The sequence below is a fragment of the Phascolarctos cinereus genome, unplaced genomic scaffold (assembly GCF_003287225.1).
Source record: "Phascolarctos cinereus isolate Bilbo 61053 unplaced genomic scaffold, phaCin_HiC Scaffold_5;HRSCAF=322, whole genome shotgun sequence".
NCBI classification, from domain to species: domain Eukaryota; kingdom Metazoa; phylum Chordata; class Mammalia; order Diprotodontia; family Phascolarctidae; genus Phascolarctos; species Phascolarctos cinereus.
This window is the reverse complement of record NW_027555958.1, coordinates 297,690,410-297,812,781: the sequence shown is the minus strand read 5'-3', so window position 1 is coordinate 297,812,781 and position 122,372 is coordinate 297,690,410. Positions and strand designations below refer to the sequence as shown.

Below are 122,372 nucleotides of genomic sequence, written 5' to 3'. Positions count from 1 at the left end.
AAACTTTTTCTTAAAAAAAAAAAAGCCTTGGATCTGAGGAGAATGAGAACGGGGTGGGGAGAGAAGGAGCTTTGGAAATAGAAACCGTTTTCATCTTTTAGTGGTGGGAGAGGATATCATTGGGTTTAAAGAAAACAGTTTTGGCTGTACTCCGTTGTTGCCAATGCAAAGATGATGTTGGAGAAAATTATTTTATTCGGAAATCAAGAATCAAAAATTCTCAAATCACTTAACATGTCAGAAGCAGCTCTCCAGCCAGCCACCGGCCTCCTTCGGTCGTCCTGAGCCTTCTCTGTAGCCTTAGCTGCTTCTGCCCTGACCCGAATCCCTGCACTTTCGGAACGTGCTGCCCAGAACTAGGTGGTTCAGTGGCTAGGTTTGGAGTCGGGAAGACCAACACTGGAATCTGACTCAGACACTTAATAACTGTGTGACCCTTGGCAAGCCATTTAACATCTTTTGGCTTTGGTTTCTTCAATTGTAAAACGGAGGAGTTGGGTTCGCTGGCCTCTGAGATTCTCTTGCAGCACTAATTATAGTGTCTGACCTGCAGACAGACTTGCCTGTCTGCTCTTCTCAGTGACTGAGACGCATAAATAAATCCCTCATTGCTGGGTATCCCCAGTTCTCTGTTCTCTTTCGCCCATAGACTGCCGCACAGCAGGGAGAGACTCGCTTTTACAACCAGGCCGACTCTGAGAGTCTGTGTCGGGAGTGGACTGGTCACCTAGGCCCCAGCAGCGGGGCATCTCCCACCCTCCAGATTTCCTCTTGTGGATGATGCCGCTACAGGCAAGACTAATGACCTGCGGCCTCCGAATTCCTCTCAGAAGCGGAAAGGACGAGCAGCCCCAGTGCCCCCATTCTATGCTTGTGTCTTTGGAGGCAAATTTAATCTGGGGACTAGAAGCATCCTGGTATCTGGAATATCTCCAACGCTCTGACTAACAAGTTCCAAGCTTTCAACAATAAGTGGAGGGATTGACTGTCAGGAAAGGAGTGGAGGATGCGGGAGCGGGGGGGGGGAGGGAGGAAACGAGAAGGGGAACGTTGGACCTAATTTAGTACATAGAGAAACGCTATGTAATGGGGTTTGTGGGGCGACACTTGGAGAGCCTGCTTACATTGCTAAGAATTTCTCAGGTTTCCCCATACCCTCGCCCTCCACCTCATTTCCCTAGAGGTGGAAAGACAGTAGTCAAGAAGAGCATGCTAATTCTTCTCCTGACCCCCTCCCCCATCCGGGGATCCTTCAGTGCCCGGTTACCCCTAGGAACAAAAAGCTTTCTTTCCACCCGCAGTCTTCAGAGGGGCTTGTCACATCCTATATCGGTCTGCGGCATTGGCGCGGGGGAGTTCGGTATTCTCCCCTCGCCGCCCCCGCCCCGGGCTCTTGGGACTCCCCTTCCCTCCACCCCCAGCCGGGAGAGGAGCGAAAGAAAGGAAGGGCTCCCTGGCGCATACCGGCCGGCCTCGCAGGTAAGTCAACACTAGAGTACGTGCAAAATCACTGCGAGCAGAAAGCCAGAATCGGATTCCGATCTAGCGATTGCAGAAATGGCCTTGGCCTTGGCCTTGGCAGAAGCTCCTGACCTTATGGTTCAAACCAAGGGGGGAAAGCAACGTTTCAAAAATTTGTGATAATGTTACTCCATCAGTCCCCGCAAGGAACACAACCGAGCTCACCCTGGCTCACCCTAATGAATTAATCATAGCCACACCGGAAAGAGTGAGGACTGACTCGCCCCTCTAGGCTCCGCCATCCTCAGTTGCCTGTCTATAGCTTCTGTAGCCCACTCATCGCGGGACAGACATCTCGCCGGGCTTCTCTAACTCAGGGACTCCCAACCCGCCTCTCATCCCCTACCGCATTTCCAGCGAGACTAGATTAGACTGCCCATTCCGAAACCTGTAATAGACCCCAGAGCACAAGGTCTCTGAAGTGCTCACAATGAGGAAGTGAATGGCATTGAGAATGGACCTAATCCATTGAGTTAATGTATTCCATCCACTCTAATCACTCTGCATATCCCTCATTTCACTGCCCCTCCAAAGATTCTCTGTTATTTTTACTTTAGTTTTTCTTCTATGCTATTAAAAAAATTTCAAAAGATTACTTTTGGCGTGTTCTGTTTCAAAAGGATATTTAAAAGAAGGGGGGGGAAGAGAACAAGAAATTGGGCTGTTTTGGTAGGCTCATTGAATAATGAAAAATATTAAATGCCTACACAATGTGATATATATGTCCCCAGAAGAAAACAGTAGCTTCCATGGGTGATTACTGGTCCTAAATCAGGGGTTTAAGATAATCCGAGGTCTCTGAAATGGCTTTGTAAAGAAATATTTTGACGATTATTTCAATATAATTGGTTTCTTTTGTTAACCGACTTTTATTTTCTGAATTTTCTGAGTAGTTCATAGGTTTCACTAAATTTCCAAAGGCTTCCATAGTATCAAAAAGGTAAAGAACCTTTGCCCCAAATGGGAACGCAGTCCTCCCACCATATATGGATGGAGTTAATATATAAAACATAGCCTCCTATTAGAAGTTATACTGTATATACTTTAACAGGAACATAGAGCCTCAGTGGTCTTGGGAATCACTCGGTCATCTCCCCTATATTCAAGGAATTATCTTCAGACTCCACCTACAAAATGAAGTGTAGAATTGAAGTTAAGATCAAGATTATTAAGATATTTTTTAAAGTAACAAATGCTTGGTTAAATACCTCAAATAACTGAGGTTATTTAAAATGCCTCTCCAATTTTCTATTTTGTGGGTGTAGAATAGTCCTTAGAATGGTGAAAAATCCCCATTTTTCTCAAACAAGACCTCCTCTTGGGCCTTTCACTTTCCCAACAACAGAATGGAAGAAAAGAGTGTATTAGGGAAGATTAATTTCTGTGGGAGACTTGCCTGGGAAAGAACTATAGAAATGGTTTTGGAATAGAGATAGGTGGGGGAAGGGTAGGGTTGGGTTTGAGGCTGAGAGGAAGGATTACTCTGCCTTTTAGGGGCACAGAGATTGGGAGGAGGTGTAGAAACACATATGATATGACGAAGAGTCTTCAACCAGGGTTATTCCAGAGATTGGGGACCAAAATAGAAAATGTCCTAGGAAGGTCACCTACCCACCCCTTCCAAACATCTCAGTGTCAAATCATCTGTACTGATCTGGTTCTTCAGCTCAATCTGTGCCCACCTCAATGGGGGGTGAGGGGAAGTAAGTATCTCTTGCAGCAAGTCCAGAACTACCCTTGTTTGTCTTGGCAAGATTGCAAGTGTTCTGCCGTAGCTGCCAACAGGATTTTTATGTTTGCTCTCCTGCCTGGCATGGCCGCTGAAGCAGCTGGCATTCTGCTCCATTTTTTCCTTGCTGGCCAATCCCCTGTTTGCCTTCCTACCCCAAGAGGTACTCTGAGCCAATGGGATGAGTCTTTGGTCCCCTGGCTCTTGGTAATTCCACTTTTTCAGCCTGGATTGCTTTCCTTTTCCTTGGCCTCCTGGAGACAGCCCCTAGACTCGGAAACTCTCCCCCAACTAATGGAAAAAAGTAGGAATGAAGGGGACCAACAGTACCAGATCTCAAATTATGCTATAAAATAGTCATGATAAAAAAAATTTTGGTAGTGGTTAAAAAATATGAGTTGATTAATAGACAAGCTAAGTAAAACTCAGAAAAAAACAACTGGACATAATTAGTGTTCAATAAACCCAAGGGACATGGACTACTGTCTCTGTTAGACAAAAACCATTGAGAAAAATGGAAATCAATTTGGCAGAAGTTAGGTATAGACCAACTACAAATGGATATATGACCTAAATATAAAAGGCCACATTTTTTTTAAAAAGGGGGGAAGGTACTTTTATACCACTTTGATTAGGAAAATGGTTATCAATAATTAATAGAAATTATTATAGAAGCTAAAATGGAAATTTAAAAAATAATATATTTTCCCAATTGCATGTAAAAACAATTTTTAACCTTCATTTTAAAAAAATCTTGAGTTCCAAATTCTTTTCCTTTTTTCTTCCCCTACCCCCTCTTTAAGATGGTAAGCAATTTGATATAGGCTATACAAGTGCAATAATTCAAAACATATTTCCATATTAGTCATGTTGTAAAAGAAAACACAGACTTTCTCCCCCCAAAAAACCCACAAAACACACACACAAAAAAAAGTAAAAAATAGTACGCTTCAATTTGCATTGAGACTCCATCAGTTCTTTCTCTGGAGGTGGATAGTATTTTTCATCATGAATCCTTTGGGATTGTCTTGAATCATTGTATTGCTGAGAACAGCTAAGTTATTCTCAGCTGATCATCATACAATATTGCTGTTACTGTGTACAATGTTCTCCTGGGTCTCCTTGCTTCATTCACTCTGCATCAGTTCATGCAAGTCTTTACAGATTTTTCTGAAGTCATCCTGCTTGTCGTTTCTTATAGCACAATAATATTCCATCACAATAATATACCACAGCTTGTTTAGCCATTCCCCGATTGATGGACATCCCCTCAATCTCCAGTTTTTTGACACCGCAAAAACAGCTACTATAAATATTTTTGTACAAATAGGTCCTTTTCCTTTTAAAATGGAAAATTTTAATTATGTAAAATTGAAAAGCTTTTGCATGATAAAAATCAGTGCAGCTAGAATTAGAAAAGAAACAATTGGGGCAGCTAGGTGGCACTCTGAAGTCAGGAGGACCTGAGTTCAAATCCCTCCTCAAACACTTGATACTTACAAGCCGTATGACTCTGGGCAAGTCACTTAACCTGGATTCCTTAATAAAAAGAAAAGAAATAGTTAATTGAGAGCATTTTGCAGTGAATATATTTGACATATAATAATTGATACATCTATATAAGAACAAGAGCCATTCCTGAAGGATAAGTGGTCAAAGGGTATGAACAGTTTTCAAAAGATGAAGTGAAAGGTATTAATCACCATGTTAAAAAAAAAGTTCTAAATGAGCAAAAATAAGAAAAATGCAAATTAAAACAACTCTGAGTTATCACCTCATTCTTGTCAGATTGTTCAATATGACAACAACAATAACAAATGTTGGAAAGGCTGTGAGAAGCAGTGAGGTAGCCCAGTCATTCTGGAAATAAACTCTTTGATACTACTCAATGATACCACTACTAGGCATATACTCCCATTAAAATTAAAAAAATCATATAAAGGTGATATACATATATACATACATACATCTATAGTTATATCTATCTATCTATGTCTATATATTTAAATGGCATCCCTTTTTTGTAATAGCAAAGAATTTGAAGGAAAGTGGGTGCCTGCTTGGGGAAAGGTTGAATAAAATGTGGTATATAAAAGTGATGGAAGGTTATTGCACAGGGAAAAACAGTAAATATGAAGAATTTGGAGTAACTTGAAAAGAACTGATGGAGAGTGAAGTAAACTGAACTAAGAAAACAATTTATATGATAAACACAATAATATAAGAGGTGGGGGAACCATTGAATTCAGGCTTCAGAATACTCATTAAAAGGGGTAGCTAGATGGTATAGTGGATAGCATCAGCCCTGGAGTCAGGAGGACCTGAGTTCAAATCCAGCCTCAGACACCTGATACTTGCTAGCTGTGTGATCCTAGGCAAGTTACTTAACCCAGATTGCCTCATCAAAAAAAAAGTGTTCATTAATGCAATAACCAATCATAACTTCAGAGGACTTGAGCTTACATTAGTTCTCTCAACAAAAGGGTGATGGGGGGCAGCTAGACTGCGCAGTGGATAGAGCTCTGGCCTGGGAGTCAGGAGGACCTGGGTTCAAGTCCAGCCTCAGACACTTGCCACTTACTAGTTGTGTGACCCTGAGCAAGTCACTTAACCCCAACTGCCTAAGCAAAAACAAACAAACAAACAAAACCAAAGGGATGATGGACACCAGGTGCAGAATAAGGCATATATTTTCAGATATGATTTACTTTATGTGATTATCCTTATTCATTACAAAGAAGGGTTCTATGAGGAGGGGGAGAGTCATTTGGGAGAGACTAATTTTTGAAAGCATTTTTTAAAAGAAAAGAAACTCTTCCCAAGAATGAGAAAATGAGGGAGGGAAGTGTAAGGAAGAGAGAGGGATCCTATGTATATCTCTTTCACTTCAAAAAGGGGCAGTCCAAGCAAGTGCTGGCCCAGGGATTGAAAGAAATCAGGCAGAAAACCAAGAAAAGGTATTAAACTGAAGCATCAAATGAGCCTGAGATTTTATAAACCTTAGTTTTTCCATTCAATAATGCAGATCTATAACTAGGATTTTGTGTGTTGTGGCAAGTGCATACCAGGATCATAAGCCAAACCAGGATCAAGTATGAGTGACACTGTATAGGACATTGCCTTGTGGGTGAAGAGAGAGGCCTTAAGGCACTAAAGTGACAGTGCTCCTAAGGAGGTCACCAAAAGGATCAAGGAAGAATGGGGAAGATAATCAGAGTGGTGCAGTTCTCTCTGCTGTCAGCTGTCTCTGACTTTGTCACCCTGGGTGAGAGTCCCAGTGGCCTCACTTTAGTTATGGCTCTGTCATAACTTTTTCTTAGGGTTTTTAGAAGAAATCAAAGTGGGGGGCAGGGATGAACATTGGTTGCAGGAAGTCACTTGGTATATTGGGAGAGTGATTGGAGAAGAGTGTACTTAGCAGAGAGTCACTGTAAAATGTTGGCTGTCAAATGGTATTGTAGGTCCAGAAAGGCATCTATCTAGGAATCCACATCCTAATCTCCGACCACTGCTTCCAAGGCTATACTCCCTTTCAACCACCTTTCTAGCAATTTCCTGGTTTCCTTTCTGTGGGTGTACTAAGTACACACTCTCTGTGCTGGGGAAATGCTGAGTAACCATCAAATGACACATTGCCTTATTGGCTTTCTTGAGACACCAGTTAATAGCATAGAGTCATGACTGAAGAATGCAAAATAACTGAACATTATGCTTGGCAAATTGCAGCATTGCCCTACCCAACAATTTTCAAACCTTCTTTATTGCTTTAACTGATTTTCCCCCTGAAAATGGCTATGATTAAAATAGAGCCATTGTGCCAGCCAGTAAGGCAAGCCTGTTGTGAAGAAAGCTTGCTGTGAACAATTACATATGCTTCCTTTAAATCATCTAGCATTTCAAAAGCAGATGAAAATATGTGAGACATTGACAAATGAAATGTTGCTTAGGTTAGATTTCAGGAAGACCTTCTTGCCAGGATAATTGACCCTATTCCTCCCCATGTCCACCCCATTCCTGTTACAAGTGCTTTGATGAGTCTCTGATTTCTTCCGCCTGAAAAGAACTATAACTAGGGCAGAGTGATCAGGGTCTTGTCCCAGGACACCAGATTTAGACAGACAGAGAGAAATTTAAAAAGCACTGATGGTAGTGTAGAAAAAGAGCTTAGCAGTTAGCTAGTTGTCAAAAGAGGAAGCTATCAAATAACTAATGGGATGAGCTCCTCTCCCATATTCCTCTGCTTACACTCCCTCCTGCACCCTTCTGGGCTATCTGCTCCTCTTACAGCTGGTGCTTTGGCTGCCCCCACATCAACTGAGGGCGTTTTTCCTATAGTTTGTCCCAGATGTGGCTTGTGGTAGTTGACCCAGGCACAGAAATTTATAACTTTGTCTCTGGATATGGTTACTCCTTCCAACAATGAAGATTGCAGTTTAATTCAACACACATTTTTAAATGAACACTCCCTGCATGCATCTAGGGCAGGGAGTGTTAATTGTAAATGTAAAATGTAAATGTAAAAAAAAAAATAGATAAGACGTAGTCCCTGTCCTCATGGAATTTACAGTCTAGTCACAGAAAAGATAGCATATATGTAATAATAAAAATATTATTTTTTTTAAAAGTTGCCCAGACTCTGAAATACTAAGAGGAAACAGGTCTCCTTAAAGCTTAAACAATATAGCCTTAAGGCAGAAAACAGAAAGTGCAGAGAATATGGTAAATTTGTGGTTCTTACCTACAGCAAGTAGGACAGTTTTAAAATAGTTTCAAGAAAGGTTCAGATAAATTAAAGGACAAACAGATTTCCATAATAAGTTATTATAGAGGGTAATATGGTATTATAGAAAAAAAAAACAAATTTGGGATCTGAAGATCTGAGTTAAAAAAAAAGTTCTGAGTTAAGGCCAGATTCTGCTACTAACTAGCTGTGAGACCTTGAGTAAGTCACTTAGCAATTTCTCTTCCATTCAGACTCTCTGTTGGACCCTCTCAATGACTGGCAAGCATCTCTGATAACAATCGGTATTATCAGAGTAATCTCTTTTTTCAAATTGATTTTATTGTTGTCTTTTGTTTTTACTTGACCCAGATTTCCCCCTCTACTCCTTCCTCTCCTCTCCTAGAGAGCCACCTCTTCTAACAATCTTTTTTTAAAGAAAAAAGAGAAAATACATCAAAACCTATCAACATATTGACAAAAATTTGATATTACATGTAGCATTCTCCACCAGCACTTCCATAAAGAAGTAGAGAGAGGGATCTCCCCATCTTTCTTATTCTTTGGGGCAAAGCTTATTCTTCATCATTTGCCAACATTCGTTATTATTTTTTTGTGGTTTCTGTTCTTTAAATTTACATTACTGTAGTCATGGTGTATATTGTTTTTCTAACTTTGTTATTTTCATATATCACAATTTTTTTCAGCCATTCCTCAATTTATGGGCATGGTGCTATTCTTCTAATGCTATCGGCCTGAGTCCTCATTCTAGTGGGTTCTCACCAATATCAATTCTCAGTGCCACTTAATATGTTTTAAGTGTCATCCATCGAATAATACTCCCCTACCAATTTAATTAGTTGACGTCAACTAGCTTGTGCAAAGAGATATTTCCTGAGAAAATACAGCAAAAACAGAAGGTTAAAGACCCTAATGCCAAGGCTACCCTCCTCTCCACCACCTTCTTCCCCCAGTAAAGTGAGCTCAAACTTGATGTGGCTGCTACAAAGCATTTCCCCCATCACGTTGACTTTTGAACGTGTCACTCTTTTGTTGATCTGCTTCAGTTTCTGCTGGACTAACTGCAGTTGGGGGTTGATCCTTAGGTTTATGCTGATGCCTCACCTGTTTCAGCTGCTAAAAAACTCTGGTACGGATTTTCAAGATAGCAGAAGGCTCTGTGCCAATGCAAAGACGCTTGCAAGAGACAACTCCATCTCAGATACATAAGATTACCTAGGAAGCTGTGCCCTCACTGGCTTCATGACGGCTCAGATCCAGAGAGGGTCTGAACCCCCTCTTCCAGCCTGAAGCCCACTGCAGTTCATTCTCTTCACTCAAAAGCAGCCAAGGGAAAAAAGAGGAATTCCCTCCATGGGAATCTTTTATATGCACACTCAATTCTGGCTCAGCAACTAACTGAACAGTCTTTTCCTAATCAAACAGCAAACAGATGGGAAATAGTCACAGAATACTGCACATGCTCTGAGTCTGGGAGCAAGGCCTTTCCATTATGCATGCTTGAAAGCAGTCTTACCCAGCATCCACATGGGGGATTACAGCAGGCAAAACAAGATAGAGGCTCAAAGGATGGAAGTCTCATTGGACAGATACCCCTCCCCTCATTACATGTGCATTGGAGAGATATCTTTTTGGGGAAAAAAAAGCCTTTAATGAAGCATATTGCCATATTTTAACTGTCAATAGAAAATAAGCACAGATCTTGGTATTTTCTTCACCTTTTGGTTAGTTGTGTAATTGAGAACATGGTTTCTGTTGTAGAACATCCCTTGCAAAGGCTATTTATTCAGTTCTTATATTCTCATCAAGGATACCCTTGATTCATGAGTAAATTATTCTCATGAAGATTTTGTAGAGATGAGAAATGGGAATATGGTTCAATAGTTACTGACATACTCTTCACCGTCTTTTGATAATAGAAAGAGAATCTGTGATTTCTCTCCCAATTTATCCACATCTTCTCCCTCTTTCAGACATCTTCAGCATTGATACCACAATGCAATCAAAGTTGTGTTACCTCCAGCAGGGACCTTTTCGCCCTTGCACTTGATCTGGTCCAGCAGCTCTTCTTCTATTTCTTTTCTTTCATGCCATTTCTACTTTCTCGTGCAATATATCAGGGCATGTAATGTTATAAAACTAATGCATTGGTTTCACTGTCTTTACACGTGAGGAATGTTAATCTGGCAGGGAGATTAATGTTGGACTAATGGAGGGATAAAGGAAAGACAGGAAGACCCGATGCAATGAAGAAAGAAAGCCTATTGCAATGAGGGCTTGTACTATTTGACTACTTGTACTCCTCAACAGTAGAGAGAATAGAGAGGAAGAGACGGCTGAAAGACATATTGCAGAGATGAAATTAACAGAACTTGGTAACTGATTGAATATGAGAAATGAGAGAGAATAAAATATAACAATTTTTTCTAACAGGAAACTGAGTCAACGATGGTGGTACTACTAACAGGGAGTGAAACCAATAAGAGCAACAATTTTAGAAGAAAGATAAACTCTGATTAAGTCAGTGAAACACCTCAAAAAAGCAATTTATTCTCTCACTGTCATTTAAGCCACTGGCAATATGACTTCCAACTTCAACATTCAATTGAAATTGCCCTTCAAAGATTTCTTAATTGCCACATCAAATGACTTCTTAATCCTTATGCTCCTTGACCTCTCTGCAGCATTGAGAGCACTGTTGAGCACTTTTCTCCTGCATACTTTCTCCTCTCAGGTTTTCATGATATTGCTCTTAGTCCTACTTGTCCAACCATTGCTTCTCAGTGTCCTTTGTTGGATTATTCAACCTACTAACTGGGTAATCCCCAAAGCTCTGTCGTCTTCTGGGTCCTCTTCTAATTTTTCCCTAGGCTCTCACTTGGTGATCTTATTGGCTCTCCTGGGCTCAGTGATCATCTGGATACAGATGATCCCTAGATCGAATTATCTAACTTTAGTGTCTCCTGACCTCTAGTCTCATATCACTTAACTGTCTGCTGGTCTTTTTGAATTGGATGCTCTGAAGGCACCTCAAGTCCAAAACGGAACTGACCTTTTCCCCCAAACTCACTCCTGTTCACAATTTATTTTCAAGGATACTACCATCCTTTTCCAGTCACCCAAGTTCTCAATTTCATATAACTCATATAACCAATCAGTTATCAAATCTTGTCATTTCTTTTGCCACAGAATTTTCAGATACACCACCCCCTTCTCACCACTCACACAGACACCCGCCCTATTTCATACCCTCATCACCTCTTCTCTGAACTATTTTTACTATTATTACTTCCCAATTGGTCTCTCTGCCTCACATTTCTCCCCACTGTAATCTATTCTCCACTCAGCTACCAAATTGAATCTCCCAAAGCATAGGTTTAACTATGTCACCCCATCCCCTATTCAATAAACCCTAGTGGCTCCCTATTATCTCTAAGATCAAATGTAAATTACTCTGTTTTGCATAAGCAAAATAGAATCCATAAATAAAAAGGATTGAAATTCATTCCTATCCACCTCTCAGTTCTCCTGAATAGTTGAAACTGGTGAAAGAGACTGAAAGGGACTCTTCAACTCTATTATTTGAACTGTGGATGGCCCGTGGATCACTTCCATCTGAAACCATCCACTTGGGCCCAGTAGGTCTACATTAAAAGAAAGCAGAAGTCTCACAGGAGAGGAATGAGACTTTTTTCCAGTGTGTGTGTGTTCCAAAGCTAAATACAAATTATTTAAGGATCATTCTTTTATTTTTATTATTCATGCCTACTTGCTTTCATGAAAAATTCGGGCATCTACTTCAGCTAATTGGGAATGCAGGTGGTTCATGGATGTGTTTTCTTGGATCTCCCTGCCATAAATCACTGAGATGTAGATGAATTCCACTCAGAAGTCTTGGACCAGTACCTGGCACACTTACCTGGCCCAAGTGTGGTCTTGAAAGCACAATTCCCTTCTGCCCTTTTTTCTCCTCTAGTGTTATAGTGTGGGGTGGGGGAAAGCACTGCTTATGGAGTTATGGAGGAACCAGATTCAAATATTGCCTCTGAAGTTTACTATGTGATCTTGGGCAAGACAAACTCCCTGTGCCTCAGTTTTCTCATATGTAAAATACAGAAGTTGGACTGGATGGCTTTGGAGTTCCTTCCAACTATCTATATTCCTGTCATCTTTATTCCCCAGCCTCCTTCCACTACAAAGCAAACCTTTAAAAACTTGCTCTCAGATCTTTCAGGCTGCAGTGTAAATGTCAGACAAATTCTCCCTGCCCAGAGAACATGCATATGAATCATTAGTAGAGTCTTCAGCAAAAGGGTCAGAGGTCTGATTGTTAAGCATCAATCAGTGGGTGACAGCGCAAAAGGGATATCAGGACTCTATATTATTCCACCTTGAAGATGGCCTTTGGAAGCACTTAGTTTATCTGAAATTAAAAATATCAGTGCTGTTAATATCAAAGGACTAAAACCAGCACACAAGTAAACAAGATGGTAGCATGTAGCCATTAAGTCACTGGCCAATTGTCTTGCTTCCCAACTGCAGATCAAATATTGTGAAATCTAAATGAGTTATCCAAGAGAAGTCATGCTACTGTGACAGGGACAGGGATAGGGTATCATGGTCTTCAGTTACATCCCCAAACAATGGTGATCCAATTAGAAATGATCAATGGAGCAAGACTGAGGCTAAAGGGGTACAGCCATTGTTTGGTCACTGAGATTAGGATCAACACTGGGATTAGCAGCAGTATGGTACAATGGAAGGTGTGCTGGATTGGAAGCCAGAGGTCTGGAGTTCATTTCCACAATCTTTCAAAAGGCCCTTTCCACTTCTAGTTCTCTGATCCTATTACACAATCTTATGATCCTATGATGCCAGAGTTAGAACCAGGCAAATTGCAGTTCTTGCCACCAATTTGCTAACTGGCCTACAGCAATGCACTTCCCTTTTCTGTGACTCAGTTTCTGTTTTACATAAAAGGATTGCAGTGGGTGATCTTGAAAGTTCTTTCTGGCTCTAAACCATATTCTGTGGTTCTAAGGTAATCCAGAAGTGGATGTGCTGGCTTTGTCCCAGCTACAAAAATGACTCCTTGTACTTATTACTTTCCCCCTTTATTTGGGAAACTGTGCAAAGGATCTTCCACTGTCAACTATGCATCCAGCAGTCTTTATCTGGGAGAAAACATAGGATGGGTCATATAGCTCAGTTTCCCTAGTGAGTCACTGGCTCTCAACACCTCTGCAACTGATGTGTACCTGTCTTAATGAATGGCACTTAGGAAGACCATCTTTCTTACCACACCCAAGGCCCCAGTCTCTTTAAGTCCCATTATCCCCAGCATTTAATACTGTTTAATTTTTTTTTATTGAACATGTAGCAAGAGCAGGCAAAACAAGGTCATTTTTCATAGATTAACAGGAAACAGAGATCCTTGGTTGTGTTATCTCACTGACAGCACCTTCCCTTCCTCTCTCTCTTGTTCCTTCTTTCTTTCCCCTCCCTTCCCTTCCCCACAATGAGCAGGGGAAGACTACAGCAGAAAGATGACTACCACATTGATAAGATAGCTAGTCACTGAGCTTGGGGGAGGGGGCTAGTTTTTACTGGTATACTCATAAGCAGTTGCAAGAACCCACTGTTCCCCTCTCTTAACCCCAACCTCCCAATAATCTCCCATTGTTAAGTAACTGGTCCTGTCCCTTTCCTTCAGATCTAAACACAAATATAGAACTGACAAGGAAAAGGCTCCCTTGGAATTCCTGGAGAGTGTAATTCCTTCTCCAAACCCTTCCCAAGCGGGAACTTGCTGGCACTTGGACAAAAGTTGGGATGAGGGTGCCATTCAAGGGGCCAGGAGACTCACTCTTGGCAGAAATACTGTAGATGTTCCCTGGGCAGCAGCTGCAAAGATGCAGCCCCTGGTCAGCTTCAGCCAATCCAGGAAAGGCATCTCCTCCAAAGAGCTACATCTCTACAAGACCAGCTGAAGCCTGGCCAGACAGCTGTCAGGATGTGAAACGCAGACCCAGTGGTCTCAATGTATGTGTAGTTTTATGCCTTTGGTAGTAGCTATTGGGGGGGGGGAGTATCTACAGTTTGGGACATTTGAAAAAGAAAATAAAGATTTCATTTGATTCTATACATAGTGTAAGAACCCTAGGAAGAGATATCTTGGGTCTGGGGGAGAGGAAAGGGTATAAGGGTTGGAAAACAGCTCCTGGGATTCAGCATTCACTCATCAAAACATCTGTTCAGCACTTGGTTCTTGAAGAGCACTGACTCAAAGATGAAAAAGACTTGAAACTCCCACTCCCCACCCTCACCCACACAAAAACTCAGAGTTGTGGGTGTCATCCCAACTTGTTGTGCTCTAAAGACATCAGCAACCACTGGCACGTCGATTCCAAGGCAAACCAGATTGGAAGCAGGAGGTATTTCCAAGGAGGCCAAAGCCCATCCAACACCCTAAGCCCCGAGATACTCCCCTCCATCCCAGAAATAGGACAGGAGGGATAACCCTACTGCTCCCACCCTTTGCATCTGAACAACTATTATCACTGTGAAGGTAGTACTGAAGAATCTTCCTTTGTAGACCATCAACACAATGGAAGAAGGCAGGAGATGAGAGAGCATCGCACTTAGTGTCAGAAAACCTGGGTCCGTCTCTCAGCTCTGCTTCTTCTTAGCTGCTTGGACTTAGGCAAGTCACTTTACCTCTGAGCCTCAGTTTTTCCATTTGTAAAATGGAGACCGTTTGTTTGCACTACCTACCGCACAGGTTTGTTCTGAGAAAAGTGCTTTGTGTACCTTAAATCAACATGGAAAGGATGGTTATTATTATGAGAAGCAAAGGATTTCTAAATGCTGAGAAAGGACCTAAGGCAGGGTATGGCATTCATAGAAAATTATCTCCCACTGACTTCTGCTTTCACTTATTTGCTCCTAATTCAGTGGAGAGAAGGTAACAGGCCCCCACACTGAGGCACACCCCTAAATCTAGGGCCTAATGCAACTCTGTGCAATTGAAATTAGCTTCTCATTCCTTCCCAATAGCACATTAGTTCATCTGTGCAAGGCAATCTTCCCAGAAACAAACCATTCTATACTGTGGTTTGGGGATAGGTTACTAAGGAGATAGGACGTGGGGGCTTCCCCCCACAGGTCATCAAGGGAGTAGATGACTCGAGTGGAGCCAATAAAACATAAAACTCTAAGCTTGGAAATCTTATACTGTACTTTGAAGTCGAGAAGAAAGGGAGCAATTATATTAAGACAAATGCAGGAAAACAAAACAATTACAGAAGGATGGTCTCCTGTGCAGAGTAGAAACAGGTGAGGTGAAGAATCTGTTACATCCTAGAACTGCACAGGAGGAAGGATGCTCTGATTCCAGAAAACATCCCTAGGATGTGGAAGGCAAACTTGACAGAAGCATCCCTTTGGAGGTTCTGAATTCCCTGCTGCTCTAGCTCTGGCAGCTAAGTGGGGCCGTGGATAAAGCCCACGAGTCAAGAATATATACTGCCTTTATGTACTTATGGCCTGAGTTCAAATCCAGTCTCAGATGCTGAATAGGCTTTATGATCCTGAGCAAGTAATGTAATGTCTGCCTCAGTTTCCTCAACCGTAAAATGAGGGTTATAACAGTGCCTAATTCAAAGGGTGCTATATAAATGCTTATTCCCTTTTCCCTTCCCCCTTTCTGAGACAGCAAAGTAGAGTGAATGGAAAGACCATTGGTTGGGAAGTCAGGAGACTCCAGTTTCTTGTCCAGTTGGACCCTCAGCAGACACATGACCTTGGTCATCATTTCACCTCTTTGAGAATGTTGTTTCTTTATCAGCCCAATGAGAATAATCAAATGACAAAACCACAAAATACTAGACACTTTTTTTTTGTTTGTTTGGTTTTTGGTTTTTGGTTTGGACTTAAGATTTCATTAGTGTGGGAGAACCCTTCATGTCAAAACCCCCTCCTCTAATGCCAATCCTCAACTTGCCCAAGACCCTGAGGTCCCACCACTGATATGGGTTGGATGTCCCTCTGACTCTAAGGCGAGCCCTCTATTCACTATACCATGCCACCTCTAATACAAACAGAGTGTAGTGATTTTTATTACTCTTAATGGTGCTAATAACTCATTCTTCTCTACAAGTGATCTCCTGACCTAGAAATCTAGTCTCCTGAAATGAACTCATTCAGGTAGGTCCTATGCAGTCAACCACTGCCAGCTCTCGTGCCCATTTTGTGTTGTTCAGCTGTGTCTGACTCTCTGTGACCCCCTTTGGGGTTTTCTTGGCAAAGATACTGCCTTCTCCAGCTCATTTTACAGATGAGAAAACTGAGGCAGACAAGGTTAAATGACTTGCCTAGGGCCACACAGCTATTAAGTGTCTGAGGCCAGATTTGAACCCAAGCAGATGAGTCTTCCTGACTCCAGGGCCGGCGCTCTATCCATTTGCCCCCTAGCTGCCCTTTGTGCCCATTACAAATAAGCAAAAGTGAAACATAGGCACATCGGCTTATAAATTAGTCCCTTGTGAATTTGTTTAGAGCAAGTCAATCATCCAAAGCCTTGATCGCCCTGGGACATACTGGTAGACTCAAGTTTCTGAACTTTCAAAGATGTGGACTCAACCTGGGACTTCTAGTGACCCCACATAACGGGAAACCAATCCATGAAGTCTAACCCAAAAAAGCTACCCACTCATACCAGAAAATCCTAGAAGCCATCTAGGTCAGTTAATGAAAATATGGCATTGATGAAGACAGATAGCATGGGTTGGAGTTCTTTAAGGGTTGGTTAGCTTTGCTAGATACCTGACCATCTTGCCACATGTACTGTTATCACTTGGGGGACCAGGTAAGATGGTCAGTATATAATGGCTCAGCAAAATTCACTCTCATTATGGAGAAAGCCACTCCAAAGTATGTGCCCGCCCTGATGAAAATGGTAGCGGCATCTCCAGATACATATGATGCTCTAAAAAAAGTCCCATAAATCTTTACATACTGCCTTCCTGTAAAACGCTCTAAGGATTTAATAGAGGTCGTTGCTATCTTCTCCAGTCTTCCCACATTCTGCTGTATGATAGACACCTATGCCTCTCTAAAATCTCCATTCTCAGACTACCCCCAGCCTACAAGTGAAGATGTTATGCCCATCTGCAAGCCTACTGACTTAGAGGGCCAGGTTTTGGCCACCCATCTCTGCCCCTGTCCATGGTACCTCAAGGAAAAAGCATCAAAATCATCTCCTCAACTGCAGATAGAATTTGGTCTTTGTGAAGTGAATTTCTGGCATCCCTGACTTAGGATATGAATGAAAGTGAGGTAGTGGGTATCACTGGGTGGGTTATCAGTGGTGCAAGGAATGAACTTCCTACAGAAAAATTGTGACCCAAGTCAGTCCTGCCTACCTAGTCTTCTAGGTAGTTTCCTTGGAGGATGGGGAGCCTCTGGATGGTGTCTGGTCTTGCCCACCACTGCGATCCCTCCCTATAATCTTGCTGGTTTTGGGAGGCCTTGGATCAAGCCGGGCTTGTGTCGCAATCACCAGCAGGTCCTTCTTAGGCATCTGTTGGCTCTGAGGCCTTTGGAAGAGCAGTTGTAAGGTGGCGCCCTTCAGAGACCTCTTTTCTGTGCAGTTTTGGCTCCCACAGCCACAGTGCTGGGAGGCAGATTCTGGAAAGACAAAAATCAGCATCATCCTCAAACTGTGGATGGAGCAGGTACTGTCCAACACAAGCCCACAGAAGAATAGGATCCAGTGCTGAGGCCTCTAATCCAAGGGTTCTTAAATTAGGTCTTTAGCATTAAAATGTGTACACACACACACACACACACACACACATTTTACAATTGTGTTCAATGTAATTGGTTTCCACTATAATCCTATGGATTTTATTTTATGCATTTAAAAAACATTCTTCTGAGAAGGGGTCCATAGGCTTTACCAGACTGTCAAAGGGGTCTATAACATAAAAAAGGTGGGGAATCCTTCTAGACCAACCTTCTCACTTTACAAAGAAAAAAGTTCAAGACCACAGAAGGTCACAAAGTTGGTAAACGGTTGATCAGGGCTGCAGACTCAGGTCCTCCAACTCCTCTTGCTTAGCTATTCATCAGGCAGGGGGGATCCCTTGCCTCTAGAAAATCATGATCTCAAACAGCCCAAAGTCCAAAAAGTATCAGAGATTTCATGATCTGAAACCACCATTGATGCTACTTTCAGGAAGCCTCAGGCCATGCCCTCACTTTCACACCTGAGGCCCATTCGCAGCCTTTACCCAGAGCATGTTCAGCTGGTTGGGGAGGTCAGCTTTGAGCTTCCATTCTTATCTACTTGGTGTCCCCACCCAGGGAAACTGTTAGCTCCTTCAGAACTGAGTGAACCTGACCCACCCTGCCCTTTCCTCCAGGGAGGTGTGATAAGGCTCTATAGACAGGCTAACTCACTTTTTTGTTTGTTCAGCAACAGCTTTGGGTTGAAGCTGGTTGGGAAAGAGAATTGTGCCCCCAGGGGGATGCTGTTAATCAGCTCGGTCATTAGGAACTGCTTCTTGTCCTTGGAGCTGCTGAGGCTCCCGTTTTGTGGCTGGCCACACCATGGGCCTTGGGGCTTGGTGGAAGACGACGCTTTCTCTTGGCAGGAGTTCTGGGCAAACTTCTGTGACTTGTAGAAGACTTGGGTGGGATTGTCTACCTCCAAGTGGATGCAATGAGTTGACATAGGTCTGGGGGATGTGCTCAGAGTTGGCAATGGCTCTGAGGACCGTAGGGGATAGTCACTGGCCGTAGAGGAGGTTTCCACCAAAGCAAGAAGCTAAAAGAAAAGGAGGGCAAACCTCAGTTGGGAAAAGCCAAAACAGCCTCTCCCTACAGGTCCTTGGGACGAAAAGAAAGATGAGAAGTTGGTTTAATGGGTGATGGGAAGGACTTAGAAGAATTTTCTTGACTATAAGTGGGGGGACATTAGAACAGACCGACTATGATTACAGTGACTCTTTCTCTGGAGGGTTTTTTTTTTCTGAAAGTCTGTAAATAATTGGCTTCATCTGCCTGGGTAGGATCCTACCTAAGAACAGTACTTATAATGATAGAGATAACAGCTAGCATTTATCTCAGTTGAACCTCATAACAACCTTGTGAGGTAGATGCTTAAAAATGGGAAAACTGAGACAGAGCGAGCTTAAAGTGACTTACCCAAGATCATGCAGCAAGTAAGTGTGGTTTTGATCACACATTACCCACAAAGTAAGGCAGGTTTTGAACTCAGGTCTTCCAGACCCCCAAGTCTAGTGATCTACCCACTGCCAAACACCTAGCTGCCTCAACAAGGACAAGGAGGTGGGTAAGTCATGGCCAAGCCTATGACTCTGATCCTACCCACCCACCACATATAAGCATAGGTTTTCAAAGCACTTTACAAATACTATCTCCTTTAATCCTCACAAGCTTCACAAGTAGGGTCAATGGTGCTACTATCCCCATTTTACAGGTGAGAAAATGGAGGCTGAGAGAGATTATAGTAACTTGCTCAGGGCAATAAAGCTAGCCAGCATCTGAGGCAGAATTCAAACTCGGGTCTCCCTGACACCAAATCCAGCATTCCATCTATTACACCACCTATTTGTTTGACTAGGTATCTCATCTACTATGCCATTCCACTACCTGAGTTTTAAAACTAGGGAGGGAACATTTTGCAAAAGAGCAAGCATTGGCATGGAGGACCTGGATTCAAATCCCACTTCTGATGCTTATTATCTATCAGCCTCCCTGGGCCTCAGTTTCCTCAACTGTAAAATGAAGCTGAACCAGATAGATTCTGAGGTCTCTTCCAGGTCTAGATATTTATATCCTATAAACAGATCCTAGATTTAGGATGCTTTGAAACTAAGACCTGAAGCAGTTACGTGAATGTCACAATATCACACAGTAAGAAAGATGGAATAAAAACCGGAGTCCAGGGCACTTGACCACTGGTCCAGTAGTCTCTTCCCTTGGCTCGGTCTCGGGCTCTGGCAGCTTCAGCATTAGGATCTGGGCTCATATATTTAGAACTGGAAGGGATTCTTGGGGTCATCTAGTCTTAACCTCCTCCTGAGTCCAAGAGAGATTAAATCACTTGCCCAGGCTCACCCAAGGTAGAGGTATAAGTAGTCATTTTTGTACCTAGAACAAATAACAGAAAAGGTGAAGGGAGAGGTATACTTGGGGTGCGGACACTATGGGGAAGAAGTTTTCCCTGGGATGGTGCCATAGGCATCCTCTAACTATCCCACCCTGGACAAAACCCTAGTGGTGCTATCCTGGTTAAGGATCTGCATAGAGATAGTGGCAGAACCAGGATTTGAAGCTAGGTCCTGTGACTCCAAATATTAACAATAATTATTATTACACAGAGCTTTCAGGTTTGCAAAGCATTTTTAATCTCATTTTATCCTTACAACAACTTTAGGAGGTAAGTACTATTATCTCCATTTACAGATGAAGACACTGAGACAGAAGTTAAGTGACTTATCCAAAGTCACTGAGACAGTAAAATACCTGAGGCTACACCTGAAGTCATCCTGACTCCAGTATTCTCTCCACTGTTCCACCTAGCTACCCCCAGCACCTTTCTACTACATAGCGCCATTGGCTTCCATCCCAGAACCACTCAAGAGCATGCTCACATCAGAGAATGACTTGGACCCTTCAGCATTTGCAGAGATGGGTTTCCAGGGCTCCTGCTTTTCTGTGCTAGTGAAGAGTGTCTTCCTGAGGTCTGGCACAGAGCTATAGTGACACACACCAGCTTTCTCTGGAAAGGTGGCATTGGCCTCCAGCTTGGGAGTCTCCTCATAGGAGTTGAAGGGTTCTGTGCATTGCAGAGACTCATTTTCATTTTCCTTTGGCTTCAGCTTTGACTTTGAGACCAAGGTGGATGAACAGGGCAGCAACATGGAGGAATTGGAGAGCTGGGAAGGAGCAAACCAAATATATGCATGGTACTTGTTGAATCCACCTCTTATCCCTGTTAGAGTCATTTGCATAGGAGGGTGGTGAGGTCATGGGGTGCTGGGGAGAAGGGCCCATTATAAAAGCCTCTTTCGTTTCTTACCATCCCTAGGGTTTTGAGATGGTAGGCAAAATGAAAAATGAGCTGGGTCTTTGCACTCATGTACAAAGGGGGTGATGTAATGTAAAAGGGGGATGATAAAGTGGGATTTGGAAAGGAAGCTCAAGACTTAGGAGAGACAAGGTAAGACTAGGGGGGCCGGGGGGGGGGGGAATGCCATGCTTTTTCCAGATGGGGGCCAAAAGAAACAGCAGCAGACGGTCATCCCTAAATTATGTCCTTTAGGAAATCACCAGAGTCCCTTGAAATTTCCACATCCCAGAAGTTTTGCCCAGTTGTCTGGCAACAGGATAATTTGCTGGTTCTAATAGAGAGAAATCACCCTCTCCTAGAGGGGGAACTAGGAGTGTGGAGTAAATGCATCTTGGAACCACCTCCTCCCACAACCCCATGACTTTTTTTTGTTTTGTTTTGGAGGGGTGGGTGGCAGCACAGTCCTGTGGCCTTTCTAGACACCTTATTGAAGGCAGAAAGGAAAATGTACAAGACAGGACCTGTGCAGCACTCTTTACTGTTTAGCCAGGCAGAGGTCTGAAAAGGACAAGGGGGAATCCTGTGTCTCTCCATCCACCCCTCCACTCCCATTGCGGTTCCCAGCCCTCTTCTCAGCCCAACACTTTCATTGTGCTTGGGCACTGGCTTGTGGTCTTCTTGATCAGCCCCTCCACCCCCAAAGGCAGGGCAGGGAGGTGTACTGGATATTTCTGCTTTTCCCGACCATTGGCATTTACTTGTCTGGCACTGTACACGGATGCTCTTTGTTTTGTCTCCTTTGGGACAGAGACCCTGGTCCCATCGCCTGCTGATTCACCCTGAAGTTCATTCTTCTTTTCCTTAAGACATAATACTTTCTTCTCCTGCTTCAGCCTTAATTCCTGGATCTGCTGCCTGGTCAATTCAATTCAATTCAACAAATGTGTTACAACACTAACACAGCACTGTGCTAGTTGCTGGGGAAAATACAAAGTTTAGATAAGACAAGGGGGCCTGACCTCATAAAGCTGGCAGTCTAGGGAAGGATAAGATACTAATAAGGATAAATAAATAAAAGGATACTAAAAAGGATAAGATATCAATATAGAAAATAATAAACAATAATTTATGCCAAGTACCAGAGCCATAACTAGGCGTTCTGACACTTGGACTAAATTAAGTCATGGGAGTGAAGGGCAGGATGGGAGGCAGTGGTCCAGGGAGGCCCCAGGACAGACAATCCAATCGTACAAGCAGTCATACTCAGACAGGGTACGACCCATTCTCACCCCTCCTTCTTCCCCAACCTCTGCTAGTCCTTGACCCCTTCTGTCTTTCCAGATACTGCTTTAGGGGCACTAGACAAACAGAAGATAGAATCTGGACAAACATAGGAAAGAAGCACCCCATAACCACCATGGTGTCTGCCTGGGACAAATTCCCAGTGACCTCGTCCTAGTTCACGAAAGACGTACAAAGGACAATGTTATTTGAGGTCCAAGGGAAGGTTATTCCTGACTAGATGGGTTGAAATGCTGGGCGAAAGGGAGAAAGTGGGAGGAATGACCATGGTGCAGGGACCAATAATTAAACAGGTATTATCATGGAGGGTGGGGAGGGATGATGATACTTGAGTTGGACTTTAAAGGGTAAAAGGCTAAGAGGAAAAGGGAGTACAGTACAGGCGTAGGGAACAATTTTTTTTTAAAAAAAGGAAGTATAGGACATGCTCAAGAGACAGAAAGTAGTCTAGCTTGTCTGGAATGTAGAGTGGATGGGAGTGTGTGTAGTAACATAAAATGAGTCTGGAAAGGCAGGGTGGCACCATATAAGATCAAAGATGGCCTTGGATACCAGGCAAAGGATTCTTATCTTACTTGATGACATAGTACTTGACAAGAGGTGTTCCGAGTGGAGGGGTGATATGACCAGATGTATACATAAAGAGCAATCTGGAAACAATATAAAGATTGGATTGCCGAGGAATCACTTCTCTTAGTGTTTGTTGAGGGCACCATCATCCTTCCCAGTCACCCAGGTTCTCAAATATTTTTTTTCCTTTATTTTGGGTGAGGCAACCATAGTTAAGTGACTTGCCCAGGGTCACACAGCTAGTAAATGTCAAGTGTCTGAGGCCAGATTTGAACTCACGCCCTCCTGACTCCAAGGCAGGAGCTCTATCCACTTCACCACCTAGCTGTCCTTCCCCCCCCCCAACCAGGTTCTCAATCTTTAAATCATACTTGACTCACTGGCTACCTTCAAGTCACAGCTAAAATCTTACCTTCCACAGGAATCTCTTCCTGATCACCCTTAATTCCAGTGCCTTTCCTTTGTTAATTATTTCCGGTACATGGTTTATTTTTACATATTTGTTTCCTTGTTGTCTCATCAGATTGGGCTGTCTTTTGCCTTTCTTTGTATCCCCAGTGCTTAAATAGTGCTCGGCACACAAACTCTTACCTTTCTCTCATTCCCTATATCCAAACAGTAACTAAAAGGGGTGATGTCTTCCACCATAGCACCTTAAGCTTCTGCGCTTGTTTTCCTGCCCACACAGCCTCTGCCCTAACTTAAGCCCTTGTCATAGTGTATTGCAAGAGGGTGAAAGGGGTGTATAACAGGTGCATAGTCATGTAAATACAAAGCAGAGATCAGAAAAGGACCTGAGATAATATTAGTGCCTTCCCTCCTGGATTAACTCCAGCTTCTCCTGTCTATAGCTTGTTTATAATGTCATCTCCCCCGTTAGTCTTCTGAGCTCCCAAAGAGCCTGGACTACTTTGGTGCCTTTCTTCATATCAACATCTCTTACCATAGTGCCTGGCCCAGAGCTGGGGCTTAATAAAAGTGTGCTGATTTGACTTAGGAAATTCTTAGGTGATGAAAGTTCCCTCTACCAAGGCAGACAGATGCCTTCTTTCGAATTTATAATCTTAAAAGTTGCCTATAAAATCAAGAGGTTACGTGACTTGCCCAGGGTGACACAGCCAGTGTGAATCAAGGGATGCTTTTGAACCCGGGTCTTCTTGGCTCCTTGGCCTGCTCTCTACCCACTATGCCAGGGTTGCCTCAATAATAAGAGCTATCATTCATATAGAGTTCTAAGTTTTCTAAAGATCTTTCTGCCTGTTATCTCACTTAATTTTCACAACCACCCTGTGAGATAGGTGTTACTGTTATCCCTATTTTACAGGTGAGGAAAATGAGGCCAAGAGGAATGAAGTGACTTGTCCAAGATTACACAGCTCTAAATGGCCAAGGCTGGATTTGAACCCAGGTCTTCCTAACTTCAAGTCCAGCACTCGTGTCTACTACGACACCTAGCTGCAAAAGTAATACAAAACAATAAAAAATTTCAAAAGGAAGAGAACATTAACAATTTGGGGGGTGGGCAAAAATTAGGAGAGTTTTGGACCACTGCAATGGTCTCTCTACTTCCAGTCTCTCCTCTCACCAGTATTTCCTCCACACAGCTGCCAAGCTGATAGTCCTAAAATAAAAATCTGACCATGCCACATCTCCATCTCTCCATCCTCTACTCCAAAGTACCTCTAAGGATAAAGTACAAAATGAGAATTTGGGGGATGTAAAGCCCTCCATGATCTGGCTTTCACCTACCTTTCCAGTCTCATTAGGTTTTACTCCCCTTCACATAAGTCTGTGGCAGTCAAACTGGCCATGTCTTCCAGCAGGTCATTCCCCCTGGAACATCTTCCCTTCTTACCTCTGCCTCAGGGAATCACTGGCTTCCTTCAAATCACCTCCTAGAGAAGACCTTCTCTGACCTTCCCACTTGTCAAGTTCTGGCCCTCTCAAAGGTACTTCACATTACTTCCAAGATATTTGGTACTTGTTTGTATAATCCCTCTTATAGAGTGGAACCTGCTTGAGGGCAGGTACTTTTGTTTTTGTTCTGGTATCCAAAAGTGTTTGTTTAATGAACATTTGTTGAAATGAATAGGGGAAGTTCTATTGGGAGGTTTATTGTAACAGGCCTACTTGGGACAAGGGTATGAAGAATGATAAAAGACAGTAGGGAAGGGATGAACCCTTGTAGAGTTACATTCCACCAGACTCAGTAACTTACTGGACAGGAAACATAAAGGAGGGAGAAAAAAATCCCTAAACTGATAGACAATAGTAAATAGAACAGGGGTGGGGAACTGTGGCCTTGAGGCCACATGTGGCCTTCTAGGTCCTCAAGCGCAGCCCTTTGCTCACAAATGTTCTGCAAAGTTTGGATTTGGTCAAAGGGCCACACTTGAGGGCCTAGAAGGCCACATGTGGCCTTGAGGCTGCAGGTTCCTCACCCCTGAAATAGAATATAGAAATAGCATAAGATTGAGGAAGAAAAATAATGAGCTCAGTTATGGTCATTTTTAATTTAAGGTGCTGGGAAACCATTCAAGTAGAAATGTCCTAGAGAAATGTCTCATGCTTCTCAGATCCAAGTAAGAATATCCTGAGTAGCTCAAGATTTGAGTTTGTTGGGTCAGTCAACAGACATTTATTAAAGGCTTACCATATGCTAAGCATGGGGATGCAAAGAAAGGCAGCGATAAATACAATCCCTGCCCTCAAGGAGCCTCTATTGTAAGGGGGGGGGGGGGCTGGGGGGGGTGCAAATCACTATGTACACATGAGACACATATACACAGCATAAATGAAAGGTAATATCAGAAGGAAACGGAAGAGAGATCAGGAAAGGCCTCCTCTAGAAGCAAGGTTTAGCGCTGAATCTAAAAGAAGCCAGAGAAGTGAGTTGGAGTTCAGAAAAGACCTGAGGGCAGGCGATATCAATTTGGGAGGCATCTGCATTTAAGTGGGAGTTGAATCCATGGAAATGAATGCAATTACTAAAGAAGAGAAGAGGAAGAGAAAGGAAAGGAGAGGAGAGGAGAAGAAAGGAGAGGGAAAGGAAGAGAAGGGGAAGAGAAGAGAAAAAGAAAAAAAAAGACGAGTGGACAAAGAATAGACCCTTGAGTAATAACATTACAAAGACATAAGGAAGAAAAATAAGGCATGGTTAGAAAACTAAGAAAATGGAAGAGTTTGGCATCTTTCAGGTTGACAGAGAATGGATATGTGGAAGGAAAATGTAATCAGCAGGGTTAAAAGCTACAAAGAAGTCTGAGAGGAAGGGGCCTGAAAAAAAGTCCACTGGATTTGGTGATCACTGGATATCAGATCAAGAGAGCAGTTTCAAAAGGGTGAAGTTAGGGTGGGGTACAGAGTGGAAAGGACTGAGGAAGGGGAAACATTTGCAAAGCTATAGGACAGTAGCTGGCTAGAATAGAGTAGATGAATTAAGTAGAGGCTTTTTTTTTTAATTTAGAATTTAGGAGATGAGGATATCGATAAGTACACACGGGAAGGAGCCAATGAAGAGGAGAAGATTGAAGGACATGTGGGCAAACCTCTCAACCTCTTAGTGCCCCACACAACTAACTCTCTAACACTATACATTTCAGAACAGTTGCTGATCTTCCTTAAAAGAAATTCCCCACCAGGGACTCCTTACATCAGTAAAATCACAGATCTGAACCCAAAAACCAAAAAGGGGATGGGAAAGGGAGGTGAGAAAAACTACTGGAGTGAATAGGAGATAATGAAACCGAGGGTACAGGTAGAAAGACTGGTGAACGATTCACCAGAAGGTGAATGAGGATGCTAGAAGTATTGAGTACTAAAGGAGAGGACTAAAGAAACCCTTGTTTGCTTGAGCTTCCTTACTCTTGGAGGAGGATAGATAACGACAACTGGGCTTGGTGGGTGACAACTAGTAGGGGGTGGAGAGGGCCTTGGCCCAGGGGCCCTCCAACTCAAGATGGGTTTTAACCTGGAAGGGGGAAAGGGGAACCTAGTTTTCTACAAGTTTTCACCCCTCTCTTCCCAAAGCAGCCCCATCCTCAACAGCTGGTTCTAAGGTAATCAGTATTGAAACCTAGGAATCTAATAGCAGGAAACAGGAGTTATTCATTCTCCCTCAACCCCCTCATCCCCAACTTCAGATCACATACACATACAGACATATACACACATAATTTCTAATTCTAGGAATAATATCTCTAGGGGAAAACAAGAAATAGGAAACCATTCCCTTCTGCCAAACTCATACCCCAGTATGGTTACTGAGGAATGCAAACTAGAGAGACCGGGCCTCTTTTTCCAAGCTGCTTCACATCCCATACCTTTCTGGTCCCTTGATTCTGGAGAAGACAATTACGAGGAACCCAGAGACAAAGATGTCCAGCAGCAGACACTCCTGTCTGTTTGTAAGAGAATACATTGATCCAGAACTAAGTCTGCAATGTTATCCATCGGGGTTAAATGAGTGTCCACAAACAAGAATCCACCTATCTGACAATTTGAGACTTCATACTTTTCAATCTTTCTGGGAGGCCTATGGGATAAGGTGATAAGTATTCTTCTAGCAACTACGGCCAGGCCAGGCCTCCTAAGGCCAAGGAATAGAGTATGGTCACCACACACACTGGTGGCAGTCCTAGAGCCAAACCCCACTGCCTTGCCCCCGCCCCCCCTTAGATGACCCTGGCTTTCCTTTCCATACCGGGCGTGCACTTCCCGGGCTCTGGAGGTCACTGTGTTTTGAAAGAGTGAATTGCTGTGATGAAAATATTTCTGATACTTTTCAGACCCACACTCAGGATAAATCCTCCGGAAGCCGCCACTTTTTTCCTTCTCATAACGTTCTATTTTCTCCAGCCATGCAGCCTGGTAATTCTTTAATTCCTCAACCCTGCAAGAAGCAGAGATGTGAGGTTGCAACAATTTTTCTTAGAATGAGACTCAGGGGGTTGGGGTGCTAGGAGGACTACAGGAAGTTGCCTCATCCAGTTTCCCCACCCCTAAGCCAGTCCTCACTTACGCTCCCTTATTGCCAGTGGAGACATTCTCTCAGATGCAGTAAGACAGAAAGAGCTTAAGGTGTTTCAAACCTTCCTTGGTTTAGTTCTGAGGAGATGAGGAATTACCCCCCTTCCAAAGAGGAAGATGCACTCCAAGGAAGGGTTTGTGCTTTCCTGAATTCAAGGAACTCTCTCCAAGGAGCCTGGCATGCTTTTATGGACACAATATTCTGCTTCCTCAGAGTCTCCCTGGGAGGGTAAAGGTCAGAAGAAGGGGAATGAAAGAACTGAAATTCAAAAGCCTTAGGTGCCCCCAGCTCAGTGTATGACCTTGAACAAGTCACCAGCCCTCAGTTTCCTCCCTCGTCTGCAAATTGAGAGGGTTGGGCAAGATCTGTTTTTGTTTTTTGCTAGGCAAGGGGGTTAAGTGACCTGCCCAGGGTCACACAGTAAGTGTCAAGTGTCTAAGGCCAGATTTGAACTCAGGTCCTCCTGACTCCAAGGTTGGTGTTCTATCCACTGCACCACCTAGCTGCCCCTGGACAAGAAGATCTTTAAAAGTCACTTCAAGCTCTAAAACTGTGATTTTTTTTTCTTTATTAGAAGTCTCCTTTCAAAGAAGCAAAGTCAAGACCTAATGGCATATCCAGCGATGTTGCTGAATATGCAACCAGACCAGAGACAAAATCTAGGTTTTCTGATGTCTACCTGTCCCCCTATGCCACCACCAATTCTTTTTTTTTTTTTGAGGCAATCAGGGTTAAGTGACTTGCCCAGGGTCACACAGCTAGTAAGTGTCAAGTGCCTGAGGCCAGATTTGAACTCAGGTTCTTGTGATTGCAGGGCTGGTGCCCTATCCACTGTGCTACCTAGCTGCCCCCCATCTTCTTGCCTCCCACCCCCAAATTCTAAAAAGGTCTCCCTTTCAAGGAGTTACAAGTCTGCAATGCGACATTTCAGGGCTACCCAACGTAATCATTTGAGGGGCACTGAAAGGCCCTTCCCTCTCCCCAAAGTACATCCTACACCCATCTGAAATTCCTATGATGGGATTAAGGAACTGTAAATCCAGAAGACCTGATTACAACACATCAAAATGTTACCTGGGAGGAGTAACAATAAGACATAAGCACTAATAGGGGTCAATTTATCAGGTTCACTAGACCTGTAATTTCAGAGGACAGAAAGGAAAGCCATGAGGGAATGTGAACATGATGGACCAAGCCTTAAGTAGGGGGAGTGAATGGGGCAGGAATGAAAAAGTCTAGCTTCAATGGTGGCTGCTGTCCAGAGTGAGGTCCAGAAGTGGGCAGTGCTAGGACTCTTGGGCACAGAAAGAGGGCGGAACAGATGCCTAGGAAAGCAGGAAAAGGGATCAGGAGGGGAGAGTAGGGGAAGGAGCACTGAGGTTATATTGCCCTTCCTTGTCCTGAGGGCACACCTGATCTCCCTGGAACGGATATCCTGCAGAAATTTTGCCCGGCACCTCGCTTCCTCTAGGACTTTCTTCTTGTCACAGGCTCCCAGGTTGATCAGGACCAAGGTGTCGTACAGCAGACTGTCTTTGACTTCTTTGTCTAACCGGGAGTCAGTGGAGAAGCTTGGAGAGTGATTAACCTGAGAGAGCAAGATGGCAGCTTAGGGGTTAGGTTTACCAGACTAGAAAGGGGAACAATTACTAAAAGTAGAAATTAATGGGACCCTCTCTGTCCCCTCCGAGTGATCCACCAATGATAACTCACTTTTTTTTTTTAAAGACTGGGTCCCCGCCACCACAACCATATTACCTCAGCTGGAAGTACTAGGGTTAGTCATGGGCCAATTGCACTATTGATGAGCACTGGAGCTTTGACCTTCTCAGTTTCTGTCCCGGGCAGGTTCACTGGTCCTTAGGCAACCTGGTGGACAAGTTCCTCCCACCTCCTCTTGGGAGCTAGCCATAGTTAGCGCAGACATCCAATCAGCTTCAGTGTTACAGCAGCTCAGAACTCCCAAGCTCAAGAGATTTGGCAGCCTTCACCTTTCCCAGTAGCTGGGATTACAGGTGTATGCAACCACACTGGGCAATAACTCACTTTTACACAGCACTTTAAGGCTTATAAAGTACTTTCCCCACAGAGACAGGTAGCACCATTTTAGAGATGGGGAAAGTGAGGTTCAGAAAAGTTAACTGACTTGCCCGTGGTCATACAATCTATTAACTGTGAAAACTGGGATTCAGACCCAGGCCTCTCCTAACTCTAAGTCTAGAACTCCTTCCCATTAAACCACACTCCCTTTCACCAAGGATTATCCTGGGATCTTGCAGCAGAAGCTACTGAAGGGCAAGGGGGGGAGAGGGGCACATGAGTGTGAAGTACGAGAAGAGCTCCCCCTGAGCAAGAGGGGAACATGGAAGAGACAACCTTCTCACCTGGAGGGGAGGTTTTAATTTTGCTTCACTGCATCTGAGTGGATGAAAAGGAGTTGTGGAATGCCCTCTAATTTAACTCACTTTCTCTCTGCTTCAGATCGTTTTTGAGGGTGCGTGTATATAGACGAAGGATTAGTAGTAAGAATCCCTTGTGGGCATTCATGTAGTGCTTACTATATACCAGGCACTGTGTGAAGTGCTTTATCTCATTTGATCCTCACAATAACTCTGGGAGTTAAGTGCTATATTATCCCTATTTTACAGATGGGGAAACTGAGGCACAGTGGTTAAGTGACTTGGCCAGGGTCATTCTGGTAATAATTGTCTGGGGGCAAGATCTGAACTCAGATCTTCCTCATTCCAGGCCCAGCATTGAATCCACTATGCCACCTAGGTAGGGGATGTATGTACGTATGTATTGGGTGGGTGGTGGGTGCGGAGGTCAGGAAGTACACAAAAAGGAAGAGAATAGGGAAGAGAATCATCCCAATTCTCATTCTCCTAGTCTCCCTTCTCAAGCCAACCCTAAAAAGAACTGACCTGAGAGGAAAGCTGCTGTATCTGATGCCAGTGATCTATCATCACCCCCCTTCCCCAAAAAAGCAATAGGACTATTTTCAAAAGAATAGCAAATTTTAAAAAAAGCAATAGGATTGAGTATTTTCAAAAGAATAACAAAATTTTAAAAAGCAATAAGACTGAGTATTTTCAAAAGAATAGCAAATAAAGGACTATGGGAAAGAAGAGATGGGCCATGAAAATAGAAAGGGAAAGGAGACAAAACAGCTTTCTCTCTTTTTTTCCTGTCTTTGCCTGATCTAGGACACTATTACCTTTAGCCCTAATCAAGGATATCCCTTCCCCAGGAGCCTCCTTTGTGCCAAGAGGTGGGGTTGCCTCTGAGACTCCAGTTTTTTTACAAGCCAGGAACTGGGTTTGAATTTCCAGGTCAGGGTGGACGTGAGAAACTCTGTAACTCCCTGAAGTCTATCCCCCTCTGCTGGTCACTTCCTAGCCAAGCGGGCTTAGCACTGAGGGATAAAGAAAGATATTAGGGAGCTTGGGAGAACAACCCAAGTGAAAAACAGGGGAAACTCCAGGGATGATCGGTGGCCTGAATAAAAAGAAGGCAAGGAACACATACGCCCCTCTCCATCTCTTACCTAGGCACTTATTTAAAATGTTGAATTGGATTACCTCCAGAAGCCAGGGTTTAAGTTTTCTGTCCAGCAGAATATCAAAGCCCAAAATTTCAAAGCAGGCACTATTCATGATGTGGTTGGGGAAGCAGGTATGATAGTTGTGCTTAATTATAGGGTGAGCAGTAATCAAGGTCTTGATGATTATATCTTCAATATCTCGCCACATCTTCACAGTGTCACAGCCAAGTTTGTCCATGTGGGCATTGAAGGTGGAGAGCTTCCTACAAAAGCAATTAAATTAAAATATTTCAAAGGGAGAGAGGATAACCTGCTGGTCTCCTGAGATTTTCAGTGCTGTGTGGAGATCAAAAGGTGTTGGAAACTGGAAAACAAAAGCACTCTAGGAGAAGACACATTTCTGAGCCCAGGCACACGGTGGTTCTTGCCTATTGTCCCTATTACATCAGGGAAGCTGCAACTGGTGGATTGCTTGAATTCAGGAGTTCTGGGCTACCATAGAGGGAAAGCCAATCAGGTGTCCACTCTAAGTCTGGCACCAATATGGTGAACCCCAGAATGTGTGTGTTGGGGGGGTGCAGCAGGCTGCCTAAAGAGGGGCAAACTAGCCCAGATCAGAAAGCTATGAGTACCACTGCAATTGCAGCTTGGGGGAGATGGAGAAAGCCAGTTTCCCCCCCCTCACTCCACCTCACCCTCCCACCCCACCCCCGTCAAAAAAAAAATCATTGGAGTCTTCAGAATTTAGATTTAAAGCTGGAAGGGACCACCGAAGAGATCTAGTCTAATCCCCTCCTTTTATTGATGATGAACCTAAGATTTAACTCACCCCAGGTTAATACAGTTAATAAGGGACAAAGCCATCTGGGTTCAAATCCAGTGTTCTTTCCATTTTATTATACTGTCCAGTGGCTATACTGAGAAAGGTGCTGTAGAAGATGAACTGCAAAGACCAGGGATGTGGGCAGGGCACAGATCAGATATCACAGGACTGAGCAGCTCTTGACCCAGAAATCACAGGTCAGAGTTCAGAATGAAAAGTCACAAAATAAAATTAGAAAAATTGTACTGGATTAGAGGGGAAGGAGGCAAATGTGCTGAGAATATTCATTCCCCTGTTACTATTCCTTCTTCCTCAAAATAACTACTGAGCTACATTTTTTCTTTTGTTTTGTTTTTTCTTTCTTGTGGTTCCTCCTATTGGTTCTAATTCTTCTTTACAACCTGACCAATGTGAAAATGTGTTTAATAGGAATGTATATGTAGAGCCTGTATCAGATTACATGCCATCTCGGGGAGTGAGGTGGGGAGGGAGGGGGAGAAAATTTAAACTCAAAAGCTTATGGAAGTGATTGTTGAAAATTAAAAATAAATTTATTAATTAAAAAAAACTACTGGGCTAGAAAAAAAGAAGTCAGAGTTCTAATGGCGATAACAAAAGTAAGCTAAAACTACTGTAATAATCAAGGCCCAGGGAATAGTATATTGATTAATTTTAGGATTACCCAGGCAGATAAAGGTTTATTACTCTTTATTAAGGGATTCCCAGGTCCCCTCACAGGGGCATTAAAATCACAGGACCCCAAATCTAAAAGCAAGCAAAAAAAAAAAGCACCTAAAAGCATCAGAAATAATTGTCCAAAAGCCCCCAGAAGTAAAAGCAGGTACTTAATTTCATCCAGAAGCCCTTAGGCTATCATTCAGAGCTAACTGATTCTTATTTAACAAAGAATTCTTAATGAAATCAATTCTAATCTCCTCACAAAAGATTAGAAGCAGCAAACTAGTAATAGAGTGGGAAGGTGGCTACAGGCAGGCCCACTGAGAGCAGTGAAATTGACAGCTGATAATCTGTCAGATCAAATGTGATAAGGACAAGTTCTTTGGCAGTTTTAAAGGGCTATATAAGTGCTATTGTTATACTATTACAGACTGTGACCAAGGAGACACAAAAACTAAAAAAGACAGAAGTCAGCTGTACCGTATATTACAGAAGAACATAATAACGTTTTTAATACTGACCTCTAGTCATTAGGAAAGGGGTAAATTTTGTCCAATACCATCTGATCTTTCCTCTCTTTCTCAGTCAAACTCCTCTATTCTAAACTCTCTCCAATCTGGCTTCCTACTTGATAATGTTCTCCAGGAGGTAGCTGGGTGGCCCAAGAAGTAAGGGATTATTAGACCTGAGTCAGGAATATCTGAGTTCAAAGCATGTCTTAGGCACTGACTAGCTGTGTGACGCTGGACAAGTCACTTAAACTTCATTGTCTGTTTCTTCAAGCTGTAATATGACAGGGTTGGACATGATGTAATATAATTTAGAACAAATGAAGCAATCGGCATCTGAACCTGATGACTGTCAAGGGCAAAGAAGGAAGGAGAAAAAGGAAAAGGAGAGAGGAAAGAAAAGGAAGGAGGAAAGAAGAGAAAGAACAGAGAAAAACAAGAAGGGAAGGATGAGTCCAAACTCTTTCAGGCAGGGACTGTCTTAAAATATCTTGTATCCCCTACAGTACCTAGCAAAGTTCTGGGCACATACTAGGTATTTAGTAAATGTTTGTTAAATTGAATTGGAAAAACACACACACATATAAGAAGGCATGAAAGGAGGGGAAGGAAAGAAGAGGAAAAAAGGAGGGAGGGTGAAAAGAGGTGGCACACTGGGCTTTGAGTCAGCCTGTGACACTTCCTAGCTGTGAATAAAATGAGGGCGTTGGACTCAATGACCTCCAAGGTTTTTTTCAGCTCTAAAAACCTATGATCCCATGATCCTAAGGGTAAGGTAAAATGGCTCACACAAAAGTAGGAATGAAGTAAGCTGTAGGAAAGGGAAAGCATATATAGAATAAAGATGAAAAAAGTGGAATGATAGAAAGAAGGGGGAAAGAATGATAAGAGAAGAGGGGGAAAGGAGGGAGAAGAAGGGAGTTAGAAATTAATTAAGACACATTTATTGAATGTTTACACTGAGCAAAGCACTTTGCTAGGTACTGCTGGGGATAAAAAAAAAAGACAAATGAGAAATGGTCCTTGAACTATACAAATACAGTGTAGGCACTGTGCTGAACACTTTACAAATAGTATCTAAATTGAGCCTCACAGAACTCTGTGAGGTAGGTGCTGTTATTATCCCCATTTTATAGTTAAGAAAACTAAGACAGACAGAGGTTAAGTTACTTGCCCAGGGTCCCACAGCTAGGAAGTGTGTGAGGCTGGATTTGAACTCAGAAATTCCTGACTCCAGGCTTGGAGCTCTATTCACTATACCACCCACCTGCCTCAATGCCTAACATAATAGGTGCTTTAAAAATGCTTAATGAAAACGGAGACAGGAGATGGAATATCCAGTAAAAGGAACTGCAAGAAAGACGATTATGGCTGGACCTTGGAGCAGGATGTCTTTCCTAAAATCCTAAATATGGCCTTCCTGGAGAAGAGGAACTTGAGACCATTCCCCTGCCTCATTGTGAACACCCTGCTTTTTAAAATACAAAATTATTATGTTTTGTTTTGTGACATATTACCCTATTAACTCTTAATAAACTTGCATTCTACTCCTCCCCCCAAAAAAACCTAAAAAAATAAATTTAAAAAATGTTTATTGAATTGAATTAAACTTATTTAGAAAGACTATATATAAAAAGAACAGAGTATTCAAGAACAGAAAAAGAGGAGGAAGGGAAGGAGAAAAAAGAGGAGGGAGTTTAGAAGGAAGGTGACTTTGGTTATGGGGAAAAATATTATGTTGCCCTCCTGCAGCCACCTCCCTACACCCTCACCTTTGTCCCATGCCACTTCAGACTCTCTCTGCCATCATGTGAGCTTACTGTTGGAGCTTCAGCTCCTCCCTCCCTGTCAATGAAGCCCTAGGGAGATCAGACACCCAGGAGAGAGCTGATCGTGGGATCAGCTGGAAAAGACCTTAAAGATTATTTAGCTCAAAACCCCTCAGTTTACACAGGATGAAACTGAAGCCCAGAGGGGATAAGTGATCTGAGCCTTGCTGCTAACGAACTGTAGAGATCACATTTGAACCCAGGCCCTCTGACTCCCAGTTAAGTGCCCTCCCACCCCAGCTTTTATTTCCAATTTAAATTTAACCACACATATTTGCTGATGAATGGAAGAGCAGAACCTTAATGGAACCATAAGGCACAATTATGAATTAAAAGCATTTGCTGTACGGCTACAGGGCCAGAAATTCTTTGGTTTTTTTTCTTTAAGAACTTCACACGTCATAAAGCCGCTTAAAAGGCCTTCTCTAAGGCACCACATCTGACAGCTTCTTTCCTCTTATACGATTCCTATATTACATTATACCATATGTCCAGTGAGGCAGACTCATGCCCTCAGAAAGAAGTCTCTGGTAATTTATACCTACTCCACCCAGCTTGGCCCATTCCCCTCACCCAGCTTTTCAGCTTGTACTCCCATTCAGGATGAGTCAGCCATGCACCTTCCCAAAGAATTATGTGCATCCCTTGACCTGATGAAAATAAGCAAGGAAGCAAGAAATGAGCCAGGAAAAGGCCCCTGACCAGGGTACAAAAATGAACCAACTCATGGAACAGTTAACATGGGACAGCCACATCATTCAGGGACATCTCACCTACACCGGCTTGGGGAGAGAAGCTGCTCTGGCTCTTCGAAAAGGCTACAAAACTCACCTCAAGATATGCTATCAGCACCAGACCCTTTCTGAAGAATTAGCTGCTATGTACACGAGGAGCTGGAAGCTAGTTAACAAGGACCTTGTGATATACTCAACTCTTTGGACCTGCAGCACGAATGGGCATAATCAGCTACAAATGGGGACCAGAACTGGGAATGCATGGGTACAGAGAAACTCCCTCTACCAATGCAGACTAGCACCTTCTTCGTAACGTATGGTCTTAGGGACACCAACCTACAGTCTGAGACATAAGCCTTGGGCACTGAGAGGCTAATAATAACAATCATAGATAGGCAGCTAGGTGGCACAGTGAATAGAGCACTGGGCTTGGGGTAACGAGGATTCATCTTCACAAATTCAAATACAGCCTCAGATATTTACTAGCTGTGTGATCCTAGGCAAGTGACTTAACCCTGTTTGCCTCAGTTTCCTCATTTGTAAAATGAGCTAGAAAAGAAAATGGCAAAAACACTCTGGCATCTTTGCCAAGAAGTGACTGAAACAACTGAACACATGCCAGGAGCTGTCCTAAGTACTTTACAAATATTATCTCATACATGACTACTATGGATATGTTTGGCATGACTACACATGTATAACCTACATTAAATTTCTTGCCTTCTCAACGTGGGGGAGGGGGTGGAGAGGGAGGAAGGGAGAGAATTTGGAACTCAGAGTTTTAAAAACAAATGTTAAAAATTGTTTTTACATTGGCCTGGAAAATAGATCAAGGAGAGACAATTTAAAAATTATTAGTCTACCTGAAAACCATGATGAAAAAAAAGAGCCTGGACAGTATCTTTCAGAAAATTATCAAGGAAAACTGCCCTGGGGTCCTAGAACCAGAGGGTAAAACAGTCATCAAAAGAATCCACCAACCACCTCCTGAAAGAGATCCCAAGTTGAAAACACCAAGGAATATTGTAGCCAAATTCTAACATTACCAGGTCAAAGAGAAAATGCTGTGAGTACCCAGAAAGAAACAATTTAAATATCATGGAACCACAGTCAGGATTAGCCAGGACCTTGCAGATTCTACATTAAAAGATCATAGGGCATGGAATATGATATTCCATAAAGCAAAGGAGCTTGGATTACCAAGGATCAACTACCCAGCGAAAATTAGCATCATCTTTCAGGGGAGGAGGTGGATATTCAATGAAATAGGGGACTTCCAAACCTTCCTGAGGAAAAGACCGTAGCTCAACAGAAAATTTGATCTTCAAATACAAGACTCAAGAGAGACATAAAAATGAGCACTCTCCCTGGTGAAACCTGTCCATCCAAAGGAGTCAACCAAAGGTGTGAACTCTGAAGGCTTCAGAGCTGCTACCACCAGCAAGGGTTAACAGGTTGAAGGGCAGGATTCCAGGCTAGAGGAGTTGACACCTTCTCTGGGAGACCCTAAAGGGGAGGGTCTACCTCCTATAAAAGCAGAGCATCTTGCCCCTCAAATGCACTGTCTTGAGTAGACCTGAAGTCTTTTTATTTCAGCTGCTGCAGAAAAGAAGCAACTGGAGAGAGAAATGGCTGCTGTTAGGGAAATGCTGCTGGAATGGCAAAGGGAAATCATCTGTAGCATCTGTAGGAACTAATTCTCTGAGCCAGTCACCATTGGAGCTGGAGAGTTGGAACTACAGCTTTTTCCTGGCCTGAATGCAGGCAAGTGTCCCAGGTCAGAGAATTCCCAGCAGTCAGTGGAAGCCTAGCACAGCTGACTGACCTGGGCAGACAGCTCTGCTCCCAGCTTTTGCAGACTACCAAAGGACAGAGCCAGTGTGCCAGGCACAAGCAAGCGCTCAAGCTCTTTAGTGAGGACGACCACACGCCACTCTGTGTGAGATGTTCCCAAAGCCCAGAGCATGGGGCTCACAAGCTCTGTTCCATAGAAGAGGCTGCTCACAATTGCAGGGAGAAGCTCCAGCACATTCGGAGTCACCTGGGGAAACATCTGGAGGAAAATGAGAAACTTTTTGATGAGAAGGAGACACCTGCTGTTGACTGGCACTGGATGATTCACCAATTCCTGATGTTGGAAGAAGCCCGATGTCTTGAAAGGATGGAGGAAGAGGAAAGGGCGAGCCAGGACAGACTATCCCAGCACATGCAAACCCTTTAGGACTTCTGCCTGGTTCTCCAGGAAGCAGGCCACCAACCCAATGTGGACCTGCTACAGGAAGTCAAGCAGCTGCTGGGAAGGAGTCAGTCAGTGTTGTCCCAAAGGGCCAAGGCAGTCACCCCAGAGCTGAGAGAATACCCCATCCCTGGCATGATAGAGATCCTGAGAGGTTTCAGAGTGGACATCACAATGGACCCCATGTCAGCCAGTCCCTGTGTGATTGTTTCTGAGGATCAGAGGAGTGTGGAGGCTGGAGAAGGCTGGCAGGTGGAGACCAGGCACCCTGAGGACCCTGCGCGCCATTATGTCTTTGCTGAGCAGGCCTTTAGCTCAGGTAGACAATACTGGGAGGTGGATGTGACTCAACTCCCTCAGTGGATACTGGGGATCTCTACCCCTCATTTGAGGAGGAAAAGCGGGAGGAACATGGATTCATGTGCCTCTGCGTTCCTGCTTCGATGCGTCAAGAAGGAAGAGGATTACTATTTCCAAGCCTGTCCCAGATCACTGAACCATCGAGTGACAGGCCCAGTGCCCAGGGTTGGGGTGTTCCTGGAATATGCTTCTGGCACCCTTGTGTTTTACAATGTCCTCCAGAGCACCCTCATTTATAAGTTCTACCCCATTCTCTTCACACCCATCTTTTCTCCTGGCCCCCCACTTCCAGGAACAAAGGCTGGTACCATGACTGTCTGTCCAGTGGACTCTCATCTTTGTGCTTGATGCCATTCCTCTCTCTGAACATTTCTCCAGGGAGGAATTCTCAACTCACCACTAGGCTCCCCAGCTGTGGGCCTTCAATTTCCAGCTTTCACCTGCAAGCCTACCTCACAATGCAGAGGCTCCCTGCTCCCCAACTGGAGACTTTTCTTCCACAGCGTAAACTGATTTGAATTTTTTCCAGTCCTATTCCCTTGGAATTTCTGCAAACTCTACTTTGTATTCTATTTGATACAAAATGAAATAAACTTTATTTTTCTCTGTGCTTATAAAAAATTGTTTTTACATGTAACTGGGGAAAAATAAAATACTAAATAAAAAATATTAAAAAAATATTATCTCACTTGATTCTTACAATAACCTTGGGAGGTAAATACCCATTTTACAGTTTACTCTCATTCTATAGTTTACAAACACACAAATACACACATATGTATATTATATGTATGTGTGTATATATATACATATATATATATACACACATATATATTTATTTATTTATCTCCTATCTATCCCTATATCCCATAATGGCTTAACAATGCCACAGAAAACCACAGGCCAAGGGAAAAACACCTAGCAAGGTTTCTCCCAAACTTTAAAAACTTTGCAAAACATGGCACCATCTCCAACCTAGGTTGGCCTCTTGAATGTGATGCCATTTAAATGCTGCCCAGCTAATCTCTGCTTACCTGGAACAATTACTCCAACATAATGTGTATTATCTCCAACAATGCATTTTGAGAAATCTTGGTATCTTTGTCCAAGTCTTGCCATCAAAAAGCAAAGCACAGCTTATAATAACTGGTGGTTGACAGGTTCTGGTCCACTCATATCTTTGCTTTTCTCATCTCTTCAGTGGATCAGATGTGAGGCAACATCTCCAGAATGCACTACATACAACTCATGGTCCTCAGGCAGGACTGGAATCAACTTTTTTTTTTTTTGGAGCTGGGGGGGAGGGGGGAGGCTGGCATCAAACTGGTAATTGTATAGGCCTCAATACTTGTCTGCTTAAACCAGTGCTTGAAAAAAGGGGTGGAGAGGGGGAGGACTGCAAGGATCGCAGCATTTAAACTGGAGAAATAAAAAAGTCAGATAGCTGTAAGGAGTATGAGAAGGGAGTGGGACAGTGTTAGGCCTCTCTGGAAAGAGGAGGGCTGGGCCCTTCCTGGACCTCATCCCATGCCTACTTCAAATTTTTGGTTTCACCTAATGGAGGGACTTTATACTTCAGTTGTCTTTAGAGCAGGGGGTCTGGACCTGGCCTCTGTAGGCTGGTGACTAGTATGCCAGAGGGATCTCTATGACACATAGAAGGTCAAGAACCTTATTTAGATCAAGGTCAACTGGACAGTCATTCAGATTCATGGAACTCTCCTTCTGCTTTGAAACTAGATTACTAAGGGGCAGCTAGGTGACACAGTGGCTAGAGAACCGGCCTTGGAGTCAGGAAGACCTGAGTTCAAATCCAGCCTCAGAGGCTTGACACTTACTAGCTGTGTGACCATGGGCAAGTCACTTAACCCCACTGCCTAGCGAAAAGAAAAGAAAAGAAAAGAAAAGAAAAGAAAAGAAAAGAAAAGAAAAGAAAAGAAAAGAAAAGAAAAGAAACTAGATTACTATGCATTAAGCCCTCTGCCTGGTCAGCTTAGAATTCTCTGCTCCCCTTTCCTAGAACACAGTCAGAAAATGACTGTCAAGATTTGGATCTGGACTTGGATCCATTCCTGCAATTATCTCATCTCTCTTTTCTTTGTAGACTCTCAGGAGTAAGTTGGCCATGGGGTTTATGTAAGAGAGCACCATGACCTATCAGTGGAGGGTCACTGGCTTAGCTGTGCCACATAAAATCACAAACCAAGGAAAAAGCACCTTGTAGGGTGCTTTGAGTTACCAAGCAATCAATGAGTATTTGTTGATTTGGAAAAAAAAGGAAGAAAGGACTACAAAGGAAGAGGGGAAAGAAGGCAAAAAGATAGAAGGAAGAAAGGAAAGAAGGAAGAAAGAAAGAAAAGGAAGACAGAAAGAAGGAAAAGAAAGAAAGAAAAAAGAAGGAAGAAAAGAAGTAAGGAATGAAGGAAAAGAAAGATGGAAGGAAAAAAAGAAAGAAGGAAGAAAGAGAAGGAAGACAGAAAAAAGAAAGAAGGAAGGAAGAAAAGAAGGGAGGGAAAGGAAGAACGGAGGGATGGAGGAAGGAAGGAAGAGAAAAGAGCCAGTTGTGACAGGCATACTTTTTATATCCTGCTGGCAGACCAGTTCAGTGTTTATCTCTCCCTTTCCCAGCCTCCTAGGATTTATGATCTGGCCTCCTTTCAATGATTAACAGCCTATAGGCACAGAAGACACTATTCCACGTCTGGGGGGCAAAAAGAAATATTTCCCGGGCCTGTGTGACCCAGAGGTTGGGAACACCCTTGGGCCTGGGCGGAATCTGTACAGAATCACAAGGAGCAGCTGGCTTCTGGCAAGGAGATAGGGTAGAAAAGGAAACATTGAGCTTACCTTTTGCTGCCAGAGTTCCCATCTCGTACAAAATTAGAACTGTGTTTATTGATAGAATAGTTTGTCAGGTGCATGCATATATCATCCTAGAAAGACAATGAGTTCAGGAAGTCAGAAAGGAAAATTCAATATACTTCAATCCCATTTAGTAATCATTTATTATTATTATTACTGATTGTCATATATTATAGCCCTTGCTGTGTGTCAGACAAAGGACTCTGGGGGTACAGGATACAAAAACTGAAGCAGCTTCTACCTTTGATGAGTTTACATTCTATAGGGGGTAGGGAGGAAGTTTAGAAAATATAAAATATATATTCAAAGGAAATACAAATTTGGAAGGAGGTGGGGAGAAGGATCAGAAGGATCAGAAAGGACCTCAAGTAAGAAAGGGCATTTGAGCTGCTCTCGAAGGCAGCTGGGAACACCAAACAGGCAGAAAAGAGCAAGTAAAAGAGAGCATCGAGGGTACATGGGACAGGTTGTACAAAAGGATGGAGACAGGAGGTGGAATGGAGACTATACAAGGGACAACTGTGTAAAATTCGTCTAGAAACAGAGGTCACAGTCAGATGGTAAAAGGCTTGGATAGCCAACAGAGGAAGCTGAATTTTATATGAGAGGAAACAGGACCCTGAAATATACTAAATGGCATGAGAATGGCATGGTTATCACTGGGCCTTAAAAACATCAATTTGCTATGTGGAGCATGAATTAGAGAAGAGAACTAGAGAGAGGTTATTACTGCAAAGGATGAAAGGCCCAATGGCATGGTTCATTGCACATATTTTCAGACTTTTTCTATGTGTTAATCAGTTTTGTTGATTTTTCCCCCCTCTTCTTTCTTTAAAATATATTTTTTGGGGCTGGCTAGGTGGTACAGCAGATAGAACACCAACCTTGGAGTCAGGAGGACCTGAGTTCAAATCTTGCCTCTGATACTTAGTAGCTAGCTGTCTGACTCTGGGCAAGTCACTTAACCCCTATTGCCTCCAAGATTAAAAAAAAAATGTGTGTGTGTGTGTATGTGTGTGTGTGTGTTATATGTGATGGCTCTCTAGGTGGGGAGAGAAATTGGGGAAAATTTTGATGATGTAAAAAAACAAGATACCTTTTTTTTTTTTAAATAAAGCTATTGGAATACTACAGGGGAGAGATGCTGAGGCCCTGATTTAGGATGATAACTATGTGTATGGAGATGGGTAGTAGAATCAGTAAGACTTGGCAATTGATTGGAGGTGAGAGTGATAAGGGAAGGACAGCTCCAGAGTCTCAGATTTGAGTATCTGGAAGAATGGTGCTACCTTTAATAGACCTAGGAAAGTTAGGAAGAGGAGTGGGTTTAGGGGGGGAAATAATGAGTTCCATTTTACACATAAGGCACTTGAAATGGTTATGGAATAGCCAGGAAGCAGTTGGTAACATAGGACTGAAGCTTGGGAGAGAGGTTAGGGCTTTATATATAGATGTGGGAGATCCTAGGGAAGAGAGGAGAGGGGAGGGGAAGGGAGCAGGGGGGAGAAAAGGGAGAGGAGGGGAAGAGGGGAGAGCAGAGGGGAAAGAAGAGGAGGGGAAGGGAGGGAAAGAGAAGGGAAGGGAAGGGAGAAGAGGGGAAAGAAGAGGGAGGATGGGAGGGGAAGGAAGCAGAGGCGAGAGGAGAGGGAGGGATGGGGAAGGGAGGGGAAAGGAGAAGAGAGAAAAGGGTTTAGGACAGCATTGGAATACACTTACACATAGGGGATGCTGATTGAGCACAGGAGGCTGAGAAGGAGTGGTGCAAGAAAAACCAGGAGAGAGCAGTATCAGGAAAACCCAGGAAAGAGAAAGGAGGAGGAAAGATGTGACCAATAGTGTCAAATGAGGCAGAGGCGTCAGGAAGGATGAGGACTGAGAAAAAAGGTTGTGATTCAGCAGTGAAGAGATCACTGGTAACCTTGAAGCAACAGTTTTGGTTGATGGTGGGGGTCAGAAGCCAGATTACAGGGTGAAGAAATGTAATCAAGGAGTGCTGGTAACCCTTTGCATGCACTTGGTGATGAAAGGGAAGGGAGCTACAGTGTGGCAGCATAGGGTAGTGTTGTATAATGGTTAGGGCACTGGACCTGGTGTCAAGAAGACCCAAGTTCAAATCCTGACCTCCTCAGACACTTTGTAGCTGTGGGACCCTGAACAAGTCCCTTAACCTCCCTAGGCCTCAGTTTCCTCACCTGTAAAATTGAAGATCCTCTAAGGTCCCTCCCAACTCTAAATCTATGATGCCTGGATGTCAGTTTGAGGGAACCGTGGGGGATTACCTTCTGTCCTTTTATTTCACTTTTTCTTTTAGCTCTTGGTGATTAAAGAGAGATACAGAGGAAGGGGGAATAGATTTAGTTGGAGAAATTAATAAAATCAAAGGAAATTAAGAGCTTGGAGTTTGGTTTAAAAAAATAAAAAAGAAATGGTATTAGCTTTATATCCTACTGAAGTGAAGAGGGACGGACAGTGAAAGGGAAGTCCTAGTGTACTCCCTTGCCTCCAGGATGGCCTCCACCCAAAGGCTGTATGGGATGGACCAGGGGTGGAGAACCCATGACCTCAAAGGTCTTCAAGTGCAGCCCTTTGACTGAATCCAGGGGTGGACTCTCCCTGGGACTGTACGCTGGAACCTTTAGGCAGAAGGTGCTAAATTAACACAGCAGGTAGGGAAAGACAGATTTGAATTGGGTCATCTTTCAATGGGCCGACCTTGTATTTGAGCTTATGCCTGACACGAACAGTTGGACAGGATGCAGTGCCCTTACTCACCAAGTTTTCTGAAGAAGGGTTAGAATAAGAGGTGGTGGCAAACCGAGCTAGGCCCTCCTTGTAGACAAAGATCCTGAGCGGATCGCAGGAGGTCACTAACACATAAATGCGAAGGTCAAACTTGAAGCCATCAATAATAAAAGGCTAAAGGAGAGAAGAAAACAGAAACCAGACAGGTGACTTGGGAGAAACTGAAGTTCACCGCTGCCTTCCTCTCAGGCCCATTCTTGGAGATGGACCAGGGCTGGTGGACGTCAGATGACCAAAGCTTTGCTCCTAACTTCTCGGGTGAATCTGGACAAGGCACCCAAGCTCAACGTTTGTTAGGGTGTCTGTCTCAAATGGTGTGCCTACCCCTCTCACAAAGATGTTTGAGACTACGCTGAGCAGAGGAGACCTTTGGGGGAAAATATCTGTGTACAAATACAAGATGCCATCACTCTTCAGCACTATTTCCCTCTGGAATGTACTGTAAAAAGACGTGAAGGAAAGAAAAACTGTCTAATTCTTTAACCCAGGGATTCTACTGCTAGGATTATATCCTAGTAAAATGCTTGAAGATAAAAATGTTCACGGCAGCATTATCTGGAGATAATAAAAAGCTAGAGACAGATTATATGTCCAAAGGCAGACCTGAATTCAAATCTCCCCTCCGATGTTTGACCACTGTGTGACCCTGGACAAATCACTTAACCTCAAAAAAAATTGTTTTTTAATCATTTAACCTCTCTCAGCCTCAGTGCCTCATCTGTAGAATGGGAGAACTGGACTAATTTGGCCTCTCAGGTGCCTTCAAGCTATAAAGCTATGATATCTCATGACTGGGAATTAACAGATTATGATAATATGATGGAATATCACTGTACTATAAAAATGACAAATATGAAAAAAAATTAGTGAAATGTGGGAAGACAACTTTGTATAAAGTGAAGACAACAGAGATGAAAGAATAATATGCACAATGGCTACAACAATGTAAATAAGATTGACGTGAAGAGTCAACACAGCTCTGGAGAAGTACAATGGTCAATGCTAGTCTGAAGGAAGGAGACTGACAAAATTAAAGGCTATGGTCCTCACAGTCCCCCTTTGCATCCTGACGACTTGGACTTGAATCCCAGGTCTGCCATTTGCTCACAATCTGACCTTGGGCAGATTTACTTTGCCTCTGTGGGCCTCGATATCCCCATCTGGAAAATGATGGGGTGGTACAACATGGCCTCTCAGGTCCCTCCCAGCTCTAAATCTAGGCTCCTAGCCAATGCCCAGAGGGGCCGCTAGGTGGCACCACAGTGCACAGAACACTGGGCCTGGAATCAGGAGGACCTGAGTTCAGGGGTGACCTTAGACACTTAGTAGCTGTGTGACCCTGGGCCAGTCACTTCACCCTGTTTGCCTCAGTTCAGTCATCTGTAAAAAATGAGCTGGAGAAGGAAATGGCAAACCACATCAGCACCTCTGCCAAGAAAACTCCAAATGGGGTCACAAAGAATCTGACACAACTGCAAATGACTGAACATTATCCATTCTGTTAACAATTGATAAACTGCTCTTTGGATAACATACTTTGTAAAGCAGTGTGTTTAGGTGAATGCTGGGCAATGTCTAACGTTTCAAAACAAAACATATCAATGATTTCCTTTTTAAAAAAGAAAAAAATGTCTACTGGCCATTCCTATTGAGAAAAATACAATTCTCCCACTCCTATGTGATTTTATGCCACTCTCAGATGCATGATCTGGGAAGCTAGGTATTCTTCAGTGGGATTCTCATCCTCAGCCTGACAAGAGACAAGAGAATTACTGAAAAGAAGAGAAAAGAAATTCTCTCACTAGGTGGCACAGTGGTTAATGACTCTCAGATCTATGAACTGGGGAGCTAGGTATTCTTCGGTGGGATTCTCATCCTCAGCCTGACAAGAGACAAGAGAATTACTGAAAACAAGAGAAAAGAAATTCTCTTACTACTTGGCACAGTGGTTAATGACTCAGAAAGACTGGTCCTGCTAATCCTTAATCCTGCTAAGACACTCACTAATTTCTGTGGCCCCAGGTAAAATACATAACCTTTTTGGGCCTCCATTTCCTAGATGGTAAAATCAGAGGGTTAGAGTCAAAGACCTCCAAGGTCCCTCTCAACTCTAAATTCTTGATCCTGTGAACTGTCTCTTTTGCCCCAGTTTGTCAGTGTGGGATAGCTCAGTCTGACAGTGAGTGTCATGTATATAAGGGAGATTCCAGGCTCTGACTCAGGCACACGTGAGCATCCTCGGTTCACTGAACAGATGGATGCCCCTAAAGCAGGCTCTCGGTCTTCTTCCACACATCGCACAGCAGAAATCAAACAATAAGGACGCAACAATTATAAATAACCAGTTTTTTTTAAAAAAATTACCTTTGATATATAGAGCTGGCAGATCATATCTTCTCCTGGCTTGATATCTTTCACAGACCGCGTAACAAATATGCCTTTCCCTTGGCAGCCAGAGTCCGGCTTACAGATAAATGTCTTAAATTTTTTTGACCTGCTATAGTTCTGCAAATCACCCCAACTACCAAGGTGAGTAGAGAGGAAATATGAAATGAGAAGTATATTAGCTGGTGATACAGCTCAAACTAAGGCCAACTCTTTATTAAAAATAAAACAGATTAAAACTGTGGAAGGCAATGGCTTTGATAAGATAATAATCATAATAAAGTGATCACTAACATTTATATAGCACTTAAAGGTTTGCAAAATGCTTGAGATCTGTTATAAATTTTTTCCCTCCTCTTAAGCAAGCAGGAAAGGCTCCTGGGTTTAGAATTAATAATAGCTGGCTTTTGTTAAGCACTTACTGGGCAGCGAGGTGGCACAGTTGATAGCAGGCCAGGCCTGGAGTCAGGAAGACTCATCTTCGAATCTGGCCTCAAACAATGACTAGCTGTGTGACCCTGGGCAAGTCACTTCACCCTGTTTGCCTTGGTTGGCGGCTGTATAACACAGCCCCTAAGGCCCCTTCCAACTCTAAATCTAGGACCCTACAATCCAATGCCCATAGGGTCACTAATAGCGCCATGGTGTACAGAATGCTGGGCCTGGAATCAGGAGGACCTGCATTCCAGTGTGACCTTAGACACTTACTGTGTGACCCTGGGCAAGTCACTTAACCCTGTTGGCCTCAGTTTCCTCATCTGTAAAATGAGCTGGAAAAAGAAATGGCAAACCATTCCAGTATCTTTGCCAAGAAAAGCCCAAATGGGGTCGCAGAGATTGGGCATGACTGAAACAACTCAAGCACAACTCAAATTAAACAGGCCTTCTTGTTGTTCCTCACATGCAGTATTCCATCTCTGATCTGTCTGTCTCCTTGCCTCTGCCTCTTGGAATCCTGGGTTTCCTTCAAGACTCAGCCTTCAGGAGGCCTTTCCTAGTCCCTCCAGTAGCTGGTGCCTCCCCCACTAACATTACCTTGTCTCTGTTTTGCATGGTTTTTGTATGTAGCCATATACTTGCAAGTTGTGTCCACCATTGGAATATTAGCCCTTCGAGGGCGGGGAATGGTTCTTTCTTGTCTTTGTGTCTCCACAGCCCAGCACAGCGCATCGTACCTGGTAGGTGCTTAATAAACGCTCACTAACTGACACTTCTTACTAACATTGATTGACTGATAAAAGAGAAAGAAAAGCTTGGAAGACCAAAGTAGGAGAGAAAGCACAAGGAGACACTTACTCTGCCGGAAGACACCACGTTTTGGGGAAAAAATGGAATTCTTTAGGGAAAAGCTTTATCATACGACTCATATTCCTGGCCAGCAGGTCCTTTCGGCAGATTTCACTCATTCCAGGGAAGTGGTTGATCTTCTGCAAAGAAAGCTAGAAGGCATGAGCTCCAACCTCACCTCCGAGAAGGAAATGAAAACTCCCCCACGCAAGGAACCAGTGTTCACAGTGCTCGGGCTCAGGGCCAGATTCCCCCTGCTCCCCGGAGCAGATGCTCCCCCCACACTGGGGACTGATTCGGGCTCCAGTACCTGGTAATTCTTCATTTCCATTACTCGATCTAGGGAAACTGAGAAGTCTGTCCAGTAAAGGGTCCAGTCATCGTGGTCTCCTCCCTCACGCAAGCCATAAAGTCTGGCTGCCCGACGAACTGCATCACAGATACAGAAATGAGAGCACATCAGACCATGAAGCAGAATAAGAGAAGACCTACCTGGTGTCAAGCAAGCCAGGCACTGTCTGCTCTTTTTTTTCTTTGTCTTTTCTTTTTTTTTTTTTAGGCAATCGGGATTAAGAGACTTGTCCAGGATCACACAGCTAATGTCTAAGGCCAAATTTGAACTCAGCTCCTGACTCTAGGGCCGGTGTTCTACCCATTGCACCATCTATCTGTACCTTGTGCTCTCTGTTTCTTACAGCCACCCTCTCTCCCCTTGCCTGAGGCTGGTACCACCACTGATGGCAAATGGGATGGGTACAAAATATTGAAGAACACAGCATGCGTGGCTTATCTGTGGCAAACCTCACTCTAAATTCATGGCTTATCTTTGCTACAGAGAACAAACTGAACAGTTTCTAAATACTGTTTACTGAATACTCAGAGCACACAAATTAATTGTAGCACAGTGGAATAGGCCTTGGACTTGGTGTCAAGAGGACCTGGGTTCTAATCCTGACTCTGCCACAAAGCATCTGCATGACATTGGGCAAATCATTTAACATCTTTGGACCTCAGTTTCCTCACTTGTAAAATAAAGGGATTGGACTAGATGATCTCTAAGTCCCTTCTGGATTGAGATTTATGATCCTAAGTCTGAAAAAAACTTAATTAGGATGGCAAAATGTCTGGGGGAAAAAAGATTACCGTATGCTTTATTACAGAATATTGTTAATTTTCAGAATGTCCACTGTTTTCAGATTAGCTGTACTTGCTGCTAATCTACAGAGAGTGCTATAAAAAGGCAAAGGCAAAAAAACTGTTGAATGGGACATGCAAGGGTGACAGATGTCTCCCCTCTCCCTTCATGGTCATGACCTCACACCACATATGCCTCAAAGCTGCTGTTACAGCTGACATGTCAGCTGGAGGTATAAGGTATGTAGAAGTTGTGTATTCTTGGCCTCCCTTGTTGGAAACCAGGCATCTTGGGAGACCAGATTTCCAGTCCCCTGGATATTTAGCCTAGACAATGAGAAGGGAGGCAGCTAGGTGGTGCAGTGGATACTGTTCAAATCTGGCTTCAGACGCTCACTAGCAGGGTGGACAGGTCACTTAACTATTCGCTTCAATTTTCTCATACATAAAAATGAACTGGAGAAGGAAATGGCAAACCACTCCAGTGTCTTTGCCAAGAAAACCCCATATGGGGTCACAAAGAGTTAGACACGACTTCCTTGTATCCTTCAGGATGAATGAAAATGCAATCTTGCCCTTCCAAGGAATTCAGTGGCTCACCAACCAAACTTTGTTCCCCAGACACAAAATGCTCACCACTATCGTATCGGCAACTAGACAGATTGATCACCCATCATCTGGAAAAGAGAAGAAAGAAAGCAGCAAGACAGAGACAGAGAAACCAAAAAGGACCACGAGATGGCAAGACCCACAAATCAGTGAGCAGTATCAGAAAATATTCCATCCATGGCTGGGAGGGAGGGGGTCCTTCAAACCTGAGTTTTCAGGGCTACTTGATTCCTTACTGTACTGAAACTAGTTTCCCCAGTTTCCACTGCAGGATATTCCACAGGTCCAATGGAGACACGGCTGTTATCAGAATATGTACCATAAAGGTATATGATCTATCAGGCGGAAATTTTTATTACACCTGTGGCAAATCTTGTCTCTATTACCGAAGTGCTATTTCTCTTATATCTATAGAAAGATAGCGGGGGGAAAAGAAAGGTAAGAGCTAGAATTAAAGATCTTTTTAAAAATATAATTCATTGCCTCCCTTTTCGCCCCACATCCCCAAAGGAAGGAGGCGTCAGAAAGAGTCCAAGGGCTCCGCTGCCAAATGGAGGAGGAGGCACAGGACAGCACACATCAGATTCAGTAACTCAGATCATCAGAGCACACCTTTGTTATTTTATTCAAAATGGTAGGAATTCCCAGCATGAGAGACAACATTTATTTGCAAGAAATTACAAAAGAAAAAAAAAGCCATGTTCTAACACTGAATAGAAATAGTTGTGGGGTTAGCTACCTTTTAGATTATCTATGCCAGAGACGTCAAACACTGCCTGGAGAATAGCAGGAACCAGTTTAAAATGTAATTGGGAAATATTTAACAAATAAATAATAATACCAAAGAACGTAGATAATGTTAATATGTGGTTTTCTATGTGAATAGGCCTCCACAGGGAGCCAGTCCAGTGGCTCCCCGTTTCTAGTTGAGTTTGACCCCACTGCCTTCATTAAAGCAGATAATGGAGAGGCTTTTACATAAAACTTGTCTCCTATCAATCCCCTCTCTTTCTGCATCCTCCCTCTTTATAGCAGGCAGCTCTCCCCAGGCTCTAAGCTCCATGGGGCGCATCTCCTTTTCTGAGGTTCTTGTCTCCTCAGTCCACCCTCCCCACTCCCACTTTCCATCCTCCATTTCTAACCTCCTTCTCTTCTTCTTCTTCTTGTTCTGATGCTGAGAAGAACACTTCTGCAAGGATACCCCAGGATCTTTCTCAACAAAAGCCAGGGTAATGTGCCTTCTTGCTTCTCCCTCTACAGAGATGTCCTCCCTCTCATTGGACTCTCCCAGTTCCACTTCTTCCAAGGCCAGGAACTGTGACATCTCTGGGGATGGAGTTCTGGGAAAAGAACAAAAGTGGGGATACTGGACAAGTGGAGAGCAGTTACATGAACCCACCTCCAGAGGGACCCCCTTCCTCGTTCATTTAGATGGCAAGAGCATCCCCAACACCAGAGTGAGAGGTTAATGTTGCAAGATCTCCAGCACTCTGCTGGTGCAGGCTCAAAATGGGGACCGATTCCTCCTTTCGTTGCTAGCTGTATGACCCTAGGGAGTCAGCCAACCAACCCCAGGCCTGGCTCTTCTCTCCTGTGACCCTGCAGAGTAGGCTGAAACCTTCCGATGCATGGTGGCAACAGGTAAACAAGCTCTCCCTACTAGGCAGAGACTGTGCCAGGTTGGATACTGCAACACAGGAGGCAAGTTCTGTGCCCTGCCAGGTGAGGCAGTTATTCCCAGAGTGTACAATTAGGTGCTCCGAGGAAATCTGTTAACTTTTTAAAGCCCCAAAGAGACCACTAAGAGAGTGAGTAGGGTGCTGGCTTGAAAGTTAATGCTACCTAGTGGCATGGAACCTACCCCAATAGGATCTATGATAAAGTTATTATTCATTCTTACTTCATTCACCTCTAAAACTCCTAGCATATCTCCCTAAGCTTTGCTTTCGAGTCCTTGTGGTAGAATTTAGACTCCAAAATTAAAAAAAAAAAGAATGTTAACATTGTTTTTACATGTAATTAGGAAAAAATTAAATATTAAATTATAGAGTCCTTGTGGTGAGTCAAACTGACTTTTTTTTAACTACTTTTTTTTTTGTGAGGCAGTTGGGGTTATGTGACTTGCCCAGAGCCACACAGCTAGTGAGTGTTATGTGTCTGAGTCCAGATTTGAACTCAGGTCCTCCTGACTCCAAGGCTGGTGCTCTATCCACTGTACCACCTGGCTATATCTGACAATTTCCTGCTACCAGGCCTTGGTCTCCCTGCTCCCAAATCTTTGGACAGATTATCCTACAACTACAAACTCCCACCAAATACCTGAATCTCACCTTCCTCCCCTGCCTCCACCCCCACCCAACACACACCACTTTTATTACAGTTCTGAGCCCGATCCAAAGAGCAATCCTAGGTCAGCCCCATCCATTCCCTAACGAGCCAACACAATCTCCAACCTTTGTCTCTCTCAGACAACTTAGAAAACATTAGTTATGTATTTCAGCTAATCCCAAGCTGGTTTGCCTTGTGTTCCCAATCATATGTGAGTTCTTTGACAGAGGATCTGCGTCTGTTCTTCAGATGCATCCCAAGTACAGCATGTAACTTACTCAGCAGTATTTATACCCTTTGTCTTCTCCGGGGCCTGCACTAGGCTTCTTACATTATTAAGCCCAGGGGCAGGTTTAAAATCCAGGCTCCCTCACCAATCCCTCACCATTCTCCTTACCTTTCTACTCAAACTCTCTAGATCCAATCTAATCCCTCCTCCACCTCTCTTCTCAGCATCCTAGTATATACTCTGGCCCCTAACGCCATTTACCTCACTGTATACTTACCCCCTTTCTTCTTCCAGGATGGACTCTCTCAGATCAATGATGAGAGCCCCTTTTATATTCCCTTCCCTGCTCACCCACCTGCATTAGCAGATTTTATTAATAATCCCTTACATTTGTATAGTGTTTTATACCCATTTTCATATAGATTGTCTGTCTTACTTGATAAATTAATTCAATAAACATTGATTTATTAACCACTCTCACATGCCAAGCAAAATGCAAGATCAGAGATTTGAAGCTGGAGGGGCTCTTAGAGGTCATCAAATCCAACCCTCTCGTTTTTTTACAGATGCAGAAAATGAGGCCCAGGGAAGTCAAATGATTTGGCCAAGGACACTCAGGTAGTAAATGGCAGACCCAGGATTTGAACCCAGGGCAGTGGACTCCAGGTCCAGGACACTGATTCTGGAGGTGCCCAAAGGAGGCAAAGTTGAAAAAAGACAGAGTCTGTGGTCTCATGAAGTCTCACTTTGTCTAACAGCTTCCTCACAATAACCTTGTGATGGAAAGTAGGAATGAAAGAAGCCAGATTGGATTTTCTGTTAGAACACAAAACTGTTGTGGATGAGGGCTGTTACCTGTACCAAAAACAGCTTAGACGGCCTTATCTATTCCAACCAGAAAAGCAACTTGGGCCAATAAACTAACAGATGAAACCTAAATCCCACAGGCCACAGGACCATATGATCCTATGATCCCAGATTTAGAAGTGGAAAATTCCCCTCTTCCTATCCCCTCATGTCACAAATATGGAAACTGAGGCCCAGAGAGCTTAAATGATTTGCCGAAGCCACACTAGTGGTGACAGAGATGGATAAACCAGGTCATCTACTTCTATAGCCAGTACTCAGGTCCTCTTTATGACCAGGTAAATTCTGAGTCACATTCAAAAAGAAGTGAAGGATAAGAAATCTTTACCTTGCCTTACTTTCTCGGAGAGATACCTTGAGCTCTGCTCTCAGTGCAAGGAGCTGGTATTTACTGAGCTGAGGAGAGGCTCTGTTTACCTAAAGGTTAATGCTAACCTGAGGTAAGGAAACTGACCCTCATGCCAGCCTCTTCAATTTGGGATGGGCTCTGTTCCCTCTCCCTCTCTAGTCCTTGCCTAAGTGGACAGGTGTCAAGAGAAAAGAAAAGGAAAAAAAAAGTCAAGCTTCTATCACCTGTAAGCTTCCTTCCTCTTTCTATCTCTCTACTATCCTCTTCTATTATTTCCATCTCTTTTATTTTTTTCCCTTCCCATTCTCGCCTGTATCACTGGCCTTTCTTTGGCTTCCATAGATACACAGAGAATTCAGTCTCACTGATGGCACTATTGGATAAACCTGCTGCTAGAATCCACCTTGGGCTTACAGAAGGATCTCAAGAGATTACCTGGCACAACTTGAGGTTAAAAAAGAATTTTCTTTCCTCTTGTCAGTTCAATAAGAATTCACTTAACATCTACTAGTCGCCAGACGCTGGGATTCAAAGCCACAAATGAGGCTGAACAAAGATGCGCTCCTACCTCTTCTTATCTAACGAAACAAGTTACCTTGGTCCTGCCCAAGAGAATCATAGACTGAGAACTGGGAGTAACCTCAGAAATCACCTAGTGCATACCACCCTCCCATTTTATAGATGAGGAAATAGGCCCAAGAGCGGGGAAGCTGTCCAAGATCACATAGCTAGTAAGGGGCAGAGCCATGATCCAAATGAAGAGTGTGTGACTCTCAATCCATTGCTCTTTGGACTCTGACCTACAGCCTCCCTGCCTGCCTAAAGTTAGGATGCCTCTTGTGCCTTATTATCCTGCTTTATATTCATTCATTCAACAAACACTTATTAAGAGTCTACGAGGCACAATGCAATGATAAATCAGGCTTTCAGTCAATTGGGAAAGACAGGTACCACCAGTAAATATAATACAAATTGGAATATAAAGGCAGAGGGGTAAAATTGTTTATTGCCCCCTTCCCCTGCTACTATTAACATCAGAACCATTCCTAAGGAGGTAAGTAAATCCCACTATATGCCCCCATCACCATCACCATGTACATTTTTATTCAGGTGGAATCTGGTCCAAAAGAGTAGCCTGATGGGGAAAAGAGGAAGAGACATCACAAGAGGGCAATATGATTGGTGGCAGGGATGGCATATGGGAAAGGAGCATGAGGAGATGAAGACTTGTCTTGTTAACTATTTTAATAGCCTTCTACGTGATTTCTCTCTTCTCCATTCTCTATACCACACTTTGTTGCCAAACTGATATTCTTAAAGCAGCAGGTCTGAGCGTGTCATTCTCCACCCTCACCCCCACTCAAAAAATGTTTCCGTGGTTTCCTATTGCCAAACAAACCTACTTGCTCATGCCACAACATTCCATCTCTCCACTCAGGACTGCCCGCAAGGCTGGAATGCTCTCCCTCTTCCTCTTGGCCTGACCAAATCCCTAATTTCCTCCAAAGTTCAGCTCAAGAGCCACCTACTTAAAACAAGGAGCCTTTCCCAATTCCCATCCACCTACTGGTAGTCAGCGCTCCTCTCCTCACTGAAGTTACTTCAGCTACATTTTGCATGTGCACATGTATGCATATGTAAACTTCATATACATTATCTGTGTACATGTTGTGGGGCTCCCAATGAAAGGACTACACTGATTTTTGTCTTTGTATCTATCCCTAGTGCCTAGCATTATGGTTAGAACTTAATAAATGCTTGCTGAATTGAATAGATTTGATCATATCACTGCCTCTCATCCAAAATCTTCAGTGGCTACCCATTGTCTTAGTAGGGGAAAAACCAATTCCTTGGCCTAACTGATAACCAAGGTCCTCGATTATGTTGCTCCTACCCGCCATTCTCAACTAGCTTCATTCGGCTTGCTTTGAGTACTTTCATTCAACCCAAGTGGAAGACTCTCAGTGGCTGGATCTTATTCTGACTTCTCCTACCTCTATGCATTTGCATACCCTGCTCAAGTGCCTGAACCTCTTAGGTAGGACAACAAAAAGTCCCTGCCCAAGCATCACTTAAGGGCTATTTTTTGGGCCCTCCTGGCTCAGAGTGAATGTAAATAGTACCTGTTTCTCTTTTGGCCACCAACCTGAGGGTCTTCCCCTCCCAGTTTGATTTTTTTTTTTTATTAAAGGGGCCATCCTATAACTCACTTCTTAAAGAGGGCTATTCATTGAATGGGCATTGCCTCACTGAAAGTGAGAACTGAAAAGACCTTAGCTTAAAAGGGACAGGGTCTTCCACTGCATCCTGAACATCTCCAGTGGTCCTGATGAATATCTGGCCACTGGACCTAGATGGATGGCTCTGGAGGAGAAAGTAAGGGGGGGTGACCTTGCACAGCCCTCAATCACTCAAAACAAAGTCAATTGCAAGGCATGTCATCACCTCCCTGATGTCATGGTCCTCTTGAAGAACAAAGGACAAAGGGAGTAGCTAGATGGCGCAATGGATAGAGCTCTGGCCTTGGAATCAAAAAGACCTGAGTTCACATCTCAGACCAGCCACTTGGGCAAGTCACTTAACCCTAATTGCCTCATCAAAAAAAAAGACAAACACACAAGCCTGAACAAGAACCTCCACATCACCTAGTAAATTCCTTTTCTTCCAGAAATCAGGTGCCATCTGCTCTACATAGTTTTCTCTGATACCCCCATCTAGAAGTTCCCAGGCAAGCAATATGGTACGGTGGAAAGAACATCTACTGCAGAGTCATAGAACCGGGTTCAAATCCTGCCTCTGACTCTCATTACCTGTCTGGCCACAGATAAATCATCTTAATCTCCTGGGGTCTCAGTTTCCTCATATCTAAAATGATAGAATTGGACTTAATGGCCTCAAGGGTCATTTTCAGTTATGGATCAAGGATCCTCCCCAAATCTTGTCTTTCCTATGGATTTATTCTAAAGCATATTATAGTTACTTGTGTACATATATTCCCCCCTTCCCCCTGCTGGGCTTGAAGCTCTTTGAGCCCAAAGACTGTGTAACATTTTATTTTTTCGTACAGCTAAACACCCTGCACATGGCAGCTATAAAATGAAATGTTTCAACAATGATTCATGTGCTGATTACTTGTAGAAAATATGACTAGCAGTTAATGTGGCTGTCCTGTGTGGTTTGTGGAAGCAATCTCATTTCCTCAGATTATTATGAGCACTTTAAATCCTTAAAAATAAAAAAAAAAAGCATTGTGACATCATGGGACCTAAGGGACTGGGAAAGGCCTTCAAGGACATCTAGACTAACCACTTCATTTTGTAGATGAGGAAACTGAGGCCCAGAGAGGTGGAAAAACACCCTCCCAAGGTCATGCAAACAGTGAGTGGCAAAGCCATAATTTGAACCCAGGGTTTCCCACTCCAAGTCCAGTGATCATTACATTGCACCACATGACATTAACACTCTTGTGGAAGTGGGGAAAGAGGAGTGAGGCTCTCCCTAGGGAGAAGATGCTTTTTTTTTTAAACATTAAGTGCCTTACAACATCACTAATGTGAAAATATATTTAATAGGAATGTATATGTATAGCCTAAAAAAAACCCAAACCATTAAATAGAGCTATTGTATATATGTCACACTGTAAGGAAATATGGGAGCATACTAGACCTTATAATCCTAAGATTTGGAGCCAGAAGGGACCCTAACAGATCGTTCAGCCCAACCTCTCATTATACAGAAGAGGAAACTGAGGCCCAGAGAGAAGTGATTTTCTCAAGTTCACAAAGGTAGTAATGACTAGCATTTATGTATCCCTATTTGCAAAACACTACATATTATCCCACCTGAGTTCACTACAACCTGGTGAGGAAGGTACTATTATTATCCTCATTTTACAAACCAGGAAACTGAGGCAGACAGCAGTTAAAGTGACTTGCCCAGAGTCACACAGCTAATAAGTATCTGAATCATAATTGGAACTGAAACCTTGCAAAGAAGAGACAGGATTTCTGCCTAGATCTTCTTCCTGGAACCACCTGCTTTGTTCCAATCCAACTGTGACTTGTACTCTCCAGTTCCTTGGAGCCTACAGCAGTGAAAGAATTCACAAAGCTCAGTGCCCTAAGGTCAGCTTTGCCTGATATATTGTTGTTGTTTTTCATATGATAGTGTCACGTTAACATACACTGGAGGTTTTCTTAGCAGTGTACCTAGAAAAACTTTCAAAGAATTCATGCATCAGTGACCACTAAGGTCTTTTCCAATTCTGGGATTCTTTGATCTTTCCTGGGAGATGATGGATATGAAGCATTATTAAGAGTATAACCAGGATTCAGAATAGTAGCTACATAGCCTTATGGGAAATGTAGTCCAAAAGGATATCCTATCTTGTAGCTTTGGACTCAAATTCCCATAAACCTATGCAGCCACACTCTGGAGACTAGTTGCAAGATTAATGGAAGATGAAAAGCAACCCCTGATACGTGTCACCAATGGTAACCACAGCAGCCAAAGATATTCAACTTGTTTTGGTAACTCAAAGAATGTTTGGCTCAGCTTTACATGGGGATCAGTCAATCTCATTCACCCAGGATAGATAACAAAAGCAACCCCAATGATTTCCTTCATTTTAGCATGGTGCTAATAAATGAGACTATGGTCACTGGCTTATTTTTCCTAAAAGCGTAAGTTTTGCTCTCCCCTCTGGGCACGGGCTAAGGAGTTCTAAAAGCCTGACCAGCTATGTTGAAAATGCCCCCACAAAGGGATGTGGATGACTATGGGGCTACAGGACAAACCTTTCACTGTCACCCAAAGAACAACCCCAAAGCAAATCCCATTGATTGAGGCTCATTTCCATGCCCAAAGAAGAGCAGATTGTTATGATCTTTGCACACCCTATACATGTTGGGGGGGAGGAGGAGGAGGCCCAACCAAGTGGAAAATATTTAGCTCTTTCAAAATGAATATGGATGTCCTACAAACAGAAGGTGTTTCAATTTCTTGGTGGGTCTATGAGGTAAGTTTACAGGAGGAAGCCGATTAAATGTCACAATGCCAAAATTAGGCAATTAGCTTTATCAGGAAATTGAACAGCATTGTAAAAAGAGTTTACTGTGCCATCCACAATATGACTGGTTGACTTAAAATTCAAATCCTACTTCAAAACACTTAGTTGTGTGACCATCCTCTGTCTGCCGCGGTTTCCTATCTGTAAAATAGGGATGATAATGGCACCTACATCACGGGGTTGGTTGTGAGGATCCAATGAGACAAGTCTCTCTACAATGCTTTGCCAACCTTAGCATGCTATATAAATGCTATTATTATTCTAATCCCCATTTCCTCTTCCTTCTCACCTCCAAAGTGGGCATTTCTGTTCTCTAGGGCTGCAGGCGTAAATCAGATATCGGAATGCTTATGTCTGTTCTGTCATTTTTCTCTCTCGTGTGCTCAGACTGGACAGTTCTTTATGTCTCACATTTTAGTACGTGTTCTCAATTCTTCCCTCTCCCCCTCAAAGCCTCTTAACATAGGAGGTCACTCTAACACCCTTTCCTCCAACAACATACACTTTGGAAATCAATATACCAAGAAGCATTTATTAACCTATTACAATACACGCCAGGCAGGTGCTAGGCAATAGGGATTACAAAGACATTACAAGTCCTTGCCCTCAAGGAGATTACGTTCTAAGGAGGGGGACAACCTGCTCTATTTAGATACAAGCAAAGCATATGCAAGTTAAGCTGAGGGGGGAGGGGAGGCAGGAGCTGGGGAGGGAGCATTAGCTGGGGGACCAGAAGGGTCTCATGCAGAAAGTGGCATTTGAGCTAAACCCAGAAAGAAACCAGACTCTCCGAGGTGAATGTAAGCAGGCTGTTTATTCCAAGCGGTTGTAGGCAGGAATTGAAGGTCTTGTGTGTGCACAGCAGCAAGAAGGTGAAGTTAGCTACTGTGGAGTGACTGGAGGGCACTAATGTGTAATGTCTAAGGCTGAAAAAAGGCCGTTGCTGTCCAACTCAAGGCCTTTGTTGTTGTTCAGTCATGTCCAACTCTTTGTGACCCCATTTGGGGCTTTCTTGGCAAAGAGACTTCAGTGGTTTGCTATTTCCTTTTCTAGCTTATTTTTACAGATGAGGACACTTATGTAAAGAGGGTTAAGTGACTTGCCCAGGGTCATACAGCTAGTAAGTGTCTGAGGCTAGATTTGAACTCACAAAGATAAGTCTTCCTGACTCAAGACCCCAGTGCTCTTTTTACTGTGCCACCTAGATGCTAGTGGGAAAAAAAAAAAGCACCTTACTGGAAAGCAGATGGGGGCTTGTGAAATTAGAATTTAATTTCAAGTTTGGCCTTTGGCTCACTGTGCAATAGGCACTAAATAACTGTGTCTTTTCTATGCCAGCTTTTTCCCTTAAAAACAAAGTCTGAGCAGAGAGACTATAAAAACTTTAACCTTAATCTGTCTCCTATTACAAGGTTATCAAAAGGACTGATGAGGTCACAGCTGGAAAAGTGCTTTAAGTTTTTTTAAAAGCAGTTGCAATACATGAGACACAACAGATGCCAGGAGACGGAGATGAACCTCAGATCTGGAAGTTTGTAACATGTTGGGTTCTATTTCTGGCCCTTCCACTAATTCAGCAGGAGGTCTGGAACAATCCTCTGTAAAATTGGAAACCAGCAACATGGGGAGGATTAAGTAATTGCTTAAGTGCTTTGCCAATATAAAGTGCTTATTAATAATACTGCCACCCACCAAGAGCAATAATAATACTGCAGGGTGGCTCAGAGCCCATCTTTTTATCCTGCTGGATGTATATATCAGAGAATTCTTCAGGTAAGACAAAAAAATGTAACTGCTTGGCTGGGATTGTGTAATAGAGGCCTGGACTGGGAATCAGGGTTCTAAGTGCCACCATTTTCTCCATGAAGCCTCTTCTGATACTCCCAATAAATTATCTCATATTCATTTTATATATATGTCTATATGTACTTGTCTCCCCCATGGAATGGAAGGTCCTTTGGGGCAACGACTGTTTCATTTTTGTCTTTGCATATACAATGCCTAATATAGTGCTTAGCAACCAGTATCAACTTAACAAACTGCTTGTTGATTGACATTTAATACTAGCTTGGCCAACAACAAGATTTTGGGATATCTCATTTAACCTCTCCTAGCCTTAGTTTACTCCATTAGACAACATAATTTCCAAGGTCCCTTTTAGTTTTGTGACTCTATGTGCCCAACTTTGCTCTCAATAAGGCCTAAGTTGTGTTATGCAACAAATGGGATTTGCCACCGTTTCTAGGGTTCAAATCTATGGTAGAGCTTTCATCATGGCTCCAAGGATTTTGCTCCATCGTGAGGGACTGCAAAGCCAGCGAGGGAGGACAGAAGGGAGTATTGAGGAAGGCCTGAAGTTCTCCTTCTGTGAAGGGTCCTCCAAAGAAATGAAGCGTAGGTATTTGGTGCAAGGGGGTCCCTGGACATGGGAGACTTTGACTCATACTCTTAAGGAACACAGTGCACCAGAAGCCCTATTCTGCAGTGAAATGGAAGGATTTGGGAAGTCTTGGAAGGAAGCTGGAGAGTACCCCAGAGTAAGGGGTTCATATTTATAGCTCTAGGGCTGAAAGAGCCTTCTTCATTTTACAGATAAGGAAACTGAGACTCAGAGAAAGGAGTGGGGGGTGGGTCAAGAAAGGGCATGTGGGGAGGAAGAGGGCCAGACAAGTATTTAAAGGGGTCTACAGAAATGGACAGCAGAGTAGGGGTACCAGGAGTGAAGCTGGTGGAAGGAATGAGGAGAGACTGGTGAGTTTGGGAGTACATTTACGGTCAGGGGTGAGGTATGCAAGGGGACTGGCTGCACGAGTTTTGGGGGCTGGAACGGAACTTGGAGGGCGGAGAATCAGGACGTGGCGGGATGGGGGCACGGTGGTCTGCACCAGGGACAGCCGGGGCAGAGAAGGGTGGGCGACGGGCGCTCTTACCCACGGCTCTTCATGCCTCCGCTCGCCCCCATTCCGCTGTCCATATCGCTCTCGGCCAAAGTGGACGCAGCCTCCCTCCCCCACTCCATGGGATGCAAGGTGTCGTTGTGCCCCATTGCCAGCCCCAAACCCACTCTGCTGTCGCCGCAAGTTCGGGTGGGTAGGAGCGTGGCTTTTGCATGAGCCAGATTTCGGGCGCTAGATTGGCCCTTTCTCCTGACAGCCCTTCCCAATAAATTAACCGCCCTCTTCCTCCCATTGGGAAGAGACCGAGGGTTGTCCCGGGAGACGCCAGGACGCAGAATCCTCGAGAACCAGCGCGAGCAAAGAAGGGAGGCTGAACCCCAGCCCCATTCGCATCTCTGCACAGAGAAGAATCCAGGTGCGCAAGCGCAAGGCCGGCTAAGGTAGCGGGAGTAGAGGAGGCGGGTCCGGGCCAGGGTTGGCGTTCAGCCAATCAGCGTGCTGGGCCAGAATATTCAACTCTACCACCCTCTGCAAAAGGGTAAATAAGTTTCCAGCCTGGAATGCACACTTCTTTTTCTGGGGGGCGTGACGCCATCCTTGGAACATTGTGATGTAATTAAGTTTGACCCTCCCATTAGATGGGCCAACACAAAATGGGGCTTGGCTTACCCTAGGCAGCGGAGGAAGACAAATGGTAATAGGGCATGCATGGTAATAGGGCATGCATGGTAATAGGGCATGCATCTATAGCGCTTACGTTTCTTTATTATTCTTTTTTTTAGACACCAGTCACTTTCCAACACACATCCTCCAGTCACGCTTTCCGCTTTATTTGTTGTCTTCCTCGGTAGAATGTAAGCTCTTTGAGGACAGGGACTGTCTTTGCTTGTATTTGTAATCCCAACACTTAGCATGGTACCTGGAATATAATAAGCCTTACCAAATGTCTCTGTCTCTCTCTATGTCTCTGTGCCTCTCTCTTTGTCTTTGTCTGTCTGTCTCTGTCTCTATCTCTATCTCTCTGTCTCTCCGCCTTCCCTCATTCTCCTTTCTCCTCCTCTTCTTCCCCTCCCTTGTCCTTCATCTGTTCATCTCTCTATCCATCCCTCCATCCATTCATCAGTCTTATCCATCTTTCTATCATAAAGTTAGTGGTTTAAGTTTTACAAATCACCTTCCTTATAACTTACTACAAGGTTAAATAACTGCCCTTTAGACACACTCAGTTTTCACCATTTCCTTCTTCAACTCACTTTACAATTGAGGAAAATGAGGCACATATGCACACACACACACACACACACACACACACACACACACAAACTGATAAGAGCCAGGAAAGGGACTCTAACTCAGGGTTCTGACGCCAAGTTTAGTGCTCTTCCACTAAACCATATGGTATTAAGAAACTGCTATGCGTTTACACTCATTACCTAGGTGTTTGGAAAAAATTAAAAGTTTAGATCATGGGGCAGCCAGCCCTAGTGGAGAGAGTGCCAGGCCTAAAGTCAGAAAGATTTCTGTTGGTGAGTTCAAAACAGGCCTAAGACACTTACTAGCTGTGTGACCTTGGGCAAGTTAATTAACCCTGTTTGTGTCAGTTCCTCATCTTTAGGAAATGGCAAACCGCTCCAGTATCTTTGCAAAAAAAAAAAATGGGATCATGGAGTCAGACAGGACTGAACAGACTCAGCCTCGCCCTCCTAGAGTTTTTGGTATATTAGGGAACTAGACATTAGACTAATTCTAATTATGAGGAAGTCACTCCTTATGTTTCAATTCCATTCCGACCCAGCCAAAAATAAGTGCCTCCCTGTAATTTCCATCCATTGAGTGTTCCTATTTCTACCCTCCTGGGCCAAACAGAGCAGTCCTGCTTTTTTTTGTAGTGGACATTAAAGAGAAGTTTTGAACAGAGAGACTATATAGTCAAATTGATGCACAAGGAAGATTAGTCTATCTGTGGTGGGAAGAATGAATTGGAGGATGAAAGAGGAAAGGTGAAAAGACAATTTTACAAACTATTACATCCAGATAAGATAATCTTCTAGTAAGAAGTTATCAGGGCCTGAGGGTAGGAGGGAGGGTGGTTATAAAAAGAGGAAAGCTTGCATTTTAAAAACTGATAAAGCTAAAACTGAGAGGGCTCAAAAAACTAACTGGATGTGGGAGGAGATGGAAGAGCTAAAGTTAAACTTAAGGCCGAGGTTCTTAAACTTTTTTTTGTGGCAAACCTCTTGGAACCTCTTCTCCAAATAATGTCTTTCAATGCACAAAATAAAATGCAATAGGAGTACAAAGGACATCAATCATATATTGAAATACGGTTATCAAAATGTTTTTAAAATATTTTCACCAGCCCAAGGCTAAGAACTTCTGAATAAGTTTTCAAATATGGCACACTAAATGATGAAGCCACTGACCAAAATAGAAGATCACAGATGAGGATAATCCAGGAGAATTTCAGATTCTTGACTGTTTCACTTTTGTTTTTACATCTGTGTTACCTAGTACAGTGCTGTACACATAATAGGCACTTTTCCAAATACTTATTGAATTGAACTGGAATGAATAATGAACTTGGTTTGGGGGCAACTGTTAGGTTTGAGGGGGCAGTGAAATACCCAGATGGAAATATCCCCTAGGCAACTGGAGGTTTTTGTTAGAACTTGGAAGAAAGGTCAGTGTTGGAATGGACTGCGTCTCAGGGAAGACTTTCTAGAGGAGGTGGTCTTTGAACAGATGAATTGAGAATGCTTTGACTGATAGATTAAAAAGTAAAACACAGCACCCTCACAGGAACAGCCTCTTGGGGTACAGGAGGAATCCCCCACCCCATCATCACCACCATCACCATCTCCAGGACCAAGAGCCTCAACTACTAAAGACCCAGGTGCTAGAGGCAAGGACACAGTTTTCCCCATAGACATGAAAGCCCTTTGCCACATGCCTTTGAAATTTACTATAGGATGAACAGAGGGCCCAAAGTAGAACCAGCTGCACATCTGTCACTCACCCAGAAGCCCTTCTTCCCATCCCTGCCTCAGGCTATGGGCTGAACTGCCCATACCACACCCCCCACCACTACCACCTTCCCATCCTGGAAAGGGGAGGGAGATGGGGAGAAGAGAATACAGAAGGGACCCAGGCGACCACCATCAACTGGTCACCCAGCAGATGCTTCAGAAAGACCAATTGTCCTAGGCTTTGCCCCCTCCCAACCTTCTGCATCTTTATTTCACCTCCCTCCCCAGTGTCCTACCAATCTGCTGCTTCAGTCCTTGCTCCCACTGGAGTGATATTGTGATGGAAATGAAGGTGGGGGGTATAGGACTGAGAGGCCAAGATTTACAGCTTAGAGAGGGTTTCCATTAAAATCCCTGACAACTGGTTATTTATGAATGGGCTGGCTGAAACCGAGTTAATATCCCAGGCTAGGTCTGGAACGAGGGATGCCCATCAGCAATAAAGAAAAAGAAAGCTGAAAAGCCAGCCCTAGTTAACGAAAGCAAAGAGTGTATGATTGAATCAGATACTCCCTCCCCACCAGGGGAAGGATGGGAAACCTTCAGAAGCATCTGTGATTTTTGCTTTAAAAAAAAAAAAGACATATGGCCAAATGATGGTGGGGGAGGGAGGACTTTGTGCAGTTGGGGTGAGAGGTTAAAGAAGAACTGTGAGGATTTCACTTCACCACCAACACCCCCAATAATGCCTACTAGTCAGTAGCAGGGCTGGACCATGGCTTCTTGTCTAAACTAGACCTAAAAAGCTAAGACCGAGTAAGAAAAAGGTCCTGGATGCTGGAACTGTTTTATTCCCATGAGAAATCATCAATAATAAAGCAAAACTTATTATATTGTTTTATGGTTATATTGTTATAACATACTATATTTGTAATACTTGTTTGACCAGGCTTTCCCATGGAGACTACAATGCATCATATTCATCTGTTCATGGACCTAGGACCCAGAACTCACAGGGTTGTTGGAGGAATACCATTTATAATAGCTAGCATTTATACAGCACTTTGCAAATATTCTCTTATTTTATCCCTCACAACAATCCTGGGAGGTAGGTGCTATTATTATCCCCATTTTACAAGTGGGGAAACTGAAAGGCTAACAGATTAAGTGATTTCTGCAAGGTCACACATCTAGTAACTGTCTGAGGCTGGATTTGAACTCAGGGCTTCCTGACTCCACGCCCAATGCTATATCCATGGAGCCCCCCAGCTGCCTCTCAAGATTTGTGGAATCTCCCTTTGACCCAGCAATAGCACTTCTAGGGCTGTATCCCAAAGAGATCATACAAATGGGAAAAGGACCCACGTGTACAAAAATATTTATAGCAGTTCTTTTTGTGGTGGCAAAGAATTGGAAATTGAGAGGATGCCCATCAATTGGGGAATGGCTGAACAAGTTGTGGTATATGAATGTAATGGAATACTATTGTGCTATAAGAAATGATGAGCAAGCAGACCTCAGAAAAACCTGGAAAGAGTTGTATGGTCTGATGCTGAGTGAAGTGAGCAGAACCAGGAGAACACGGTAACAGGCACATTGTATGCTGATTAACTTTGACTTAGCTTTTCTCAGCAATTCAAGGATCTAAGACATCTCCAAAAGTCTCATGATGGAAAATGCTATCCACATCCAAAGAAAGAACTATAGAGTTTGAATGCAGATCGAAGCATATGATTTGCTATTTTTTTCTTCTATTGTGTTTTGTTTCCTCTTTCTGGTGGTTCCTCCTATTGTTCTAATTCTTACTTTACAACATCACTAACATGAAAATATGTTTAATAGGAATGTATGTGTATAGCCTATATCAGATTGCACGCTGTCTGGGGAGGGAGGTGGGAAAGGAGAGGGGGAGAAAAATTTTAAACTCAAAAGAATATGGAAGTGATTGTTGATAAATCAAAATAAATTAATAAAAAAAATTTTTTTAATTGTGGAATCTTAGAAATTTGAAAAAATCTTCTACTTTCAAATGAATGAACACTTACTTGAAGGGCTAAAATTAACTATTAGCATATTTAAAATCAACTCACATGTATGAAACAAGTATTTTGGATCCTGGAATCCATATCTTTCCCTGTGCTCACTAAATGAAGAAGGCTTGAAATATGGGAAGTTAGTTAACCAGGAGTGTGACTTTGCAATATGCTCAATTCTTTGGACCTGCGTCATGAATGGGCAAACAATTCCAGCATAATGGAGGTAAACAAAACTTTCTACCCTCTCTACCCTCCCCATATGTGAGACTTTGGGCCACATGTGCATCTGGGTACCAAAGGACTTGGGGCTTTAGGATAATGTAGCAAATGCTTTGTTTCCATCTCACCCCTACACCTGAAACCTCCTCTTGTCCCCCAATCATGATGACAGTAGCAGATTGCCTCAGTTTAAAAGGAAGGAGAGATTCTACTCTCACTTCAAAAGAATTGGCTTAGAACACTAACTCTCTCTCTCTCTCTCTCTCTCTCTCTCTGTGTCTGTTGTGTGTCTCCCTCTGTCTCTGTCTCTCTGTCTCTGTCTCTCTCTGACTTACAGTGAGAGCAGTTCCCTACCTTAACAGAAATGGTGATTGCTTGCATGTGGCTGCTAGAACAGGGGTTCATTCATGTGAACCTAAGCTGCGATTTCAGTCCTCTGGCTGCCTTTTCTGTTTTGTATTTTTTTACACTGGGCATTGGCGGCCAAAGAGAGATATTGAGAGATGAACTTTTTTTTAACAGTAAGTTATCTTCTAGGTGCCTCATTTAATTCTGGTTGCACTATTGGAACGGCCCTCCTCCAACTACTACAATATACAGAGCTTCTGGGAGGAGAAGATGGCTGCTTCGAGGAGGAGAAGCCCCCTGTACCTGGCCCATCTCGACAGAAGGCATGGACTTCAAAGGAGTTGTGCAGACTGTACAGAGACTCTGCATGGTTGCTAAGGAAGGCGGATGACACCTGGAGGCTTAAAGTGGACCTACAAGGAGCTGAGCAAGGTCATCATATGGGTCGTTATGGCTATATCCGACCTTGTTTGGGGGGGGTGAACAGCTTCAGGCACCAGCGGCAGGTAATGTATTGATTTCTAGTGGCAAGCTGGGCACCTTCTCCAATAGTCATTCTGGTATAGGTATGATCAGTGATGTAGGTAGATGCATTGTAGTCCTTTGTGATTTGGAATGCATAAGGCCATTCTACATTGTTGTCAGTGGCCAATCCCATAATTGCCCTCTATCCAAGGACCAAGGAGCAGAATTGGTAGGGAGTGCTTTGGGTTTTTTTGGGAGGGTTGAAGGGGGGTTTCGGGGTGAGAGGGTACTAAGGGGTGGAATTTGGGGGAGGTACTTTGCTTTCTAACAATACAGGGGAGGTGATACTGTCTCTGTATAACTACCTAGCCCCGTAGAAGAACGAGGAAGTCCTTCAGAAGCTTCAGTTGGACAGGTTCCATGGTACACGAAAGAACATTTGGCTTTCTGAAGGGGGTCTTAGAGGCAATCCAGTCCAAGCCCCTTATTTCATAAATGAGAAAACTAAGGCCCAGGGAAAGGGCAAGGATTTGCCCCAAGTTCACACAGGCAGTCATTAGCAAAGCCAGGTCTGCTGACATAAAACTCAGTGTTCTTTTCATATCATCATGCTGTTTTCCTCCTCTGGATTTAAGTCAGAAGACCCAGGTTCGAGCATTGGCCCTGCCATTCACTAGCAGTCATGACCATTTCTAACAGCTGTAATGCACCATTATATAAAGAATCCCTGCCTGAGATGCAGGCTGTACAAAGTATAATTATTCTCAGAATACCATCCCTACCTCACACCGCTGGCATATGCTACCCAAGTCTGAGGTTCTACCTTGATGCCATCCCAGCCTCCCCCCCACCCAGGATTGTAAGAAGCTTGCTTTGTAAACCGTAAAACCGTAAGATTATGCTAATACATGTCAGATGCTAGGTGGCACAGTGGATTCAGTGTTGGACCTGGATAAAGTTTATTGAACTTGAGTTTGAGGCCTGCCTTAGACACTTGTTAGCTATGTGACCTTGGGCAAATCATTTCACTTCCTCAGCCTCAGTTTCCTCATCTGTAAAATAGGGGTAACAATAGCACGTTACCTTACAGGGCTGTTTTGAGGACCAAGTGAGATCATACAGGGTGTCCTAAAAGTCCTTAGTGCAGTGTTAAGTTTTACAGCTTTCATAGTTTCCAAACGTACTAAGACCTTTGGTAAAAAAAAACGCCCCAAGATACACCAGAACTCTGTATACCAAGAGTGCTCTGCAAACCTTATGTAAATGTTAGCTAAGAGTAGGCAGTGTATACTAAGATCGATATATTGTGTGGTAATAGCTCGCTCTTATTTTACAATGTAGGTGTAAAATAGAGCTATTTTAAGAAAATGTGATATTAATAGAGAGGAAGTATAGTATAAGAATAGAAACAGCCCTGGACTTCCTGGAGTCGGGAGGCCCCAGGCAACAATCTGTCCTCTAAGCTATGTGATCTTCTAGGTCTTTAAGTGCAGCCCTTTGGCTGAATCCAAACTTCACAGAACAAATTCTCTTAATAAAAGGATTTGTTTTGTAAACCTTGGACTCAGTCAAAAGGCAGCTCCTGAGGACCTAGAAGGCCTCCAGGCCAGAAGGTTCCCCACCCGTGTATTAATCCCTTCACTTTCTAAGCCTGTAAGATAAAGGACTTTTATGATCACCAAACTGAGCTACAAAACTCACAATTATAGAGCTCTTTGAAGGTTGGCCAAGTACTTTCCCCAAGATAACCCTATGAGATAGGCACTGTGGGTATTATTATGTCCATTTTACAAAGGAAGAAACTGAGGATCAGAGAGTTGAAGTGACTTGTCCAAAGTCTTACTGATGGGTGGCAGAATCAGTGCTTGAACACAGGTCCTCTGATTCCAGATGTCCTATTTTTTCTATTATAGACTGATGGCATTTGAAAATTTAAACCTATGTGGCAGCTAGGTGGTGCAGTGGATAGAGCACTGGCCCTGAAGATGGGAGGACCTGAGTTCAAATTCGGCCTCAGACCAAACACTTGACACATACTAGCTGTGTGACCCTGGGCAAGTCACCTAACCCCAATTGCCTTGAAAAAAAATTCACACTTACAAAATTATAAAGTACAAAGTAATTCTCTTTGCCTTACAAAGATTTACTTCAGGGGTCCTTTACATATCCAGGTTCCCAATTATATGATTTGATTAGCATACAACCCGTCAGAAAGACAACCAATAGTTCCATTGACTTTTGCTTGTTCTGTACAAGAATCAGCCCCATTTGGACCTAATATGGTGATAAAAGTGATGGCAATAGATAATACTCATCTTCCATTGATCTCTCTGCCCTTCTTCTGAACCATGTTTCTATAAAAAGAAACAATCTATAACATGAGGTATGGTAGCTTGACCAGACCTAAAGTTATTAGAGAGAGGTTTCAGAGGTGAACTTGACCTGTTTTAGTAGAGTTCAGATTTAAAGTTCTTAAAATAATCGATTTTGCTGGCTTTTTTTCTCCCTCTTCCTTTTTTTTTTCTTTAAATGAATATTCTTCATTAGATGGAATAGCTTTCTGGGAGAAGGAGGGGGTGTGATGCAGGGGGAAATTTAGGCCATATAAAAGATATCAATAAAAATGTCTTTAAAAAAAAATTCTTAGGTCAGAATCCAAGGGTGCACTCAGCTGCCAGGCTGGGCTGGGCTGGGCTGGGCTAGGCTGGGCTAAAGGACAGAGGTGTTAATTCATTCAAGTGAACTGTTGTGATTGTTAAAGATAAAGTCTGGGTGGTACAGGCAGCTGCTCTGGGGCACTATTTTCCCACCCTGTTTCATGGCTTGCCCATCAGGGCCTCTCTTCCCAGATGGCAGATTTTCCCAAGGTCTTGTCTCCAACTCCCACTCTTTTTATTGTAAAATCCACACAGACAGAGACTAAGTCATATCTTGGCTTGTCCCTGAGGCTCAGCACCTGGTAAAATGGCCAGCATTCTGAGAGCTGTTTTGGCCTTGAAGCTGGAGGCCTGTGTTTAAGCCACTACTATAATATTTCTTAGCTGTGAGGCTCTAGGTAAGTCATTTCATTTCTCCGATACTTCGTTCGCTCATCTGTAAAATGGAGATAATACCTTTAATATTTGCCTCACAGGGTTGTTGTAAGAAAAATACTTTGTAAACCTTAAAGTGTTATATGTGTTGTTACTCTTAATAATGTAGTTATTATATATAAAATGCTACTATCCATATGTATTTGTTGGCTTATAAGTTAATATCTGTTTCAGAGGATGAAGAGGTAGAGAAATTCTTTTTTTTTTGAGAAATTCTGCAAAGACAAACTCAGTAAGACTTAAAATTTAATCAGCGTATACAATACAGTTATCATAATTAATATAAGTGAAGAAATGGAAAGTGTACCTTCCTTCCCTCACCATGTCCTGCATACAGATCCCAATACTGGTTACTGGGGGTTGAAAGGAGGAAAGGGATTTTAAAAGGATCACAAAACTGGACCCCTACAGTCAGAGTGTTTTTTGCCTAATAAGGAAGACATAGACCCTATCCTGAGGAAGCTGGAGATCTAGCTTGGCAATGCTGTTGGTTGGGTGCTATTCCTCCTGCTCAAAGAAGACCAAAATGATGACATCACTAGGCTGGGGTCAAGATACAGTGTGTTCAACCATAGCTGATCAGACCAACACGAGCTCTACCGTAGGTCTGCCAGGTAGGTGGCCTGAAGTCAGGAAGACTCATCTTTGTGAGTTCAAATCTGGCCTCAGATACTTACTAGCTATGTGACCCTAGGCAAGTCATTTGGCAAGGTAACACATACATGAAAAAATTTAATCAGCCAATCAGTACTTGTTAAGCACATACAATATACAGGGTGCCTTGTCAGATACAATGGGAAAGACCAAGGAATATACATGGTCATTTGGACATATATGTTCTACCCGCTCATTTCTACTCTGTGAGGGCAGGTACTATGCCTCACAATCCTTGTTCTTTCACTTTTAACATCAGGATAAATTTTAAGCTGTTTTTAAGAAAGGAAAATACTTTTTATGAAGAAATGTTTTATAAAATATCTTTTGTGTAATTTTTAGAAGGCTGACTAAATTTTCATTTGCAAGCTAATTTATTGTGATAATTTGATACTGATAACAATTTATGTCTAAACATACTGTGAATTTTCAAGTTTCATTCCTAGGTTTGTTGTGTCCTTGGACCAGCGGCCTTACATGGGTGTTTTCAGAAAAACAGAGGTAGAGTCAGCAGCTCAATGGAAGCAACATTAGAGATCTAAGGCTAATGACTAATACTAAATCATCTAAATTACTGTAGTGAATTGTAAGTGGGAAAGATCTTGCTGTTTCGATCTGAATTTATAGACTATTACATGGCCTAAGCAAGAATTAATACTGGGGGGCTAGGCAATGGGATTAAGTGACTTGCCCAGGGTCACACAGCTAGTAAGTGTCAAGTGTTTGGTCTGAGGCCAGATTTGAAGTCAGGTCTTCCTGAATCCAGGGCTGGTGCTCTATCCACTGCGCCACCTAGCTGCCCGTAATTAGTGTTTGAAGTCATCATATGTATACAATTCAAGTCCTGAAGTACCTCATTCTTTCAAAATAATGAGTATAATGAGAGAAGGGTAAACAAGCTTGAGAAACAAAGATGTAAATCTACTAAGTTTTGAAGTTAAAATCAGGAACCTCTTATATTTTTGTTTTAAGGAATAGGATTTCAGTACAGAGTTATGTTAGTGAAGAGTAGTAATTTAGGAGCTCTCTTATGTTATCTTAATGGGAAATCTGATTTTACTTACATTTGTTATTTAATCTGGAATTAGAACAGGTGTAGAAATGTATGCAGACTACTCAAGATTAGCCTTAAACATGTTCCCATTCTTTAAAGGGATTCTGAGAGCAGTAATATTTTTCTGTGATGAATCTCTTACTGTTACCAATGTGGGTTTATAGTCAGATAAGTGATCCTGGAGAACTGAACCCACCTGAAACTCTGATCATTGAAACTTACTATTCAAGACTTCATGGGATCTTAACTGATATTATTCTGAGTCTGACTCCAGGTATGATCATCAAGGCATGCTGCTGGGCTAATGATCCATGACGCCAGCAACCCATGAGGTTTTGCATGTATGAAACTGCAGGGGGGTGTTTTCATGTAAAAGGCTGGGAAAATAACTATTTGTATGAGATGAGGTAGGATTCTCCTGACTCAATTTCCTCAATATGACACATGGAGTGGAAAATATCCCACCTGGCCAACGTTAAGCTTGGCTCAATGCAATTGGCCCATTTACATAACTTTTGCCTGGAATTGACATGAAGTTAGGGAAGCATTATTCCCTTACTGTATAGTTATGTCTCTATTCTTTCATAGCAAATTCCTATAATCAAAGTTTTGTAAGTGTGACATTAAATCTATTAAATAATAGATTGATACTAGAACATCTGAGTTATTATAAGATACAAGTATAAAATTTGAGCTATTTGGCCTAGAATTTTAGTCCTTACTATATCCAAACAACTAACTTAAGTATTTAGCCTTGACATCTGTTACTAGTTACCTGTATAAGTTAGAGTCCTTTAATTCTTCATAATGTGTGGGGATGATTAGGTCAAAAACCTGTGAAACCAGGATGTGATTCTGTTATTTAGTTGATAACATAACTGTCTCAGTTCTGTTACAATTAGTTATCTTAGAAGAAGAATGGCTTGTGGTCTATCTTATAAATGCCTTAAAAGAAACACCTACTTTAATTAGGGGTTATTTATGTGGACATGGCTAGAAGTTGGAAATGTTTTATTATAAATAACTTACTTGATATACAGTGTTTTAAAATTGATTACTCAATATATTTATGCATACCATCCCTGAATCTTTTGTGACAATTGTAGTTAATCTGGCAACTTTTAAATGAATTCATTTATATATTGGAGTCCATCTTCTTATAAAAAGTGTTCTGTTATTAATCTCATCCTTCTAATGGGGGAATGAATAATGAGAAGGATAAAAACTGGATTCTAACTTTTCTGGTTTTATTTGAGTTTCTTAGATATATTAACATGATAATTGGCCAACCTAAAAATGTAAGTTCCCTGTTTTAAAAGGTTCCAAATTTTATTTTATAATAATAGAGACATAAGGGTTGAGTTAACTTTAAGGAAAGTTTTGACCTTGTTATTGGCAAAGTAATTTAAAATTGTGTTAAGACAAATTTTGCGGGAGATTGTTAACAAAGAAAGATCTCTACAAGTAACCTGAGTCTAAGAAGACAGTCAGCTGGAAAGTGCTTAAATAGACATAGAACTTCATCAGATGGTGTCCCAAGAACTGGACAGCTGTATGAGATAAGACTTCTGAGCCTTAAATGGACAATTTTATTCACTGTTTGCTTTTTCCCTTTGCATCTTTTATCTGTAAGGTCCACAAAGGGGATTGTCAATTCATCCAACCAATTGCTCCCCTTTTTTTCCCTCCTCACATTGTTACACATGATAAGTCCGCAAACCCTTGAAGTGATGGCCATATCAGTTAGTGACTCATTGAGGAGTCTATAACTCTCATTAGAATCAGATGGGGAATGTGAAAAATGATTATTAATAACCAATATCTTAGAGATTCAGAGCTTCTCCCTGACCCCTATTTCCAGTGTCCTAACTTTACATTGTTTTTTTCCTAAGGATATTACTGATAATGAGATTGCATTGATTCTCCTTATTCAGGTCTAAGGTAGGGAAGCCTATTGTGTTCTACTTAAACTTGGGTGGAGACAGATTCTTTTGTCTAGATAGCCTAAGGCAGGGAGTGGTCTGGTGATATTTTCTCTGTCCTGGGGTGAGGGAGTGACATTAGCTCCTGTTGGAAGGGTATATAAACTGTGTACCCTAAACCCAAAGGGAGCTCAGTTCCAGACTGGTTCCCATGCATGGACGCATGCATCCTGCTCACTTTGAGAGAAATAAACATGGATACAACCTAATTCTGTTTGTCTTTCTTAGACTGAACTCTGAAGGTTGACAACACACACACACACACACACACACACACACACACACACACACACACACACACACACAAATATGTACTGTGTTGTACAACACACATGTGTGTTGTACTTATAGGTGTATGTGTGGTACTCCCTCAGTACACTCTAAGCCCCTTAAAGGCAGGGACTCTTTACTTTTTGTCTTTGCATCCCCAGGGCTTGGCAGAATGCCTTACACATGGTAAATACCTAAATAAATGCTTATTACATTGAACCTGAAGCATGTCTATCCCAAGGGTAGTGATGCAGAGACCAACCAGTCATTTTAGCACCCAGCAAGGGCCTTTCCACAGAGTAAATACTGGATGGTATCTTCACTCGCCTTCACTGTGACTAGTTACGCGTAGCCAAATGGCTAACATGGAATATACCATGAAAACTCAGCCCCTGGGAGACAACTCTAATGGATATGTTATGTATGTGTAAATATATACATGGTTTAATAAAGCTGGGACTTAGCTTTGGTAATTGCAATTGCTTTTCCTGAAGAGATGATATCTCATGGATGAATTAGATCTGCCATCTCTATATCAGAACCCCCTGCTCCTTAATTCCTGTGGCCCTCACAGTAACATTAGGAGCCCTGCCCTGAGTGGTTCTGAATGGTGGGATTTATCTTCCATTTTCCCACGTCTAGGGCAGAGCTACAAGGCCCTCTGTCCTTAAGAAGAGTAGAATGAATTGAGATATCTTCTCAGGGAGTGCCCTGTCTTAAGGGGAGTAGAATGTTGTGTATTATGTTCTATTTTATTCTCAAATGTAAGCTCCTTGACGACAGCAAACGTGTCACATTTTAGGTTTATATCCTCAATGACCAACACAGTGCTTTTGTTCCTTATTTAACATTTCTTGAACTGAAAAATAATATAGGATGTACTCAAATTTTATGCAAACTAGATTCAGACCAATATAGTAACAAAAATATATATACACAATTTCTTGTTTTATATTTTAGAGGGAAAAATATCACTGGCATTGAAATTTTCTCATGGAATACCTATAATCATATCCACAGAACACTAGAGTTCGAGCAAACACAGTTTGGAAACATTTTGGGGTTGGAAAATGAAGCCTGAGGACAGAACTGACATTTTATGATCTGGAGAAAAATGTACAATGAGTAGAAACTGAATTATAGCATTTCCCCCCAAATACGTGAAGAGTTCTCAGCACTAGCTTTACCCTGCAGGAAGGGGAGAAACAAAAGGAAAAGAGACCCCTCATTAAGATGGAGAAGGGAAAGGTTGTAGAGGAGGCCAATTCTCCCACATATACTCCCACAAAAAGAACCAGATTGAATAGTGATCAAGAAATCCAAAGAGAAGTATAGCAATGACAAACATCATGCAGACCAGGACTATACAAAAAAGAAAGTCGGAAGCCTGTGAGCACAGGGATAAGGATTCCACCATGGAAGACAGTATTGGCTGTTTTGTTGTTCAGCCCTTTCAGATGTGTTCATCTCTTTGTGACCCTGGAAGCCAGTATAAACACAAGTAAACAGAACAGTAGCCTTCTAACCTCTGACCAGAGATGCTCGAAGAGCATCTATGGAACTCTGAAAGGCTGTCTCCACGGGTGGTAGAAGCTTGTTGCCCCCTTACTAGGATTCTGCGGGGTTGGGAGGGTCAAGGTGTGGAAGTCCACAGATGACTGACCGAAGATGGCTAGTGTTCCAGAGGGGCCCCAATGAGGACAATTCAGGGAGACCTTTAGACCTCACTCTGATCCTGGATGACTCAGGGAGATCTGAAACTTGCCAGCACTAAGAGTGTAGACACACCAGAAAAAGTGGAAACCAGCTATCAGGAGTCCAGGAAATCAAGATGAGGATGAAACGAGGTATGACAATACCAAGTGTTTGGAAAGGGGAGGACATCGGCCCTGGCACACAATCTCAAACTAGGAACTAAGGCTAGAGGCATGAACAAATAAAAGGCACCAAATACAATGAAGTATAATGGAGTCAGGATGTTGAGGTTTAGGGGTACTGGGACCCTGAAATCACAACACGTGGGTCCTGCCCGAAAGAATTTCCCTCAAGCCTTCTTTCAGCCAAAGACAAGGTTTATTAAAACATCCATCATACTGGGCAGACTCTTAAGGAATATGAACATTAGTGAGCTATTGGCTAGATTATAAGAATCTGAGCACCTTAATGGAGACAAGATGGACTTTATATGCAGAAAGACTGTGGGAAAAATCTAGCAGTGGCCAAATAATCTGGGGGTGGGGTGGGACAGGACTGTGAGGTAATAGAATACCAGGGACCTGGACCAGGTAAGGAAGGGAGAATGGAGCCTAGCTAGGATTAAAGGTGGGAAATGGCCAGGGCCCATAGGGAGGTAAGACAATGAAGGGCTAGGCTAGGTTAAGGGTAACAGAGATTGGGCACAGCCACAATGAAGGGCCAGCTGATAGGATTATATATAGCCTTAGGTGAACACCAGAGATTTGGCCATGTGGGAAAATCCAGGGTTTTTCCTTTTTGGGGTCTAGATCCCATCCTTATCAAAGAGACAAACCCAGAAGAAGAAATTAACTGTACAAGTACAAGCAGAGCAGAGTTGGGAAAATGACTTGACCACAAGGACTCTAAGAGTGTCTGGAAGAAATGAAGAAAAAAATAAAAAATGAAATCAGAAGTAAATGGAAGGAGTATAAAGAGCCTAGAACTAAGGTGGAAAACCTTATCCAAGTAGTGAACCTACAAAAAATTGGGGTGGGACAAATAAAACTGAATGATTCCAGTGATAAGACTTATTAGAACAAAATCAGAAGGAAATTAATTCATGCTGCCTCAGGAAATATTCAAATTAGATGTACTGTGGGAAGAGCCCTGGGCTCAAAGCCAGAAGAACCAGAGTCTAGTTCTAACTCCACCATTATGTGACCTTAACCAAGTCACTTCCCCTCAATAGATAACCCACAGTACCTGATGCATGATAGGGGATTAATAAATATTTACGCTTTGATTTATGGTCTCCAAGTTCCTATGGCATTTTATGATTCTATGATTCCAGGTGTCCTATTGTGTAAAATCAAAAGACCACTCCTGACAGCACATGTGTGTAACACCGAAACTGATGTCCCAGGTAGTTTTGGGGTCTTCTGTTTAAAGGGAAAGATAGAATTAATATAGTAGATGTTCTTTCTCATCTATTGAAGTTATTTCCTTCTTGGTAAAATGAGGGTGCTGAATCCTAGAGATTCGGTAATGAAACATACCTTTCTCCTCACAGCAGAGGGGCAGGAGAGTGATGGCAGAATGTTGTATATACATGGTCAGAAATGGTCAGTATGTCTTTGCTTACCTATTTTTGTTCAATTTAAGGGGACTGTGTATGTATGATGTATGTATATCTGGGAATAACTGTGATGTAAAACAAAAGGCATCAATATTTTTTTTAATTAAGGGACTGGACTAAATGAGATCTTTTCCAGCTCGATTCAACAAGGCATTTATCATATGCTTACTATGTGCAAGGTATTATGCTAAGCTCTGGAAATACAAAGGCAAAAATGAAATAGTTCTCTGCCCTCAAGGAGCTTACAAGGATGCAACATGTAAATATGAAGATAGGAATAAGGACTGGATCCTAGTCACTTCAATAAGGAGCTCCAGGATAAGGAAACTCCCTTCAACCAATGGATGATGGTAACTTAGAGAGTTGCCTGAGAAGTTAAGTGACTTATCCAGGGTCATAGAGTTTGTGTCAGAGGAAGGAGGAGAGACATAAGGACCGAAACAGACACAAAGGCAAAGACAGAGAGGCCGAGAATTTATTAAGTACTTCCAATGAGCCGGCGTTAAGCGCTGGAACTTCGATCTTGTTGGCTTCAAGGCCTGGCACGCTCTGTCCACTCCCATATTCTACCAAATAATTTCAAGAAAGAGGCAGCAGTAACAACTGAGGGAATCAGAAAAAGTTCCTGAGAGAGGTGACACCTACTTAGTGCTTTGAAAGGAGAAGACTGTTCAAGAGGCTGAGGAGGTGAGGAGAGAAGGCATTCCGAAGGTGGGGAACCCCCACGCAAAGGCGCAGAAGCGGGAGATGCAACACTGTGTACCACTGTCATTCTATGATCCCAGAGAGGATGCCCAGCTGAGCCTAGATAACGGACCAGATGACCTTTCAGTGGGATTCTGTGGTCCAGAAGGAGAAAACTAAGTTAATAGCACCATCTAGGGGAAAGATGAGGATTCCAAGCGCCTCGGGGTGAGCCGACGATGCCGAACCCCCAAGGTTGCAGGAGCTAGAGGAAAGCGAGGCACAGCCCCCCAGGCACGCCTTCCATGTCCCTCCTTCTCCTCCCAGCCCAGGCCGAACTACCAGTCCCAGGAGGCCTGCGCGCGCGACGCTAAGGGCGGGGAGTTAACGTTATGACGTATTGCGGGGGCGGGCCAGAGAAGTTCGCCCTAGGACCTTTGCCCGGCCCCACCCCCACCCCCGTCCCTGTGCTGTTGCGACGCAGCTGCTAGTGGCTGTTGCTGCTGCGGGTGAGTCTCTAAGGTGAAGACGGTTGATGGCGTGGGGAGGAGTGGGGACTGCGGCTTTCCCGCTTCGTGTCCGTGAAGGCGAAGGAAACCTGTGGTCGGGAAGGGAGGGCGGGTGGCTCGCTACGCTTCCTCCAAGGTCGCGTCAGAGGGGCGGTGGCGGGGGGAGACGGCCTCCGTAGCGCCCCTCTCAGTTCTAACGGAGTTTGTGAGGACCATCTCTTCCGGAGGAGAGCGAGGCTCTGGCGGCTGCGCGCGCACAGGGAGGGAGGGGGAGTTGAGGCGATGTGGACAAGTTCCCCTGTTCTCTTGGGGTTTACGCCATGGCCTCCCAGCGGCCATGGAGGGTCGTGACGTCACGATCTCTTGCTTAAGGATTGGACAATCGCCCCCTCCCCCCACCCCCTTCGCTTCTTGTCGTCTGGCTCTAGTCTTGATTCTCATTAAAAAGTGGGCCTTGGAAAGAAGCGTGAGGAGCTCCAGCTCCGTGCACAAGCGATGCCCGATGATTTAATTTCAGAGGCAGTCTCCCCTCCCTCCACTCCCAATGGGATCTGAGTCTAGCCACAATCCTTGCTTTTAAAGCTGGGTGAAATTCTGTATGTCATATAGTCCAAACTCCTCATTTTACACATGGGGAAACTGAGGCATACAGAGGTGAAGTGACTTGCCCAAGGTCAAGACAGTAGTAAGTGGCAGAGTCCAGATTCAACTTACACTTCTGTCCACTGATCCCAGAAGAGGTATTTATTTGTGAACCCTTCTGGGGATACTGAGCAGAAGCTGAGTGGTATATGGAGAAAGAAGAGAGTCCCCAGCTCACCATGTGCTGATGTGGTGTGATAAACAGTCACACTGTTTAATATCTTACTAGTGAATTGTCAATCCCTGTCATCTACTAATTCTGACCTTGACAACTGTTGAACAGGAAGTCCAATTCCATTTTGGGCCAGTTATCTTTGCTCCGCTTCTTAGTTCATGACCAACAGTAAGTCCCAGGCCAAGCCCTACTTGGTCATTGTTTGGACCCTGATTGGCTCAGAGTGAATGTAAATAGCAATTGTTTGCTGTTTTGGTCAGAAACCCTCTGGGTCTTCTCCCAGATTGATAATTTTTTTTTGACTAGGTAAAGAGGCCATTCTCTGCCTAATTTCTTATTCAGCCTCAATCACTGAATAGATTTTGCCTAAATCAAACTGAGACCAAAGAGACCTTAGCCAAGGTCTCCCACTGTTTCCTGGGCCATATTCAGTTGTCCTGATGTATAGCTTCTCACTGTACCCAAATGGCTTCAGAGGAGAAAGTGAGACTGGGGACTTTCCTTCCTCACTTAACATCCAATTCATTTGCATGTCATAGCATCACCTCCCTGATGTCATGGTCCTCTTCAGGAATGAAGGAGAAACAACAATAACATACATTTATTTGAGTGTTTTCTATAGACCTGACTTCATCAGTAGCTTATGATTTAAGGAGAGAGGGAGTAATACATAAATAATTGAAGCAATAGCTAATAATAATAGCTCATTTCTTACTGCGTGCCATGCACTGTGCTGAGTGCTTTACAAATATTTCCTTTGTTCCTCAGAAAAATCCTTCCAAGATAGGAGCTGTTATCACCATTTTACTGTTGAGGAAAGAGCAAACTGAAACAGATGAAGTGACTTGCCCAGGGTCACACAGCTAGTTAAGTGTCTGAGGCTAGATTTGAACTTCGAGCGCCATTGTGCTATCTACTGCTCCACCTAGCTGTAGATAACCTAACAATGATGCAAAAGAGTGAGATAAAAGCAAAGGAATGATTTGAGCTGGGAGGCTCTGGGAAGGTATCTTGGAGAGGGAGTTCATTGGACTTGAGGTGCCTGGAGTTCAGGCTTGGGAAATGATGTGCATAAAGCTATGGAAATGGGAAGGACATCAGAACAGTTAACCCCAGTTTAGATGGGATAAAGAATACATTAAAGGATAAAGCTCCATTAGGATGGAGGGATGGACTATTTACATTACAAATAGAAAGCTGGTGGAGACCTCAGAGGTCAAGTCCCACTACTTTTCACTTTAGAGATAAACTAGTGCTCCATTATGTTAAGTAAATACTCTGAGTTTAAATCCATCCCCTTTCCCTCTGTGTAACTCATTTCATAATGATAACTCAAATTTATGTAGCTCTTTTAAAATTTGCAAGAAAGAGTTCTTTTTTCAACTCTGTGAGGCAGATAGTACAAATGTTATCACCATTTTACAGATGAGGAAACTGAGACTCAGTTTAAATTTGCCTATGATCATCAAAGGACATGAGTCCAGCATTCCCCTCACCATGCCATAGTGCTTCCCAATAGACAATAGGGAATTACTAAAAATTCTTGAATAGACTAAGTATGAAATACTGTTAAGTATAGTAATAGAAAAGGAAGGTTACTTGAGCTGCAGTTGGAATTGTGGATTGGAGAGAGAATATACATGCCTCACGTGTAAGTAGTCTGTAATCACTTCAGGAAGTGGAAGAATGATTTAGCACCACCCATCCCCACTACTAAAAAGCAACTCCTACCAGTCCTACTGATGGAGGTCTTTACCGACCAATGAAACCTCAGTTTGGAAGTTTGAGAAGTCTCAGTTCCAGATCTTTCCAGCAAAGCCTGACATCATGCTGATTTAGCAGACTTCCCCTTAGAGGACTGTGCCTATTTAGAAATAATCTTTTCTCAGACAACATGATATGCATTTGCCCTGAAGCAGCAAACTTCCTGTTTCACTCACATTAAGTACTCTCATTGCCTTGGGCCTCTTTGGAGTTAGAAGCTATAACCCTTCCCTAAATAGAGAAGTAGTAGCCAAAGGATATGAACCATAACTTCTCAAAGAGGAATTGTAAACTATTAACAGCTGTATGAAAGAATACTTCACATCGCTAATAATAGAAATACAAATCAAAACAACTCAGATTTTACTTCATACCCAGAAAATTGACAAAGATGTTAAAATAGGCAGTGTTGGAAAGGTTGAAGAGAAGCTAATACATTGTTAGTGGAACTGTGGACTGGTACAACCATTTTGGAAGGCAAATGAAGTGATTAAAAAACCTTTTTTGACCCAAAGATTGTGCTGGGCATGTGTCCCAGGGAGGTCAATGATAGAAGAAAGGCTGTATGTTTTATCAGTTTTTATGGTAGCAAAGAACTGGAAGCAAAGTGGATGTCAATTGATTGGGGAAGAGCTAAACAAATTGTGTGATACTTGCATCACATGTCCCAGAATGGTAATGGAATATTATTGTGCTGTAAGAATGACAGGTATGATAAATACAGAGATGCCTGGAAAGACTTACATGAACTAATGTAAAGTGAAGTAAGCAGAGCCCTGAAAACAATATACGCAGTGTCTAGAACACTGTAAATGAAAAGAATAACCACAAAACTGAATGTCAGAGAAAAAAATTTTGGAGCAAACTTGGCCCCAGAGAAGACATTATAAGAAGATGCCTCCACCTGCTCTTTTGCAGAAGTGGAGGTCCAGGGGTGTGAAACATTGCAAATAACCACAGATTTTTTTCTATGAATTAGTTGGTGTTACTGGTTTTTTTTTCTCTTCCTCTTTTTCAAAACATTTGTTATAAGGGGTAATTCTGGAGAAGGGGCTAGGGAGTGGAACTTAGACAATGTAAAAACAAAAGATATAGATTAAAAAAACTACTTAAAAGGAAAAATAGTCACTTATGCCTTTTAAAGGAAAAATCCACATTTACAAGGAAATGGCGAATTATCTCTTGGAGTTCTGAGATTTCCTTGCTGCAAAAAAAAGCCTGTTAATTCAAAGCATAGTAATTAAATATACCATTTGTGTCCTGAGCCATGATATTTTTGGTTGCATTATGCAGTGTCTTGCTAGGTCACCAATTTGAGGGCCCCAGTAGAGATTCTTTGCTTATGCTCCCTGTCTCATGACTATTTTCCTACTGTTTGCAAGTCATACTCAAGTCTTTTTGACCACAGCTGAATCCATCAAAACACAGCCATAGTTTTCATGGCATACTGTCTGAGTACAAAGGAACAGTCTTTGCAGTGTTGTTGTACGGTATTCCCCCAGAGACAGGGAGAAGTGAGGCTAACATGTCTTATTTACCTTAACAGAAAAACAAACCAAAAAAACCACCATTGGGAGATACTGTTGGATGAAATGACTTTAAAAAAAATATCACTTGGGAGTTTTAGTTATTCATTTACTGGCCCAAATTAGTACAGGTAATTAAGGATTGATTTGTTCTCTGACTTCTTGAGCATTAGTTTTACTTTATGAACTGAACCAGAGAAGCTTCAAATAGTTTCATTTTTCTTGATGGCAGTTTCATTTCTCTTGAAACAGCCCCACCCACTGGGTGAAAGGGTAATGTGAAATTTCTTTCTAACCATTTAAAAAAATTATTGATGTAATTTGTTCTGATACAGCAAACCCTTTCCTGCTAACACTACAGAGTACACTGCCAAAAGCAGTTAATTCATTTAATTCAAAGCAGTTAACATGGAGATGTGTTCTTTCTCTTTGACAGTATAGTACTAATGTTTATTATTTGTATTTGATTAGAATTTTGTCGTCTCTTAGTTTGGCCTTTATTTATATTACTGTAGTCATAGAGTGTGTGTACGCACATACTGCTTTCTTCATTTCTGTTTTCACCTTTTTTTAAAAAAAATGACAAATAATACTGTTGAGGTTTAGAGGTTAAGGGCTGCTGGGACCCCAAAATCATGACATGTGGGTCCTGCCTGAATGAATTCAGCAGCCAGAGACAAGGTTTACTAGAACATCTTTCTGGGGTGGGTGAGATTTAAAGAATCCACCTTATTGGCAGATTAGACTCTTGAAGAATCTAAGCATTTGTATCGTTAATTCAAGGGGGCCTGATCAGAGAATCTGAGTCCCTTAATGTAGGCCAGATGGACCTTATATACAGAAAGACTGTGGAGGGATTTAGGGGTGGCCAAGTAGTCTGGGGTGACTGGTCTAAGGAGGATCTGTATGGGAGTAGCCAGTAAACTGGGGGGACTGTGAGGTAACTGAATATCCAGGGACCAGGACCACGTGGCCAAGGAAGAATGGAGCCTAGATAGGATTAAGGGTGGGAAGGGAGGTAAGAGGATGGAGGGCTAGGCTAGGTTAAGGGTAATGGAGAATTGGGAGATAATGATAATAATTGAGACATAATGATAATGAAAGGCCAGTTGAAAGGATTATAGCCTCAGGCTATATACCTGAGATTCAGTCATATGGGAAAGGCCAGGGCTTTTATGCTGTGATAGTTAAATATCCATGAGGACAAATCTTAAGAAAATTCCAATTGATTTGGTTGCTTTTTTTGGTGAAGTGGAGTTGGAAGCAGTACAAAGGAGGTTTTACAAGTTAATTCCATGGGACCTCTCCATCGTTTTTTGATTCCTAAAGAAATACAAAACTAAGAATCACCTGAGTTTGTAGGGTCATACAGAAGAACTAGTTATTTGTACCTTTTTCTGTTCGTATAGAACTCTCATAAGAACAGTGCATTATTTTTGGATAGCCTAGTAGATGAAATTGTCTCGAGCTTTCTTAGAAATTGGGAGCCTAGCTATTCAAAGAACGAATTTGGAACTATATGGTCTGGTATTACATTACTTGTCTGATTCTTCCCACCAATCCAAAACTTAGTAAGCTTTTTTACTCTCTGTTTCTCCCTTCTTTCTCAACTCGTTGCATCAGTTCTAAGACTGGTAGTGGTAAATTGTCCATCTTTGTTCGTTGGTACAATCTGGTTTTTAAAGAAAAGTTCATGCTCAGATAATCTCAGTATTTCTCTTTTTTCTGTTCTACATTTACTCTTCCATTTCCAGCATTTTTTTTGGAGAAATTATTTTCAACAGCCAATGTCGCAGTTGTCCTTATCTTCATTGCCTTTATTGAAAATCGGCAAATCTCTCTCTTCCAGGAAGAGAGATTAAAATGGGTACTTCCCAGCTGCCTTGGCTGGGTACCATTATGTTCTAGGCACACAAAATGACCCTGTCTTATTCTGTAGGATGAAATAAGCAAGTGGTTTATCATCATGCCTGTCTCCATCATACCATTATTCTACCTGCTTCTTTTTCCTTACCCTCCAGCTCTTGGCTTGCCCGAGGAAGATACATTTCTTTTTGGGGAGGATTTGAAGTTGGGTGTTTTTTATTCCAAGTTCAGCACTTTAGCCACTACACTGATGGGGTATGGCTCAATCCAAGATCTTTACCCCTTACTCCAAAAGAATTTGGCCTCCATTTGTTAGAGGGGGCAAATGACAGGGTATGGGCCCTGGGAGACCTCCTTCTCCCCCCCACCCCAACTCTCCTTGAGCTTTCTCCTTTTCTTTTGTGGTCAAGTCTTTGGCTTTTCCTGGGGTATCATCCCAGTAATCCTGTCTATTGGCCTTTCATTGTGGCTACTTCGAATCTCCCAATTCTGTTACCTCTGACCCAGCCCAAACTTCATTGTCTGTTATCTCCTCACTTCTGGGGGGGGGTGCCCCTGCCCTCCCCCCACTTCCCACCCTTAATCCTGTCTAGATTCTATTCTCCCTTGGTCAAGTGTTCCAGGTCCCTGGTATTCTGGGGGCACCCAGCCCTTCTCTTAGTCACCCCAAACTACTTGGTCACTCTTAAATCCCTCCCATAGTCTTTCTGTGTGTAAGATCCATCTTGTCTCCATTAAGGTGCTCAGATTCAATCTAGCCTTCCTGTTAATACAAGCAGTCACAAATGTTCAGATTCTTAAAGAAACCTTGTCTTTGGCTGAAAGGCTTAGGTGGAATTCATTTGGGCAGGACCGGCTTCCCTAGATCTCAACAACACCACTTAACTGCCAACACGCTCAGGATACAAAATCCTGGTAGTTGGATCATTGGGCTAGAGAGTGTAATCAGTTTTTTAACTTACTGTAAATAAGTGGCACCCGTTTGGAAGAGAATTTGATGGTGTTTAGAGGTGGATACTAGAGCAGAATTGAGTTCCTCCTGTAAAGTTACTGATCATTGTGGACTGCAGACTTGTACCCTTACCTCACTCAATTCAAGCAGCCAGCCAGCCCATCTTCTATGTCAATAGTGGTACTGTATTGCTTTCTCTACTCTACCAATTTGTCAATGCTGTTCTTGTTTTACTAATGGCAAAATCTTCCGCCATCCCCACCCCACCCCATTTAAGTACCTTGCCTCAGGGCCAGCAAGCAAGTTGAAGGGCAGGGCTGGGAACAAAGCTCTTATTTCCCAGATTTCCTAGCTAGTTACTTAACTGCCTTCCTTTGAAAGTATACTGAATGGATTATAGTGACTGGCATTTAGATTATAACCAGAGGGGCAGGTTATCAGATACCTGCCTCTAGGTTACTTCTTGCCTCCTGGCTTTTTATGCTTTAGTAGGTGAGGCAAAGAACCAGGCAGTCCCTAGTGCTTGGCTGGATTGTTACTGGGACTGAAGAAAGGGCTTAATGAATCTGGGATGCCCTTAGGGAATCAGTGCACACCAAGAACATTCCCACCCTATCTTAAGACCACTGAGAGACGATAATCATATAGGCTGTGGTTTATCCACAGGGAACTAGTTCTAACCTCATCCTGAATGTGGCTTTCCCTCACAGAAAAGCAGATCTGAGATTAAAGTTGAGGATGTGGGTTTACCCATTACACAGAAGAGACACTAGGTCCCATCATTCCTTGTTTGCTAAAGCCGAGAACAGAAGACAATTTATCCCTTGAAATTCATCATACCTGATCCTCTTCTTACCAAAACTAAACAACAAAAAAAAAGTTTTATTGAAATACAGAAAAGGCCCTATAGCCTTTGTATCAGATAAGACCAGGAAATAGGCTAGGTGGGGCTGACTGTTAACTCTACACTTAGCAGTGACTCTTAGTTGTTGACACCCTTTGTGGCAGGTTGCCTTGTTCCAACATGTGATTTTTATAAGGAATGACATGATTTTTGCATGCGTGGGATTGTAGCCTCAATCCAGTTCAACAAATATTTATTGAGTCCCTACAATGTACAAGTCACTGTGTTGTGCTGCTTGGTAAAGAATTGGAGGAATTTTAATTTTCACTTCAGGGTATAACTTGGTTGAAAGTCAACTGAGTGGTTGAGGTGTGGGAAGCTTTATAATAATATATATATTCACTCTTCAAGTTTTATGTAATGCTTTTATTTACAAAACACTTGTCTCATCTGTTATCCACCTTTTATCTGTGGCACAAGGCAAGGAAGCTGAATCCCAGCAGAGGAGGCCCAGTACATTTGGAGAAGAGAGCTGGCCATGGCAAGATGGTTGAAAATAATAGGACCTTTAGCAAGAAACACAAATAAGCAGGCTAGCTTTGAAAGGAGCATCTTTTCTTTCCTTTTATTTTAAAACCTACAACTCATAATAGATAGTAGCAATTTTACATAGAATCCTTCATATATGAAATATATGAAAATGTTCATTTTCTTTCCTTTTTTAAGTTCAGGATTTTTTTAAAAAGAAAGAAAATAGTAGCAGGTTTCCTTTGGCAGTGGAAATCATGAGTGAAATGACCTAAACTGAAACAGGAAAACGGTTGTGTTCCACATAATTTTCAGGCTTGTACTTTCTGGACTCACCTCAGATGTGTACAGAATGTTCCCTGGGTGAGAGCCCAGATTTCTCTCATTGCAGCCAGCCACTGACTAATATCTTACCATACCCCTCATTCCCTGACAGGACCCCCACCATGGAAGAGACAGGCGAGGAGCCCCCCACATCAGCTGTCCTGCTGAATCATTGCCATTTCTCTCAGATCATCTTTAACAACGTGGAGAAGTTTTACATCCCTGGGGGAGACATCACATGTCATTACACCCTCACCCAGCATTTCATTCCTCGCCGAAAGGACTGGGTTGGCATCTTTAGGGTAAGAGATTAGAACTTTTAAGCTCACAAACTATAGTTGAGTCTCACTTATTCCTGTGTGTTACTTACTTTGTGGATTTTTTTTTCCAAGCAGCCAAATTTTTCAAATCCTAGACTGGATTCCTCTTATCTGCTAATACAAACTTATTTCATTATTGGCCTGAGCCATACCAATACAGGATATTTTGTTGTCCCAAAATAGCACAAATGCATTCAGGTGTTTTTTTAAATTATTTTCTCTTTTGAATTTTCTACTCCTCCCTTCCATCCCTCTGTTTTCTTGCTTTTCCTATGCTAACCTAATAGAGAATTCAGTGTGTCAGTTAATACTAGTATAGATGACATTGCTTCTTTGATGTCATTTCTCTGTCTTTATTACTTCTGAAATAAAGCTCCTAGTTATTTGAAATTTCATAGTGTCATAGAGCTAGAAGGAGGAGGTAACCTGGTACAGGCCCTTGCCTCTAACCCAAGTCTTTGCCTAAATCACCCAAAACAGATTTTCTTTACTCCTTTTTTGTTTTTAAAGAGATCTCCAAGGATGGGGAAGTCATGATTTCCTTTGGCAACCTTTCCTGTTGTTTAATCACCCTGATAGTCAAGGAGAGACACTGTTAATTTTTTATGACAGGCACCCACCCATCAGTACTCTCGCTGGCAAATTTGTATATTTCAGAGATGAACAATAAAGGTCAAATCTATGTTATTTACACTGCATAGTTGCCAATAGTAGTGACCTTTGGTTTGACGTCTGTATGTTATATGCCTTTGTGCTGATGCTGCTCCTCCTGAAACTAGACACTGTTCCTGATTGCACAGTGAGAGAGGAGTTGTTACTTCTTTGAGTGCAAGCATGCACACATATACATGCACACAGATGCACACCCCTCTCCTTAAAAAAACAAAACAAAATACCCAACTTCTTTTCTTCAGTCCTTTAGTCGTTTGGAATACTAAGCTCATTGATGGAGTGAACCCAGAGATAGTAAGACTGGTATCCCTTTAGGCAGATATAGCCAAAATAGCACTAGCCTCTTTAGTGGTACCTTCTGAGGCTGTAAGGTTTTGAGCCTTCAGTGTAATGTGGTTTTTCTGAGCCTTGACTGTCATTTTAGGACCTCTCCTAAGTGTTTGCTGTCTCAAAAACAAGGGGCAGAGGTAAAGTTTTGCTCCATTTTTCATCCTTTTGTGTAATGGTACCATAATTCAAACTAGGATAATTTTTAAAAATTACTTGATTAGTATTGGAATGCATTTTGTGATTTTATTTTGTAGCAAGAAACATTTTGAAACTTCTGATTGCTTAGACCAGGGGTGGGGAACCTGAGGCCACAGATTAGACTAATATGGAAAATGGTTGTGTTTTGTGAACATATACTACCAACTGATAGTGAAAATGTTATTAGGAAAGATATTTGAAACCAGGAGTCTTACCTTTGTAAAAAATAGCCAAAACCCAATAAACCAAAGAAACCCCCACCATAATGTATCTGCATCTGGGATACTGCATATAATTTCAGTAAAGAAATAAGGACACTACAAAAAGTCCAGGGAAGAACGGTGAAAGTGGGTTGGGGGATGGAACGACTTAAGTGTAAGGACAGATTACTCAGACACAAGACAGGGAGCTTTGTCTGGAAAGAGATGAAGGTTGAAGGGGAGGGCAGCAGTATTTCTACAGCCATATTGAGGTTTTTGACATTTGTCATTGCTTATTGAGAGGCAAGATGGTAGCTAGTTCTGGGTTCTGATCCTAGTTGTATATCTAAAGACAAGCCACTTAATTCCTCTGAGACTCAGCTTCCTTATCTGTAAAATGGCATTGGTAATATTTGCAGTGCTTACCTCACAGGGTTGTTATGAAAGATGTGCTAGGCACACCATAAAGCACTATACAAATGTGAGAAGTTTTAGGGTGTTAAATTATGAATGGTACTCTTTTGCCTGGACTTATACCAGATTTACAAAATATTATTGGTGCTGTCGAAATGTGAAGGAAAATTCTTGATATAGAAAGTAATAATTATGTGATAGATTGGTATTGTGAAAAAATATTTAGACAAGAATCAGGAGGTCTGGATTATAGCTTTGTCACTAATTAGCTAGAACTAATTTACTGACTTGGACAAGTCAGTTAATTTCTGCCACCTTAGTTTCCTCAACTGTTTTTACCAGAAGGGTTAGTTGGTCCATGTGATCCACCGCATCCATTTTAGCTCTGTGATTCCATGAAGTTGGACTTTTTATCCTGAAAGTTGGTAGAGATGGAAATCTAGACATTTTTGAATGATTCAAATAGATGAGTTAATTTATAATAGATCCGTGTCTTGTTATTAAAGGAGGTTAGGGATAAACTCATGAAGTGCTATTTACCGTAAAAAGTCTTTGCCATAAGATTTCCCTCTGAGCCACTGTTGGATCTCTGGTTTGAATTAGTGTGGTGTTTTTATTAATCCACATGGGTGAAGCTCATATGGTGGGCATAATGGGACTCAAAATAGATAATTGAGACTTGACTGTACCTCAGAGTTTTATCCTTAGTTTCTGGCTTCTAAGGATTTCTCTGTATGAATTCTTTTATTCTCTGAGGCAGCATGTGAGAATTGTTGTGGTAGGAACCATTTGACAAATAGGGAACCCCACAAGCCAGCAATGGAGTTGATACTAGCTCTCAGATCTCCCCATTTGAAATCCCTGTTCATTCCCCTGTTACTGTTTCCTGAACTAGGCTTCTTTTTTTAGCCACTCGACAATGGCTAAATCCCCAAGAGAAGGAAGCAGACTTGTTTTAGAGGTAGTCACAAAGTGGTAGCATAGAGGCCAGAGATCTTCCTCCTAGGTCTACCCCAGTGAAGAAACAAACCATCACACATAGGCATCACACACAAATAAAAATAGTCCCTCTGTTTGGAGGCAGCCGGAATTCTGAGGCCTTCCAACATGGTATTTTGGACACAGGGTATTAAGGAACTGCAGGACATGAATGAGGACTCTATAAAATCTCAGTTTTTGTGGACCTCCTCAGGTTGTGATGTCTCCTACTTACTTATAACAACTGGGGTGTATGCTAATTAGACACTAAAACACACCCTAGTGTGTTCTGTAAGGTTTTCAATGAGGCCTTTTCAACTCTACTTTAGCTTTTTAATAAAGTTGTATGTATTTTTAGTTTTCCCTCCCCCCACTGGGCCTGGGCAGTTTCAAAATATAGCAAATGAGCCAATTTTCTTTCTTATTTTCTGCTTCTACAATCTCTCTGAAGGTGCTGTGTGAATTCTTGTCCTTTCTCTGACATGCTGTTCTTCCACAGCTGATTTGGGTGGGTCTTTTACCTTTTGGGTGCCTGTTCAGTTCTTCCTTTTCTACCTAAATGAGTCTTCTGCCATGGGATGTTTTATTTCCATCAGTCTTGGAAGGCCTTTTATAGTCATTGAATTATAGTCATACAGTGAAAAAGAAGCAAATAGGTGTCTGACAGCTCCCAGGCGAAGCCACACAAGCACTGACGTGGACAAAGATGTACAAGATAAACTTTGTTGATGATGGATCCATGACCTCCTGGGGTGGGCAGGGAGGGGGAGTGTCTTCCCTCCACTTGTGTAGACTAAAACCCATTTGTGACTTCTGATCTCTGCCGACCTTATCACCCATGACCCTGCCATAACTCCACGTGCAGGAGGGCCTCCTTTTGATCCTGTGCCATTGCACAAGGTACCATTGTAGTGCCCATGGTTGTTCATCTGTTACCCCTTGTTCTTCCTACTTGGTCTGGCCCAGAGTGCTGGATACAAAGTTGGAGGACCTAGGTTCAAATCCCAGCCCTGCCATTTGGTACATATGTCACCTTGGGAAAGTCACTTCATCTGCTTGGGCCTCAGTTTCCTCATCTATAAAATGAGGGAGTTTGACCAGATGATTTCTTCAGTCCTTTCTAGCTCTAAATCTACAATTCTTTTATGGACATATATCTCTGATAATTTTTTTTGTCTAATTACTTAATATTTAATTTATTTAATATTATTTAATTTTTTGGAGACTAGTTTATCATTTGTAATATACTGCAGCCTACCTACAGGTACCATGTCTTTCCCCATTATGTTTAGGATGACCTTAATTTTGATTGTGGTGATTGTGGTATCTGAGGATTTGAAGCCAGAAAGTCTTACCAGCAGAATATTGGAGTTCAAAAGATGGAGTTTTGTTGCAGGGAACAGATTAGACTCAGTGATGCCAGTGGAACCACCACACTGGGACTCCCGTCACAGTCCTGTGTACTTAAATGAGAAAGTAAACATGTTATTAAAAGAAATAAAGGCAGGAAGACCAAAACAGGCACATGTGGAAGGCTTCTTTGTTGGCTGTAGCAGTTTAGATGGCACTGAGGAATTTCTCAAGATATTTAAAAGAGGGAGCCATTGGGAAAACATCCTCAGACGCCCTGCAAAGGGAAGTTGAGGGGATATCAGTAACTACCAAGTCATACTTTCTCATTGCCACAAAATCTTCAGGAGAATAAGAGTTAATGTGCATACCAAGGTCATCTAATGAACATTTGAGAAGGGCACCTGGAAGGTTTTCATGAGTGATGTTACAAAGCTAGTGAATGTTGGAGGCTGGATTTATACTCAGGTCTTCCTGACTGTAGGCCGTGTGTTCTACCCAGTGTGCTAGTGGGTGGTGTTAGGGTCTTTAATACACATGGACCTCTACTTCCCCAAAGGAATTGGCGTGGTGTGTTTCATATCTCTTCTTTAGTTTATTTGTTATTTTTATACAGTCACATCATGATGCTCTCAGTTTTATTTACTTCACATTAGCTCATGTAAGGTTTTCTGTATTTCATTTTATTCTTCATGAATAATTTCTTAGGGTACAATAATATTCCATTATATTGGTATACTACAATTTATTTAGCCACTTCTGTTATTTGACATATATACTTTTTACTGTTACGCATAAAGTTGCTTGTTTAACCTTTTTCCACCCTTTTTCTGACATAGTTAAGATATCTTAGCAATGAGATCACTGGGTCAATGTGATCAGTTTTATACCTTTTATTTTGTATCACTAGGTTGCTTGATTTCCCAAATGATTGCACCAATTCAGTTTTACTAGCAATGCAATAATAATGTGATTGGTTTTCCCACAGTCCTACCAGTAGTGAATTTTGTCATTTTTAAACTTTTTGCCTATTTGATGCATGCAAGATAACATATAAGAAGGTGTTTAATTTTGACTGACTTCAGAGAGTTTGATTAATTTTAAGTGATTATTACAAGTCATTTAGTATGTCTTCATGAGCTGCTTGTTCATGTCTGTTTTTTAAGTTTTATTGATATCTTTTAATTTTATATCACATTTTCAGATATGCTTCCTTCAAGTTCCCTCCCCAGTGGACTTTTCCTTTGTTTGTTCATATCTTTTGACCATTACCCATCTATTAAGAAGTAGGTGTTAGCCTCAAATTCACATCAGATTTTTATAGATTCTGGATGTCATCTGATTTTTACCAAGTGCATTTACTATAAAGATTTTCTTTTCCCTATCCATTTCTTTAATTTTTATCTTGAATACATTTTATTTTTACATAATAAATTTCATCTCTTGTATCCATTAATTTGTGACATTTATGTGATAAATTAGAATTTTTAGTCTTTCTACAGTTGGGATAAAGGTATTATTTTTCTCACTTTTTATAGTGGTGTACTTAAAAAAAATTTATTTACTTTTTTTTTTTAGTTTACAGCATTCACTTTTAGAAGATTTTTGAGTTCCAAAATTTTTTCTCCCTCCCTTCCCCTCCTTCCCAAGACAGTAAGCAATCTGATTTAGGCTATCATTTAGGTACAATCATATTAAACATATTTTCCGCATTAGTCATGTTGTAAAAGAAGAATTAGAACCAAAGGGAAAACCATGAGAAAGAAGAGACAAACAAAAATAGTATGCTTTGATCTACATTCAGACTCCATAGTTCTTTCTCTGACTGTGGATAGCATTTTCCATCATCAGTCTTTTGGAATTGTATTCGATCTTTGTATTTCTGAGAAGAGCTAAGTCTATCAAAGTAGATTATCACACAGTATTGCTGTTGCTGTGTACAATGTTCTCTTGGTTGTGCTCACTTCATGGTATATTTTTGTATTTAGATCATGGATCCACTTAGAATTTGTATCCATATATAGTAGGAGAAACAGATCTAATCCCATTTTTCACCATCTCCAATTTTCCCAGTAATTGTTATTGAATCATTATTCTTTCCTGAGTGTTTTAGAATCCTGAGTTTATCAAGCCATCATGCAACATTTTTGTTATAGTTATCCATGCATCTGTCTTATTTGTCTTACTATAAGGATAAGAATTGTGTCTTATCTAAACTTTGTAGCCCTCTCAACCTCTGTCACGGTGCTCTGTACCTAGCAAGCAAATGTTTGCTAAATTGCTTTTATCATTCCTTTGTCACTCCAGGTAGGATGGAAGACAACCCGAGAATATTACACCTTTATGTGGGCTGTTATGCCTGCTGACTTCAACAATAAATCGTCCTTGCAACAACAAGTGCAGTTTAAAGGTAAGAAGCAGTGCTAAGAGTCTGCCCCTTTCCAGTAGGTCCTTCCCCTGTTCTCGTGGCCTTAGAAAAAACCTCTCTTAACCATAAGGACATCTAGGTCAACTCAGCAGAGCTCTAGCTATAACCATAGCTAACCTTGCTTCCTTTGATTCAAGTTTCTATGTTAAATTTCCATGGAGGACACAGGTTCAGGTTTTCCTGGCTACAGAGTTTTTTAGATACACATATATATATGACTGTCTTTTCAGCTTACTACCTACCCAAAGATGATGAGTATTATCAGTTCTGCTATGTGGATCAGGATGGTGTTGTCCGGGGGGCCAGTGTCCCTTTCCAGTTCCGTCCAGAAAGTGAGGAGGACATCTTGGTGGTCACCACTCAGGTATGCATATTCATCCTTCTTCCTCCATGCTTCCTTCTCCCCCTACCCCCAATTCTGCTCAGGTTAAGAGAAACATTTCCAATGTGGAATTAGGAGTTGGAAAAATTATCTTTGTGGGCTATAGCCATTCACTTGGCCATACAGTTTATTACTAAATCCTGGGGCAGAGCCCACATACATTTTTTTGGAGTACTGAATAGATAATGCTGAGGAAATACAAAAGACAATGGCCCCTGCCCTCAGAGACTGCCTAGTCTAGTTGGGGAGCCCAGATTGAAATAACTTAAGAACAGTGACAACATATATAATAGCTGATATTTACCTTGTCTGAAATTAATTTACTGAGCAATCCTCACATCTGTGTGTGTGTGCTTTATATTCCCAAGTGGATTGTGAGTCCTTTTGAGGGCTAAAATGGTTTATTCTATTTACATTTATAATTCTTAGCTGTTAGCGTATTGCCTGTATTCAATATATATGTGTTGACTGATGTAAAATATTTAATACAAACAGTATAACTACTAAAGAGATAGAGATGATTATTCAGAATTAAATGAGATTAATTATAGTAGGCTGTTTGGGGAAGATGAATTTTGAGGCAGGTGAGAGGCATGGATTGGTTGATAAAATAAGGGAGGACACTTAGTATATAGGAAATAACATTGGCCAATATCTGTGCCTGGGAACATGATACTCTCTAGGATTGTTAATAATTATCTACCCAGAATGTCTTTCATCTCCTGGAATATGAATGATACACAGAAAATAAGAATGCTTTGTTGGATTTAACTCTCCATTTCACTGAGGTATGATCAGTAGTGGAGAAGGCAGAGTGAATCTCAGTCAGAAGTAATCTACATCATCTCTTGCTAATTAGAATTCTGTTGTTTTCCATTTTGGACCTAAGCAGATGTTGTTTTTTAGGGAGAGGTGGAGGAGATTGAGCAGCTCAACAAGGAACTTCGCCAACAGAATCAGGAATTGAAAGACAACTGTATTAGTCTCCAGAAACAGAATTCAGACATGCATGCTGAACTCCAAAAAACTCAGGTATGGTGGCTCCAATGAGAGCAACTTTGAGCTCCATTTCTAGCAGGCATGTGAATTTATCTTTTCCCCGTGGCCTGTGTGTAAAACAATTCTTCTTGCATCAGAAGATCTAAGTGAACCCTATCATTTTACAATGACTGAAGTATGGCAGGCAGCTGAAGGGGGAGAAGGCTCAGATAATCTGCGTAGTTTGTTAGCGTGTGCTAAGCCATTACAAGTTGATTAAAATTTGGGGATTAGTATAGAATATAAATCAGTGTGTAAACCCAGACTGCATTAGTATGTAAAAGTACTTAAAATTAGTACTTAAAACAGTATTAACTAACAAATTTCACTCAGATTCTATAAAACTTTGATAATTTCTGAACAAAAGTAGATTATGGGGAGGAAATGTAGAGAAAACAAAGTAAGGAGCAGGAAATTGGAACTGTGAGGAAGAAATGAAGGATATAAAACAAAAGATAAACCCTGGGATCACTGGGTCTTCCTCTCTTCCAATTTTATACATATTTTTTTTACTTCCTTGAACTTTGTTGCTACTGACCTCTCGATCATCTTCTTTCTCCAGGCCTTTTCATAAACCCCCAGTCCGAATTCTATTATAGAACTACTATAACAAGTTATTGGCAATTTTTGCTTCATCTTTCTAGGCCTTTCCTATTCCATAAAATTCCTGAAAGAAATAAAAAATAGTGGTCTTTGATTCCATGTTCCCCATTGAGGTCCTGTAATCATCTCTGTTGCTATGTTTGAAGAGCTAAAGAGCTCTCTTCTCATTTCTCAATTGTGTTCCTCCTTTCATGAATTCCTTTTTACTGCTTCCACCCTGTGGGCTCTTTCTTTGCCTTTTTTTCTTCCGTGTTCTTTGTTCCACCTCAACAAAGTTGCCTTTTGACACATTTGAGAGAAGCTGATCACATCTTGTGGTCTGCATTGTCTGTCCCCTGGAACCACCAAGTTTCCCACTACTACATTCCTCAGGGTGGAATTTTGGAAGAATTTCAGATCTGATGCATTTTGAAGATGAGAGACTGAAAGAGGGCAGAAATGAGATGTACAGAGTTCTCTGATTGAATGCTAATAAACATTGCAAAGATTCCTGGGATTAGGTGGCTTTACTCGTGGCCTTTGTGTGTGTTCCCCTTCAGGAACTGCAGGAGAGACTGGAGTCTCTGACAGAGATCAATAAGACATTGGAGCAGAGGGTCAGTGTCCTGAATGAAGAGAATGAGAGTCTGAAGGTAGAGAAGAGCTGTTGGGAGACAGAACTGCTTCAGTGAGTGCTTTTATGGACCTTTGAGATACTAACAATTCCCTGGTGATCCAGGGAATAGAGATGGGTTAGAAGCCATTGGGAACTAATGCTCTTGAAGTGTAATTATAATAGCTGACATTTATTTGACATTTATTTAAGGCTTACAGATCATTTAATATATCCAGTTTCATTTGATCCTGACAGCAGCTCTGTAAGTTAGGAGCTCGGTGTTATCCCTATTTTATATAGGAGTAAACAGTGTTTCATGCTGAGAAGTATACACAGCTAGTAAATGTGAGAGGTTGGATTCAAACCGTCCCAACTTCACGACTTCTCCCATTCCACCACACTACCGCTCTTAAGAGCATGTTTGTCACCAAAGCAAAGAGGATCTCCTTTCACATGAGGAGCACCAAGATTCTGGATCACAACTCAAGAGTTTGAGAACATGCTTCAGGGATCCCAGCATAACAGTCTGCTAGAATCAGGCAATCAAAACAAGAATGTAGAAGGGATTAGTGGGTTTTTGGGTGCTGGGCAGGGCCAAGGCAAACCTGCCTTTGTTTAAACTGTTCAGGACATCAAGAGGGTATAACTGCTCTCACTTCCCTGAACCCAGTGGATGAGGAACAGGGGCAGATGCTAAAATCAGCCTCTTCATTTCCTAGATTTAAGGTGCAGAACCAGAATGTGGCCTCAGAAAATGAGAAAATGGGTGTCAGGCTGAAGACCACTCTTGATCACCTTGATCAGCTTCAGGTAGGCAGTGATGCAGTTGCCCCTTTTAGCTTGCATGTCTTCTTAGACAACCTCTGTTCTGTCTCTGCTCCTCCCCAGTAACTTAATGATGATGTAGCTCAGGATAATAAGCACTTTTAGACTATATATTTGCTCATTTCAGTCCCTATTTAAGATGTGTGATACTGACTACAGCTGTAGACCCTTCCCTCCAACCTCCTCATGTGATCTATCCTTGAAGGCATTCCCTATGTAGAAAGAAGGGCCAAGCACTGCAGCGAGGTGTTAAATGTGGAGGAGCTGTGCTAGACTCTGTCCATCAAGAGCTAGCATTGAAGGTGGCTTATGGAATCAGTCATACCCATTTGGGAGATATCCACTTAGCATATAAGTGTGTGGAGATAAAGTTGTGTATAAGATGGAATACTGCCCAGAGGTATTTTATTTGAAAGTTTGGAGTCTGCCTTGAGAATACGTATCTTTTGTCCTTATGCTTTTGCTTTACAAAATATCAGTGCTGTTTCACACCGCATCCCTCTACGTTTTTGTCCTGTTGGCCATTTTTGCTATAGGCACAGATTTCAGTACGAGAGAAAGAAATGGAGAAACTGACTCAGGGAGACCGAGACAAAACAGAGCAGTTGGAGCATTTGAAGAAGGAAAATGAACAGCTACTTCTCAGTTTGACTGAACAGGTAGATCTGTGGGGAAGAATAGAAATACACAGATCTGTCTACGCCTTTCTAAATGATGTGCCATTGTGTACATTTCCCCTTCATTATTAGCCTCTTCACCTTCATGTGATTCTGGGGGATGCCAGGGGAGCCCATCTGGAATGTTAGTGTCTCAGTGGGCTTTTTTTTTTCTCCCAGAAGCTTGGAAGGAAGGATCCCCATGGGTCCTATTCACCTATAGCCCCTCCCTCCCCTGCCCCTAGTGATGGTGCTTGGCTTAATTAAGTCTGTAATTTTTGTGCAGAGGGAGCACCAGCAGAAGCTTGAGCAGACTGTGGAGGAGATGAAGCAAAAGGAAACCACATCCACCCGGAAGCACCAGGAACTCATGGCACGTCTGAGTGGTTCTGAGGGAAAGGGCCTGAGAGAAGAGGAGATGGAGATTGTTTTAGGGACATGACGAGGACAACGTTGTCTTTCTGTACAAGTAGGGAAAGAGAGGCTGTTGAAGACAGCAGGGTGGTAAGGGTTTCCTGTAGGAAATAAGTGATGAAGACATTTAGAAAGCTGGCTGTCACCTCATGGTGTATCCTGAACAAGGGGATAGGAATCCTGGGTTCCAGTGCTCTCCACGACCTTGACCTCTGAGGGCCTCAGCTTCTCCACCAAGAAAAAAATGATAATACTTCTTTACTTCCTCCTCACAGAGATGGTATCAGGAGAGACACATTTAATATACTGTATACAAAACTTGTAACTCTTCAAGAGAATGGGGCTGTAGCAATTTCCAGGTAGTGAGAGTGTGTGTGTATACATATGAATGAATGAGAGGCAGCATAATGTAGTGGCTAAGAGCCAGCTTTGGAATTGGGAAAAGCAGGTTTCAAGGCTGACCTCAGTGCCCTGGGCAACTTTTCTGACACAGTAACTTGTGAGTTAGAGAAAGTTAGACTCCTTGGAAATACCCTGCACAGATGAAATCACAGGGCACACACACACACGCATGCATCAAGTCCCAGCTCTGATACATACTTGACAGTGTGACCTTGAGTAAGTCACTTAATCTCTTAGTACCCCGGGCAACTCTCTTAGAATGAGTTGCAGAACCTGCTAATTTGCATTGTTTAGGGGGAAATTCTTCTCCCCATATTCCCTATGCCAATGAAATCGTAAGTCTGGGCTGAAACTATGCAAATATGTAAATATGTATATGTACCTGTAGATCTCTGTACATATACAAATACATATTATATTACAATGCAGTATGGTCCAGCTTTCCCTGACCTTAAATTGGTATGGTAGTATAACATTTATTGGGCAACCATTTGTACTATCCACCTAGGTTAATTGTGAAGGCATTCCTTTGTTAAGATTAAAACACTTTAAAAATGTGAACTCTTATTACATTACCATTATCTGTCATGGGGAATACAACAGGTGTCAGAAGGAATTGTTTGGCAAGCATTGGAAAGATCCTATGCTCTGTGAGCTAGTTTTCTTGCATTTGTAAAATCAGGAGTGGAGGTAGCTGTAATTCTCTCTGATGTGATGTTATGCTTTATATTTGAAAAGATGCATTATTTCATTTATGCGATTACTCCTTCAGCTGACCCAGATGGCATCTTCTCCAAGTTTTATAAGGAGTCCTGGCCATCGAGGCAGTGCACCATTTCACACTTAGCTAGCTAGGCAGGTCCTTGGTTCATACACAGTCTCCTCTGGGGCCCAGACCCTTAAGTCTTACAACCTTGGTAAAGACCTGCCAGAGCTTGTGCTTTACAGTATACAGTATACCCAGTCACCTCCAGGCCACAGTGAGATGTCAGAATAATGAGACTATAAGGGAAGATTCTACTGTATATGGCACAATAAATTATTGAATTAGATTAAGTGGAGCCTACTGTTTTGTGAGGGTAGGTCTTACGATAGCATGCTTCACAGTGCCTGGGTTTCTTTGATTTTCATAGTACATATTTTGGGGCCCACAAGCTCCACCACCTCTTGGGTACCAGCTCCACATCCCTCCCTCCAAGGGGCAGCTAACCCTGGGGGCAATGTATCTTGTCCTTCAGAGACCTAGGGACAAGAAAGCACCAGTGGAGAAGCAGTTAGTGCAGGAAGTGGAGCGGCTGAAGGCGAAGGTAGAGGCTGGGAGAGCCTGTTTCATAGAGAAGTACAAAGAGTGTCAGCGCCTCCATAAACAGATCAGGCAGCTGAAGGCTGCTGTGCTGGTAGGTGACCCAGATGGGTGGGAAGCAGGGGGATAGGCTGTGGGGGTTTTAGACAGCTAAGCCCGGGAGCTGTCCTCTCAGTTGCCGAGTGGAAGGGAATCTAAGGGCTGGGGTGGGAGTGGGGAAAGGAGCACAGTGCATGCATGTATGCATGGCCTCAAGGTCCCCTGAGACCTGCTGGCTCCATCCCCACTAAAGATCTCAGAAAGGGTCCCCGTCATCTTTGGACAAGTTCCTCCACAGACTTAGATGGTATTTTTTCATTTCTGCCTTTTGAGGAAGCGAACGGGGACAGACAGAAGGACAAGAAATGCCAACAGGAGCCTGTGGGGCTGGGGAGCAAGGAGCCTGCAGTCACCCCTGCCATCGGGTAGACCCTTCCCCCTTCCTACCTCAGGGCCAGCCAAAAGCATACAGCAGCTTGGTCACCAGCATTCCAATAAAATCCGTAATAAAAAGGAGAATTAACTTTAGTGTTTTCTGAAGTGTGTGCATGTGTATGTATGTAGGAGGAGGTGGGGAAAGCATAAATAAGAAACCCCTAAGACCCCAGCAGCTATGAGCTAGTTTGTTATACCCTCAGCCATTACACCACCAGACCGAAAAGCAGAAGACTTCAATCCTTTTTCCATCTGTGACCTTAGATAAGGCCCCTAGAGTCACTTGGTAGTCTTAATCCTGGTACTCACTCAGTAGGTAGGCTAAAGTAGACTCATTGCAGTGTGAAAACCCTTGGAATGAGGTGCTTTTTCACCACAAGGATTGTTGTGCTCACAGCTCTCCCAGATTCCCCTTTGGTCAGTTTTAGGGTTCTACCCAACTACCCACTTTGCCTTTTCCTTCCCTCATATCCTGGGCAGCCCAAAGGAGTGGACATTGGGAGCCAACTCATTCTTCCTCATGCCCCAGCCTCAACCGAGAGAGCTAGAGGTTTTTGCTGTGTTGCCACTTCATGTTGCCCATGGGCCCAGTTCCCAAACTGAAACCTATGTTCTTAATCTGATCTCATCTCTCTTGACAGAACCAGATCAGCGACCTGATGAAGAAGCTGGATGAGAGCAAGTTTTTCTATCAGGAGCTACAGAGGGAGAAGACCAAAGTAGAAGGAGAAAAGGATGTAAGGATATAAAAGGACTAGATTCTCCAAATTGGACATGATCAGGGGCCTGTTGGCTGAGGATGAAACAGGAACTTGAAAGTTCTCTGACGCTCATTCTGGCAGAGGATCCTGAAAAGGGGAGAATGTTTTTGTTTTATTTTCTAGTCCAGCCACAGATATTGATCTCTGCATGACACCTGTAGCTTCCTATGGCACATGAGTAGGCACATTGCAGAGAAGTGGTTTCATTTGAAACTAGTCATTTTTAAACTTGAGCTTTACTGGTTTCTTCTCGTCCATTCACTGCCATTATATTGGGGGAGGAAGAGTGTTGGAGTGAAGGGTTGGATTTGGTCATTGGCACTAACTTCATGTGAGCAACTTGCTAATTCCCTGGCTCAGTGTTTCCATTGCCAAGCTGTGCACGGGAAAGACAACAGCTGTGTTGGTGCTAGATACACAGCTGGCTTATATCATCAATGGTTTTTCATTATTCATTTCACCCAAATTTATTGAGCTCCGTTTGGTGGGTTGACAATGGTGTCAAATAAACAAGAAGGGAAATTATTTGCTCTGCCCATCCAAGGCCACAGAATGTAGGATGTATACATGTGAGCGCAGTGTTCATGTTCTGGCTGCTTAGGAACCATTCTTAGGGGCTGTTCTAGTTCCTTCCTCTTTGCAGCTGATCACCTAGTGTCTCTGCAGCCCTTAATTTCTCTAGGCCTCAGTTTCCCTGTCTATAAAATGAAGTGGATTAATACTCTCAGAGATTCCATCAAATTCTAGCAGGCTGTGATCCTGGGCTGTACCTTGAGATTAGAAATATGTTGACCCCTGAATCACAGATAATGCCATTGTGCCTCCGGCGGTTGTCAGTGGCTTTGTGAGGCTCTGATAAGATAAATGGGAAAAGTACTTTGTAAGCCTTAAAGTGCTATATAAATGCCCATTATGAGTATGATGATTAGCCTGTAGTCACCAGGCTTCATTCCCTAAACTTTCTACTTCACTTCTTTAGAACAGTGCAGGGGTGTGCTGGTCATTGTTTAACAAGAAAAATGTATGTACACACACTTGGAAGTTTCACCTCCATTATTGACTCATTAAGTCTGGATAAGCAACAAAAAAGCCATGATTTGTAGATTGCTAGTTTTGAGGTGTAAGTGATCCCATAGAAAATTTAACAGATTAGTTCCAGCACAGGGCTAGTACTTAGGAAAAGGCTTTCATTCTGTTCTCTGTTGGCTTAGACTGTCTGCCACAGCTGCTCCTGAGTTTGGAATCAATGCCTCTTGGCTGAGGGAGCTAGTGATGAAAGCAGGTCATGTGGATCTTAGATTGGAAGGGACATCAAAGGCCATCTATCTGTTCTAGCCTCCTCATTTTATAGATGGGGAAACTGAAGCTTAGGGAAGTTAAGCAGCTTCCCCAGGGTTACAGAGGTATCAAAGATCAAAGGTGGGACCTGAGCCCAGATCCCCCTGGCCTTGGTGGGGGCATTACTCTTCACTGTTGCACAGATGTCCCAAGACTTTGTTAACAAGAAGGGAAATGACATGGTTTTAAGCTGTATTCAGAATGGATCTTAATTAATATCAATCATATGGCGAAGTATGATACACATGGAAACCTAAGGAATATTAGTAATTAAGTCAATAATTTGACAGTTAAAGGTGATAAATAAGAGGAGATGATCTGTCTCAAACTTCCTGTTTTTCCTTTGGCTCTATCCCTATTCCTGTGATTGTTTAAAGATGAGAAAAAAAAGAAAAAGGGAATTTAAGTTTACAATGTGTACAGTGTGCACAAAATTACAAGTGTTATGTAATGGAGATGTTTGAAGCAATAGTGGAAGCAAATTTTCAGTCCTGTACTGGGTATTTAGGTCACAGCATGTTCCTAGGCCACTTGTACTGTTAACAGATTTAGGATGCAAACTTCATTTTTGTGTTTTCATAAGCCGAATAGAATGAGGAAGATATAGCTGAGTTGTTTTTTTTTAAATTACCTAGATTAGAAAATTGTCGTTTACCTGAAGATTTTATTGCTATGGGCTTCCACATGCCAGTGGGTAATTGAGTATAACCCTCCCGTGGTAGCATTGATCAGTTTGTTACTTTGTTGGCTGCTGCCTGTCACTTTGTCCAAATATTCTCTTCGTAGCTCTTGCACAGGGAAAATGAGAGGCTGCTGTGTTATATCTGTGAGGATTCTGATGCTAATCTACTCCCTAACCCTACTCCTGTTCAAGAAGCCCTCGAAGAAAACGCTGGACTCATTTTTGGAAATCCTTATTCTGGTAAGGCCCCTACCACATCATTCCAGTTGGAAATGTTCTGCCTTTGTCCCTGTCCCCCATTAAATCCTTACCCTTCTGCTCATTAAGATAGCAGCCCCGTTGTCAGGATAGACATGGGGAGGATTTGCTTGTTGGGCAGAAGCTGGGGACCCAATAGAAAGACTGCTTGGCAGAAGGTGTTAATTGAGGAATAAATCTGGACCTGGGAGACGCAAATCAGAGCCTTCCGCCCAGAGGCAGCAGACACAAATTGAGTCCCGTGGCTATAGACCCAATGTATAAATCAGAGAAACGTCTTTAGGTAGAAGATATACACTAAGCACCAAAGCTGGGGAAGCTAATTAAGGTTGGGGAACGTGAGGAGAGATGAGCTGTACTGTCCAGTAACAGGCATCTGGGGAAGGGTGGGGGTTGGGGTGATGTAGAGGGGGGAGAGTCACCCAAAGAGTTCTTGGTAAGGGGGGGTATGGCGTTCATTAGACACACAGAGAAAATGGAAGAACTGAGACAAGGATAGAGGCAAATTTGACTTGCCTTTCAGGACTCCTTGGTGAACACGCTTGAAGGGAGGAGAGAGTTTGGTTCTGGTTTATTGGCTCAGCTTTCTTTAGTGCCCCAGAGGGCAGTCTGACAGTGTGCCATTGTCATTATTTTCTAGCCGTATCCAAGTATGTGGAACAGGGGCAATCACAGGGCTGTTTTTCATTTTTTTAAATTGTACCTGATTTGCATAAAATATGTTTGTGTCTGTAAGCTTGTGTAGCCTGGTGTCAGTTTAAGGTGGTTTTGTTATTGGTAGGATATCTCTTTGATTTTCCTTGTTTCCTCCTGCTATTCTGTTTCTTTATGACTGACTCGGATCTCCCACCTCAGAGTTAGTCATATATAGAAGTGTTCAGAGAGAGCTGGAGACACTTGGAGTGGGAATGGGAGGAAGGAAAACACACACAACTCCTGCTAGGTTACAGCTGGAGAAGAGAGCAAAAAATAATTTCTATGAATGACTTCATTTTGTTTTTTCCAGCTACCCAAGATGACCACATTCCCATCCTGGTAAGTATCTGCTTGATGGGCTTCCTCATACTAAATCCTAAAGAGATTATCCCTCCCTGCTCAAGTCCAGTAACCTGATCCTGAGGACCACGGCAGGACTGATTGAATAGTTATTGTTGCCACAGGGGTCAGTGTTCAATTTGGTCGATAGGCAGAACTGAGCCCTCTCCTCTGAAGTGGGTCGGAGACAAAGCTCTTCTACTACCTTTTCTGCTTCATAGAGTTCATCTCCGGAAATTATCTGTTACAGTTAGAGGTGAGGTGAGTGATTTGTTGAAATGGCTTCTTTATTCAGAAGGTGCACTCCATGCATAACTGCTCTGTTCTTCATTGTTGTTGGGGCAGCTAGATGGCACAGTGGACAGAGGCTAAGCCTGAGTCACAGAAACTCTTCTTGAGTTCAAATCTGGCCTCAGATGCTTAGTAGCCATGTGACCCTGGATAAGTCACTTAACCCCATTTGCCTCAGTTCATCTGAGCTGGAGAAGGAGATGACCAGCCACTCCATTATCTTTCCCAAGAAAACCCCAAATGGGGTCACAAAGAGTCAGGCACGACTGAACAGCAGAGCAGTTGTACAGATGTGGCTCAGATTGAATAAAGAGTTCGCCTTCTGAACTAGAAACCATTTCAGTATGTCATTAATCCTAAACATCTCCTGATTGAGAAGAGACAGAATGGTCTGTCAAAGAGGAAGGTTGCGCAGTGAGGTCTGGGACAGGAGATGGGTTTAGTTTTTATACCTTCTTCCAGATCTGAAGCCCGTAGCTATGCTTCTGTTGGGGTAACGCCACTTCTGAACGGGCAACCCCCTACCCCTTGGCTGGCTGAATTTCGGTTGTTGATCTCTCTCCCTTTTCATAGCCATCTATCAAAAACTGCCCCGTCTGCCATGGGGTCTTTCCTGATGACGTGGAGGAAGTCGTCTTCGAGCAGCACTTGCAGACCCATGTCCTGGCCTGTCCATATTGTGATGAGGTCTTCTCAGAGGTTGAGCGGCAGGTGTATGATGACCATGTGTTCTGCCACTCACTTTAAAAAATGTCAGCACTGCTTGGCCCCAGGAAGGGTGGGCCAGAAAGCATCTCATAAGAGTAATGAGTCAAGATTGCTTCTAAACCTGAAACTACTAAATCCACTCAAGTCTTTTCTCTGGGGATGGCGTCCTGACGACCCATCTTTGAGACACTTGTTAACCTTCATCCTTTTGGATCAGTCTCTATTGGCTCAGATAACAGCTCAGGCTTTACTAGCCTGTAGCCTTTCACTTTCTATAAAGACTCAGTGAGCCAGCCCCAAAAAGAGGCTGCCCTGGCTTGGGCACTGAAGTGATTAGCCCTCTCTGTCACCTAACTGCTGTTGAATTAGTCAAGCCAAGATGAAGCCAGCCCAAATGAATTTGTGCTGTTCACAGAGCCCTGTATCTAGAAGTCATTCAAAGGAATGACTGAGAATTTCCATCTGTTCACTAGTTGCTTTGATTGCATCAGTTCCAGGCTTTATTAGTCTAGCCATGTGAAGTGGCTTGCCCCAGCCGCCCTAGCCTCCCCTTTCCTCATAGAAGTAACTTTTTTTCAAGCAAGTAGGGGGGAGTTCTGTGATCTTGAACACAGAAAATTTTCTCACGAGATACCTGCAGCTTCTCTGGCTTATCACTTCTTGATTTTGGTCTTTTTCTATACAAATAGACAACTCTTGCTGTAATGGCCTTTCATAGTGAGTAATTAGAAGCCAGTGGTTTGGAATTGTTTTCCTGAGCAGAAGGTGGGTTCAAATTATTTTGGATAAGCAAGAATAATGGATACTTAATTCTGTTAATCTCTTGATTGCTGAAGACTAATAAAATTCTCATCTATTTCTGTGATTTTGGTGATTTAAGAATACTGAGTTGTGACTTTTGCTCTGGTAGATGTGGGAAAATGGCCCCAAAGGATGCTGGGAGGGAGAAACCTTGTAACTACCCCCACTCATACTCCCACTCCACCCCTATCCTTATTCTACTGAGGGTTCGAGGGATACATACTATAGGAGTGGGAAGAGGATCAAGCATAGCATGACAAATCCCAAGTTTTGTTCATAATCCCATATTCCAGTTTTCAGAGACATAATGAAGAATTTGAGTGCCCTATGTGAGCTCATTGCCAAGCTCCCTTGTCCAAATGCGTAGAATAAAATCATAGGGAAACATCTCCCTACCCTATCCATTCAGCTCTATTAAGTGAGTAATATTGAGTGTCTGCTGTGTGAAGAACCTTGTATAGGCTACTACAAGGTGATAGAAAACAAATACTATTCTTTTGTATAATTGTAAGTTATGTGAGTTCCCATCTAAAAATATGTGGGTTCACTTGGATTGTTTAAATGCTAAGTCAAGCAGCTTGTAAGTAGCTTGGATAGATATCTCTGTAATCTAGATGATCCTTCTCCAAGCAAGACTCCAGTTTCCACATTGAGGGATATTTGGAGAAAAGCTATGGCTAGATGCTTGCTTGCCTATTTCTAAGAAGGGTATCAGGCTAGATTTCTGTCTGTACCCTCAGATATTGCTGTCTGAGGATGCAGTTTTGTTGTAAACAAAAGCCAATCTCCTAATCTCCTGGTTGATGATAATGATTAAGGCAGTTTACACTTAACCAGCTTAGCTCCATATCAAATACTGGTCACAAAGAAAACAATGACAAATTGTGAATAGCTAGTAAACCTGTTATCCAAGCTAACAACAGGAAGAAACTGGAGAAGTTACACACATTAGAACATACCAAAAAATATACAAGAGGTACTGAACTGTTTAAATAAGAGTGAGATGAAACCTCAGCTCAATTGAGACACACTCTTTGAGTGTGAGGTGGCAAGCTGAAAATGGAGGGCCTTCCTTCACATCTGCAGGTTCCATAGCCCCTTCACACGTCTCTCGTAGAGTTTTTTTTTCTTGAGTTTTAAGCAACGTGTCTCTCCTCAACTGTGACCTGAGTTCATGCAGGTACACAGGGTCAACATTTCTCTCTACCAGTTAGGAGACCCATCTCCCTGCAAACTCTGCAACATTCAAAATTCCCAGTTACATCATTTAAAGTACTGGACCTCATTTGAGCTTCACAGCATCACCATACAGTAGGAACTTCAGGTGCTTCTGTTCTTAGATATGTAAAAACAGAGATTGTGATTTAGCCCTCGTGTCAGAGGCAGGATTCAAACCTAGGACTTTCCAGACTGAGTCCAGCCCTCTAGCCAGTTTACCACACTGCCTTTCATTTTACACCTTTTTAGAGGAAGTTGAACACAGCACTTCTTCCTGCTCCAGAGACACTGAGAAAGAGGCTAGTTGGACTCAGAAGAGCCTCAGATTTCATAAAGAAGCCAGACTTGGTGGTGACAAATCTCCAAAGGGAAACCCAGAATAGAGAGGATGGGCATTCAGTGATATTCTTCAGAGGAACCCTTTGCATCAAAGAAGGTGTGTTCTATAATGCAAGTTATCAGTTGGTTCAGGCTCTGCACTTTTCCTTGTCTGCTTTCAGTAAAGATTGCCCCTCTCGTTGGTTTTTATAGTTGACGCAGTGTTCCATATTTACCATTGTTTTCTACCTCCCACATTAAGTCTTATTACATGCCAGGCATTATACTAACAGCTAGGATACAAAGAATGCAACAGCCCCTGCTCTCAAGGACCCCTTGATGTGGAAATTGGAATCTTGCTTGGAGAAGGGTCATCTAGATTACAGGGATATCTATCCAAGCTATTTGCAAGCTGCTTGACTCTTAGCATTTAGACAACCCAAGTGAACCCACATATTTTTGCATAGGAACTCACATGTCTTACAATTAGGCATATGCAAGATATACATACAGAGTGGTTAGATTGGACCTTTAGAGGTAACAACTGGCACTTGGAGGAGATGGGGTTAGAATTGGGCGGTCTCCATATGTTTTTGGGATACACCATGATTATTTTGTTAACATTTCCCTTGAGAAACCTGGGGGCAGCTAGGTGGCGCAGTGGATAGAGCACCAGCCTTGGATTCAGGAGGACCAGAGTTCAAATCCTGCCTCAGACATAACACTAGCTGTGTGACCCTGGGCAAGTCACTTATCCTCATTGCCTAGCCAAAAAGAAAAAAGAAAAACCTGGAAAGACTTACATGAACTGATGATGAGTGAAGTAAGCAGAACCAGAAGAACATTATACACAGTAACAGCAACATTGTGTGATGATCAACTGATTGATTTAGCTCTTCTCAGCAATATAGGATTTAAGACAATTCCAAAAGACTCATGATGGAAAATGCTGTCCACATCCAGAAAAGGAACTATGGAGTCTGAATGCAGATGGAAACATACTTTTTTTTGTTTGTTTCTTCTTTCTCATGGTTTTTCCTTTGGTTCTAATTCTTTCACAACATAATTAATATGGAAATATATTTAATATGATTGTACATGTATAGCCTGTATCAGATTGCACGCCATCTTGGGAAGGGGGGAGTGGAGGGAGGGGAAGAAAATTTAGAACTCAAAATTTTATAGAAGTGAATGTTGAAAACTAAAAACAAAATTTAAAAACCAAAACATTTACCTTGCTAATACAGTTTTTGCTCAAGCTAATTTTCTAAGTATATGTCACCTGGACAGTGGAGGAGGTCAGGAGGCTCACTCTAAAATATGTTGAGCAAGTGAGAAAGTCAGCCTGGAGTTAAAATTATACTGTACATGATTTGCACATAGAAAATTGAGAGCTAAGTTGTACTGTACTGTACACCTGAAGGGTTGAGAGGTTTGGTAAACTCAAGGCCCTAAGACTACTTAGGGTCACAGCTGTGCTACCCACCATTATTAAAAGTGGAGATGGGATCTTCTGAAGGAGCAAGGGTGGCTTGTCTATTTAAGGAAATGAACAAAGATAAACAACCTAAGCCTAAAATTAATCAGACTGACAGTCCTTCACACCCAATAATATCCTGTCCTCCGTATATGTTCCCCCCTTCCTTAGCCAGTTTAGCCCTGTAACGTACACTGCCCTCACTACCCCTTCTCCCCAATCCCATCATTAGTTCATCTCATATTGGATTTCAAATGCATACTGCTACAGCTGAAGCAAGACTGGGGAGCAGGGGAATCCTACAGCTACCTCTGTCCCTGCCACATCAGGGGAGGTAATGTGTCCTGCATCCTCTTCACTACCCATTCCAGAGCTAGTTCTTGGTCATCTGGTCATCTGTATCTGTGGTCTCTGGTTGATAACATTCTCTTCTGCTCTCATCATGGAGATGGATGTAACTAATAAAGCTGGAGGGATGGTCCCCCACTGGTCCACAAATCTCAAGTAATATTAAGGGATCCGGCCTTCTGTGCCTAATGGTATTGCCTTCTGCCAGTAGAATGAAAGTAAATGTGACTCCAGGAGGGAGATAGGCTTCTTGCCTACACAGAGTCAATCAACATTTATTAAATGCCCACTGTGTGCAGACGCATTTGGAAATTTTTTTTTAATGTTTTATAGATTGGTCTCTGCCCTGGGAGAGCTATGAGGCAGTATGGTATAAGTATACTAGACTAGGAGTCTGGAAGATCTGGATGGAAACCCCACCTCTGACACTGTGTGACTGTGGCAAGTCACCTAGACTCTGAGCCTCAGTCTCCTTATCTGTACAATGAGGGAGTTGGGTTTGCTGATCATGATCTCTAAGGACCCTTTTATCTGTAAATTCTATGATCCTATGAGACTAATGAAAAAGACATGGTTTAATTCTCAAAGAGCCTCTCAATCAGATGGGGAAGAGCCAGTCTCTGTTCTCAGGGAGCTTCCAGTGTGATGTGATTCATTCCCTGCCATCTGGGAGCTCATGCTGTCAGAGAGGTTCTAGTCTGTTGATGGTAATGCTCCCGTCATCCAGGACTGATAGGAAGGATACACACAGATGAAATTAAGAATATTGACGAAGCTAGCATATATTGCAAGATAGCATTAGGTACTTAGGAGAATGATCCCTGCCTGAGAAATGTATGCACAAATCAGGAAATAAAAACCCTGTGAAAGTGAATTTTAAGCTATTATTTGGAAAGGTACATAGGGACACTTTGGCAGAGAAGCGTGAGAGGATTTCCTAGGTAGAAAAAAATGCCCTTCTAATGCTCCTTATAAGGAGTTCAAGTCCCTGGGATTTCTCTCAAGTTCTACCCGATTCCTAATTTGCCTTCAGTGCTGACACAGCAAGAAAGAGTTCTAGAGTGGGACTTTCAGTGGGTTCTCTGTGGTTCAAGAATAAAGATTTTAACTAACTGGTTCCTAGAGAGAAGTTGAATCAGCCCCATGTACTCTTTCTGGCTCCTCCTCTAGCCTAAGCTCTAGCAACCAGTTCTGCTTATGCAAACAAGTGTCACCTTTTTACAGGGTCGATATTGTATACTCATCTAATCTATTCATGAGAGGGCCCAACACCTGCTTCCTGGCTCCTCTGCCCCTACTTAGAGGAGATGAACCTACCCTTGTATCCTGAATTCTGCTGCCCCCCAGCCCAATTCGTTAATGATTCCCAATATATCTCCTTGGCCTCCCCTCACCCATGCCATTTTCCCTTCTTTTCCCCCAACCCGTGGCCCAGGCTATTCCGTAGGTAGCATCCACTAATACACTTCAATTCATCCTTCCTGTGATGCCACCACCTCCAGGAAATCTCAATTCATAGTTCCTAACCCAGTGCTGAGCCTATAGTAGCCATTCAAATGCGTATTGAATTGAATCATCTCCAGCCAGCTGGCATGATCAAAGATCCTCTTTCCCCTTAATCCTCAATGCACTTTTATAATTATACAGTCAGTCCTGTAATTATTTGCTTGTGGATTACTTAACTTGGGGCAGATCTTTACCTCTGGGATACCTTCCTCTACTAGCCAGTGAGTGTTTCAAGACTTTTTTTCAAACCATTGTTGTAAATTAGTTATGCTAAAAGCATACAAGTCATCTGACTATCACAATAAGTGAAGCAGAATTAAGCAAAATTGCAAAAAGAAAAAATAAGACACCTCATAACCAAAATAAATTTTTAAAGTTACATGGGCCCCAGCTCCCCCTCATCATTAGCATTAGCTGACTATATTTTTGTTAATTTCTTATATGTCTATGCAATTACATCACACTGAAAGTTCCTTGAGGGCAGAGACAATTTCCCCAATAAAATTGGGAACTCTCTAATATAATCCCTCACCAGACTGGAAATCTCCCCAGGAATAGAGACTTTGCCTCTCCCACCCAACTGCCAGTTGTTGGAAATCTAGGACTTTTTTACTCATTCACCCCAAAATTGGTCTTTGAGCCCTGGAATCCAGTCCAGACTTGTGGACAGACTTGATCCCAAGATCTAAGTAATAAGAAGAAGAAGAACCTTGAAAATCCAGCACAGTACAGGATCTGGAAAAGCTGATCTCTTCTAATCCCCATCTGCCTTTGTAATCCCATCTAAATTATGCCAGCAGGCCCTCAGGGAGAAAAAAAAAATCCCACAGTCTCCCTCAATCACCTGTTAATGGCATGGTAGAATTGTTTTGGATTCCTATGTCGTTGTTCAGTCATGTTCAGCTCTTCATGACCCCATTTTTAGGCTTCTCTTGGTTTGCCATTTCCTTCTCCAGCTCATTTTACAAATGAGGAAACTGAGGCAAACAGGGTTAAGTGACTTGCCCGGGGTCACATAGCTCATATGTGTCTGAGGATGGATTTGAATTCAGGAAGAGAAGTCTTCCTTAATTCTAAGTCCAGCACTCTAATCTGTACCAACTAGCTTCCCTATACCCAGGTTCAAGTTGCAGCCTACCCATTACCAGCGGTGTGGTTTGGAGCAAGTCACTTATCTCTGAGCAAGCTACTTAGATGGCAACTAGGTGACAGAGGAAAACACTCTGAACCTGGAATCCAGAGAACCTGAGTTCAAATCTGGCATCAGACACTTAGTAGTTGTTGTCATACTGGGTAAGTTGCTTAACCTCTGCCTGCCTTAGTTTTTCCATCTGAAAAATGGGGATAATAATAGCACCTCCCTTCCAGGGTTATTATGAGAATAGAATACAATAATATCTATAAAGCACTTCACAAATCTTAAGGTACTATATAAATGCTAGCTATTATTATTATTATTTATCCCTTCTGATCCAGTTTTCTTGTCTATAAAATGGAAGCTAATCTTATTTGTACTACCTACCTCACAGGATTGTTTTGAGAATCATAGGAAATACTATATATGTGAAAATGCTATGTAATGATATCATATGATATGTCCCAAAAGTCTTAGTGCATTTTTGAGGTATTAAAGTTTAAAATTGGACTATGACATTTGGGATATACTATATAAGAGGGATTATCACAATTAATAAAATTATTTTCTCCCTCCCTGCATCTCCTTCTTCCTTCTCCCTTTTCTCTTTCTATCTCTTCTCCCTTAATCTGACAACTTCTCTACAGACTGAGAAGGGGAAACAGTTATTGCTAGGCAATTCCTGCTCCCCCGACCCAGAGGACAGCTATAAATAGAGACCTTTGGAAGTGATGGTGCACCATTTCCTGGCAATAAACTCCGGCAATACCTGACAGGATCTTAAACAGCCCTGGTTCAAGGCCGGCTTTGAAATCTGGGCACTGTCCAGAACTTCTTCACCAGGAGAGAATCACCAGAAAAACCTCTTCAGGTCATCCCATAAAGTCTCCTCCCTCCAGGGAGAACTGTCTCATCCTCTGAGATAGATGAAAACCTTTCTAAAAAAGATGCCACATTTTGTCCCAAAGAGCCCAAGGGCTCTCAGCCATTGGAAAATTATTTTAGCCAGTGTCAATCAGGCCCTGTCAGTACATATTTTTTTCCCCCAATATGTTTTCTTTTTTATGTCAGAATTATTTCTTGATATATCTCTCTTTGGAACCTCCCTGTGCCAAAGTCCACTGGCTCATGCAAGGCAGGGCATTCATCTCCAATAAGGAGAAAGTCCCAGAACAAAAGGCTTTGGGATGGGGTTACACTCATAATGAAGAAAATTTGTACCAATGCCAACTGACAAAGTGGCCACATCTGACAGTGCTACATTATGCTATCCCTAGATTCCCCATCTCTCTACTGACAGGAGGGAACTATGTCTCCTCTTTTTTTTCTGGGACCAAGATTGTTGCAATTAATTAGAATTTGGCAATATCACAGCATGGTTTTTGTTTACATTTTTGCAGTGCTTTCGATGCATGAGAAACCCAGTTTCTCTTGTTTAATCTGATACGTCCTATATAATATCCCTTAAGTCTTTCCTTTTCCAGGCAGAAGAACCCAGTTTTCTTAATTGTTTTCTTTTTTAAAAAAAAAATTTTATTGTTTTCTTGATAGTTGTACTTATTTGCCTTTCTAATGTTTGGGATGTTTACAAGTTGAATATTCTGCTCACATTTTTTTGTTGGGGTTTGAGGGGGAGAGGAGGAATACCTCAAATGAGGAAGTTGTCTAGGCTTCTGATGTTCCTTCCAGCTCTGAACCTATGATCCTGTGATCCTACGCTTTAAATCCCTCTCTTTTGTTGAACTCCATCTTTTATCATTGATGATTACACTCAAGTTTGTGGGATATGTCATATGGGGTTGCAGCTTGACTTCTTTTTGGGGGGAGGGAGATAGAATACAATTCCATTCCCTTCTGTGATTTCTTACCACTATGGAATAATTTTGTGTCATTCCAATTTTCTTTCCTACATATTTGAAGGTCTTTCTCCTAACCACTTGCAAAAGTGTTGTTTGTCATTGAAATTAATAAATTTAATTACTACGCGTCTTGAAGTTTGAAACACAAGATTGTTGGGGGGGTTTTGGGGGGGTTGTTTTTTTTCTGGTAGTCATCTGTGGATTTTCTTGATTTATGCATTGTTGTCTATGTATTCAGAAGACTTGGACAATTTTCTTATGTTATTTCTTACATTATAGTATTCAGGATTTTTGATTTGTCATTTTTTTTTGGAAGACCTATGATCCATGAAGTTATTTTTGCATAATTGTGTCTTCAAGATCACTTGCTTTGGTTTGTATAGAATTCATGCATTGTTGACTTTTGCTTCTCTTATGACAAATTATCCTCCACTTAAGTGTTTTTGTTTTAAATATGTTAATTTCTTCCACTTAAGTGTTTTTGTGTTTTAAATATGTTAATTTCTCTATTACCTCTTTAGAGAGATTGTCTATCAGGGATTTTATTTTTTCTAAGCTGATAATTCTGTTTTTCCCCCCTTTTTTGGGGGGGGGAGGCAATTGGGGTTAAGTGACTTGCCCAGGGTCACACAGCTAGTAAGTGTCATGTGTCTGAGGCTAGATTTGAACTCATGTCCTTCTGACTTCAAGGCCAAAGCTGTATCCACTGCACCACCTAGCTGCCCTTCTGTTTTTCAATTCTATGCTGTGAGCTCTAATTTCTTGCCCAAATTGATTTCTAATGTCTTCTTTTATGGATTTTACTTCTCTTTTGAGTCATTTTAAAGTTTATGCTTACTGTTCATGTGCCCAGTCCATAGGATTCTTTCACCAGGTTCATTTTCACAATGATGGAATCACTTTCCTTCATATTGTAATACTTGTTATTTTCTGTAGGGTTAGTTGCAATTACTGTATACTTGGCATATAATGACTTTTTGGGGGCAGTTTTGGGTACAGAGGTTTGGAGAAAGTGACATCCATTTTTCTGGTCACATGGCTTCTCTTTAATCTTTTCCACATTGCTTTCATCTCCAGGCCTTTCCCTTTTCAAGGTCTCCTCACTTCTCTCCCTCCACATTCATCCCTTCCCCCCATCTCTTCTTACTTTGATATGGGGATATTGGAACTGATTTCAAGGACTCTGACCATTGTCTAACTCAACTCTTAAGACAACCTTTAACCAAGGTCACATGAGTTGAATACTCTGCATGTACCTTTTTGATTGAACATTTCTTGATAGTATTTTTTTCCCATTACATGTAAAGATAATTTTCAACATTCATTTTTGTAAGATTTTGAGTTCCAAATTTTTCTCCCTCCCTTCCTTTCTTCTCTCTTCCCTCTTCTCCAAGACAGCAAGTAATCTGATATAGGTTATACATGTACAATCATGCTAAACATATTTCCACATTAGTCATGTTGTGAAAGAAGAATCAGAACAAAAGGGAAAAAACATGAGAAAGGGAAAAAAAGTGAAAATAGTATGCTTCAGTCTGCATTCAGAGTCCATAATTCGTTCTCTGGATATGGATAGTATTTTCCATCACAAGTCTTTTGGAATTGTCTTGGATCATTGTATTGCTGAAAAGTCTATCATAGATGAACTTGACTGAACTTTCGAAATGAAGACTTCTGTGAGCTTTGAATATTCTCTGTTGTCCTGAGTGCACTCCTCTTGATCTCCGGTCATCCCTCCTATACATTATAACATATATGAAACTTATAATGATAGTGGTGGTTTTTATGAGTTCATAGAATGTCAGAGATGGAAGATGATTAGATATCATCTAATTGGACCCCTTCCTTTTACAGAAGAGCATGTGCAGGCCCAGAGAGGAGAAAAGACTTACCTTCGGTTACAGTGGTAACAAGTAGCAAAACCAGGATTTAAAGCCAGTTCTTTTGATTCTAAATCCAGTTCTCTTTATGCTACACCATACTGAAAACACTTTATACACATTGTCTTATAGGGGACTCTCAACAATCCTCTAAGGTAAGTGGTAATATTAATTTAATAACAATGATAATAACCATAGCAAAACAACAATTCACAGTTCCATGGTGTCTTCTCTCTGCCTTGTTAAGTAGATACAATACAAATTGATATAAAAGATATTTATTAACAGTCCTAAGCATGCAGAGCACAGTGCTAGGAGCTAGAGATGTTTAGATAAGATGATTCCTGCCCTCAGGAGATTTACTGTCCAGAAGCCATAAACTATTGTCCTATATCTCTCCTTCCTAACCAAATCCACCATTATCTCTACCTCCTCTCCTCACTCACCCAGTGCAACCTGGGTCCTGATCCCATCACTCAACTGAAACTTCTCTTTCCAAAGTTTCTAGTTATCTCTTCTTTAATAAATCTGATGATCTTTTGTCAGTCCTCATCCATCTTGACTCCTCTGCTGCATTTGACACTGTCCCTATCCCCCAGCTAGTTGGTATAGTAGCCTGGAGTCAGTAAGACCTGAGTTCAAATTTGACCCCACACACTTAACTAGCTGTGTGACCCTGGGCAAGTCACTTAACCCTGGTTGCCTCAGTTTCCTCATCTGTAAAATGATCTGGAGAAGGAAATGGCAAACCACTCCAGTAACTTCGAAAACCCCAAATGGGGTCAAGAAAAGTTGAACACGACTGAAATGACTGAACAAGAACAGCTACCCCCCATTCTATCTTCGTGGATGGTCTCTTCTCTCTGCATTTGTATGACACCACTCTACTGGTCATCTTCTACCTGACCGTCTTCTTAGTATCTGTTATTGATTCATCATCCATAGCAGCCCTCTAGCTTCAGGGATTCCCACATCTTCTCCAACATTTATCTTTTTCTTGTTTTCTCATGTTAGCCAACCTGATCGGTGTGATGTGGTACCTCAGAGTTGTTTTGATTTGCACTTCTCTAATAATAGTGATTTAGAACATTTTTTATATGACTATGGATGGCTTTAATTTCTTCATCTTTATATCCTTTGACCATTTATCAATTGGGGAATGACTTATATTCTTATAAATTTAACTCAGTTCTCTATATATTTTAGAAATGAGGCCCTTATCAGAGACACTGGTTGTAAAAATTCTTCCTCAGTTTTCTCCTTTCCTCCTAATCTTGGTTGCATTGGCTTTGTTTGTGCAAACACTTTTCAATTTAATGTAATAAAAATTATCCATTTTGCATTTCATAATGTTCTCTATATCTTGTTTGGTCATAAATTCTTCTGTTCTCCATAAATCTGACAGGTAAACTATTCCTTGCTCTCCCAGTTAACTTATAGTATCAGCCTTTATATCTAAATCATACACCCATTTTGACTTTATTTTGGTATACAGTGTAAGATGTTGTCTGTGCCTAGTTTCTGCCATTCTATTTTCCAGTTTTCTCAGCAGTTTTTGTCAAATAGTGAGTTCTTATCCCAGAAACTGGGGTCTTCAAATTTATCGAACAGTAGATTACTATACTCATTGACTACTGTGTCTTGTGTACCTAACCTTCAGGCTTCTAATCTAAAATGAATTCCTGCCCATTGTGTTCCACTCATGCTAATTTGGGGGAGGTAGGTCCTCTGTCTTGGTTGCCCAAGGCTGTGGGTGATCTGGGTATAGAGGTAGTCTCTTTGTGCAAGAGAGACAAGATGTCACTCTCCCAGCCCCTCATTGGAGTGAGCCCATTTCTCTTTGCAAAGTCCATCTATTATATTGTTAACCAATCAGAGTTGATTGCCACCCTCTGGAGCACCCACTTTTCCAAGAACATATAAACTGTGAGCCCACTGCCATGATTGTGTTTGATCCTAGAGAGAGACTGCCAAATGACCATTCTTTTTTTTTAAAATTAATAAAATGCTAGCATTATTAATAAAATGATTGATTACCCAGAAACTCTCTCAAACCTTTTCAATGTCACAGCCCCCTTATCATCTTTCACCTAAAATACTGCAGTAATCTCCTTGTTTCAAGTATCTTCCCACTCCAATCCATCCTCCATAAACTGCTAATGTGATATGCCTAAAGTAAAGGTGTGACCATGCTTAGTAAGCATAAAACATAAGCTTTTAAAGCCCTTTCCTACCTGGTCTCAGCTTATCTTTTCAACTTCATTTTGTATTATTCCCCTTCCAACACTCCCAGCCAAACTGGTATTCTTTATTTCATACGGCGCTCTATCCCTCCCCTCTGTCCTTTTCCCCTACCTGGAATGGACTCCTTCCTCAGCTCCTTCTCAAAAAGTATCTCTATTCCTTCAAGACAAAGCTCAAGTACTTCCTTCTATAGGAAGCCTTTTCTGATCCTCCCCAACTACAGCGTGCCGCCCCCATTCATTGTTATTTAACTATCTTGTATTTATTCAAATACATTTGAATATTCAAATTCAATTTTTTTCAAATTTATTCTGTGTATATCTGTATATTTTTATTCTATTATTTATATTCTGTGCATATTCTGTATTTATTCTCTCTATATATTTCTAATCTGTGCATATTCTGCATATTCTATATTTATTCTGTACATATTCTCTATATTTCTATTATATTATTTATATTTTGAATATTTATATTCTGTATTTATTCTCTTTTCTTTATATTTTCCCTCAGTAGACATAAGCTTTTTGAGTGTAAGGATTGTTTCATTTTTTTCTATTTGTATCCTTACCATCTAGACCAATATCAGGAACATAGCTTATTGACTTACGAATCAATAGAGGGATAAGATGCCAACATGTATAACTATAGTTTGGAGTATTACCTGATACATTCACTAGACAGGTGCAAATTAAAGTGAGATCATTATCTACCATGGGGATGAGGGAATGCTTCCTGGAAGAGAGGGCATTGAATTGAACCTGTCTTCTCATTGTCTACAATGGGTTGTACTAAGCCATACATTTTCATCTCACCAAACAAGATGGCAGGCAGGGAGTGATTTGTTAGGGCAACCCAATTCAACCTAATAAGACATTTATTAAGCACCTACTATATGCAAGAGGTATATACACAGGTATTGAACCTACAGCTGTGGTCTCATGAGCTTTATTCTAGCAGAGCCAGACACTGATGGGGCCTGTTTAGCTCAGTTTGGTTTACAGATGTTTCTAACCCCAGTTCCTGCTAACACACAGTCTTTGCCCCATCAGCTTGTTTAAGTGCAGGGTGTGGTTTGCCTTTTGCTCCTGGAGTGGGCTTGTGCCCATCTCCATCTCCTTCTCCAGCCTCGGGACAGAGAGCCTCAGATTTGACTAAAGAATATCAATGGGCAGAGGAAGGAAATTGAATTCAGTAAATGGACAAGGGAAGCTAATTGTTGTGTGACACTGCCCTCTAGGGGTTGCTCCTAGAAGGTGCAAGTGACCACCCTGTTCCCTAGGGGCACAGTTCTGTGGCTGGGAGTTCCTGGATAGATTTCAGAAGGGTCTGTGAATTTGGATGAGAAATTTTTACAGCTTTATGTTCAATAATCATTAATTTCTTTGGAAATTCTATGTGTTTTCTGCATTTTAAAACATTATTCTGAGGAGGGGTCCATAGGCTTTACCAGACTGCCAAAGGGGTCCATGACGCACAAAAAAAGTAAGAATCACTGATGTAGAGGGAGTTGAAGGAATAGGAAGCTGGAATTTCTCCCTGAGGAAAGTCTCTGTCTTACAGAAATATTATCCTAGCCATAGGACCATATATTGAGAGCTGGAACAGAATAGAGGCAATGCAATAATAGCCAACATGTACAGAGTGCCACTCAGACAGCTAGGTGGCAAAGTGGGTGAAGACTCTTTCTGAGTTCAAACCTGACCTCAGACAGTTATTAGCTGTGTGACCCTGGGCAAGTCACTCCAACCCTCTTTGCCTCAGTTTCTTCATCTGTAAAATGAGCTGGAGAAGGAAATGGCAAACCACTAGCTGTGTGACCCTGGGGAAGTCACTCAATCCTGTTTGCCTCCATCTCTTCATTTGCAAAACGAGCTGAAGAAAGAAATGGCAATCCACTCCAGCATCTTTGCCAGGAAAACTCCAAATGGAGTCACAAAGAGTTGGACGTGGCTAAAATAACTAAACAAATAGAGTGCCTTGAAATTTGCCAAAAAGCCCAAAAACCCAAAAAAAATCCCACAAAAAAGAAACTTTACATATATTGTCTCATTTCATCTAGTATCAATCCTCCATTCTGCAGATGAGAAAACTGAGGCCAGGCAGGATAAGTAGCTTGCCATGTGGAACATGGATAGTGTGAGAAGCAGAATTTGAACCTAGGTCCTTTGGCTCCAGAACCAGTGGGAAACAGGGATCACCTGCTTAGTAGAGCAGCCTCCTAAGAAGCTCAGGCACTTGAAATCAGCTCCTTCCTTCCAATGCACAAGTGAAGAAGGCAACTGTCTTTCTCAACATTGCAGCTTGCAAAAATAAAGTCAGAAGTCTTTTTGAAAATAATAATAGCTAGAAAAAGAAAAGAAAAAATAATAGCTAGCATGTCTAGCACTTTAAGGTTTGCAAAGTGCTTTACAAATTTTATCTCAATTTTGCTGCCCCAGTTTTATACTTTATCTGGTGTGGATGTGACAGTTGTCAAGACAAACTATGAGAAAGAAGTCAAGAAGCTTATAAAATGAGTAGAAAATTCAGACAAAATTTGAAGCATACTTTAATGGAAGGCAGCTCCATTATGCTAGGAGTCCTATAGCCCCCAGAGGGCACCCAAGCTATTAGAGTATGAGGCTTAGCAAGAACTAGGCTACAAAAGAATCTAGAAATGTCTGAGTGATGGACAGTACATAAGGAGAAGAAATTCAGACTTTAAAACTTCAGAATACAGTGTCTGAGCATTCTTGCCACCAGTAAAGACAGCAACCCGTTCATGCCTTAGAAGACAGTCATCAGGCAGCTAGGTGGTGCAGTGGATAGAGCACCGGTGCTGGATTCAGGAGGACCTAAGTTCAAATCTGTCCTGAGACACGTAACACTTACTAGCTGTGTGACCCTGGGCAAATCACTTAACCCTGTTTGCCTCAGTTTCCTCATCTATAAAACGAACTGGAGAAAGAAATGGCAGACCACTTCAATATCTCTGCCAAGAAAACCCCAAATGGGGTCATGAAGAGTAGGATGTGACTGAAATGAATCAACAACAGCATTCAGTATGAATCAATAGTGTCATGTGGTCTCAGAAAATGCTAATTCGGCATTAGGCTGCAAGGAGGCATAATATCCAAAGCAAAAGAGGTACTCTACCCTGACTGACCACATCTCAAGTATTGCATTCAGTTTTGAGAAAAATGAATATTAATAAC

General features: G+C 42.2%; 4 protein-coding genes across 6 annotated transcripts; 2 read left to right on the top strand and 2 right to left on the bottom strand.

Moving 5' to 3' along the window:
- Positions 1–2,386: 2,386 nt before the first annotated feature.
- Positions 2,387–50,157, bottom strand: TTLL6 (tubulin tyrosine ligase like 6). 2 transcript variants are annotated; one of them, XM_020997616.2, is made up of 16 exons: positions 49,811–50,157; positions 48,351–48,469; positions 48,050–48,180; positions 46,733–46,889; positions 44,339–44,482; positions 41,552–41,637; positions 31,573–31,798; positions 29,404–29,579; positions 27,665–27,853; positions 27,285–27,362; positions 21,849–22,005; positions 20,672–20,956; positions 18,453–18,819; positions 17,414–17,678; positions 4,751–4,789; positions 2,387–2,648 (listed from the first exon to the last, which is right to left on the bottom strand). In XM_020997616.2, exons 2-14 carry the CDS (start codon positions 48,369–48,371, stop codon positions 17,422–17,424), a joined length of 2,274 nt encoding a protein of 757 aa, XP_020853275.2. In that variant the 5' UTR covers positions 48,372–48,469; positions 49,811–50,157; the 3' UTR covers positions 2,387–2,648; positions 4,751–4,789; positions 17,414–17,421. The 2 variants fall into 2 exon arrangements, with proteins under 2 accessions (XP_020853275.2, XP_078012123.1); XM_078155997.1 differs by lacking the exon at positions 27,285–27,362 and having other exon boundaries at positions 49,811–50,156.
- Positions 36,327–39,052, top strand: LOC144457976 (E3 ubiquitin-protein ligase TRIM21-like). Its single transcript, XM_078156811.1, has 3 exons — positions 36,327–36,373; positions 37,873–38,287; positions 38,351–39,052. Exons 1-3 carry the CDS (start codon positions 36,327–36,329, stop codon positions 39,050–39,052), a joined length of 1,164 nt encoding a protein of 387 aa, XP_078012937.1.
- LOC144457690 (uncharacterized) lies at positions 50,158–62,003 on the bottom strand (the record flags this gene model as incomplete). Its single annotated transcript, XM_078155753.1, has 2 exons — positions 50,158–51,123; positions 61,555–62,003. Coding segments are annotated over 2 exons (867 nt in total), but the record flags the coding sequence as incomplete, so codon positions are not given.
- A 17,009-nt stretch (positions 62,004–79,012) lies between these two features.
- On the top strand, positions 79,013–107,254 carry CALCOCO2 (calcium binding and coiled-coil domain 2). 2 transcript variants are annotated; one of them, XM_020997342.2, is made up of 13 exons: positions 79,013–79,113; positions 87,847–88,036; positions 94,504–94,606; positions 94,855–94,988; positions 95,913–96,038; positions 97,187–97,314; positions 97,962–98,052; positions 98,604–98,726; positions 99,010–99,096; positions 101,958–102,053; positions 104,202–104,337; positions 105,362–105,390; positions 106,255–107,254. In XM_020997342.2, the coding sequence occupies exons 2-13, from the start codon at positions 87,857–87,859 to the stop codon at positions 106,426–106,428; spliced, it is 1,407 nt and encodes a 468-aa protein (XP_020853001.1). In that variant the 5' UTR covers positions 79,013–79,113; positions 87,847–87,856; the 3' UTR covers positions 106,429–107,254. The 2 variants fall into 2 exon arrangements, with proteins under 2 accessions (XP_020853001.1, XP_020853002.1); XM_020997343.2 differs by having other exon boundaries at positions 79,053–79,126.
- Positions 107,255–122,372: the final 15,118 nt, after the last annotated feature.

Bases quoted from the DNA above. Each gene is read 5' to 3' on its own strand.
- CALCOCO2 (XM_020997342.2), top strand. From the start codon at position 87,857: ATGGAAGAGACAGGCGAGGAGCCCCCCACATCAGCTGTCCTGCTGAAT. The intron at 97,315-97,961 runs GTGAGTGCTTTT...TTCATTTCCTAG, and splicing joins TGGGAGACAGAACTGCTTCA to ATTTAAGGTGCAGAACCAGA. The intron at 104,338-105,361 runs GTAAGGCCCCTA...TGTTTTTTCCAG, and splicing joins TTTTGGAAATCCTTATTCTG to CTACCCAAGATGACCACATT.
- LOC144457976 (XM_078156811.1), top strand. From the start codon at position 36,327: ATGGGCATAATCAGCTACAAATGGGGACCAGAACTGGGAATGCATGG. The intron at 36,374-37,872 runs GTACAGAGAAAC...GCCTGAATGCAG, and splicing joins CCAGAACTGGGAATGCATGG to GCAAGTGTCCCAGGTCAGAG. The intron at 38,288-38,350 runs GCGAGCCAGGAC...CTGGTTCTCCAG, and splicing joins GGATGGAGGAAGAGGAAAGG to GAAGCAGGCCACCAACCCAA.
- TTLL6 (XM_020997616.2), bottom strand. From the start codon at position 48,371: ATGGAAATGAAGAATTACCAG. The intron at 18,820-20,671 runs GTGAGCATGCTC...CTTTTCTTTTAG, and splicing joins GGTCCAAGTCATTCTCTGAT to CTTCTTGCTTTGGTGGAAAC. The intron at 17,679-18,452 runs GTGAGTTAGCCT...TTGTCTTTCCAG, and splicing joins GTTGCTGAACAAACAAAAAA to AATCTGCCTCCCAGCACTGT.